This window comes from Hyperoodon ampullatus (assembly GCF_949752795.1).
Source record: "Hyperoodon ampullatus genome assembly, chromosome: 11".
In the NCBI taxonomy this organism is placed as follows: Eukaryota; Metazoa; Chordata; class Mammalia; order Artiodactyla; family Ziphiidae; genus Hyperoodon; species Hyperoodon ampullatus.
In genome coordinates this window covers 99,693,578-99,832,022 of record NC_136924.1, presented here as the reverse complement: position 1 = coordinate 99,832,022, position 138,445 = coordinate 99,693,578, and the positions used below count along the sequence as shown (strand labels likewise).

At 55.4% G+C, this 138,445-nt stretch overlaps 2 protein-coding genes across 3 annotated transcripts; one reads left to right on the top strand and one right to left on the bottom strand.

Annotated features, from left to right (window-relative positions):
- Positions 1-8,784: 8,784 nt before the first annotated feature.
- On the top strand, positions 8,785-25,930 carry SLC6A12 (solute carrier family 6 member 12; the record flags this gene model as incomplete). Its single annotated transcript, XM_079714649.1, has 14 exons — positions 8,785-9,007; positions 13,164-13,298; positions 14,822-14,962; positions 15,660-15,747; positions 16,751-16,883; positions 18,278-18,412; positions 19,697-19,800; positions 20,054-20,178; positions 20,509-20,621; positions 21,029-21,166; positions 21,931-22,033; positions 23,913-24,013; positions 24,439-24,609; positions 25,787-25,930. 14 exons carry the CDS (start codon positions 8,785-8,787, stop codon positions 25,928-25,930), a joined length of 1,854 nt encoding a protein of 617 aa, XP_079570775.1.
- Positions 25,931-42,053: 16,123 nt separating this feature from the next.
- On the bottom strand, positions 42,054-130,462 carry IQSEC3 (IQ motif and Sec7 domain ArfGEF 3; the record flags this gene model as incomplete). 2 transcript variants are annotated; one of them, XM_079714206.1, is made up of 14 exons in its annotated part: positions 42,054-42,467; positions 45,690-45,739; positions 48,070-48,162; positions 51,594-51,755; positions 51,887-51,986; positions 54,056-54,181; positions 55,288-55,427; positions 59,402-59,568; positions 60,018-60,140; positions 71,197-71,358; positions 73,510-74,606; positions 85,943-86,222; positions 103,761-103,844; positions 129,927-130,462. In XM_079714206.1, 14 exons carry the CDS (start codon positions 130,460-130,462, stop codon positions 42,054-42,056), a joined length of 3,534 nt encoding a protein of 1,177 aa, XP_079570332.1. The 2 variants fall into 2 exon arrangements, with proteins under 2 accessions (XP_079570332.1, XP_079570333.1); XM_079714207.1 differs by lacking the exons at positions 42,054-42,467; positions 85,943-86,222; positions 103,761-103,844; positions 129,927-130,462 and adding an exon at positions 45,533-45,607 and having other exon boundaries at positions 73,510-74,600.
- Between the last annotated feature and the right edge of the window lie 7,983 nt (positions 130,463-138,445).

Here is a 138,445-nt window from a genome sequence, read left to right as displayed (position 1 = left end):
GGCAGCCCCGGCGCGGCCACGATGGCGGCGCACCGCGGGGACCTCCGCTCGGCTGCGGAGCCTGAGCGCGCAGATGCGCCCAGAGAGGAGCCAGGTGGGAGGCAGAGCCTGTGCGACGTCGGGGTCAGCGGGTCTGGCCTTGGCCCCCGCCCTCCCGGCGCCCACAGGCGTGCTCCGCAGCCTGGCTCTGGGCAGGTGCCTGGAGCAGGATAGGGCGCGTGTGTCCGGGGCGCATGGGGGAAAGGGGACACACAGCAGCCCTTCCCCCCGCGTGGCTGCCTGTGTCCCCACCTCTGCTCATGTAGCTCTTCTTCCCGAGCTGTTCCTGGGAGGTGCAGGGCATTTCCTGGGTGATTTTCTTACGAGTCAGTTAGTGGGAAAATGCACTGAAGTCTTCAAGTTTTGATTCTTTGCCGTTGGGAGAGTTTATTAAAATCGGTGACAGCAGCCCTGCTGTGTGTTGGTCTTGGTGGTTCCTTCCTGGACAGTGGCTGGGCACCCCCCCCCCCCCCCAGTGTGCCAGGAGCAAGGCAGTCCTAAGATGGGAGAAATAAGTCTGCTAGAGACATGTGTGGGCCTCGAGGTCCCACACCTGGCGTCTCCACCCATCTGAGGGCATTTCCAGGACACCTACTACATGGTGCTGTGCTCAGGAGTCATGAGGAGCAAACATAGATACATCTCTTGAAGGACAAAGGATGACAAACGCTATGGAAGAACAGCAAGGTCTCTGAGAAAGAATACGTGGGCGTGGGAAGGATCCTGAGGATCTAGGGTTGGGGGTCTGGGAAGGCTGTTCTGAGGCTGAGGTATGTCTCTCTCTCCATCCTATCAAAGTTGCAGGGATCTGCTAGGCCCAGGGAGGGAAGCGAGCAGTCCGGTCATGGTGATTTGAGCCCTATTTCGGAGCTTCGTTGATGGTGCGATATAGTGTGAAAGTAACCCGCTGGCACCAGGATCAGGAGATATGGCTTCTAGTCCTCACCTGCCTCGGACCTGCTGTGTTTCTTGGTGGAATTCAGGTCTTCTTTTTTTGCAGATGGAGGTAATACTGGGCACCCCGCCCCCACACGGGTTTGTTGTAGGGCTGGATGGGGTCATGGGTGTGAGAGCCCAACGGTGAGGTCATGAGACCAGTGGGGGGATGGCGGACGGGGAGCTGCTCTAAAAGCCAGGGGTCACGTCAGGGAACGGGAGCAGGAATACTCAGACGTGGCTTTACCCCCTCAAAGGGGTAGTGGGGGCGGGGCCTCTTTCTGTCCCCTCTCCTGGAGCTCTGCCTGGAAGGGCAGATTCGGATCCTGCAGGTCTCAGACGAGGAAGACAGAAAAGGAAGGGGAGCCCTTTGTCTAAAGGCTACACCTGTCAGAGAGGAAGACCTTAGGACACATCATTTAGCTTCTATTCACCCGAATTTTCTCATCTGTAAAATGGGCTAATAACTCCTACCTTTCAAGGTTCTTGTGAGGCAGGCATAGAGCCTCAGGGCGGGTGATAGCTGGAAGGAGAGAGGAGCGCAGCGGTACCCCGAGAGTTAGGACTGGATCCCGTGGAGATTGGGAAGCCACGGAGGGGGCACTGAACCCGCCAGGCTGCCGTGGAGCCTCAGACCTCAGACTGTGCTCAGATCACACCGAGGTCTCAGATCCACACACGTGCACACACACAGTCCCTCAGTCTCCTCAGATGAATGTGCATAGACCCAGACACCACAGTCTGCCAGGCGTACCCCTTTACAGAGGCTGGCAGGCCTGGTTTAGGTCTATGTGCTCTGTGACCTTGGGCAAGTTCATCGCTCCAATCCTTAAGTTGCTCCTCTATAAAATGGGAATAGTAGTATTTACCTCATGGTGTTGTTAGAGTCCAGCGGAGGGTGTAGGGACAGCTTCCTTGGGGACATACTTCAAGCAAATCCATCCTATGTTCCATGATTCCACCCTCTCCCCACCCCTGCATTGGGCTGTCAGTGAAACAGAAAAGTCCAGAAAGAGCTCAGCGACATCCTTGCTGCCCCCTGGACTCCCCAGCCGCAGGCATCAGGTTGCGTTAAGTCCCAGAAAGAAGGCTACACATTTATTACCTCAGCATTTTTGCTAGGAGCTAAAAGAACCCTGCACCCTGTGGCTTGAGAGTCTTGCTCAGCACCAGCAGTTTTGTCCAAGAAAAGCAAGACACGAGTCCTTCCAAGCCCTAGTCTCTCCCCTGTTTCTGGGAGAGCAATGCCCTTTCAGAAGAGGGAAGACTGAAATCAAAATTTCCCTCAAGTTGCACCCATCCATCCATCTGTCCTTCCTTCCATCCATCCTTCCATCCCTCCATCATCCATCCAAATGCCTACTCTGAGCCAGCAGTATATTAGATGCTAGAGGCAGAAACAAAGAATTATGAAAAGTGACCCCTGCCTTCTAGATACTCCTGGTCTGGGAAACAGTTTGCTGCAGTGGAACAAGCAAAGATTTTTGGAGCCAAGAGGCCCAGCTTCAAATCCCAGCTCCCTCATTTACCACCAGTCAATGAGGCCTTAGGACACATCATTTAGCTTCTATTCGCCCCAGTTTTCTCATCTGTAAAATGGGCTAATAATTCCTACATTTCAAGGTTCTTGTGAGGACAAAATGGGGTGACATGTAAAGCACCTGGGCTGAGTTAGGTGCTCAGGAACTAGGTTCCTTCCATGCCAGGCCTTCTAAAAGTATGCACGGGTTAGAAGAAGACTGTGGTGAGGAGAATATTCGACGGGTTTCACTGCAGCAAGATAACGGATTCATTATTTCATCTTGACTCTGGGCCCTCCCCAGTATGGAAACAGGCCGGTCTTAGGTAGGCTTTCCAGGTAACTTAGGGAGCCCTACCTGTTGTGAAATGGGGTCTCCTGCCCCCAAGAGTTCACCAGTTGTTCTGAATGCCCAGTGGGGGCTGAAGCTGCGGGGTTGGGTGGGCTTGAGTGAGAGAGTTCGGGTGTTAGAGGGAGGCAAGGTCAAACACGGCAGCTCTCCTCTCGTGAGGTGAAGGGGAGGTGACATGTGTATCCCCAGGTCCTCGCAGAAAAGCCCCACACACTGTAGGCATGGAGTAACAGTTCTGAATGAATGACAGAGCTAGGAAATTCACCCTCTGCCCAGCCTGGTTTTCTTCCCTCTGGCGCCCCGTCCCGGAGAGGCTGGGTCTTCTGTTCTGAGTAGCTGCAGCCAGGTAATCACACGGACTTTGGTGCCCCTCTGCAGCAGAGCTGTACAGTTGACACACGGTGGGGACAGGGACAGGGCATTGCAGCAACTCGATCACCCCATCCCCGCCGAGCACAGGGGAAACAGAGTGTGAATTCTGCCGGGGCCAGCCCTTCTCTGCCCGAGCGCGCCTGGCTTCTGGATTCTTCTGGTTTTCTCTCCACGGGGAGCCTCAGGGAGATGCTGAGAGGGGCCTGGGAGACACTGAGCGGGGGTGCTCGATGGAAAACTACAGACTGAGACTCGCGCTTCACACCCCAGCCCTGCGGGGAAGTTCTAGGACACACAGGGGAAGAACCGGCAAAGGGAAATTTCCCTTTCTCCTCACGGCTTCTCCTCCCCCCACCACCTGGGCCTGAAGAAGTGTCTTTATTATCCGGAAGGGGGCACTGTCTGTCCTGAGTGAATGGCCCCGGACGGTCCTGTATGAGCACCGTGAGGACATCTCAGAACCAGCAACGAGGACCCCGTTTTGGAGAAGCTCACCGGGCACGTAGTGGGGACACAGATATTTATTCAACAAGTGCCAGTTCACCACTGATGGCCCTCAGGCAATCAGACAAGTCCCAGCTGTGTGCTTAGTGCCCAGAGGTCCCCAGAGCATCGTCACTGCTGCCTGGGACACTCCAGCATCCCAGCCCCTGCTTCCAGAAGACCCTTCAGCAAACATCACCAAGTGCCCTGAAGCACCGACAACACCCTAAGCAGTCTCCCAGATTGCCTTTAGCCCTCCCAGCAACTCTGTGAAGTAGGTGTTGTCACGCCCCCTTGTCGGGTCGGTAAACAGAGGCTCAGCTGCTTGCCTGGCTGACAGACAAAGGAGGGCGTCAGACCCAGGTCTGTCTACCTGCAAACCTGGGTCCTTTCTAGAGCCTTGAGGTGTGCTCTGGCAGCTTCTCTAGGAAAATCCCAAGGAAAGGGGTTGTGGCTGTGGAGGTCCAGAGTCTTGCCTTGAAACCACAGAGGGCAGGTACTTGGTGGAAAAGTCCAGCAGTGATTCACCTCCTCCCATCCCCTCGTCAGCGAGGCCAGTTCCCCTCCCGAGATCTCAACTTCCAGCCTGGCTGTTGGTGGTGCCCATCCTACCGCCCCGGTGAGAGAGGGCTGTGCCCACCGGAGAAGGAGCCAGCGCCAGAGGGGGCACGGTGAGAGCGGGGGGCAGGGACAAGGGGCAAAGGCGGGGAGGCGAGGTGGGCGTGAGTCTCCGAGCCCAGCTCTGGGGGGTCGTCTTGGAACAGCGCCCGCCCGTGGGGGAGCTCTGGCCGGGAGGGAGGTGGGGAGGGGCTGGGGACAGAGAACTTGACTTCCTGAGCTTGGGTGTTGTAATCCTGGCCCACAAACTTTTGGCCTCAGTCCCTCCTGCTGCTCGTGGTATTTCTCTGCCCCTCCACTTCCCAGTACACCAGCTCACACTCGAGTGTACACACACACACACACACACACACACACACACACACACACACACACAGTCGCTTTCTGTCTGGGGGTCCCAGGACCACGACTGGATGGGATTCTGAGCTGGGAGGCAGAGAAGGAGCGAAGGTGGGGCACAGTTTCTCTTTCAGGTCGGGTCTCGTAGCGGCTTCCCTGGGACTCTGTTGGGGCTGCGAGGCTCCCGGGACCCGGGGAGCCAGACGGGAGGAGGTGAGCTCCTCGCAGAGGGTGCGGGGTGGGTGGGTGGGGGCGACACCTGGGAGGGGGACTGGGTGGCAGTGTGCGTCCGTGCCGTGAGCGGGGCCAGAGGGAAGTCTGGTGTTGGGGAATCTTAGGACAAGGGGGTCACCCCAGCTCCTCTGCAGCATCTGAGCTGCTCAGGGACAAGCCTGGCCAGCAGGAAAGTCCTTAGACGGGGAGGGGGCTGGCTCCAGGGAGCGGGGGAGAGAGGAGCGACCCCCGACCCCGGGGCCGGAGAGGGAGAGGAGAGGGAGACAGACGGCGCCCCGCAGCTGGGAAAGAAGCGGCCAGGAGAGGGGCCAGACCCGTCAGCCTCCCTGCGGGCTCACAGGAGGAGGAGGCTGAGGGAACACAGGGGTGGGCACAGCAGGACGGCCTGTGCCCCGGGGGGCATCGGGAGTGCAGGCGGCCCATGGGGTGTGAAGGACTCGACGGGGGTCATGTTTTGGTGCCGTGCACACAGGTATGTGTGTGCAAGGGGACGTGACGGGAGCGGCAACAGCGTGTGTGCTGAACGGGAGCTGGTATGTGGGTGTGCGCTGAAGTGGGGCTGGGACGTCCAGGGCCTGGGCCGCTGCCCCGGGGGGGCGGCGCGTGAAGGACAGCAGCATTTCCACCTGTGTCCGCTCCTCCGCCTACCTGCCCAGCCCCTGAAAACGGTGAACTGGGGGCTCGTCAGCCTCCTGAAGGTCTCCTTCACGGGCGGCCCTGAGCCCGGCGTGGGTGCGAGTGTCTCTGCTTCTGGAGAGCACTGGCATGTGGTGAGGTCCAGGCCGCCCCACACCCTGCCCCAGCTTGGCAGAGCAGATGGGCAGCAGGGCAGGTGGTGCTAGGGGCTGGAGAGGCGAGCGAGCTGGCGTGCACCCGTGGGACGGTGGAGACTTCTGGAAGTCATCGTGACTGAGGATAACACTGTGTTTAAGTATTCCTGGCAAACGGGCCGGGGGTAGAAGGGCACAGTAGAGGGGGGGCAGGGAGGGGGGCAGGAGGGTGGGGTGCTGTCCTTTGGCCTTTAACCCCGTCTAACGTGAGTCCCGCTTGCTGCAAGGTAAGCCCGTTGCCCCTTGGCTTGCCGTGGCCCTGGGCCAGCTTCCCTTGTCACAGGCTCTTGCTTTCATTCTGCCATTCCGGATTTTCACTCTTACCCATAACTCATGCTCCTCTCAACAGCCTTTTTGAAAAAGAACAAACTTGTCACGTGAAGGTCAGCTCATCTGTGTTCTCTTCTCCCAAATCCTGCGCCCACCCTGGGCTCTGGGGTTTGCTTCCTCAGCCTGTGTTCCCCTCTGGCTTTCCCTTCATTTACTCCTTTCCCAGGCGGGTCTCCCCACCTCCAGCTGTTGAGGACAACTTGGCCCTGAAACAGCTGCTTCTGGTCTGGGGACAGTTTGGCTTGTCTCCTGGCCACCCCGTTGGTGACCCTATGCTCGGGCCCCGAGCTGGGCTATGCTCTGGCTTGGCGAGCAAAGGCAGTATCTCTCCTTGTCTTTTATGGATCTCATGTGTATACCCTGCCCTCCCAACACCACAGTTGAGTAGGGGTCATTCTCTCTTTCAGGGAGACTTAAAGCCCAGAGAGGAGGTGTGATTTGCCTAAGGTCACACAGCAACGTGGCCGCTCAGCTCCCCAGTTACTGTACTGGTAAGTTTGTTCAAACCATTCAAAAATAGTTTACTGAGCAGCTGGGGGTGTCAGGGCCTGTCCCTTAATCTCTCTGAGCTTCATTTCCTCATTTATAAAATGGAGTTAATAGTAATTCTTCAAAGATTTTTATGAAGATGAAACTTAATAATGCATGTAAGGATGTGTATGTTTTTAGCACAGTGCTGACTCAAATGTCAACCTCTATTTTTTTTTTAAGCCTTTACCTCAAAGGACAGGGACACAGGGGCTGGTTTCCCCTTTCAGTCCTCCCTTTTCTCTGATACCTCTCAATCTTGAGGGGAACAAGTGTTGGACAAGAAATGGAGTAAAGTGGGGGTTTTTTTTTTTTTTTTTTTTTTTTTTTTTTTGTCATTGTTATTGTTTGGGGTTTTTTGGCCATGCTGTGCGGCATGTGGGATCTTAGTTCCCCAGCCAGGGATCGAACCCGTGCCCCCTGCAGGGGAAGCGCAGAGTCTTAACCTCTGGACCGCCAGGGAAGTGCCCGTTAACTTCTACTATTACTAGCCAGGTCTGGACCAGACCCTGGGTCTCCTGTTTGATGCTTCTTCATCCATGTTTTTGAGTCCATTCATTCATTTGATAATGATTCAGGGGCCAGTCCTCAGAGTCCCCCAGCCTCAATTCTGTAGCAATATCCACAGTTGGTTCCGGTGTCCCCAGGGGCCAAACTGCCCTGTTTTTTCCACCTGAGGCTTGGTTCTCAAAGCCCCTGGGGTTTGGCTGGTGTCTCTGACCCTGGAGCTCTCTTTCCTTCCCTTCTTCCCCCGCCCCTTCCTTTGTATCAGAGGGTGAGGCCTTTGATTCCACGGGGTGCCTCTCTCCTCGCCTTCCCTCCTGGGCTGATCTTGCCATGGAAGCCTCCGAGTAGGTCCCAGTACCAGAGTTTCACCCTGACATTCTTTCCCATTCCTGGGATAACCTGCACCCTCCAAGTCACCTTCAAAAATTTCCATAACCTCAGATGGCCCTGCCACACCTTTCTAACTGACTTAGGCTTGGGTTGTTGCCTGGGTTAAAAGGACTAACAAGTAAACACAGACTCTTCTTTTAATAAAAAGAATCCCTTGTGTTTCTCTAGAACCTTGGAGGAGCAAAGCCCTTGGTAGCTCCTGGTCACTTTGGTTCCCCACTGCCCCTTGGAGGCGGAGGTGGGGGGCCTGGGGGAGAGGATCCTTCGGCAGCCCGGCACGTCTTCCTGGCAGAAACAAGAGTGGAGGTGGCGGAGTGTGGGGAGGGGAGGCCAGCAAGGATTCCGGATAGAGCACGCATCAGTCTATCTCCTGGCAGCAGATAAACAGACCACGAGAGGGACAGGGTAGAGCAGAGAGTGGCTGCTCTTCAGGAGGGCAGGGAGTTGGGAAGCGCAGTGACCTGCCGTGGTGACCGGTCACTTCTGGGTCTCCCTCGAGGGGACCACTCGGATCCGGAGGTGAGCGCCCTAGTGAGGATCCCTCTGGTGACCACTTCTGCCACCAGAACCCCCACCTGCTCTCAGGACAGAGGTTCAAGAACCAGGGTCCCCTCGAAGGCCGCTCCCATCCCCACCTGGCCTTGTGCCCCACCCTCCTCTGCCCTCCCAATCAGATGCCCGGAGCTAGCTGGCTCCCATGTTTACCCAGAGGCAATCGATCACGCTGGCACAGCTACGAGCACACAGCTGGCCCAGGGAAGACCATGCAGTTACCTGGCCACACCTGCCCTTTGACCTCCTGTTACCCCCACAGCCTTTGATCCCTTCTGGCCTGGAGGCCGGAGACTGGGCGGGCGACACTCACTGGACACCGAGCAGCTGGGCAGAAGGGCCAGTGGGGACGGCAGCTGACTGTAAAGATCAGAAGAGACTTGGAATAGGAGTCCCAGAGCTTGGGTTTCAATCCCGATCTAGTCCTGAATGGTCTCAGGCAAGTCACTTCATCTGTCAAGGCCTGGATTTTTCCATCTGCAAAATGGGCAAACGAAGAACAAACTGCTCCCTGTTTGTTCTCAGAGCTGTGAGAGCAAAGTGTAGCTTTAGGTGCAAATATCATCAAGAATTTGGGAAGAAAATCAATAGTCTGACACTATTCGACAGTATTCCAGCAATAATGAAAGGTTAGGATGGAGAGAGCGGGGGTGATGGGCGTCCTTGGGGCTGTCCAGCTCATTCCTTCTTGTCCCCGCAGGCCACTCCTCTCCTGCCATCCTGCCCACTCCCATCTGTGGCCTCCCAGCCCGTCCATGGCTGCAGACGACAGAAAAGTGGCAGTTCCCAAGGATGGGCCTTCTGTGGTCTCCTGGGTCCCTGAGGAGGGAGAGAAGTTGGACCAGGAAGGCAAGGACCAGGTGAAGGATCGGGGCCAGTGGAGCAACAAGATGGAGTTCGTGCTGTCCGTGGCCGGGGAGATCATCGGGCTGGGCAACGTCTGGAGGTTTCCCTACCTCTGCTACAAAAACGGGGGAGGTGAGTTCACTTTGAGGTGGGGAGAGCAGTTCCCCCCTGGGCACCTCCTGCCTGGGCAGTGGAGGGAGGCTGGCAGGGAGCTTGACTCCAGCATCCCCCCTGCTGTGAAATGGGGATGTTTCCTCACGGTGAGCTCCTCTCGTCCCTGGCCCCACACAGACCACGGTCCGTGGTTGAAGGATTCAGTCCCTCACTCACCTCACACTCTGGGCCACCCTTGCCAGGCACCGTGCTAGATACAAAGCACAACACACTCCGGGTTACACTCCAGCAAAGGGCAGCAGACCACAGACAAATACGTCCACTGTGGTCTGTCACATGTCGGGGAGCGGACGGGCCAGAAGCAGAGAGGGGAGGAGGGGCGGGGAGGGGCGCGAGATGGGAAGCGAGGGGACCAGGAAAGGGTCCGTCCGGGAGGTGGCCTTTGAGCCCAGACTTGAAGGAGGTGAAGGAGCCAGTCTCAAGGATGCAGTTCGAGTGAAGAACATTCCAAACGCAGGGGACGGCAAGGGGGGAATGAGAGGTGGGAGAGGAACCGGAGGTCAGGGCTCGGCCCCTCCGGGCCCTGCTCTGAGTGACATGGGACCCACTGAGGAATGTTGATCAAAGAAATTACATTATCTTGTCTATGATTTTTTTTTAATTAAAGAAATAATTTTATATTTTTTCAGCACTGGTAGTAAAAATGAGCAGGGGCACAGTGGGGAGGGATCAGAGTCAGCTTTGTAAGTGTACAATTAAGTGGTTTTACTATGTTCACAGACTTGTGCAACCATTACCACGACTGATTCTAGAAATTTTCCGTTACCCCCCAGAGAAGCCCTGTACCTGTTAGAAGCCACCCCCGAGCCCTCTCCCCCCACCAGCCCTTGGCAACCACTCATCTACTTCCTGTGGCTGTGGATTTACCTATTTGGAATATTTCACATAAATGGAATAATTCATTTAGATGAGTTTATTTGTGACTGGCCAGATTCATTTTTGCCTTTTGAAAATAACTGTATTCCTCTTGTGGAAATGATATATGTGAATATTAGAAACATTCCAGAAAGGTAAAAAAGAAGGAACATTCCTGTTTAAAAATAACCACTGTTTAGAAAATCCTTCTAAACACAGTTTCTATTTAATTTGACAAATATTTAGTGAACATCTACCACGTGTCTTGCTCTCTATTTTATTTATTTTTTACTTTTTTTTTTTTTTTTTTTTGTGCGGTACGCGGGCCTCTCACTGTTGTGGCCTCTCCCGTTGTGGAGCACAGGCTCCGGACGCGCAGGCTCAGCGGCCATGGCTCACGGGCCCAGCCGCTCCGCGGCATGTGGGATCTTCCCAGACCGGGGCACGAACCTGTGTCCCCTGCATCGGCAGGCGGACTCTCAACCCCTGCGCCACCAGGGAAACCCTATTTTATTTATTTTTTTAAAAATTTATTTATGTATTTTATTTTCGGCTGCGTTGGGTCTTTGTTGCCGTGCATGGGCTTTCTCTAGTTGCGACGAGCGGGGGCTACTCTTCGTTGCGGTGCACGGGCTTCTCATTGCGGTGCCTTCTCTCGTTGCAGAGCACGGGCTCTAGGTGCGCAGGCTTCAGTAGTTGCAGCACGTGGGCTCAGTAGTTGTGGCTCGCGGGCCCTAGAGCACAGGCTCAGTAGTTGTGGTGCACGGGCTTAGTTGCTCCACGGCATGTGGGATCTTCCTGGACCAGGGCTCGAACCCGTGTCCCCTGCATTGGCAGGAGGATTCTTAACCACTCGCCACCAGGGAAGCCCCTTTTGTTCATTTATTTGATGTGGACCATTTTTAAAAAGTCTTTATTGAATTTGTTACAATATTGCTTCTTTTATTTTATGTTTTGGTTTTTTGGCCACAAGACATGTGGGATCTTAGTTCCCCGACAAGGGATCGAACCTGCACCCCCTGCACTGGAAGGCAAAGTCTTAACCACTGACCACCAGGGAAGTCCCTTGCTCTCTGTTTTAAAACTTATAGTTCTTACTGCAAATTGCCTAAACCGATGACTCCAAAGAAATAGAAATGGGACTTCCGGGGCAGGCCAGGGCTGGGGTGAGAACTAACGCTGGAGGATGTGGTGGCATATTCTTGCCCCGGCCGCAGTGTCACAGACATAGAGGTGGCTACGACCAAAGATGATCTCGTCAGAGCCCTTGTTCCACAGAGGAGGACAGGGGCCCAGAGACCTCAGCCACTTGCCTGAGACCACGGAGCTGGTTGGCAGCAGCAGGCCCGGGAAGACTCACCAGTCCTTCTTTGCTCTCATGTGTTGCTATTGGGAGGGCAGATGGTACAAGAGTTTGGGAGGTCAATTTGGTCAAAGACCTTAAAAATGTTCATCCCTGGGACTTCCCTGGAGGTCCAGTGGTTAGGACTCTGCGGCGCTTCCACTGCCATGGGCCCAGGTTCCATCCCTGGTCGGGGAACTAAGATCCCGCATACCTCGTGGCATGGCCAAAAAAAAAAAATAAAGTTTATTCTGAAAAGGTGGAAACAACCCAAACGTCCATCAGTGGATGAATGGATAAACAAAATGTGACCTATACTGACACTGGATCGTTATTTAGCCTTGGAAAGGAAGGAAATTCTGATACATGCTGCAACATGGATGAAACTTGAAGACACTATGCTAAATAAGTCAGTCACGAAAGAATAAATACTGTAGGATTCCCCTTCCATGAGGTGCCTAGAATGATCAAGTTTGTAGAGACAGAAAGAGGAAGGGTGGGTGCCGGGGCTGGGGGAGGGGGATGGGGAGTGAGTGTTGAAAGGAGACAGAGTTTCAGTTTGGGAGGATGAGAAAACTCTAGAGACGGATGGTGGTGATGGTTGCACAACAGTGTGAATGAACTGAATGCTGCTGAGCTGTACACTTAAAAATGGTTAAAATAGTAAAAGTTATGTTATGTACATTTTACGACAGAAAAAGCAAAAAAAAAAAAAAAAGGTCCATTTCTCTTGCCCTCTGACTCAGCAGTTCCTCTGCTGGAAGTTTAAACTAAGGAGCAGAGTAGACAAGTGCACGAGAATGTGGGCAACGGTCCTCACCGCAGCAGGAGGATGACCAGAAAGGCCAGCGGGGCTCTGACCAAAGAAACTCTGCGTAAGACGGAGCCACACAGCCATTAAAGTGGCGACGCAGATATGGATTGATTGATGTGAAACGAGGTCCATGATATACGTTTTTTAAATGGTTATCAAGTCATGCACAGTAGGTTCTCATTTTTGCAAAGAAGGAAATATATATGTATGTGTTTGTCAGAAAATTGGAAGGATATACAATGCTTTTTCCTTTCCTTCCCTTTGTACTTTCTGTTTTTCTACAGAGTAACATGCGTTGCTTGAGAGGCATTATCACATTGCGATTAAGAGCCCAGACTCAGGGTCAGACCCCCTGGGTTTGTGCCTTGGTTTCCTCATCTGTAAAATGGAGATGACACCAGTACCTATGGCCTGGGAGGCTGTTTTGTGAGGGTTTTGCTGTTAGTGAAGTATTTAGAAGAGGGCCTCACACACAGAAGCACCAAGGGCCAAGTGTTACGACTGGGCGATGAACAGTAATCTGTGTTCACCCAGGTACACGCTTCCCAGGTGACGGAGGTGGGCGCCCTGGGCTGTAATTTGCTGGGGGTCTTTAGGTCTGCCCTCTGGCTAGCCTCTCACGAGGCTGCTGAAACCACGTCCCCCCTGAGAATTTCCCCTAGCAGAGGAGTGGCCTTGTCTGCGGGGGGCCCAGTTCAGACCAGAGCCTGAGGGAGGGGAAATACCCTCTGAAAATGATTACAGGGAAAATCATTTTCCCAAAGTGTTTTTGTTTGTTTGTTTTTCTTGAAAACGTAACAAACTTGATGATTTAATAAGTATATCAAATTATACAGAACACGTTTTCAGTTCCAAAAAGAATAAATGGACTAGATTTGTGAAGCACACTGAGAAAATAAATAGGGCATATGTTAGGATCTCCATCTACATTATCATTCATTTCCCTTCGAAGGTCTCTCCTGTGCCGGGTGGGGCGCGGACTGGAAACCTTCCGCAGGGCCCTGCTCACAGACAGGAGGCAGCTGCTGTCTTGGGCCCCGGGGGGCTGCGGAGGGCGGCTGCGGGGTTGGCTGCCGGCTCAGCCCCCTCCCCCTCCTCGGCAGGAGCCTTCTTCTTCCCCTACTTCATCTTCTTCTTCACCTGCGGCATCCCAGTGTTCTTCCTGGAGGTGGCGCTGGGCCAGTACACCAGCCAGGGCAGCATCACAGCCTGGAGGAAGATCTGCCCCCTCCTCCAGGGTGAGTGCCCCCCAGCCCGGCCAGCGCCCTCCCCGCTCCCTTCATCCACCCTGTGCTGAGGGCTGCAGAGGAGCTAGGACGTGTCATCAGGCTTCCTGGGGCCCGAAGCTTCCAGAACCTGGGTGGCAGCAGTCTCCAGGAAGGACGATACAAAATGATAACTAGGCACAACGTTAGGTGCAGAGTCTTGGGAGGGGTCCTTGCCGGTGAGGAACCCTGAAGCTGAGTCTTCACAGCTTCGTGGCAAACGTGCTCCCGAGCGCGTGGCCTGGACCCAGACACGCCTCCGCAGGGTATAATCGTGGTGACGATGGTGATGATGTGCCAGGGCTCACATCAGCACGTCACGTGCATTTGCGGCCTCACCTAAGCCTCCGGTAGTGTCTGCATTACCCTCATAAGATGAGAAAATGAGGCCATTCAGTAACCCAGGTCTCCGTGGGTTTGTGCTGTGTCCTGTGTTAGGGTCTAAGCTGGTCCCAGCCCCTGCCCTCCCTCTGGGGATCTGTTGGCACTGATGTGAGCAATGGGGATGTCCTTTTCCACCCTCTGTTCAGTTGATGGGGCCCTGGCGGCCAGTGGGAAACCCAGGGGCCTCCTGGTCCCTGAGCGGTTCCTCCCATGGTTGCGGGGGAGGGAGGACTCTGTCTCGGACGCCAGTCCCTAAGGGGCTGGGCCCAGGACAGGCCTGTCTGGGGGCCGCCAAGCCTCCGCTGGACGGCGTGGACGTGGTGGAACCATGCTGGCTCCTGAGCAGACGGGGAGCCTGACCAGGGGCTGGGCCGCGGGGCACGGCTAGTCTGGTGCTGATCCCTCTTGGGGCGTCAGGTGGTTTTGTGGGGTCCTTGGGGGTCCATGTGGGGTCCATGTGGTGATTTTGGGGCTCCCTGTGGGATCAGAATGGGGACCCTGTGGGGTCTCTGGGATGATTTTCTCGGATCCTTGGGGTCCGTGTGGGTTGTGTGTGGTCCATGTGGAGTCTGTCCTCTGCTTGCTCCCGGGGGTCCACAGCCCCACCAAGGCTGCCCGGGTCCTTGCCTGATGCCCACACACGCGTGGGTTTCCTCCACCCCCCAGAGGCTCGGATGCCTAGTGAGACCCGAACTCAGGAACCTCCTGCCTCTGGCCTCGTGCCTCTGTTCCTCCTGTCCCTTGCGACTTCACAAGTGATGCATGATTGTCACAGAAAAACTAGAAAAACCAGAAAAAGAAAAGAACTTTTAAAAGTGAACTGAAATCGATCACCCAGAGAACCACTTGTTAACTTTTGGATGATGCTCCTTCCAGAGATTCTCTCATGAAAAAAAAAAAATACGTTCAGATATATATCATAAAACTGGGAGAATGCCTAGGGTGGTGTTCTGTGACCTGCTCTTCTTACTTAGAAAAATGAGGAGTAAAGGGCCTCTCAGGCCCGTGAATGAGCCCCGCGGTGTCTCTGTGGCCCCTGTCCTTCCAGCAGGGTGGGCGGCTCCCAGGCTGACGCTGGTCTCTGGGACCCTCTTGTTACTCCCCCCCACAAGGCATTGGCCTGGCGTCTGTGGTCATCGAGGCCTATCTGAACGTCTACTACATCATAATCCTCTCCTGGGCCCTCTTCTACCTGTTCAGCTCCTTTACCTCCGAGCTGCCCTGGACTGCCTGCACCCACTCCTGGAACACAGGTACTTGTCGTGTCGGCCCTGGGACGGGGCAGCTGGGGCCGGGCGAACAGTGATGGAGCTCCCGGCAGAACAGTCCCCAAGCCGAGCTGGGCGGGCACAGGTGGCCACTCTGCTGGCCGAGCCCGTGTGGGACCTCCAACCAGCCGCCAGGACAGCCGACAACCCGGTGGGATGGTGGGTGACAAGCGGCTGCCAGGCGCTAACACCCCGCAACATCCCCCCACCGAGCCAGTGTTCACCGCGGGCCTACTGTGTGCCAGACCCTCACGACCCGGCGGTGGGCCCGGGTGATTCGGCCTAGCCTGCACCAGGGACAGTCAAGCGCTGGGAACAGACAAGCAGACAGAGCAGTGGCAGATTTCGACGGGTGACCACAGAAGGATGGGAAGGGGCCTGCGTGGGGGCCACTCCCGGTGGGGCCGTCCCGCGAGCCCATCCCCCCATCGCTGGGGAGTGAGGTCCACATGTGGGCATGGGGGCCTGGCAGCCAGATTCACCAGGACGAGAGCAGTGTGAGGCACACAGGGACGGGGGCTGGTCACACGAGCCACCCGAGCAGGACCTCCTGATGCTGGAAAGCGGGGGCTCCAGAGGAAGCTCTGGGGACTGGGAATGCGAGGCCAGAGGGGAGCGGACGGGGTGTGAGGGCGCCTCTGCCCCCCTGGCCCGCTGCTGACGCCCCTCTTGTCCCCTTCAGAGCACTGCATGGACTTCCTGAACCGCTCGGCAGCTGGCGCAGCGGCCCCGCCCGTGAACTTCACCTCCCCCGTCATGGAATTCTGGGAGTAGGTGCCCGGCCTGGAGGCCGCCTCCCGGGGGCCCCAGGCGGAGGGAATTTGGATGTCTGGGGCCCGGGATTGGGGGTGCAGGTGTACACCTCTCTGTGCGTGCTTTCCAGCACTCACGTCACTAGGAGATGCAGGACCCTCCACACCTACCGTCCACACCCTCACGCTCGGCCCGCATCCACCTGTGTCCACCTGGACTCACATGCGCATCCACGTGACTTGCATCGCCCACGTGCCTTCTTATCGTCACCCACCCGCACCCACACGCCCACCTGCATGTAGACAGCCACGGCCGACGGCCAGCGCGAGCTGGGAAGAGTCTGCGCCAGCTCCATGTGCCCTGAGGTCCCGGTGGTGGCTTGAAATTGGCCGAAGTGGGAGTATTTACACCACAGGAACTGGCAAATTTCCACGCTCACGCCTGCACCCTCCACACGAGCACTTGCACCCCAGCGTCCACACGTGTCCACCCTTGCACTTATACAAGTCTACCTGCCCTCACACTTACCTTGGCCCACACGTACTCACCGACACTCTCCCCGGGGCGCCCTCCCGGCATCCACGCCGTGCTCATGCCCACCGACCCCGGCGCACACATGTTCCCATCACCCCGGTCACTCTTCACATGCTGACGCACATCCAGCCCCTCTGTCTGCTCCCCGAGCACCTGCCCATCGACTGCCCGTACGGGTCTCTGCTCCCCACGGGCTCGAGCTCGCTCAGACGCTTACTGCCCTCACTCTCTGTCTCTATCTCTCCGACAACAGAGAAAGCTGGATGAGTTAGACAGATACCTATGGGATTATGTGATTTGGTCGCCTAACGGCCAGGGGCTTAGAGACCACAGGTGGGAACGTGCTGGCCATGGGGCAGGGGAGGGGTGGGGGCAGGGAGGCGTGGACTCTGACACCCATGGGGTCAGCTCTGAGGATCAGGACACCTCATGATGGAGGCCACTGTCGCCTCGGCCTCACCTGGTTGTGTGTCTCCCCGTCCGCAGGAGACGTGTTCTGGGCATCAGCTCCGGCATCCACGACCTGGGGGCCCTGCGCTGGGAGCTGGCCCTCTGCCTCCTGCTTGCCTGGGTCGTCTGCTACTTCTGCATCTGGAAGGGGGTCAAGTCCACGGGCAAGGTGAGGGGTTCTGGCTCTGGGACTGCTCTCTGTGGCCCCCAGGGTCCACGGGGACACACGTGGCATCCCTCTGGAGACCTGAAAGAGAAAGCAGTGAAAGGGAGAGGCCTGCTGAGGACAGCGGACATCGTAGGAAGGCAGGGTTTAGCTCAACACAAGGGAAGGCTTTCTTTTTGGGTATGACTTTCAAAGGCCTGTTTACTAAGTGACATGCAGAGCAAGATAAGAACCATGAAAGTCCCGGTGTCAGAGCTGAGCCACCAGCGGGCTGGAGGGGTGTCTGCTCATCCCTGTCAGCATTTTGCTGGTCGGCTTCTAGCTTCCTTTATACGTGTGTGTGTGTGTGTCTGTTGTGTGAATATTGCACGATCAGGATCACACACTCGTACGACGTGCCTGTCTCGTTTAACAACACACCAAGACCATGTCTAGGATGAAGTGGCAAACAAAACAGTCTTTGAGGTGGTGGGTTTCCAACCTCTGAAGGAGCTCAAGCTGAGGATGGACAAAGTGGCCTGTTGTGTGTACAGAGTTCACACTGGAGCATCATTTCCAACCCAGGGAGTCTGACACTGATGCTCCACGCTTGTTACAGCCGGGAACAGACAGGGTCTCACCTTCTCTGATTAACCCCCTCCCAAAGCAGCCTCCCTCTTCCACGGATTGTTATAATAATGATAACATAAAAATAGTAATAACGACACGCACAGTGCCGCCCTCTCGGGGAAGGGGCAAGTGGAGCCCCACTGTGTGTCTCCCGTCCCCCAGAGCTCAGGCCACTCCTGCTCCCCCAACCTTAAGCCTGGAAAAGTTCAGTCTAAATTTCCCCACTGATCACTGTACAAATCTGCTCACCTTCCTCCTGGGCGGGGGAGTCCCACCCTTTTCAGGGGGCAAAAGGGGTGGGCGAACAGCCAGGATAAGGGATTAAGAGGGACCAGAATCCGGATTCAAAAAGGGTTCTTGAGGGCTTCCCTGGTGGCGCAGTGGTTGGGAGTCCGCCTGCCGATGCAGGGGACACGGGTTCGTGCCCCGGTCCGGGAAGATCCCACATGCCGCGGAGCGGCTGGGCCCGTGAGCCATGGCCGCTGAGCCTGCGCGTCTGGAGCCTGTGCTCCACAGCGGGAGAGGCCACAACAGTGAGAGGCCCGCGTACGGCAAAAAAAAAAAAAAAAAAAGAGTTCTTGAAATGTTTCGGGTGAAAACTCATACCCCTCCCTGTCCTTCCTCCTCCTGTCCCTTTGCTCTGCTGATGTGTGTCTCATCCTCTGCTGGGGAGCCCCAGATACCCCAGAATGTGTAAAGGAAAGGGTGGGAAGTTTCCTGTGCTCACCCCTCCTCCGAGGCGGCTCGTGCTGCCTGGGGAAGGGTGACCTTGGTCTTCTCCCCTCCAGGTTGTCTACTTCACAGCCACGTTCCCCTACCTGATGCTGGTCATCCTACTGATCCGAGGCATCACCCTGCCCGGAGCCTACGAGGGCATCATCTACTATCTAAAACCAGATTTGCTTCGGCTCAAGGACCCCCAGGTAGGAACCTCACTGGGGACCGCTTCCCAGGCATCTCCCGCCCCAAACCAGATCTGGACTTTTGAAAACCTTTGATTGCTTTTCACTGTTTAGAGGCAATATGTGCCCACGGGAGGAAAAAGTAGATAATATAGAAGAAAATAATGAAAAAGGAACTAAAAACCTCTCGTAACCCCACCACTCAGCTATAACCTGTTAGCATTTTAGTATATTTCCTTCCAATTTTTTTTTCTAGCCGGTGTGTGTGTGTGTGTGTGTTTTCATGTAGTTGAGATAATTATACGTGGAGATACATATATTTTCACTTATAGTGTAAGCATCTTCCTTGTTATTAAATCCATTTGTAAATGTCATTATATCATTTGCATAATGTTTCCTCCGTCCCCCATCCATCCGCTCACTCATCCAGCCAGGATGTACTGTGGTCCCAGAAGTCCAGGTACCTCTCTAGAGCTGGTGTGGGCAGCGGGCGGACAGACCCGGCCATATGACCTCTGCGCATCCACACCTGGGGCAGGTGTCGGCTTTTACTCAGTTCTTCCCCGTTCCTGCACATTTAGGTCATGTATTTTTTTTTGTATGATTGTACAGACAGCTGCAATGAACACCTTGTGTTTAAATCTTTGACCACATCTCTGATTATTTCCTGACAGTAGTCAGACGTAGAAGTGAGATTACTAAGTCAGGGAGTACGCACCTTTTAAGGCTCTTGACATGTGCTGTGGACTTTGACCGCCCGTGTTGGTGGGTCCCCTTCCTTCTGCAGGCCCATGAGAGATTCAAGTAGAATTTATTTTAACCTTTGATGGGTCAAAGTAGTAGCATGTTGCCATTTTAATTTTTTTTTTACTGGTGCGAGGTTGGACATTTTCCCTCTCTCTGGACTTGTCTGAGCACATTCTTTGCCCCTCCCCTCCCACTGCCCCCCGTGGAGTCCTGGTGTCTTCTCTCTACCTTTGAAGGCCGTGGCCTCCGCCCACCATGGCCGCCTGGGGGCACGTGCAGGTTGAGGGCGGCCAGGGCCTCAGTTCCGCCCTGCAGACAGGCCCCTCCTTCTCTGGTTCACCGTCTGTGGTGAACCATCTAGAAGTTATAGTCACGCGCACCTACGTGGTGCCTGCTGAGTGCCCAGGGGAAGAGGAGGATGCGTTAGTGGGCGTGGGCTGTACCGTGGGCGCTGCGGGGACGGAGGGGCCGCTGGTTGTGGAGGTGCGGGGCGGTCACTGCTCCAGGCCCTGGCGGGCTCCCCCCACCTTCCCACCGCTGCCTCGGGGTCTCCTGCAGGTGTGGATGGACGCGGGCACCCAGATCTTCTTCTCCTTCGCCATCTGCCAGGGGTGCCTGACGGCCCTGGGCAGCTACAACAAGTACCACAACAACTGCTACAGGTGAGCGGGGCGCAGGGTCCTGGGAGGGGGCCTTCCTCCTTTGTGAGCAGGGGCCCGAAGCTGTGCAAAACCGACACTGTGGGCCCCTTTCCAGACCTGGTCTTTCTCCCTCCCTTTCTTCTCTTCACCTTCTGGTACCTGGTCTTGGGCTCCTTCCCCCCACGTCCCTTCCTCTCTCCTCTTTACCGTCACCGTCTTTGGATGTCCCCACACGATGGGTTTCTTTCTCCCTTTTCCTTCCCATTTTCTGCAGGGACAGCATCGCCCTCTGCTTCCTCAACAGCGCCACCAGCTTCGTGGCCGGGTTTGTGGTCTTCTCCATCCTGGGCTTCATGTCCCAGGAGCAGGGGGTGCCCATCTCTGAGGTGGCCGAGTCAGGTGGGTGCTGCTTTGCTGCCTGGGGCCGGGGAGAAGGAGAGGCAGGGGACAGGAGGGCAGGGGTCCCAGATGTACTGTAGGAACCTTTCAGCATCGGGCGGCCGTGCTGGACACGGAGCAGAACCCCAAACCCAGGGGAGGGAGGAGGGAGGCGGGGACGGGTGGGAGGACGGACGCACAAGTGGAAAGCACGCTCCCCAGAGCAGTGGACGAGTCAGCCGGCCCCCGGGAACCAGCGCGCGCGCGCACGCACGCAGGCGCGCACGCACGCAGGCGCACACACGCACGCGAACACAGGGGCGGGCCCCTGACGGCGTGTGTGCCCGGCAGGCCCCGGTCTGGCCTTCATTGCCTTCCCCAAGGCTGTGAGCATGATGCCCCTGTCCCAGCTGTGGTCCTGCCTCTTCTTCATCATGCTCATCTTCCTCGGGCTGGACAGTCAGGTTCGCCCCCGCCCCCGCCCTGCGACCCCCTTACCAGCTTCTGCGTCCGCCGCCATAACCTCCCCGACCTCGCTGTCCCCCGACCCGACTTCCCAGCCCTGGCCCCGGCCTCCGGGGCCTGTCCTTGAGGCTGGTCGGGGGACGCCCGGCCTCCTCTTCCGGGAGGGGCCACCTGCTTTGCTCCCCCAGGCCCGACCCTTCCGCAGATGTGGACGCGCCCTCCCAAACCTTCGGGCCGCCCAGCCCTGCCCAGCCAACCCTCGCGGCTAGGACCTTCCGTGGTGGAGACATGGCTGAGGCAGGGTTGGCCTCACCCCAGTTCTGGGCCCCCTGCGCTCTGTGGGCCACCGTGGGGTTGGGGAGCGAGGAGGCAGCAGCCCCTCTTACCAGCCCCCTCCGGCCCACAGTTTGTCTGTGTGGAGTGCCTGGTGACAGCCTCCGTGGACATGTTCCCCAGGCAGCTCCGGAAGAGCGGGCGGCGGGAGCTCCTGATCCTCGCCGTCGCGGTCCTGTGCTACCTGATCGGGCTCTTCCTGGTCACCGAGGTGAGTGGCGGGGGCGGCCTGCAGGCTGGCGACCCCCTGACACTCTCAGAGCCACATTCCCGTCGCCCGCCCAGCCCTTCGCTGCGAGGTTGGAGGGACCACATGGCGGAACCTTCTTGTGTTGGTTCCCTCTCCTTTGGTTTCAGGTGACAGAAACCAAACAAGCTGGCTTAAGCAGGAAGGTGAAGTTTTTTGGTTAGGAAACAGAAAAGTCTAGAGATGCTTCGGTGTCAGGCACGGTTGGATCCAGCAGCTCCAGGACATCATCAGGGATGCCCCCCTCTATCTCCTGGCTCCCTTTTCCTCTGGTGATGTCATTCTTGGGCAGATTTCCCTCCTGGGATGTTACAGACAGCGCTGGGCAGCTTCAGGGTTCCCTTGTACCACCACCAACCCCGGGGGGATAGGGCCCTTTCCCTGAGAATTGGCCATTGCTCTTCCTTAGGCCTGGAGCAGGGAGGGGCGCACACTCAGAGTGAGGTGGCCGCAACTCGGCAACTTCCGGAAGGTGGGATGCTGGACAGACAGCACAGTGTACGTGCACCACAGTCCCCGGGGGTCCTCACAGATGTCAGAGATGTTGTCAAATGAGGGCCGGGAGGCTGGGAGTCAGGGACAGGCGGGGCAAACTCTTTTTAGCTGCAAGGGATGAGTTCCCTGGACCGGGCAGGGTGGCATCCCAGATGGGCTTCTGTCACCTCGTGTGGGCTGGGGCGTGTCCCCTGCCCCCCGGCCGAGGTCTCACTCTGACCCCTGCCCCACAGGGCGGGATGTACATCTTCCAGCTGTTTGATTATTACGCCTGCAGTGGCACGTGCCTGCTGTTCCTTTCCGTGTTTGAAGTGATCTGCATCGGCTGGGTGTATGGTAAGTGGGTGCGTGGGGGAGGCTTGGGGCCACGCGAAGGGCAGGATCTGCCCAGGGTGAGGACGGGCCCGCCGGTCTCTGCAGGTCTTTGTGCTGCTGTCCTGGTCCTTTTTACTTGAGAGGTTTAGCCGTTGCTGGGAACCCAGGTGTTTCTCATTACGGCAGTGGAGCTGGGCTAATGACAACGGAGTTCTTTGAATAGTGAGAATAATTATAAATAACTGTGCACAGCTTTCTGGATGCAGAGGCTGTTGGAGGCCTTCTCCCATGGGAATCCTAGTCAAAAGGGACCTCCGGGGCCACTTAGTCTGATCCTTCAGAGATTCCCACGTGCGCTTTCAAAGTCATCTCCCAGGCTTTGCTTGAACACTTCCACGGACAGGAAGCTCATCCCTGCGTTTTTGACGTAGCCTTTTCTGTTGTCGTGGTCGTGCATTTCTTTCTGATACTTTGGTGAATTCTGGCTTCCACTGACTCCCACCAACAGCCCCGCCCCCTCGGCACTGAGAAGTCAGCCGGTGCTGCTGACCACGTGGTATCCAGGCTGTTATCGTGCCTGATGAAGGCGGCGGCCTGGGGTGAGATTAGGGGAGGAGCCTTTATGTTCCGAGCACTGCACGGCTGAGTGCTGAGTGCTGAGTGGTGTAACCTGCACCACAGCCCTTTACAGGGGAAACCGAGGCTCAGAGAGGTTGGGTCCCTTGCCTAAGCTCACACAGCGGGCAAGTGGAGGCGCCGTCATCGTGCGCAGGTCCCTCTGGCTCCACTGCACCAGTTGGGGGAACGGATTGCCAGTGTGCCAAGGCTCAGGGCAGAGAGGGTGCGTGGGTGCCACGCAGCAGGGCCTCAGGACGAGCCGCGAACAGGAAGGGTTCATCTCGCTACCCTAGGCTTTCCTCGTTGGCGTCCCTCCCTCCCCACGCGTCTCCTACCTTTTCGCTGTGATTTCCCCACTGCTTTTCTCTCTTTTTTTTTTTTTACATCTTTATTGGAGTATAATTGCTTTACAATGGTGTGTTAGTTTCTGCTGTATAACAAAGTGAATCAGTTATACATATACATATGTTCCCATATCTTCCCTCTTGCGTCTCCCTCCCTCCCACCCTCCCTATCCCACCCCTCCAGGCGGTCACAAAGCACCGAGCTGATCTCCCTGTGCTATGCGGCTGCTTGCCACTAGCTATATTTCAACACTTGTTCTCAGAGAGGATCTGACAAACTCGATCACAGCGAGGTGTAAACGGCTGATAATATGTTACACCTACAGCAGCGGTATCTGCTTTTCACCTGGGGGGGAAGTTAAGCCAAAGGGATGACTGTCTAGCAGTGGCATTTCGAAGTGTTCCTTTTGTGGTGGTGAAGGGGTGGCTAGTCAGTGGCTCTTTACTTCTTAGAAGGTGGAGCAAATGTGGAAACCTAAGGACGTTAAACCAAGGGCAAGAGGCAGCGTTTCCATGGCCACAGCCCAGGCCCCTTCTGTGCTTCACTGGGAGCACAGAGGGGCCCCCTGGAGTCTGGGGTGCAGGTGCCGCCCCCGCCCCGCAGGGCTCAGCGCTGGGCTCGAGCATCAGCTCCCTTGGTGTTTTGCTATTTTTACTTGAAGCCGAGTTCACCTCTGCGACGCAGTAAGCATGTGTGTAGCCGCTGAGCCCCGTTTTGGCTCACAGCCTCCTCTGTGTTAGGACTCGGGTCTTCATCCGTAGACCTGAGAGCAGAGAGACACTGGGAGGTTAGGGGCTGTCTGTTGGTGGCGGCCTCCCCCACTCCAGTGTCACTCACGTGTCCAGATCCCGTTTCCCCCCCACGGTGCGGGGACGAGGACGAACCCACCCGCCGTCCCCTTCCTGTCCTCACACTCTCCCCCCACCCGCCTGGTCAGGGGCTGACCGTTTCTATGACAACGTGGAGGACATGATTGGCTACCGGCCGTGGCCCCTGGTGAAGATCTCCTGGCTCTTCCTGACCCCGGGCCTTTGCCTGGTATGTGCCCTCCAGCACCACCACCCCCATCTCCTGCCTCCAGGCGTCTCGGGAGGTGAGGGGCACAGGCGGAGTTCTGGGGCTCCTTCCCGCCTGCCTGCACAGTCACCTGCAGGGGCTGCTCCGTGCTGGTTCCCCTCCCCCCTTTTCTCGGCCGTCTCTTTGCTTTACCAGCACTACCATCTGGTCTAGTTCCTGCTCCATCCCTTCCTCCCCGGCACCTCCGTCCGTCTGTCTGTCTGCCTGCGTGATTTGCCAACTGTTGGTCTCCCCTCCCTGCCTTCTGAGCCCACGGTCTGTGATGGCCTCTGCTCTCCATCTCTAGAGGCCCCACTGTGTTGATATTTAACTGTGCTCCGTCCCGAGGAGAGGGTTTCACGGGCTCCCTCCCACATCTGCGTCGGCCCCTCCCGCTGTCTTTCTAGGCCACTTTCCTCTTCTCCTTGAGCAAGTACACACCTCTCAGATACAACAACGTCTACGTGTACCCGGCCTGGGGATACTCCATCGGCTGGCTCCTGGCTGGCTCCTCCATGAGCTGCGTCCCAGTCTTCATCTTCGTCGCCCTCCTGAAGACCCAGGGTTCCTTCAGGAAGGTAGGGGCTGGGGAAGTGGCACATCAAAGGAGCGCACCGAAGGGGCTGGACTCTGGGCAGGACACCACGGCCAGGCCAGCTCTGGGTGTGGGGCTGCCCTTTGGTCTAAGGGAATCTTAAGGAGAGGGTCTTTGAAGAAGGGCTTCCTTTTCAGAAATGTTCAAGAGTCCTAGAGTCCTAGACCTCCAGAATCTGACCTCCAGCAGATCCTCTGGGCAGACTGACCAAGGGCAGCTGTCAAAGGGTTAAGGGGGAAAGTCAGTCACAAGCAAGAGCACAAGGTGCCAGACGCAGGGGGTCGCAGAGCACAGGTTCCTGCTCATGGAAACTGGCGACCAGCCGTCACGGTTCATCCACACAGGCTCCCAGCGTCTCTCCTCCTCTCAACCCTGCCTGCGAACCATATGCAAAAGGCTCCCTGTTTAGAGTTCGGGACATGTCTTCCTGGAAAGGATAGAGCCAGTGTCCCACAAAGACATTACATTTGTGGAAATCTATCTCGCCCACAAGTCACAGAAAACCCAACATGCAATAAGCAAACGGGCTTAGTTTCTTCTCACTTATCAAGAAGACCAAGACAGGGGCTCCTGGCATTAGGTTCAGCTGCTTAAAGAGGCCGTTAGGGACCAGACGCTTCCTCTATTCCTGGACTTCCATCCTGGTCATGTTGCCTCTTCATCATCATGCTTATCACCGCATGGTCACAAGAAGGTTGCCATGATTCCAGTCATCACATCTGCATTCAAAGCCAGAAGGAGATGGCACCGATAACAGTAGTAATCGTAGGACTACTACTAGGAAGAACAATAACAGACGCTTACTGAGCATCTGATAATAGCAGTAAGAATAGTAACAAAAAGAATAAAATAGACACTCGCTGATCACTCACCCCTGTGCCAGGCACTGTTCTCTGAGGTGTGTGCTGTCATCTTACAGACGAGTCACAGTGTGGTTCAGTGGGTTGCCTACGACCGCACAGGCGTCAGTAACAGAGCCAGGACGGGAGCCAGGCGGTTCACACGCTCACTCACATGGTACTGCCTCTTCCCGCTCCTCGAGCTCTGTGCCCTTTCACTCACTCACGCTGAGCTGTGTGCTGAGCCCTGGGGACACAGACACGAGGACACGGCTTTGCTTCTCTTGCCACCAGCACCACTGACCCCTCTTCTCCCCACAGCGCCTGCGGCAGCTCGTCACCCCTGACCCCAGCCTGCCACAGCCCAAGCAACACCTGTGTCTGGATGGTGGCAGTGGCCGGGACTGCGGGCCCTCCCCAACGAAGGCGGGTCTCATGGCTGGGGAGAAGGAGACGCACTTGTAGGATGTGGCCGGAAACCAGGTGGCTACTGAGCCAGGAAGCTGGGTCAGGGCCCCCGTGCCCCCCGGCGGACAGCCTTCACCTCTTCCCCCTCCCGCAGCCCTGCCGAGAAGCTCTGTGATGTCCGTGGGCAGCCCCTCCCCGTGGGCTAGAGACGGTGCCGCCGGAGCCTGCCGTGCCTGTTGGAACACCCTGTCTTATCTGTGAAGGAGGTGGTCTTTCCGGAGCCCACCGTCTGGTTAGAACAACTGCAGTGTGCTACAGCGGACCACCCACTGTAGGGAGGCTTCCTCTTAGCCCTTAGGACCCCTGTGCTTGGGGGGGGTAGCGCCCATGGAGATGCACGCCATGTTGCATGTGACAACTGAACACCCCACACTGGGTCCTGACGCGCCACTGGAGGCCTCCCTCACCTGGCTTAGTGTCCTGGAGCCCACGGGAAGGAACCAGAGAAACGGCCGCCGTTGTCTTGCCTTTTCCCGGAGGTGGTGTCTCAAGGTGTCCCCAGCTCCAGCCCTAGTTCCACGCCCGCCTTGCAGTGGTGTCCTCAACGCACAGAGCATTGGGGTGGCAGGGGCTCAGGATGGCTCCCGCACTTAGCAAATAGGCACGACCACGGGCCTGCACCCAGGACAGACATGGCTAGTCGGTCACAGGTTCTTCCCCAGCTGACGCCTTCTGAAGACAGTGCCCCCGGCAGCTCCGTTTGCCATCCTGCCTTTGTCCCGACCCCGACTTCATGGATGAGGAAACTGAGGAACCCAAGGGACAAAATGACTTTTCGAGTTCTTGAAGCTCCTCGGGGCCAGAGACACGACTAGAGCCGGGTGTCCTGCGCTCAGGCCGGTGACCCTCCCACTGCTCCCTCCTGCCTTGTTAACAAGCACCCATGGATTGCCCGCCGTGTGTGCCAGCCTTCTTTCTGTTCGTTGTGGTTCTTGGGGTGGGAGGGAGAGAGTCCCCTCTGGGGGCGGGATGTGAGCAGCCCGCCCAGATTGGCAGCCCTACCCTGGCAGCTCCTCCACGAGCCCGTACCCCTCGGACCAGATTTCCTCCCTGGACTTTGGTCTTCTTCCCACTTTCTACTTCCCCTCCCCCAGGGTTTGCCTGGGCATCTGGGAGAGCCACCCCCTGACTCCCACGGAGAGAGGTGTGGGGTGCTTCTCTCCCCAGGCCCCTGCCAAACCGCGCCAGAGCCTTCCCTGGCTGGGGAAGGCTTCCTGGAGGAGGCTCTGTGGTCTTGTGTTCCAACAGCAAGGGGTGGGGGGGTCTGTGGGGGGTAGGCCACTTCTGGACAGTGTCCTGGGGAGAACCTGGGGTCTGGAAGAAGGGCCACCGCCTGCAGTGATGCGAAGGTAGGAAAAGTCACTGCCTGGTGACGAGGAAAAGTCTGGTCCAGCCAGGGTGAGCTCCAGCCTGACAGCCCCAGGCATCCTCAGATCGTCCGCCATCCTTCGCCCAGATCTGCGAGGGCTTCTCAGCTTGTGAGAACAGGGACGCTGGCACCCTGGGCACAAGCAGATGTCCAGACCCCTGGGTTCTGGACGTTCCCTTCTGCCTCCTTCTGGACTGCTCGCGCACTGGTACTCACTTTTTTAAAAAATTTATTATTTATTTATTTGTTCATTTTTGGCTGCGTTGGGACTTCATTGCTGCACGTGGGCTTTCTCCAGTTGTGGCGAGCAGGGGCTACTCTTCGTTGCGGTGCGCGGGCTTCTCACTGCGGTGGCTTCTCTTGTTGCGGAGCACAGGCTCTAGGCGTATGGGCTGCAGTAATTGTGGTGCGTGGGCTCAGTTGTTGTGGCTCGCAGGCTCTAGAGCGCAGGCTCAGTAGTTGTGGCACACGGGCTTAGTTGCTCCGCAGCATGTGGGATCTTCCCAGACCAGGGCTCGAACCCGTGTCCCCTGCATTGGCAGGCGGATTCTTAACCACCAGGCCACCAGGGAAGTCCCTGGTACTCACTTTTATTGGCGAATCAGGGGGTAAAGAAGGAGGTCCAGCAAAGGGGATGGAGAGGAAGTCTGCACCAGCCAGATTGCCCTCATTTACCGAACTGGGGACCTGAGTGGGGCAGGCATGGTGCCCTCTGCTGCTGCCTGGTGGCTGAAGGGAGCAATGCCGCCTCCCCAGCCCTGCCTCCCACCTCCTGAGCACCCTCCACCCCCTGCCCTTGCTGGACAGATGGACAGACTGAGCGTTTCCCCCTCCGCGTGCAAGCTGTCGCCCTCCGGAAATGAAAGCTTCCTACACCCCCTCCCCATGGCCCCGGCAGGTGTGCCCAAGAGAGTCAGCTGCCTTTGGGGCAGCCCAGCTGCCAGGGATGCGGGGTGAGGGCCAGCGGGCTTCTTGGCCACCAGCCACCTGCCCCGAGTGCTCCGTGCCGAGCAGCTGGAGCACTACATCGTCTGCTACAGGCAGTCGGGCAGCTCTGTGCGTGGGTGGCGCACAGGCTCTCTCCAGCTCGCTGGGCCCCGGGCCTCACGTCTCTGTCTCTGCAGACTGTTCGCAGGGCCCCCTGTAATTCACCTGCTCTCTCAGTGGCCCTGATCCCTGGCTTTACACTCACAGCCTCTCTGCTCTGACATGGGGACTGCTGAAGGCCTGTGTCTGTAACATCCCTCCCTCTGACTGCTTTCTCATCCTGGCACCCAGTACAGCCTCTGTGACCCGTGAGTCCAAAGGCATCAGGATGGGTGGGTGTGGGCTGGAGGGAACAGAGCAAGGGAAGGGGCTTCAGGCCACTGCACAGCTCATGGGAACCCGCTCGTATCAGGTGCACGGCATGGGCAGGGAGTAACTGTTTCAACTCTTTAAAGTGCCCAGAGCACTGATTCAAGGGTGTGAGGGTGTGTGTCTGTGTGTGTCTGTGTTTGTGTGTGTGTGCGCGTGTACACGCTCGTGTGCATACGGAGCAAGTGCTGGTTATAACTTCGGGTGTTGTCATCTCATCTCTGGCACTGAGGTTTTTTTTTTTTTTTTTTTTTTTGCATTACGTGGGCTTCTCACTGCTGTGGCCTCTCCCGTTGCGGAGCACAGGCTCTGGACGCGCAGGCCCAGCAGCCATGGCTCACGGGCCTAGCCGCTCCGCGGCATGTGGGATCTTCCCAGACCGGGGCACGAACCCGTGTCCCCTGCATCGGCAGGCGGACTCTCAACCACTGCGCCACCAGGGAAGCCCCTGGCACTGAGTTTTAAACTGATGGCCTGAGCGGGCAGCTATGATTTGTTTGGCCAGTCTGGCATTTAAAAAAAAATCTAAAGTAAATGCCTTAGGCCCTCTCCATTTAGCCACAGGCTCCACCACTCCCTGTTACCCTCATCCGACCTTCTCATACATTCATAACCTGTGCCCTAGTGGAAGAACCCAGAAACCTTGCTTGAGCAGAAGCGGGAAGCACAGGCCAGTGGTCTCCGGAGCCCTGGTGCCTCGGAAGGGGGAAGTTGTCAGACAGCCACCAACCCCAGCTTGTTCATGTGTGGACTCCCATTCACTAGACCCTTTCATGCTGTTTATTAATCCCGGGTCAATCCCCCTCCCACCAGGCCCTTCCCTTTCCCAAAGAAGGGTGCTGGCCAAGTTTATTTACAAGCTAGGTCTAAAGTGTCAGGCCACAGAGCCCCCACACGCACACCTGCGCCATGGCAGAGTGGATGCCAAAGCCCAGAAGAACTCGGCTGGACTTTCTGCAGATTGGGGTCACCTCTGTCTCCGACCCCATCAGTCCATCCAGATGTGCTCAGTAATCATTCTCCTTCTCCCTTATCTCAGGCAGGCGCATTTTTACCTGACAGGCGCTCCTCCTCTCTGTGTCCCCGCTTTCTTGGCACCTGGAGCTCCTCCTGGGAATCCGCCGCCACCCGCATCTTCCCCAGGCTGGGCTTCCTGCCGAGCTGGCTCTCCAGGGCCACCGGTGGTGTCCCCTGTGCTCAAGTCGGTCCTCCCGTAGGTCCGCCTTGCCGAGGCTGAGCCTTGGTGCTGGCCTGGGCTTGGACTCTCCCCTCCTGTCTCAGCTGAGAGCCCCTCCCTCTGTCCAGGTGCAGGTTGCGCTGTGCAGGAGTGAGGAGTGGGCTCAGGTGTGCTCGGCCCCCCGCACCCCCTGCCCCGGGCTGGGAGAGCTCTGGGAACTGAGGAGGGCCTTGAGCTCTGCTGAGACTGGGGCCCCTAGCCCTTCGTAAGTGCACTCTGCACTTGCAAGGTTGCGGTCTGTGTGTGTGAGGCCAGAAGGGCACCTGACCAGGGCAGATTGCTCCCCTACCCAGCCTGCCATCGCCCTCTCACAGCTCTTCCCACCCACTCCACACAGAGCGCCACGAGAGAGGAATGGCCTGGGCTCCCCCTCCAGCTCCCCAAACCACCCTCCAGGTCCAGGCCACCTGCGGCAGACCCTTAACTTCTGGTCGGGGTCTCATGCTGCTCCGCCCCCCTGGGGGCAGAAACATCAGCTGTGCCCTCCCACTCCGTCCCCGTGCTGCCCAGGGATGCAGGCTCTTGGGCCTCAGGTCAGAACCTCCCCTCCCCCCAGTCAGAGAGGGAGAATGCAGGCCGTTCAGCCTGTGAGCCTTGTAGGGCCTCAGCTGCCGAGGTGAGGGGACTGGGCTTGGAAATGGGATTGGGGGCAGGAGAAAGGAACAGGATCATGTCTCGGGGGGTAGGGGGAGGCAGCGGGACACAGACTAGGAGACCTGGAGGAGAGAGGTGTGGGGAAATATAATCGCATAATCACAGGGCTAGAGCTCAGCTCCCTGGAAAGGCCTGCACCTCATCCTCCAGTGGCCAGGGGTGCAGAAGGAGTTCCCTGGGTAACGTTGCAGCCCCTCCACCTGCTGTCCCCTCAGGCCTGGTAGCCAGCCTCCAAGACGGCCCGGTGACCCTCATGTCCCAGCACCCACGCCCGGTCCACAGGGATGTGGATGGACTGCAGGTCGGTGACTTCTGCAGTGGGCCTAGAAGCCACTGAGGCATCCACCTTGATCTCTCCAATCACTCACCCTGGGAAAAGCCAGTCGCCATGCTGTGTGGACACTCAAGCTGCCCAATAGAGAGGCCCCTATGGAGCCACCCCCAAGAATCCTCCAGGGAGTGAGTCACATGGAAGTAGATCCCGCAGCCCCAGTGAGCCCGCTGATGACTATGGGCCTGGCCGACATTGGCTGCGACCTCATGAGGGGACCCTGAGCCGGAAACGCCCTGCCAGCTGGGTCCTGAATTCCTGACCCAAGTGAGAGAGAGTGAACTGTATTGTTGTTTTAGCCACTGAGTTTTGGAGTAACTTGTTAAGCAGCATCTATAGCTGATACAGCCCCCCGGCTTCCCCGGCTATGTGAAGCACCCTCTTTGAGAGTCTGGGTAGGGGCGGCCCTGCTGCTGTTCTTCCTGCCTGAGCCCTTTGTCTTCCTCTACAACCTCACCACTCCTGACCCGCACAGAGCCCTCCCTGACCCTGGCCTTGCCCTATTCTGTCTGCTCTGCGGCCGGTGAGGGCCTGCTGCCCTCAGCCTCACATGCCCACTCCCTGACGACCCAGTGTGCCTGGCTTCCCTGCAGGGTTAGCTGCTCAGGGAAGTGACAAGGGCTGATTGGACCCGACAAGGGTGAAAAGCTTGTTAATCACCCATCAGGAAGACAGTGCGGCTGAGGCTGGCTGGTGCCCGGGCCCTGGGGCCCTGCATTCTAGTACTTTCTGCTTCCAGTCGGACCACCAGCCAGCACAGCCAGGTCACTCGCTCTTGTAGTCTGAAGGGCCCTACTGTCATGCAAGGGGTCCAGGAGGTGAGCACAGAATTGCCAGGTGATGCCACACAGAGGGAGGGGAGCCCTCGATGGCAGGGGTCCCTGTGCAGGGTCAGTGCCCAACCCCACTGCTGTAGCAAGAATCCAGCCGAACTCCTGATGCAGCTGCATTCTGAGGCTTTGCTGCCCACACCATCTCACTGAAAGGGCCTGGCCCTGAGGCCAGAACTCCCACGATCCACGGTCACCAGCAGTGGACAAGCCCCTCCCAGCAACACATTGACTCCCAGCTGCAGGCGTAAGTGCAGGTGGCCGGTCCAGCCTCAGCAGTGCATTTGGATCTGGGTCTGTCGTCCTGAGGAGGGTCCAGGAGGAGGGTGGGGACAGGGACAGAGGGTGGCCAGAGAGGCCAGTGGGACAGAGGAGGAAGGGCCCCTCACCAGCTGCCGGCTTTTCCTCTGAATTAATTCTAATTTTCCCCCTCTTGATTCTGTGGGGTTTTTTACGTAGATAATCAGACTGTCAGGAAATACTGATACTTTATTTCTCCGATCCTCACTGCTTTCATTTTTTTTCTTCCTTCACTTGGTAACTAGAAGTGGTGGTAGCAGGTGTCCTTGCCTCTTTCCCAGTTTGAAAGGAATTCTAACGTTTCACCACTAAGTAGGATCGTTGTTGTAGATTTTTGATAGATACGATTTATTTGGCTATGAAGTTTTCTTCCACGGTTGCTGTTTTTTAAAAAAATCAAGAATAAGTGTTGATTTTTAGCGATTGCTTTTTCTACATCTATTGAGAGGATCATATTGGGTTTTTTTTGCGGTGCACGGGCCTCTCACTGTTGTGGCCTCTCCCGTTGCAGAGCACAGGCTCCGGACGCGCAGGCTCAGTGGCCATGGCTCACGGGCCCAGCCGCTCCGCGGCATGTGGGATCCTCCCGGACCGGGGCACGAACCCGTGTCCCCTGCATCGGCAGGCGGACTCTCAACCACTGCGCCACCAGGGAAGCCCGATCATATTGTTTTTATCCTTTAGTCTTTAATGTGGTGAATGATATTGATGGATTTTTAAAACATTTAACCGTCTTTTAATTCCTGGGACAAACCTTAATTTGGTCATTGTGTATGGTATTTTTGTAATTCAATGCTAGATTCAGTTTGTTAATTTTTTTTTCGGAATTTTGCATTTATGCTCACAAGCAAGAGTGGCCGAGAGTTTTCCTTTCTCATATTGTCTTTGTCTGGTTTAGTTTTTGTTTTTAAGGTTATACTAGACTCATAAAAAGGCATTTGGGAATTTTCTTTCTTTTTCTCTTATCTGAAAGAGTTAACAAGAGATCAGAACTGTCTGTTCCTTGAATGTATAGTAGAATTTTATAAAATCATCTGTCCTGGGGCTTCCCTGATGGCGCAGTGGTTAAGAATCCACCTGCCAATGCACAGGGTACGGGTTCGAGCCCTGGTCCAGGAAGATCCCACATGCTGCGGAGCAACTAAGCCTGTGCGCCACGACTACTGAGCCAGCGCTCTAGAGCACGTGAGCCACAACTAGTGAGCCCGAGTGCCACAACTACTGAGCCCGTGAGCCACAACTACTGAAGCCTGCGCGTCTAGAGCCAGTGCTCCGCAACAAGAGAAGCCACCGCAATGAGAAGCCCGTGCACTGCAACGAAGAGAAAGCCCCCCGCTCGTCACAACTAGAGAAAGCCCGTGCACAGCAACAAAGACCTGACACAGCCAAAAGTAAATAAATAAATACATTTATTTAAAAAAATCATCTGGCCTGGTGCTGCTTTTTAGTGAGGATGGTAAATAGATTTTAAACTAATATTCAAATTTCTTTAAGGGTTATCCATCTCCGGTGTTCTACTTGTTCCTAAACGAGTTTTGGTAAGATATTTTCAGGAATAATGTTCATTCTGTGAAGGTTTTCAAACTTACTGTCATAGGTTTATAGTTTATTTGTAGTTTTGTCTCTATTCATAAGAAAATCTCTGCGGGACAACAGTCCCACTTCTTCACCCTCAAGTCTTTTCTCTGGGCCGACTCTCATGATCATCTTACCAGAGGTTTGTCAATTTTATTAGTCATGCCCTAGAACTAAATTTTGGCTTTGTTAAGCCTTTTTATCGTATACGTATTTTCTGTTTCATTATTTCTGCTCTTGTCTTTATTATTTCCTTCCTTCCTTTTGCTTAGTTTGCGATTATCCTGTTGTCCTTTTTGTAACTTTTTTTAAATTAATTAATTTTTTTATTGGAGTATAATTACTTTACAGTGGTGTGTTAGTTTCTGTTGTACAGTGAAGTGAATCAACTATACGTATACATATATCCCCTCCCTCTTGGACCTCCCTCCCACCTCCCCCCCCATCCCACCCATCTAGGTCACCACAGAGCACTAAGCTGAGCTCCTGGTGCTATACAGCAGGTTCCCACTGTTTTACACATGGTCGTGTATTTATGTCAAACCTAATCTCCCAATTCGTCCCACCCTCCCCTTCCCCCGCTGTGTCCATATGTCCGTTCTCTACATCTACGTCTCTATTCCTGCTCTACAAATAGGTTCATCTGTACCATTTTTCTAGATTCCACATATATGCGTTAATATACCATATTTTTCTCTTTCTGACTTACTTCAGTCTATGACAGTCTCTTGATCCATCTACATCTCTATAAATGACCCAATTTCGTTCTTTTTTATGGCTGAATAATACTCCATTGTATATATGGACCACATCTTCTTTATCCATTCATCTGTCGATGAACATTTATGTTGTTTCCATGACCTGGCTATTGTAAATAGTGCTGTAATGAGCATTGGGGCGCATGCGTCTTTTTGTGTGTGGGGGGGTTCTTTTTTTTTTTTTTTTTTTTAGTACTGTGGGGTTTTAAAATTTTTATTTATTTAATTTATTTATTTTTGGCTGTGTTGGGTCTTCATTGCTGCGCGCGGGCTTTCTCTAGGTGTGGCGAGCGGGGGCTACTCTTTGTTGCGGTGCGCAGACTTCTCACTGAGGTGGCTTCTCTTGTTGTGGAGCAGGGGCTCTAGGCGCATAGTCTTCAGTACTTGTGGCTCACAGGCTCAGTAATTGTGGCACATGGGCTCAGTAGTTGTGGCTCGCGGGCTTAATTGCTCCGCAGCATGTGGGATCTTCCTGGACCAGGGCTCTAACCTGTGTCCCCTGCATCGGGAGGTGGATTCTTAACCACTGCGTCACCAGGGAAGCCCTACGTGTGTCTTTTTGAATTATGGTTCTTAAACAGTCCCCTTATCCGTAAAAGGAAGCAGCTAGGTTGTTACCGCTGACCTGGGTTCTTGGATTCTTTAATCAATAGAAATTATTAAGAGGCCAGACAACAGATTCAGGCAAGGCTTTATTGGGGCTCATGCTGCAGCAGCATGAGCTGAAAACAAGTAACAGATTCCCTTGGGGGGGTAGGGGGGAGTAGGGGAAGCTGGCCCCTTAACTGGGGTGAGGGTATGGACGGATGGGTGGATCCGCCGGAGGGGTGGCTTAGGGGGTCTGCCCACCCGCCTGGTGGTGCTGTGTGCAGGGATCGTGGCAGGTGGGTTTTGGCCTTTTTGTATCTTATTGTTCATGATTTGCCCCAACTGTGCAGGCACCCAGTTAGCTTTAGTTCCTTATAGTTTCTTTGTATTCTGTTGCTCGAAGAGAGCAGGCGTTTGTCCAGGTGCGAGCGCTGCAGTGAAGGGTCCCACGTCCCACACCCCAGCCTGTCTCATAACCTGCTTGCTTCCAGGTCTGACATTCGGGGACTCTGTGACTCCCTGTGGGGGAGGGAGGCTGCTTCCTACCCAGCTGTCTTGGGAGGAAGAAGGACTGGGGGCTCCTGGGAGGGCAGCAGGTCTGTCCAGGGGGTTGGGAATGCGGGAACATGAGCCAGCTCCCCCGGTGCTCTCCTTCCCTGTGGCCAGTTCCCACAGTTCTTCCAGAGTTTGCCTTGAGGTTTTAGGGTCATGGGAGCAGGAAGCACTGAGGTGCTAGGGGCTGGCTAGTGGGGTGAGGGCGCCTGGTTCTCTAGGGAAAGAAGCCACCAGACCTGCAGGGGGGAGGGGAGGAGGGGGGAGGAGAGAGTTCCCATCCCTCCTCCCCATCTCCTGAGCCCAGTTCCCTCATTCTCTGGCCTCCTCCAGAATGGAATTTTCCTGGCAGGACCAATTCTGACTCCAGGCTGGGGCCTGGGACTGATCCTGGGCCCGGCTGCCTTCCTGGGAAGGGGAGGGGTGCAGATAAGAACACAGCCTGCAATTCCAGGCCACTTGCCTCAGGAAGGGTCTCTCCCAAGGCCAGCAGTGCTGGCTGTGGCCTCTCCAGGCCAGGCTTTGCCCTGGGATAGGGGGCTCCTCCTGGCGCCCCAATCGGCATCTGGCCCAGTGGCCGTGTCCTTCTCAGTGGCTCACTCTGGGGTCCAAGGAGATGGAGCAGGTGGGAGGTGAGTGGAGCAAGTGAGGGGACCCGCTGTCAGGCAGCTGCCAGGTTGCCAGGGCCATGTGGAGCCCTAAAAGGAAGCAGCCCGAGGGTCAGGGCGGTGGGGAGCCAGGGACAGAGCTGACGTCCCTTCAGAGCCACGTCCACGAGCGGTCAGAGAATGATGGGCCTGCGTGAGCGGCCCTGGGTGATTCCTCCAAGGGCCTTTCTCCCCGGTGTCTCAGCCCAGGCCTGGCCTGCACCTCCCGCTCTAAACCAGCCCCATCCAAATGCCTTCCCTCGAGGTGGCTCAGCGTTAATTCCATCCTGGGTGTCCACATACGGTGATGGGTGGTGACTCCCAGAAAGCAGTGATCAGTCAGCTGCGTCTGTGAAGGCGGGGAAAGGGGTGTGTCTGCCAGCCCTGCTGTAGGAGAATCAACCTACCAAAGCCTCACCTAGTTCATGCTGAGATGAGAAAGGTGGTCAACCCCAGGACCAGGTGCTAATAGGCCATGGGGTCCATCCTGTTATTTTTCTGAATGGCCAGCGGGAGTCCGTGAGTCCTTGAGTCCACTTGGACTGAGGTGACAGGGAATAGGTGGACAGCGCGGCCTGCAGGCCAAGCAGGCCGGGGGTGGGATCCTCCCGGCAGGAGCCGCTCTGGACAGCAGCTGCCGGGTGCCAGGGCAGCTTTCCTTGCCGCTGGGCTGGTCTCCCGGACCCTTCGAGCTGCTCCCACCACCCAGCCTGCTGGAGCCGCCCGACTGTCCACTCACCCTCCCTTCCTTTCCTGAGAGCCTGGGACCATCTGTCCTGGGTTTCCTAGGAGAGGCCCATTTTATCATTTCCTCAGTTAAGGTGGTTTTATTTACTTATTTTTTTAAGTTTTTTTTTTTTAATGTGGACCATTTTTAAAGTCTTTATTGAATTTGTTACAATATTGCTTCTGTTTTATGTTTTTTGGTTTTTTGGCCTCGAGGCATGTGGGATCTTAGCTCCCCGACCAGGGATTGAACCCATACCCCCTGCACTGGAAGGCAAAGTCTCAACCACTGGACCACCAGGGAAGTCCAGGTGGTTTTAAAATGCATTTAAGATTTAGTAAGAATTTATGTATCAGGAAATATATGGCCGACTGTCCTGGATTCTGCCTCATTCCACACCTAGAGGTGGTCTCTGAGCCGTTCACCTGCCCCCAGACGCAACCTTGACCTTGTTGAATTTGCTGCCTCACAGAGGCTTTCCTTGACTGTTTGCTGTAACCAGCCCCGCCCATCACCTCTATCGCACCACCATCCACTGTGTGAAAAGATTGGTCCATTTGTGTATTTTGGACAGCACCACCCAACATGAACCCCTGGAGAGCAGGCACTTTTCTCAGCCCATCACCACACATCCCCCGCCCCTGGACCAGTGCTGGGCGCATGCCAAGCACCAGATGTTCCTAAGCTTGTTGGATTTTCCCTGTTCTAGCACTGGCATCTTCTGGCCCATTGCTCTCAGCCACAAACCTGTGAAGCTTGGACCCCCTTGTTGGAAGCATTCTAAGTCAGTGGCTGATGAGTCTGAGGTTCCCCCGTCTAAAGGGTCACTACAAGAAAGAAGCACTGACCATAGCTCTCCATCCGTATGGCGGGTGGACCCAGAGGGCCTGGGGCACCAGAGGCTGGCTGCCTTTCCACCGGAGGGCTGGCCCCTCCTCCTAGATGGCCTCGAGGCCAGAAGACTTGGAGAACGGTGCCCCTTCCCATGTCCACGCCCCATGTCCCCACACAGCAGCAGTCCCTCTCCCAGACTGGGGCTGAGCCGGGTCCCTTCAGGGGTGCTCTCGAGGGACCAGGCCTCAGCTTCCTGGGTCAGAAAGTTCTCAAGATGGGACAGGTCAAAGCCGGCTCCAGGCTTCTCCTGGAATTTCCCGTTTCCTGGAAGGAGGGTGAGGTCATGTTCCTTTTCACTTTAATTGGGATAATGGGGCCCAGCCTGGGGTGCTGTCTGGATTTCTGTTCAGAGGTCTGGTCACCAGGAGAGCTGGATACCCTTTTTGCAGGTGTCCCTGGACAAGCCATCCCTCCCAGTTGATTCTCTCCCTCGGTGCCTCAGCTTTGCTGCAAGGCTTCTCCTCTCCCTGCTGCCAGGAGACATGACTCTGGGGCAGGCCCCTGCCGTGGAGCCTGATCTGCGCCTTGCACGTGGTGTGAGTGCCGGCCAAGCACCCCGCGCCTCTCTCCAGCCGGGATTTCAGTGTTCTCTCGTGCATCACAGTCACCCACGCCTCTGCAGGATCTTGGCATCCCTTCCAGCTCCAGCAGGGGACCCGGCGCACCTCGGGCTCCGTAAATGTTTGCTCCACTCCACTCTGTGGCTCTGTGACTTTTCCCAGCAACGTTCCCCCAATCCTTTCACCTGGGCCTGTTCCCCTCCACTTTAGGAAGGGTATACCCTGGGGCTTCTCAACCCAGGCCCTGTGATTAGAAGGTCGGGCTTCAGAGCTGACATCTGGTGAAAATCACCCGAGGCGGATGACCCAGTGTGGTCAGTAGGAGCCTGCCACCCCAGCATACCCTCCGCCTCCATCATGGAAAGCCGAGCGGAGCAGATGGAGTCCTACCCCCTGGACTCCCACTCTGCCGGGGTGCACGTTGGCCGTCGTGGTGCTTCCTCCCTCCAAAGCCGCTGGGCGCCTTCTCTCTTACCAGGCTGGGGGTGGGGGTGGGGTGTGTGTGTGTGTGTGTGTGTGTGTGTGTGTCTTGGTGGGGGTCACTCTCTGGCCCTGCACCCCCAGCTCTGACCCAGCGCCCGCCCATCAGATGGCTCCCGGCACCTAGCCCCGTTTGTTTAGGAACGGGCTCCTAACCGTGTCACAGAGTAGCATGGAAGGGGTGACACCCCTGTGGCCAGAAGAGGCCCAGCTGCTGCCCTGGGCCCTTGCGATCTCGCCAAGATTTGATCTGAGGTGGAGCCCCCTCTTGGAGAATGAAAGAAACAGAACCGACACAGTTTGCTCAAGTGACATATTTCAATATAATCTCTAAAACTCTATGAATTGAACAGATAAAATACCTCTGGGCTATTTTGTTACAAAATATTTGCCATTTGGATTAGTTGCTGGGTGCAGCCGCCCTGCCTTTCTTTCCCTAGAGAGGCTGCTCTCTGACGGAGGGGAAGGGTGTGTGCAGGGGAGGGGTGCCGCAAGGATGTATGTACAGCAGGACACGGGGACAGACGGACCGACGGTTATCGGGGAAACCTCTTGGCAAAGAGAGACGTCTGGCAGGCGGTTGGGGGGGACAGGTGGGGCGGGGGCCAGGGGCCTGGGGCTGATCGTGTGGGTGCCTTTGCACATAGGCGGCCAGGCTTCCAGGACAAGCTCCAGCTCTGGAGGTGGGCTGGCCCCAAAGTGGGTGGGAGAGCTAGTTTCACCTCCCGCTCCTGATTCTGGAGTTGGGGCTAAATGGATAAAACTGGGAGGGGGCCCAGTCCCCAAAGTAAGGCCTCGAGTGTCGATGTCGCGGGGCCACCTTGGGGTCCTTGCGTGTGTGCCCAGGAGGCTGTGTCTGGGAGCCCAGTCAGCACCCCGCCGCTCCCCTGGCCTGGGGGTGAGCGGGAGGCCCGAGAGCATTTCCAGCCGGGCCCTCCGGGAGGGTGGAGGCCCTGACGTGGCCGCAGCCACGGGGAGGACACAAGGCTCGTCACAGCTGTCTGGGGGCTCAGCTCTGGGGACGGGCATGCAGACGGGTCCCAACCTCAGCCTGCTGGCTGGTCAGGGGAGGGGGTCACCGAGGCCGGGAAGCCTTGCTTCCCCGACTGTGAGTTGGCGCCGCCGAACCCTGCCCCAGGCCCTCGGGCACTCAAGCCCCTCGCAGCTCAGAATTCGCTGCACACGCTGCTGACTGCAGGCTGGCGTGCATCCTTGGCCGGGATGCCCAGTGCCGCTGGTGGGGCCCAAGGCAGCCACCGCAGCGACCGGGGCCGGCGGGGAGCCCCTACCCAGGGGAGGGCACGGAGATACCGGAGTATCCGAGCCCTCAGAGAGATGCTCCACGTACGTGCCAGCCCTGAGGCGCCTGCAGGTCCCAATCTGGAAAGTCTGGGCGTCAGCAGAGTGGGAGGGGGGCACCGGGTGAGCAGGTGACAAGGGGCCCGGGGGCTGGGACTGTGCCCCCACGGCTCCACCCCATAAACATACCCAGCCACTCGTAACTCTTCTTCTGAACCCACACCCCTGCCGCCCAAGCCTCGGGCACCGGGTGTGTGAACCGTGCGCCCCATTGGTCAGCCGCTCTGCCGTGAGAGGCTCTGATCGGAGCGACCGTGTGACAGAAAAGACACAGGAGAGGGGCCGGGACAACAAGGACAGGGGCGGGGCCGGGGGGAGGAGACAGCAAGTGGTCACACGTTATGGACACCCGGCTGACGGAGACAGGGCCAGTATACACTCGCTAGGGGACAGCACAATGACGCCTGGCGATCACACACATACAGACGCAACTAGGTCACCTGGGATCTCTGAGAGCAGGGGGAGTCTGGCCTCCTAGCGGCCCGGGGGCCCGCAGCTGGGCTGTGGGGTAGGCGTTAGGGAGAAGCAAACGCACTCTAGATCAGTATTCACCTCCACCTCTCGGGATGTCCTGGACCTGGGCTCCGAGAGGGAGGGGACCTTAACGAAGGACAGCAGTGAGCTGTCGGCTCAGGACCAGAGGAGGGTCCGGCCTGGCTCAGGACCGACAGTCCCTGGAGGGTACCCCCCCACCCCGCGGCCTTTGAGGCGGGGCTGCCTGAGCCCTGTGGGGCTGCACAGAGGTTGGCTCTGATTCTGCTGGGCTCTGGGTTGGGCAGCGTGTCCTCTTGGCTCTCCTTGGCGATTTTGAAGGTGTAGGGACTCTTCCCCCCTGCTGCAGGCGGGCCTGCTGCCTTCTGGGGTGGGGGGGGCGGGGCTTAAAGGGCTGGTTTGGGACGGCAGCGGGGGACACGCCAGGCCTCTGGAGCGCCTGCCGCTCTCGCCCACTTCTGCGTCCACGTCCCTCGTGGAGGCCACGGAAGTCATTCAGGAGGGGGCCTGGCCCTGGGCTGGAATCCTGCCTCTGCTGGCTGCATTCGCCCCTGGGCCCACCCCTGCCCCTCCCCGTTTCTGCTCCGATACCGGGAGGACCTGGATCTCCTATGTATGTGTTTGTGCCCTGGGCGCACCTTGCACTGGCTGGGTATGACTTGGGGCTAGAGAACAAGAAACTCTTTAAAAGGTGCGTTTTGTAGCTACGTGACCTCCTGACCCCCTGGCTCTGTTGAACTGACCGAGACCCCCTTTGCCCAGCGCCCTCCTGAAGTCTCGGCAGCCCTGGGCAGGCAGCGCCCCAGCCCCTGAGAAAGCAGGAGAGGCCTGGGTGGAGGGGAGTCTGTGGCCAGGACAGCCAACGTCCCTGGGCACAGAGGAGTCGCCTCCTGAGACTGCCGGGCTTGGCGGGGCGGGGGGCAGCAGAGAAAGCCCCCTCCTCATGCCTCCCCCTGACCTGGCCGCTCCAGGGACCCAGGGCCGGCTGTCCCCCACCCAGCGTGGCACCCAGCGCTGGGGCGGTGAGCCAGACCACCTTCTGTCTAAGGCTTGGGTGCTGGCCACCCAGCCCTCGCGCCTGGCAGACTTGGCCTGGAAGCCGGATAGGCCCTCAGTCCCTGTTGCAAGTGGCCAGAGTAACGGTGGGGGGAGAGGAGGCCTGGCCGTGCCTGGCTGTGTTGGGCCCCAGGAGAGTGAGGGGTGTCTGCAGATTTGGGGGGAGGGTCGCTCAACTGAGCAAGGGAAGCTTGGGCCAAGCAAACCAGGTGCCAGGGACTGGGATTCTCTCTCCGAAACGACAGTGGTGAGCGGCCAGGAAGGCAGCGCGCCGGGCGTGGGGAGCAGCGGGTGAAGGGTCAGCGGGGGCCCCGACGCAGCCTCCCGGGACAGCAGCGCAGGGGGGTTGCCGAGTCTACACCAGGCTCCTGGCGCCGCTGGAGCAGCAGCGCCGGTGCAGCAGGGAGCCAGGCGGGCAGAACTGGTGCGGGTGGTTGTAGGGGGGCGGGGCGGGGGGCAGGGGCGGCTGGTGGGCCGCCTTGACCGGGGAGCCCGGGCCGCCCAGGGGCGTGGAGGGGGACGAGGCATAGCAGGAGAGGGCCTGGCTCAGCAGGGGCTCCATGCGGGCCAAGCAGGGCTGGTCCAGGACGATGACCTTGACAATCTGCTGGCACTGCACCAGGGTCCCGGGGGCTGTGGGCGGCGGTGGTGGCAGCAGAGGGGGCTGCTCCCTCGAGGGGCTAGGCTGCAGGTCTGGCGCTGGTGCTCCCCTCTCGGCCCCCAGCCCGGAGTAGTGCTGGGACGTTTGAAGCCTGTTGTGAATTGACACCTAGTTTAGAAACAGCCAGAGAAGTGTGAAATGTTACAAGACTAAGTCCCAGCTGCTAGGACTGGCCACCCTGGGCCTCCCTTGCCCCCTTCCCCGGCCCCTGTGCCCACCAGGGGCTCGCAGCCCTCACCTCGGCCCGCTCCCCATGTCTCCGCCACCCAGAGGGCGCCCAGCTGCCAGGCAGAGGCGCTGAGCCTGGGTGGAGTCCAGAGACGCTGTGCTCTACCCGGCCTGAGCGGCCTGGCTCCTTCTGTGGGATGGGCGGCTGGACCGATGGACTCAGGTCCTGCTGGGTGGCCCTGGGCCCCGGGTGGGCGCCCACCCGCCTTCCCACCAACCTCGAGCTGGAAAAGCAGGATTATCTGCCTGCGCCCTGCCTCCCAGGGGTGTGTGGCAGACACAGGAACAGAGTCAGGAGTCAGGTGGCTTGGAGCTTTGCAAGCCCCTAACCCTCCCACCAGCTTTTTAAAGGGAGGCCTTCTCATCACTGTGAATCACAAAGGTGTCCCAACCCTGGAAGGCCAGGGACCCCCGAGGGGTGATCTGGACCTGCCTCATCCTCCCAGACTCCCCAGGGCTGTGCCCACACATTGGAGAGCGGCCAAGGCCAGAGCCAGGTCCCCAGGTGCCCTTCTGGCCCAACCTGGGCCCTGGAGAAACCCGTCCCGCTGCAGGAGGGGGAACCCAGAAAGGGCTCTAATCTTTCCCCCTTGGGTGGGGCATGGGGGAGTGGCCCATGGAGGGCACTGGGAACTAGCCTGGCTTCCTCCTGCTAGCAGGGGAGGTGGAAGAAATCGGAGGATTCTGGAAGGAGAGGGGTTTAATTCCTCATCCCTCCGGCTCACCAGCCTGTAGGTACGACACACCATCCCCTTCCGACACCTGGGCCCTTCAGGGAGTGGCTGAGACCCTGCTCTCTGCGGATGCCCTTGGGTACCACGACCCAGGCCCGCTGCTCAGTGCACGGGGGGGCGGAAACCGAGGCTGCAGGGGAGGGCATCCTATGGCCAGGTCTAGACCAGGAGGGCCCTGCCCTGAACTATCTCAGAGCCCTAAACCAGCAGATCCTGGCAAAAGGTGCAATTTCAGGGACGCCCCCTCCTGGGTCCGGGCACTGCCCTGGTGGGCTGCTCGGCTCTCCAGCCCCGTTCCTCTGCCCTTGGGTGTTCACAAGCCCCCACCGCCAAGCTCCGCAGGCTGCAGGCTCTACTCTCCGTTCTCAACCTCCAGCCTCTGCCGTGTGTTCTAAGCCTGAGCTGCCCCCGCCTCCCAACCAATCACAGGAGCCCCGGAGCCCCTCAGTGCCCTGCCAGGCCCTGGGGTGGGCCGAGAGCAGGGCTGCGTCCACCTCCCTCTCGGGGAGCCCTCTGTGGTCGTCACTGGGACAGGAGGCTTCTGTCCACTGCAGCTGGGGAGGGGTGGGTGCGGCCCCTTTCCCCACCTGCTTGTCTTCTGAGTTATTCCCTGGGAGAAAGTGGCCTGAGACAGCGGGGAAGGCCTTCTGCTCTCCGCCCCCAGACTTTACAGCTGCCCTGCCCCAGGCAAACGCCTGGCCGCCCCAGTCCAGACCCTCCGAGCCCCGCTGTGGCCGCAGCCCTGGCCTCACCCTGCACCTCCTCTTCGCCTCCCCTTCCCCCCTCCCGCTCCACTGTCTGCACCTCCCTCTGGTCAGTAAGTGAAAAGCAGGAAGTGACAGCAAAACATTCCCTCATTCTGACCCCCTTCTCACCTCCCTGCTGATGAAAGAAAGAAGAGAGAGAGAGAGAGAGGGAGAGAGGGAGAGAAGATGGAACATGAGTAGCAGGCCTGACAGCTCAGACAAGCTGGAGAAGCGCCTGCCAGCGGGGTGGCCAGGCAAGAACAGAGCGGGTGGAGGACGCGGGAGCTCAGGGTCCAGCTGAGAGGCCGGCGGTGAGGCCGCCTCTGTGCAGGCGAGCAGAGGCTGTCAGAGCCCTGGGACTAGCCGGGGTGGCAGCCTTGCAGATAGCCACGTGGCCCCCTGGGCCGGGGAGGAGGGGATAATGGCCCCCAGATCGCGGTCCTCCCTGGGCAGGGGGTGCTAAGCCACAGGCAGGGCTGGTGGAACCAACCGAAGGGCTGGTAACTTCGGTGTTTATCTGCAAGGCTGGAGAACGGGCAGCTGCAGGATGATGGGCGGAGGACGGGCCGGGGATGGAATACCCACCCTGGGGGCTTGTCAGCTGCTGGGGCAGGAAGCTCCTCCGTGTGAAGGTGCCTCCTCCAGACACAGTGTGTGTGTGGGGAGAGAGAGGAGAAGCTGGGGTTTTCTGGGGTGTCCTGGGGCTTCCGCAAGCTTAGTCAGGCTGGGGGCAGGGCTCCTCCAGTTTGGAGTGAGGGTCTGTGTGAGCAGTGAGGGTCCCTGGAGCCCTGGCAGAAAGGAGTGAGGGGCTCACCAGGGTCCGAGGGGAGCCAGTGGGGAGGGCTGGGGCCCAGCAGGCTTGCAGGGCAGCTGCATGCCCGTCCCAGGTGGCCACCGGGGGCCTGGTAGGCACCAGCTGCTGCTGCTACTTCTCCAGTCCCCTCCCTCCGATGTGGACAGTCTTCAGATGCAGCAGCTGCCCGCCCCCCACTCCCGGAGAAGCCCTAAGACAACCCCACCCCCAGCTCGCCTCACCTCGTCCTGCGTATCCCACCCCGAGGCCAGCTTTCCAGGTGGACCAGCTGTCCTGGGCGGAAACTGTACCCTCCCAGCCGCCTCCACTTTCCCCAGAGGCATCCAGGAGGACAGGGTCTGTCCCGCCGTGCTCACTCGGGCAACAGACCTAAGGGGTGATTCTCGAAGGGGCCAGGCTCCCTGCTACAGAGGCTGGCAAGATGTAGAGGAGGGAACCTTGGTCTCTGATGCGGGAGCATCAGGACCATGGCAGTGTGCGGGGCGGCGGATTCGGGGGACTGCGGGAGGGTTGCGATGGGGGTGTTGGGGGCTTTATCTGCACGCATTAGTCTGGGAGCTCGGCCTGGGGGGCTCGGCGGGGAGGGCGGGCTGGGGAGCGGGAGGGGGCACTGTGGCTTGATTAGGTGCTGGAAGAGTGGTATTACCCATGCTAGCAGTAACTTTTAATTGTATCTCTTGAAATTGGTAAAACGGTGAGTCGGGCTGGGGAGGCATTGATTAAAACCTGAGAAGAGAAACAACAGAGACAGTGAGAAGAGGGCAGGGGCCACAGACTCACTCACCTGGGCAACCAGGCCTCCACTCACCTCCGCCGTGCTCTCTGCCGCCTTCTCTGCCGGTGCCGCCTCCCTTTTGGCTTTAAATGCAAAGAGCACAGGGCTCACTCTCCACCTGGCCCTGTCCCCGCACGAAGCCCTGTCTCCGCCGCCCCGCAGGCCCCAACCAAGCCTCCCTGCAATTCAATGCGGCGGCCGGAGACTCCAGGGCCCCCACCACTCCGGGGGCAGTGGACTGGGTGCCTGAGCCCAGCTCTGCCACGTACTAGCTGTGTGACCTTGGGCAAGATGCTGCACCTCTCTGAGCCCTCATGGACTAGAAGGTCTCTGAACTTTTTCCTTGCTGGGTATTGTGGAGTCTCCTTTACCCACAGTCAGAGCGCCCCATACGGACTGTGCAGGTTGGTTGTGAGGAGGCCTTGGTTCTTGGTTCCCAGAGCAAAAGGGGGCTCCTCTGTGTCTGTGGCACAGGCTCCGAGAGGGAGGGGCCATGTTCCTTTCCTGTTCCTGCTACTTAGCTGAGTGGTGAGGATTCAAGGGCCTGGCACAAATAGCTGATAATGGCTCTGACTGCTACCAGGGCTTCCTGATGGGCCTGGCACAGCACCAGGGACCCTGCAGACACCCGGGGACAGCTTGATGATTTTTTCTGGCTCAGTCACCCCTGACTCCCACCCCTACCCCCAGCAGGCACCCCAGAGCCGTCGGCCAGGGCCCCTCTAATTTCTTACACCCCCGGGGAGGGTGCTAGTTCCCTTGCTGTGCACATCCCTCTGCTTTCTGTAGCACAAGAGGAAGCTGGGGAGGGAACTGATGGACAAGGCCCCGGAGATACACATCAGGGCCTGGCCAGGGGCTGCAGCTTCCCAAAGAGGCAGTCTGGGCTGCAGAGAGTAGAGTGGGGCAGGGTGTCCGGGAATCAATCACGGCTGAGGTTTGACTCTATTACACAGCTGTGAAAACAAGCGTGTACCCTGACCTTGTAGAAATAAAGGGCCAGGACTTCCTTGGTGGCTCAGTGGTTAAGAATCCGCCTGCCAATGCAGGGGACAGGGGTTCGAGCCCTGGTCCAGGAAGATTCCACATGCCACGGAGCAACTAAGCCCGTGCGCCACAACTCCTGAAGCCTGCACACCTAGAACCCGTGCTCAGCAACAAGAGAAGCCACCACAATGAGAAGCCCGCACACCGCAACAAAGAGTAGCCCCCGCTCGCTGCAACTAGAGAAAGCCCGCACGCAGCAATGAAGACCCAATGCAGCCAAAAATAAATAAATAATATAAATTTATAAAAAAAAAAGAAAGAAAGAAAGAAAGAAATGAAGGGCCAGCTGAAAACCTGGGCGGGTGGAGAATTATGAACGCATGGTGGCAGGTCAGACCCATACACAGAGGAGACACCACAGTGAGGGTCTCCATGAGCTAAAAGAGCCCCGAGTCTTGCTTGGAAAACAAATCTCCTCTCCCAGCTGGTGTGACCAGTCCTGTGATGCTGATACAGCATCTCGGCGCCACGGCCATAACCGTAACCGGGGGTTTGGAACCAGCATGGAGCCCACTGGAGTGTCTCAGCTCAAGCTGACGTCTTGCTGGGACCCTGGCTTTCCAGGGCTTAGCACAAGGCACACGGCAGGCACTCAGTACGTGCTCATTAAATGTAGGAATAAACGACTGAATTAATTAGTGAACAGTTCTGGATGGTTCGCTGGGGTTTGCTGGGATGGGATTTAATTCTCATGCCACCTCTCCTAATTCTTTTCTATTTGGGGCAGATGGAGCAGGGGTGGTGGGGTGGGGGGTGGAGACAACTCCTCCTGTCTCCCTGCAGGTTGGGGGGAGGGGGGAAGGTAGGAGGGGGCAGTGGGAGCGGGTGTAGAGAACGTGGCCAAAGGTGATACAAAACCTGAAGCTGGCTTGACTTGTCTGGAGTGAAAATTCAACTTGAAGAAATGAGAAATTGGGTTTGAGGGTTCATCTGGGTTTCGGGGTGCTGACTCGGGCCTGGGATTAGAGAGTGATGTTGGCTCATTAGGGAGAGGTCTTGATGGGGCAGATCAAGATTTCCAGACCCTTCTGGCCACCTGCCTTCTCACCTGCTCCCAGCCACAGACACAGCATTTGTTTTCTCACATGGTTTCCCTTTCCCACACCCCTAACCCCCCGTGTGCAGAGGGAACAAGCGGGCACTGGGGCAGGATGTCGGAGCCCTGAGCCTGATGCCTCCAGGGGGAACAGTGACCTTTGTAAGTGGACACGTTTCTCTCTCACCTTCCCCCTCAGTCTCACTGCTAAAGCCCCAGCAGATGAGGCCATGGAAATGAGCCTTTCCCTCACCCGAATCCCCAGGACCCCAAGGCCAGGGGCGCTGAGTGGCCTCCGCGTGGGCCAGGGCCCACAGGTCTGGAACTCACCTGTGGGCGATCCCTGCTTCGACTGTGGGTCCACCTGGGCTCCCCCGGCCTTGAAGGAGAGAGTCTTCGTTCCTTGCTGCTTCTCCAGCTCCCCTGGGGAACGGAGAGGCTCGTGAATGGAGAGAAACCCCGACCTCTAGCACACAGAGGGGAGAGGAGAAATGAGACGAGAGCAGGAGGAGGAAGAGGGGCTCCCAGACACACGGCACCCACTCCATGTCAGCTTCAGTGCCGGGGCTGGCAGCGCCTGTTCCGGCAGCCAGAGAGGAGGTGCAGGGGGTTGACGGGAGGGAGGCAACAGCCTGGGTCTGCATCCCGGCTCTGACGCTGCCTGGCTGTGTGGCTTCAGGCTGGTTACTTAGCCTCTCTGTGCCTCCCTAAGGGGACTGCAGCGTCCACTTCTGAGTGTCATTAAGAGCATCACAGGAGGGGGCTTCCTTCCCTGGTGGCGCAGTGGTTAAGAATCCGCCTGCCAACGCAGGGGACATGGGTTCGAGCCCTGGTCCGGGGAGATCCCACATGCTGCGGAGCAACTGAGCCCGTGCGCCACAACTACTGAGCCCGTATGCTGCAACTACTGAAGCTTGCATGCTGAGAGCCTGTGCTCCGCAATGAGAAGCTCGTGTGCTGCAACAAAGAGCAGCCCCCACTCGCCGCAACTAGGGAAAGCCCATGCGCAGCAACGAAGACACAGCGCAGCCAAAAATAAAAGATAAATAAATAAATAAATTTATTTAAAAAGAGAAAAAGAGGATCACAGGAGAAAAGACATTAAGGCACTTAGAACAAGGCCTGGATGTTGCAAGGGCTCGGTAAATATCAGCTCCTGTGACGACGTCAAAGGCTCACTTGGTGTAGCAGCCTCAGCACCGCTGGTGCCGTCCAGCCAGCTGGCTGAGCTCCCCGGACGAGGACGTCCCAGTCGCCCAAGGGCCCGGCAGAGGTCTGTCTGGCTACTCGGCTTTAATTCCTCTCTCTAGACTGTAAACCTGTTCCTTCCTGTCTTTTCTCGGTGGTGCTGGAGAACGGCCAGTTACCCTCCTTGGAGATTTGACAGCCGTTATTAAATCTCTCCTCCGTTCCTCTTTTCCAGGAGACATCACTCAAGTTCCTTGTATTAAAGCTACTCTCTTGGGTCCCATTTTCTGCCTGTCTAGTCGTCTGTAATCTGGGGGCACCAGCCTGCAAACCCCAAACCAGAACGATTTGTGCCGACTGCCCGAGTCACACCATCAAGCAATACTCAATACTTTTACTGAAGTGAGAGTGGCTCTCTCTCCCCAGAGGGGCCGTCTTGGCTTTGGAGAAGTTAGCGTTGTAATTACAAGCAAGGCATCCCAGGAACCTGGGTGCCAGTCTTGTTCTGTCAATGACTGTGTGAATTTGGACAACTTCCTTAAGTTCTGTTAGACTCAGCTTCCTTATTTGCAACATGAAGATAATGCTTCTCACCTCCTGGAAAGATGTAGCAACAATTCATACAATAGGCTCAGCATTCAGCCCAGCGTGGGCATGTAGTAAGTGCTCGAGAAACGGGAGCTGTGGCTACTTTTTCCTGTTTCCTACTTCCTTTTCCCTGCCTCTCTGAGCAGCCCTTCCTCTTTCCTAAGCTTTCCTCCCTTTCTCTCCATCTGAAGAATAGGAGCAGACAGGAGCCTGGCCCCTGCTCTACTGCCCTCAGCACACAGACCTTGGCGATATCTCCTCCTTAGTACTTGGAGGGGCAGGACGTGCTGCTCCCAGGCTGATGGGGGAAGGGACTTCTGGCAGCCATGCTGGTGCCCACCTGTGGGCGTTGTGCTCCGCGGCTGTGTGGACCCATCTAGGATGTACTGACAAGAGGGTGTGTCTCTGAGAATGTTCTAGATCAACAGCAAAGGTGGCATTGAAAAGTCTGTCTGTTACACCCCTGAACTCACGTCGCCGACGGAGAGCAGAAAGGGAATTTACACCCTCCCTGTACCAGGCGATACTGAGTTAGTTTCACAGTCTGGTCTGGTGAGGTGTTTTTATTTTTATTTTATTTTATTTTGGCTGCGTTGGGTCTTCGTTGCTGAGCGCAGGCTTCCTCTAGTTGCGGTGAGCGGGGGCTACTCTTCGTTTCGGTGCGCGGGCTTCTCATCGCGGTGGCTTCTCTTGTTGCAGAGCACGGGCTCTAGGCGTGCGGGCTTCAGTAGTTGTGGCTCGCGGGCTCTAGAGCGCAGGCTCAGTAGTTGTGGCACACGGGTTTAGTTGCTCCGCGGCATGTGGGATCTTCCCGGACTGGGGCACGAACCCGTGTCCCCTGCGTTGGCAGGCGGATTCTCAACCACTGTGCCACCAGGGAAGTCCCTGGTGAGTTTTTGTTTTAACCTGATTTCGTTGTTTCCTTAGGAAATTATAAACAGAAGCTATCCTCTCATTTTCAGGGTGGAAAGTACATGAACCTTAGAATCAGACTTTACTGCAACTGCCAGATCCTCCGCTTCTAATATGCACCTTAGACACATCCCCTAACTGCTCTGAGTCCCATCCGTGAAGTGGGGGCCAACATCTGCCTTGCACCCCCCGCCGTGAACACCTAAACAAACCACCTGGCACACAGTAGGTGCTCCAAAGATGCTGATGAAATAGCACCGCCCTGGCGCATTGGCCCCTGCTCAGAAACTCCCACCACCTTTCCTCCTGCCCAAGGGATTTATACCAATTTAGAAATACTTTTCAACTAAGTGGCCATGTAAGGCAGACCTGGAGTCTGTTTTTATTTTCTGTTTAGTTTCTGAATCCATTCTTACTTAATTTTCCTTTAAAGGCTCTTTGAAGCCGCTGCAATGCTTCACCAGGAAAGCTTTTAGGTGGGCAGAGACCACAGGGCGTCACTGCTCTTTTCTTGAACTAAGAGGTGACCGGTAAACCACCCGGACAGATGAAGAGGCGCAGAGATTGTCTACGATACCTGAACGGGAGCAATCGGGAACCAAGGCACTCCTTGGAGGCCAGAAAACAACTCCAAGACGGGGGACAGTCAGAAAGCCAGACTGGACTCTTCAGGAGATGACGTTATGCAAACATTAAGTGGGGGGCTATTCCAGGTTAGAAGAGGTGAAAACCATGAAACAACCAGGTGTGACGTGTGAATCTGGACTGGGTCAGGGGAGGAGGCTGCCAGGGAGGTTGGGTGGGAAGAAGTGCTCCAGGCCCGGACCTCCTCGGTTTGCAAGCCCGCCTTTCGGGCCGGCTCGCTTGCTGGTCCTGGTCAAACCCAGCCGAGTTCTCCGTTCCGAGGGGCCCACACGCCGCCCCACGGCCTGGCTACATGTGCACACGCATGCGTACACCCTCAGGTGCCTCGCCTTAACTGTGAGGCATCCATCAGCCATGATGGGGCCGTGGGGCTGGGGCAGGGAGGGCTCGGGAGGGCAGGAGGGGCCTGGCTTGCCCACACGCCCCCCGCAGGGGTGCAGGGAGTGTCTGTCTGCAAGCGACCCTGCTCCCGCTGACCGGAGCCCGGCCGCGCGGAGGCTCTGGGCTCACCGCGTCCTTACACTCTATACGGATCTGCTCCAGCTCCGTCACCTCCGCGATGGACTCCTTCAGGTCCTCCACAAACTTCCGCATCTCGTCCAAGCCCAGGGCGCAGAAGTGCAGCACCTGCTTCTTCTCGGAGCCCGAGAGCGGGGTCACCAGTGTGATGCCGTGAGAGTAATCTGGAAACCAGACCCCAGGCCCCACAGGCCGTGAGCAGCCGCGGGTGAGGAGGGGGCCTCGGGAGCGCCTGCCCCTCCCCCTCCCCCGCACCCCCCGCCCTCTGCCACATCCACGGGTGACCGAGACTTACACTCGTTCTCAAAGAGGTGGAACTGCATGCCCAGGAGGCCCATGGACTTGCAGAAGGTGTACGTGGAGGAGCTCTTCTTCTTGGGGCAGAGTTTGAGAATCTGTCCAAGACAGGGGACAGCCGTGCACTGACAGGTGTGCGTGTGTATAAACGTGCCTTACACACCTGGATGAGTGAACACCCAGGGCTCTTGTGAACACAAGTAAACACCCAAAAAGAGACACGCACACACATGCCCACTTACACACTTAGGATACATTCACACACATATACACACATGTATACACACATACATATGTACAGACACAATATCAAAATACAGTCTTCAGGGGCTTCCCTGGTGGCGCAGTGGTTGAGAGTCTGCCTGCCAATTCAGGGGACGTGGGTTCGTGCCCCGGTCCGGGAAGATCCCACATGCCGCGGAGCGGCTGGGCCCGTGAGCCATGGCCGCTGAGCCTGCGCGTCCAGAGCCTGTGCTCCGTGACGGAAGAGGCCACAACAGTGAGAGGCCCGTGTACCGCAAAAAAAAAAAAAAAATACGGTCTTCACTGCGCAAAATGCTTCAGTGGCCATTCCCACAGCACTTAGAAGCCAGTCCACACTTCGTGCCCTGGTTTGTAAGCCCCACCCGTTCTGGTCCCTGCCTTACTCTGGCTTTATGTTCAGTCCATGCTGCCCTTTCTATAGCTTGAACGGGGCAGGCTCAGTCCTACCACAGGGCCTTTGCACCTGCTGTTTCCCTCCACAACTTGCCCTACAGCTTCTTGCGTGGTTGGGTTACTCTCATTACTTAGCTCTTAACTCAAATGCCGCCTCCTTAGAGATTCCTTCCCAGACCAGCCTTTACAACAAACAAAAACAAAATAAGAGAAAAAAAAATCCACCTTAACACCAGCTACTCCAACCTATCACCCTGCTTTGTTGTCTTCATAGCACCTTCCCCCGGTTTGATACTATCTTATTTGTCTTCTTAATTATTTTCTACCTCCCTTGTCTCCTGAAACACAAGCTGAGGTAGCAGTTGCTTGGTGTACAAATGTTTCTTCGGCACCTTCTGAGCTGGGCTCTGGGACACAGGAGAGGACGGGGGAGCCCAGCCCTCAGGGTGCCTCCCTCCGGGGAGGAGGACCCTCAGGGTCCATAAATCAATCAATGGATCAATCCATCATCGCATAGTAAGCCAAAAAGCAATGTGAAGAAACGGATACATAGGGTAACTGCAGAAACTGGCAGGTGTTTTGAAGACGAAGTAGGGTCAGGACAAGACGGTGGGTGGGCAGAGGCCACCTGTGAGGTGGGGGGAGAGCGTCTGTGCTGAATGAGGAGAGGCAGGGGGTTGTGCAGGGTCTGGGGAGCTTTTCAAGCAGACGATGGAGCCGCAAGATTAAGGCCCGAGACGGACGGAGCCTGGAGTCGGCCTGGGGAGGCAGCTGGTAGGGCAGGGGGCGGGCGGCAGAGGAGAGGCGTGGAGGGAGGTGAGGTCCGGGAGCGGGCGATGCTGACTCCGCTCCTCCGCGGAGGTGGACCTCAGGCGGGGAGCGTTGGATTTGGGACAGTTTTAGAGGTAGTGCCAGTATGACTCGTGGATGGAGAAGGTATGGGGTTTGAGGAAAAGACAGAGGCCAGACCCTGTTCACTCTGCTTCCCAGCACTTAGAACACCGCCTGGGACATGGTTGGTACTCGTTAAATATTTGTTGTATGGATACCTGTGTTCAGAGAGCAAAGGCCGAGCACCCCACAGACGTGCGCAAACACACACGCGCGCCCACATGCACGCACAAGCCCACACGCACACACCCACACGCACGCCAGCATCCCCCCCTGGGCCCAGGGACAGTGTGGGCCCCCCCTCAGGCCTCCTGCACTTCCCAGGCTGTGGGACGGACGTGCAGCCCTGTACCCTCCAGCCCCAGGTTCCCCATAGTGAGGGGGATGCAGAGGCTCTGGGATCTAATCCACTCGCACCGGGACCCGGGAACCACGAGCAGATGACCGCTGTGTGCCTCGGCTTCATAACTAACAAAGTAGGAAGGCTCGTATCTGCCTGGGCTACCTCACACCCCACGCTGGAAAATCAGCCACAGGGTATGCAGCATCATGGCATCCTGGGGGGCAGGGTGTCCTCGGAGCCCACGGGGCCTCCGGCCCTCTGGGGGTCCCCACTCACCACCAGCAGGTCGTTGAAGAGGAACACCTCCCTCTGGTGCGCGGCCTGCTTCTGCAGCTTGTTCACATCCGTCACCTCGAAGAGCCGGCTGCAGCAGACCAGGCGGCGATGGGGCTCTGACAGCACCTGGGCCAGGGCACAGCGCTCACAGCCGGGGCAGCCGCCGAGGTCGCAGCCCTCCTTTCCCCAGCGCCCACTTCCCGGAAGAGCAGATGCAGGCCCAGCTTGGCCCCGACCCTCCCTCTTGGCTCCCCCGGGCTCTCTCCCCTTCCTCAGGCTCCTTAGAGGGCAGGGCTGGGCCAGAGGGCTTCACAGTGCTGGACGCAGCGAGCAGATAAAAGGCAGGGGAAGGAGACTGAAAAGAGCCTTCGGATTGTGCACTCCTTTCCCTCCGAGGCCTTCGTGAGGGCAGCCCCACATCCCGGGCTGTGCCTGTCTCTGCTGCACACCCAAACACCAGTGTGCAAGAGGGAGGGGTCCCGGGGACACCGCGAATCTGCTCCAGTGCATGAAACAGCCTCCTCAGGGGGCGTCCGTGACCTCGGCACAGCAGGCTCCAGCCAGAAAAGGCCGGCCCCGCACGACTGGGCGGAAGCGTCCAGCACAGAGCCTCAGACGAGGTCCCCAAACTGCTCCCTGAGCCAAGAATTGGGGGAGGTTAGGGTTAGGGCGATGAAGGCCAGGACCTTTATGTCTACGGTATACAGAGCCTCTGCGGACGTCTACAGACGATGCTCCCTTAAAAACCATCGCAAACTTGGAAAACGCTGCAAACTGCCACACGGGCTACAACTCAGGGGCCACCCCAAGGATTTGAGAACCCACGTCCAGAGCCTGCTTTAGCCCATTTCCTGCCTTCTATTCAGTAGGACCATCCAGGATGCCCAGGACCCATACCACCCCAAACCTCCCTATCTGGCCATCCAGATGCTTCGACCCTAGAGCATCCGGCAGTCTTTCTCAGTATTTCACTTTGATCTCTCCTGCCGCAGGAGCTGGTCGCAGGAGCGATGAGGAAATCGGGCGGGTGGAAGGAAGAGGGTGCCCCGCACAGCACACGGAGGCACTGGACACAGTAACTACAAGTGAGCGGAGAAGGGGAACACGTTTCTGAAAGATGAGGAGGCGATGCCAGGAAGAAGGAAAGGGAAGGAGATGGAGACAGGGCCTCTGCAGCCCCGGGAGGGGAAATGATGCCCCGCGGCGCGTGCTCCTCTGCGGTGGGCACTTACTGTCTTCATGCCCACGATGGACTTCTCCACCTTGGTGACGTACGTGACGTGGTCCTCGTTCGACTTGAGCTCCTTCTGTTGAATCCTTTCGTAGATGCCGACCACCAGCTCCCGGGGGATGTCAGCCCCGTCATCCACACCTACGGCCGTGGAACGGGCACGGGGAGGGGTGTCAGGGGCCTGGAGCCAGAGAGGGGGCGCCCCCTACCTGACTGCCGCTCCCGAAGAATGAAATGGCCTTGATTTTGCCCTGTCCCCGCTCCGAAGCCTTCAGTGGCTGGCTCCCCATACCCGCTAGAGTAGGGAGGAACTCCTTGGCCAGGCACCAGAGCTACTCCACTAGGGCCCAGCACATGCCCCCAGCGCCCCCTCCTGCTGTTCCATAGCCAGAGCCTCCGCTCCCCCCTCCCAGGCCTCCTTCCCCACCTCTGAACGCGGCCTCTGTGGTCCTGCCTTTGCTCCCCCGGTTCTCCCGTCTTAACAGCCTCCACCCCAGCCCCACCAGGAGCATCGCTGAGCATCGCTGTGTCGGTGTTCAGGCCCTCCCCTCCCCTCCGGTAGGGAGCGTGGAGCTCAGCGATTAGTTGTTGAGTGGGGACAAGATTCTCCCCTCGCTGGGAGCACGGGGTGGCGGTGGTGGGTGGGTAGTGAGGCATTAAGTGAAGGAGGGGAGGGCAGCCCCCGTGGTGGTGCTGTGAGGAGACCGCCACCTGTCGCCCACTTCACAGAGACGTTCAGACCCTGGTAGCAAGAAATACCAGCAGGAAATAGACCAACACGAAAACAACTTTCCCCGGGAGGTAGAAACAGAGGCAATTAAAAAAAAAAGTCTTCTTTCTACTTTTTCTAAATCTTTCTTTAATGATTATACACCTTTTTTTTACGAGGGAAAAATTAAAAATAAAACATCTTGGGCAAGTGCTCTCCAAGGAGTCTTCCTAAGTGCCGAGAGGACATTACACCTTCTGTGAGCGGCCCTCTGTATTGACCCTGTTTCTCCCACATCTAAGTTTGGTTCTGAAAGTCAGGCACCCAGGGGCCTGGAAGAAGCCAGGCTGGGGGCACAAAAGAGCAGGCCAGGGACTGAGCACACGGGGCTCCCAGGTAAAGACGGCAGGTTGCACCCTCTCTGCTCCTTCTGAATGCCCTAGAAAAAGGAATTTTTTTAAAAAAGGCAGAGATGGGGGAAGAGGCAGTGGCACCAAGGGACCTGGAAGTGGGTGAATGAGGACATGGATCAGCAAACCTGGGAAAGAAGAAACAGAAGCCAGCAGAGAGGTTAGGAGGCTCAGAACCACCAAGGCTCTGGAGTTGGTGCAGCCCCTGGAGGTGGAGGTGAAGTTGGGCTCGAAACAGGAAAGTCGGTTGAAAATCAGTTTAAAAGGCAATTAGACATCCCCGCCCCTTCCTCCACCCCAGTCTTTTTTTTTTTTTTTTTTTGGCCGTACGCGGGCCTCTCACTGTTGTGGCCTCTCCCGTTGCGGAGCACAGGCTCCGGACGCGCAGGCTCAGCAGCCATGGCTCATGGGCTCAGCCGCTCCGCGGCATGTGGGATCCTCCCGGACCGGAGCACGAACTTGTGTCCCCTGCATCGGCAGGCGGACTCTCAACCACTGCGCCACCAGGGAAGCCCCACCCCAGTCTTCTGATGGAGGCTTCATCCTTTGGAAGGGATGAACCAGGAACTCTGGGCTGGGGGACCCCAAGCCCAGCCAAGGGTGGGAGTCTGTGCTGAAAACTGGGGGATGGAGATGATGTCTACGTATTAGGAGACCCCCCCTCAACCCATTTCCCACAAAGATCTCGGAATACTGGCAGACAGACTCATACCCTCTGGGCAACAGACTGGACATTTCTCTTTTGAGGAAGCAACCAGCACAAGAGAAAATATCTAAAGATTCTGCAGTCAGGTATCCCAATGAAACAACTCAACTAAATCTTGCTGTGAGAATGTCCATCAGTCAGCAACCCCATACATGCTCAGAGTTTTAATCAGCCTTTTAGTGGCTCACTGTTAAGTATGGATGGACAACCAAGTTTCATCAGAAAAAACATCATATCTTCAGAGATAAATAAGATCTACAAAACAGGAACAAAATGCTACAGAAGAGGAACACTTAGCAAAAAAGTTACTGAAAATGAAAAATAAGATAGCAGAAACAAAAAACTTAGTAGGAGATTTGAAAGATAAAGCTGAGGGACATCTTCAAGAAAGTCAAACAAGACAAAGATGGCAGATAGCTCTAAAGATCAGAGGCTCAAACTGGATGTTCTAACACCTGAATAATAGGAGTTCCAGAAGGAGAGTATGGAAAATGGAGAGGGAAAATGATCAGATACAATATTTAAGAAGAGTTCCCACCTGAAAATAAATTCTAATTAGAGATACTGTATATTGGAGTATATGTCTGCAGTTTTCCAAAATAATATAAGCTTATGTGAAGATGTTGCCAGATGGGGCACAACTTTTACACTTCACAGAATTTTTAAAGCTTTACCAGTAGGGACACAAAGGAGTCTGTACAAACAATTTGATCTGCAATTACTATTTGAGGTTAAATATTTTGTGAATATTAAATTATCAGGTCTATCTGTGAGTTAACCAACAACTGGATACAGCTGAGAGTACCAACTGATTTTCTTTTTTTTTCTTCCAGTTTTATTGCTATATAATTGATATACAGTACTGTATAAGTTTAAGGTATATAGCTTAATGATTTCACTTAACGTAGATGATGAAATTGTAAGCAGCTCCTTTGCCCCTTTTCTGTTTGTTCATCCCTGTATTCCTCAGACCTTCATCATAAAGATGAGATCACTAAGCAACATTCAACCTAGCTCCTGATTTCTGCTTTACTAAATGTACAAAATGCCTTACTCTTAACCTGTTGATTCCTTTCCTGGATTAGAAGGAGTAAGAATGAAGAATTAAGTAGTTAAAGAATGACTAACTCTCTACCCCTAGGTCCCCCTTAGTAAATTTGCAGGTGGACCCCGAGGGCACAGGCGGACCACGTGGGTAAAAGAATCCAATTGCAGACCGCTTGAGCAAGACAGCGTCCAAAGGAAAATCAGGAGAAGTCAGCAGGTCTGCATGCAATGGAAAAATGACAAAGAATCTGACCTGCTGCTTTAATGATTAACTGAGATTGTTTCCCCTTTTTCCCTTTAAAAATTGTCATGGTTGAGCAGAATCTTCAGAGTTGGTCTCTGGACAGAAGTCCACCTTCTCCCCAGATTGCCGGCTTTTCTGAATAAAGCATCTTTCCTCTCTATCAAAAAAAAAAAAAAAAAAAAGTTCCCACGATCAGAGGCATGTGTTTCTAGACTAAAAGGAAGAACGTAGTACCCCGCACAATGGATGAAAGAAGGACCATGACAAGGCACATCATGGTGAAAATGCAGAACACAAAAGACAGAAGAACCTAAAAATGTTCAGGGTGAGAGAAAAAACATAAACAGGAGGTCAGGGACTGTAACAGTAGCAGCACTGACACCTAAAAATCAACGGAGCCACACCTTCCAAATTCTGAGTTCAGTGTTTCCAACCGGGAATTCTGCTCCCAGCCAAATTCTCAATCAAGGCTGAGGATAGAAAAAGAAATATCCAGACATGCACACTCTTAAAAAGTTTGTCTCCAGTGTACCTTTTCTCTGGAGGTAAACTAAAAACGAGGAAGCGATGAAACCCAGGAAACCTGAATCCAACACACATCAGTTAGGAGACGACTTGGCTGGGAAACGCCATAAAGTTTATCTCAAGGCCCTGCTTGTGGCTCTTCTCTCCAGTTGTGGAGCAGGAAAGGGCCGGTACCACCCAGACACCAGCCGTGGTGCCTGGGGCCGGGAGGTCGACCAACGGAGGACGTTCCACAGAGGGCAAAGGGCATCGCCCAGGGGCCCTTGCCGCTTGCTGCAGGACAGTGGCAGCAGCTCCTGGAAACTCCCCCGATGCCTGACATGCTAGCAACTTCCCCAGGGCTGCTCTGCGAGACCGGGCCCGGAAAGCGGCATGCAGTGCCCTTGGCCACCGGGGTGACAACCTAGCGTCGGGGCTGAGACTCCCGGAACGACCCGAGCAGCGTCCCCGCTCGTCCCGCCGCCGCCCCTGTACCTCGCAGGTTTCGGATGAAGTCCTCCAGCATCATCTTCCGGTCGGGCTTAATGTTGGGGCTGTACATGTCGGTGTTGAGGAGGATGACGGCGAAGGCCAGGATGAAGACGGTGTCCGGGTTGTGGAACTGCCGCACCACCTCAGGGTTGCACATGCAGTAGCGCTGGCTGTGCGGGGAGACACGGGAGGGTGCTGAGGGCCCGCAGCCTCCCTGAGCTCCAGCGACGGGGGGGCCTGGGAACGTGTCCCGTCCTCCGAGGGCTTAAGCCCAGGGGGGCTCCCCCTCCCGCCGCCGACTGCCGTCTGCCCCGTACCTCGGTCCCCATCCCCTCCGAGGGGACGGGGCAGCTGTCACACACCCAGACACCCCCGGAGCCCCACTCCCGGCCCCGTTCCAGCCTCACACAGACGCTCAGGAAAGATGCGCTGGTCGATGGGGACGGTGAGGTGCCTGCAGGGAGAGCCCGGGGGGGTCTGTCCCGCATCTTTGCTTCCCTTCGGGCCCTCCAGGGACTCCTGGTCCCCAGGCTCACGGCCGCTCTGCTTCCCCGCCCGCCCACCCCGCCCCCAAGTCCCGGGCGTGTGCGAGGCGACTGGGACTGGGGAAGGGTCCCACCTGAAGGTCTCTATGAGCCGCTCCACCTTCTGGGCCTCGCCCTGCACGCGGATGTGCGCCTGGAACTTGCGCAGGGCCTCGTCCAGCTCCATGGCAGAGAAGTCCATCTCGTCCACCACGCAGCTGAGGCCGGGAGGGGAGGGGGTCGTGAGGGGCGTGGGCCCCGAACCTCCATCCACCCACCGGAGCTGGGAGGAGGGCGCGGCCCACCCGCCGGCTGGAAGCCCCACCCTGGTGGGGAGGGGGGACTTGGTGTCTGTGACCAGCAAGGGGGGACTTACCCTACCCACCCCCAGGGTCTCCTTCCACGGCCGTGAGGACCCTCGTCACACCTCCTCCCACCGGACAGCCCTGCGAGGCACCGGCTGAGGGCCTCCCTCCCACCTCTGGATCCTGGGGCCCGGGGCTGCGGCCAGCTGTCCGAGGCCCCAGGGCCAGGAGGAGGCTGAGCCTGCTGCTTCTCAACGCAGGTCCTTTCCTCTCAGCCCCAGGGTGCCCAGAGTCAGAGGTTCAAACGGTGAACAGTGTTTTCTCTTCTCTCCTCTCCAAGGCCTCTCGGGGCCTTTCTCCCTGGTTCTGCCCCGTTCGGGAACCCCCTCTTATACCACCACCCTCCCAGGTCGGAGCGTCTGCAGACAGGGAGCCCCCCATCCTCCCCCCCAGGTAAATGACAAGTCAGCTTAACGTGGAGGGGACAGGGTGACAGGTGCAGCCAGATTGTGGGCCCGGGCCAACCACTGAATTTTTGTGGCTTGGGACCACAGGCTCACCTCTTGGAGCCTCAGTTTCTTTTTCTGAGAAGGGGGGTCAGAGTCTTGCTCCCCAAGGGTCCTTCCACCTCCGAAATGCCACCTCTGACCCTGGAGTGTCCGCCTCTGGATGTCCCCCTTCCGTGCATGGTGGGGACGAGTGCCAGGCACCCCCATCAGTCAGTGTCTGTCCTGTGGCTTGGCCTGCTCCTGGGCCTCCCTCCCGAGGACCTCCCAGCCGCCGGCGTATCCACGCTCACCCTCCTCGGGGTGCGCCGCTTCCAGCGCCGTGGGCAGTGGGCCCCATGCCCCTGAGGGCCGCAGGCCCCCCCGTGCAGCGGACGTGTCGCTTCTGCGCCCACGCGCTGCTCCGCGCTCCTGTCCTGGTCATCGTACACCTGCCCCGCCCTGCCCTCTCTCCGTGCCCACAGCCCGTGGTGGGCGCCACCAGCATCACAGCCCTGGACACCACTGCCCACCTGTCCCACCCTGAGCAGGCCCCAACTCCTCCGTGATCAGCTCTGGGGCTGCCTGTGGCCTGGGAGACTTGGGGGACCCTGCTTGACCCTGGCTCTGCTGTCGGTTTTTAGGAGAAAGCAAGGAGCCCCCGTGGCGGCAGTCAGGGCCCTGGTGGTCGGCGGCCCCGCCTCCCCCCAGTCCTCTTGGGGGGAACAAGGAGGCAGGGGCGTCCCGAGGCCACCCAGAGAGGGCAGGGCTGGGGGCTCTTTCCCCCAGGACAGGGCAGATGGCCGTCTGCAGGCTGGGAGCCACGCTCAGCTTGGTGAAGCCCGGGCTTCTCTCAGGCTTGGCCGCCTCAGTAGAGGGTGGGGCAGGGACTGGGAGGTGGGAGGCAAGGACTTGGCCCAAGGATGGGAGTGGGCTGCGTCTCGGCACCTGAGACGGACAGCCTCGACCCTTCTTTGCTCTGTAGTCACTAATTCTTTTCTCTACGCCTCTTTTTTTTTAATTAATTTATTTATTTTTGGCTGCGTTGGGTCTTCGTTGCTGCGCGCGGGCTTTCTCTAGTTGAGGCGAGCGGGGGCTACTCTTCGTTGTGGTGCACGGGCTTCTCATTGCGGTGGCTTCTCTTGTTGCAGAGCATGGGCTCTAGGTGCGTGGACTTCAGTAGTTGCGGCACACGGGCCCAGTAGTTGTGGCTCGCGGGCTCTATAGAGCGCAGCCTCAGTAGTTGTGGCGCACGGGATTAGTTGCTCCGCGGCATGTGGGCTCTTCCTGGACCAGGGCTTGAACCTGTGTCCCCTGCATTGGCAGGCGGATTCTCAGCCACTGCGCCACCAGGGAAGTCCCACTACTCCTCTTTGGAGCCAAACTTCTAGAAGTCATCCCTACTCATGCTATTTCCACTTGCTCAATCCCATTCACTTTTCAACCCGCTCCAGCCAAGCATCTACCCCAGCATTCCATTAAAACTCTTGTCAAGGCCACCAGTGGCCGCCATGTTGCCAAGTCCAGGGGCGCCAACGTCTGTCCTCCTCGCACCAGCCTCCTGGCAGCATCGACACGGTTAAAGACTCCCTCTTTGGAACACTCCTCTCTCTTGTTTCCACCCCATTGCCCTCCCCTAGGTTGACTCTCTCCTCTCTGGAGGCACCCCTCCTCCATCGCAGGCCCTCTTCCTTCTCCCCCTCCCCCTGGCCTCTAACTCAGGGCTGGCCACCAGGTCCCTTCCCCCACGTTACAACCTCTTCCTAGGGGCCTCACCCATTCCTATGGCTCTGAATGCCACCGCGCACTACAACTCTTAAGTGTAGCAGTGAGTTCACCCTTATTATTTTACCAGTAGTCACTAACTAGTTAATTGTTGTTGTTGTTGTTGTTAATCTACAGTGTTCATAAGAGACCACCTTAAGTAATGGTGCTACTAAGCGTGGATGAGGGCTGCTGAGTGCAAAGGTCAGTCCTTGGGCAATCTCCACAAGGCCACAAGTGGTGCTAGCATCTCTTGCAGGAAAGTCAGGGTGTACATATTTTATGTTTTACCAAGTATTTAATATTTTAACTTGCTCTGAGTAAATATTCGATAATGTCTAGTTTGAGGAATTCTTCAGATGAAATGTCACCACACCCAGCATCACTCTCCCCTCAAAGCTAAAAATATATACGTGTTTATTTGGTATAATCTGCACAGATTACTCCAGTGGGCCTGCAGCAAAGACATATTCACACACAAAGACCTAGTGTTCCGAATTCTCAGCAGCCCAGGAGGCTGTTCGCTGTGATCGGCCACCTCTGTTCTCCGCCCACCCCAGTCACCAGACCCTGCTGCCTCTCCCTGCCTCTGGGCTCCGCCCGCCTCTACCCTCCCTGCAGCCTCTGCTGAGGGTAAGGGCCTCATCATCCGGCCACAAATGGGACTTCAGTAGCCTCCGAACTAGCCTCCCTGCCTCCAAACCATCTTCCGGAACCACACTTCTAGGACGGCCACTTGGCCCTGTCGCTCACTCCTCTGCTTATACTTTTTCGAGGTTTCCCACACCCCTCGTGTGAAGCCTGAGCTCCCCAGCAAAGCACGGCCCTGGTCGCCCCCAGACTCTCCTGCCCCTGCCGCATCCTGACTCCAGCCCTGCAGCCTGGCTCTCCCACGGCCCCAGGTTTGCACACGCTGCTCTTCCTTCCTGCCGCCCACCCCCAACCTCCAGGTCTGCCTTCCATCTCTCCGGAATCTTCCTCGACCTCCGCGGTGCCTCTGCTGTGTCTCCCGTGTCACCCAAGCATCTGCCCGTCCTCCCACCGGGCCACGCGCTCCCCGACGCCCGGCGTCGGTCTCTGCATCCCTGGCGTATGTATGAACTCAGTAAACATTCCTGGGGTGGATGAATGAGTGAGTGACAGACCAAGCTCGAGCGAACGGGTCTGTGAGCACACGATCACCTGCGGCCGGTGCCTTTGGAAGCTCTGCCTGGCGGCCCCGATCAGCTGGACCTGACCCCCAGACACGGCTGCCGAGGGAAGGGCCCCGTGGACTCCAGACCTCGGGCAGCGAGGCAGCCTGGAGTGCCCGTGCTTCCCACTTCCCTCAGCCAACCACGCGGGCCAGTGAGTGAGGAGAACCCGGCGACCTGGCCCTGATGAGGCCGCTCCTGAGGTGCTGTCTGGACCTGCCTTGGAGGGGCCGCTGACTGGGGGTGATTGCGGAGGTGCTCTTGCTGTGTGGGGGGGCTTCTCCTTTCTGTGGGTTTCTGTGGCAAGTCCCTCCCAAGGGCTGGGCAAGCGTAAGCACAGATGTTCCCCGCATCTGTATAAACAAGTACAACCTTGCAGGAAATTGCTGGTTAACACATCCGTGCGTGGCGTTAGTCTGTGTTGCAGGGAGATGAAGCGGCGCACACAACTGTGATCAAAATGAATTTCGTCATCTCAACTATTTTTTTTTTTTTAACGATAGCAAGACAGTGTCTGGCAGACAAAGGAACTGGTTGGGAGATGAAAATAGGTAATGTTAGCAGCAGGGGTTTTTAATTGGCTGAAGAGACAGCAAAGACCTGGAAGGTGAGGTACAGGCCAAGGCCGGGAAGGGGTGTGTGCAGTGCCCATGTGGGTCTCTGCTCCAGGCGGAGCTGGGGCCAGGTTTCAGGGTTAGGATGGAAAACAAAACTGCCCACCGCCACGAGCTGGAGGAACCCGGGTGTTACTTCTGCAGTTCTTGTCTCAGACAATTCAATTAAAAATATCCCCATCCGCTAGGGAGTTACTTTTGTTAGTCGGAGCTCATAACGTGCCAGACAAAGGTCAAGGCTTTCTGGAAGAGTGCAACGTGGCCAAGAAAATAGAGCGGGAGGGAACTGACGCAGGAAGACCTGCCAGAGTCCCTGGTGACAACATGGGGACAAAGAAAATCTTGTTTGAAGTCCTCAGAAGGGATGGCGGCTGGTGCACCTTGAAACTGCCCCCACAAATCGGGAGTCCGTGTGGACGCGGAGGCTGCTTCCCTTTTGCTGGGCCTGGCAGCCCCCTGTTCGCCCGTGGTTCTCAAACTTGAGGGCGTGCCAGAATCACCCAGCAGGCTGATCAACTGCACGTAGCTAGGCACCACCCCAGGGTTTCTGAATCCAGGCGTCTGGGCTGGAGTCTGAGAATCGACGTTGCTAACGAGTTCCTGGGCGCTGCTTCTGTTTGGGGGACCACACTTTGAGACCCACGCTCTGTGCCAATGACAGGGGTAGGACGGGAAGAAGTCAGGCCTTTGGTGTCAGGCACCCTTGGATTTGAATCTTGTCTCCGCCATATACATCTTCAGTTCCAGTCACTTAGCCTCTCTGTGCGTCATTTTCCCCATCTCTAGAATGGAGCTAACACCTAAAACATCCAGTGGGCAGGTGGGGCGGGGTGGTATGGGTTTTAGAAGAGACAGTGTATGTAAAGCTCCCAGTTTATAACAGAGCTTAAGAAATGAGGTTCTCCAGACTTGTGGTTGCCAAGGCCGGGGGGGAGGGGGGAGGGAGAGGGATGGTTTGGGAGTTTGGGGTAAGTAGATGCAAATTATTACATTTAGAATGGATAAACAACAAGGTCCTAATGCACCTTGCACAGGGAACTATACTCAGTATCCTGCAACAAACCATAATGGAAAAGAACATTAAAAAAAAGAATGTGTACATGTGTATAACTGAGTCACTGTGCCGTACAGCAGAGGTTGGCACAATATTGTAAATCAACCATATTTCAATTAAAAAATATATATTAAAAAAAAAAAGAAATGAGAGTTCTCGTTAGGGACCGAATCGGAGCTGACGTGCCCCATGAGTAAGTAGATCTGCGGTTCCCTATAGCGTAGGTGTGAAGACCCTCTCCTTCATCGCCAGTGAACTCGCCTGAAATTTCATCACTACACCCATCAACTGTTTAAAACATACATCTATCAGAGAGAGGAAACTGACTTAGCTCAGATCAATGGAGATTTGTGCATCAGTTTCTCAGCTCTGTTTTCTTCCCAGATGAGAGGGTTGGGGCCCAGCAAAGAAAGGTGAGTCAGGGATGGGATAGCATCTGATTCCGTTCAATTACTCTGCCCCTGGCCTGGGCACTAGCCATTTCTTCTCTCTGGGCCTCAGTCCCTGGCCGGGTAAAATGAGAGGGCTGGACTAGCTGACCGTCTAAAGCATTTCTCAGCACCATGATTCACAGCTGGGCTCTGACAGGCACGGTAAAGGCATTCGGACCACACATCTGTTGGGATGAAGCACAAGTTAGGATGGTGGAGAGCTCAGGGCTCAGGTCATGGACCACTCTGCCAGGCTTCAGATCTCAGCCGCTGGTCAGCTCTGAGACTGCAGCAAGCGACCCACCCTCTCTGTTCCTCGGTTTCCTTCATTTGGTGCAGACTCCCAGCACTGGCCTCACAGCACTGCTGGCAAGATGGTATGAGGCTTTGCACGTAAGGTTCTTAGAACCGTTCCTGCCGGCACACGATACATGCTGGATATGTGTGAGCTGCCTGCTCACTCACAGACAGCCCTCCTGAGAAACCCACGGGGAGTGACTCCCAGGAAGTCCCACTGCAAAGAGCGGCCAGTTTCAGCCACACCTGAACATCACACAGGATCCAGAGAGACCTCTCCAGAGCTGGGCCCTGGGTACTCAGGAAGGGAATGGGTGGTGGGTGTGTTCATTTTTGTGTAAAAGCCCAATTTCTATGCATCTGTGACGAAGCCAAAGACAGTCTCAACTCTGGACTTTTTCACCCCACCCTGGGGTTCCAAGATCTCCACATACAGGCACAAATGATTCCTTTAAATGCCAATGACTCTTTCCTGTTAAGTAGAATCTCTCATCTGTGTGTGTGTGAGCGTGTGTGTGTGTGTGTCTGTGTGTGTGTGTGCGGTGGTGGGGATAGGGGAAAGGACACTGGAGAGGTGAGGGGTCAAGGTCATAAAACCCAAAGACACCACATTTAGAAGAGACCCCCTCCTTCCATTCCTCTGGTTGGGGGTCAGCATCAAGTTTTCAGAACAGTGGAAATAACCCCCAAAGTCTTCGATCCCTGCCTGCCCCAGCCTCTCTCCACCCACCGCCAGACCCGTCAGAGTGGGCCTGGGCCCCAGCCTGCTCTCCCCTGCCCTGTGGACGACCTCAGGAGCAAGGCAACCCTTCCGAGGCTACACACAGACAACACGCAGGACCTTCTCAAATCATTCCTTCCTCGCAATGAGAGGCCAGAGCCTTCCAGCCTATTGAGTTTGACAGACAATCTGTCTTCATTTCTGAATGTCCCCTAAGAAGAACAAATCTGTTGCACTCTGGCCAAAACATTTCCATGGAAATGAAATAATGAAATCTGACTAAAACGTCAGACTCTAATATCTAACCAAGAATGGAGCAGACACCGTGAGAGAAGGAACACCCGGGAAACTTTCTTCTGGCTACTCAACCCCAAAGCTGGCCTTCGTGTGTTTCCTTGGAAATGACGTGCCCTCCACGGGCGTGAAGATCACCCAGGCCAGGAAAGAGACTGCTCACAGCCAGCACACACCCCTTCCCCATCCACTGGCCTTCAAACCTGCTGAAGCGCACATTTCAGAAAGGAAATAGAGCGGAGTCAAACTTCCCAGCCATGTGAAAACTGAGAGCGAGATGCTTGCAGCCCCAGAGAATCCTGATCCCCGCTGCCCCTTGGCTCCCACTACCCTTCCCCCTCAGCACCAGGGAACGACTTCCTCCAAGCTTGCGGTGGTCCCTCCCTTCCCCAGCACGGAACTCTGTCTCAGACCAGCCCTGAGGAGTCTGAGGTTTCCCTGTGTTGGGGGAGGGAGCCGAGGGGAAGGGGAGGCGAGAGGGGTCTAGTGCCCTGTGCTTTTAAGTGGGGAAAAATAATGATAGAAATAGCTGACATTTTAAAAGAATGTACTAAGCATCAGGCACTGAGTTAAGCACTTTATATGCACTTAAAAAAATTCAATTCATATGACTGGTTCTATTATCCCCGTTTGACAAATGAGGAAATTGAGGCTGGTTTCTCCTAAAAAAACAAACGCCAACAACCAAAATGCAACACCTTCCCGGGTCAACACTGGAATGGACGTGGCCCTTTGAGCTCAGAATGCCTCCTATTATTATCTGATAAAGCCTGGTTGGATACATTCTTTCTTGGAATGGGGCATCCATGGAGCTAGGACACAAAGGGATGGAGAGGTCAGCTTCCTGACCCCGGAGGCAAATGTCACCGCATCTGTGATGCTCAGACGTGGATCAGATTCTGCTTGGCCCAGGTCCTCCTCTCTTCCTGTCCCCCCAGGCCCAGGAGTGGGGGGAGGGCTCCATGCCTTCCCCTCCCAGAGACTCTCAGCCTCTCCCCTTCCCATCTGGCTGCATCTTGGAGAGAGCGGTGGCTTGGGCTGTCTCAGTCTCCAAGGGGATGGGCGATTTATGTCTTTTATTCAGCAGACAGCTTTGTACAGAATGGATACGACAGGCTGAATGTCACCGGCGGGGGCGGGGGCACGTGCAGAATCCCAATGAAGCCTTCCCGGCCTGGACACATGGCACTGGGTGACTGTCCCTGTGTGTTTTCTCTGGTGGGAGTAAGGAAGAGGCATTGGATCCTGAAAGGTTCTGAGAGCGCTGGCTTGAGTGGCAGGGAGATGCCAGAAACCCCAGCGTCCTGCTGCCCTGCCAGTGCCTGTCTCTTCCTGCTTCTTCATCCTCTCCAGGCACCTCGCAGCAGACAAACCAGGCAGTCGGCACGCTGCACACCTGGGGGAGGAGGGCTCCTTTCCGTGGAGCGCCATGTGCAGGCCGAGTCTGCTGGGGCCTCAGAGCCCAGGGCCTGCATGGCTGCAGAACAAAGCACGAGGGACTGAGGCGTTCACGGCGGCAGAATTGGGGCTCAGCTCTGTACTCGACCCCCACTAAGCCCACAGTGCCCACTGGAGGCTCATGGGCCCCTCACCTCTCTTTCCACGTTCCTCCTCGCATCTCTCCCCGTTGAGACCTGGGTCTATAACTTCCCTGAGGCCACGAGCCAGGCCTGTTCCTCCCCCCCAACCCAGCCCCGACACGTACACACGTGGGATGTGCAGCCCTATTCCCAGCATACAGTAGGCACTCAATATTTGCTGAATGAGTGGTGAATGGCCATCTTGTTCCCCCATGAACGCTGGCACCCCAGCCCCACCCTGGAGCCTGAGGGCTGCTCTGGGCAGCTCTGGCAGGATGACAAAGCTTGTTCAGGGCACATGATTTTGCATGACGCCAGGGTGCTACAAACGCACTAAGGATTAGGAAAGACGATAGATTCACCCACGCTGGAGGGACCTCTGAGATCACACAGCTCAACCCTCTGTCTCTGCAGATGAGGAAGCCTGGAGCAGTGACTTGCAAAAGCTCCAGAGCGTGTTAGGAGCCGAGCGGGGGCCAGAGCCGGACTCTCAGGTCCAGCCACCTCTCCTGCCCCCACACTGCCTTCTCATCCAAGCCTGAGCCCGCTCAGCCCACCTCCCCTCTCACACAGGCGGCAGCGGCTGGTCTGAATCTCCAGCCCACATGACCTCCCAGGGAGGATGGCCATTCGCTTCCATTGTGCTGCTCAGCACAACCTGGGCTGCAGAAAAACCGTGTGTTCCCAGAGCTGCAGATCAACAGGGGCCTAGCAGGTCAGAATGCCAGGGCCAGGCCACAAGGGGTCTGGAAAGGCAGAAGAGAACAGACAAGGCGGTCAGGGCCTGGGAGTGCAGCAGTCACCCCTGCCCCAGAGCAGACGGACAAAGCGGGGTCCCCCAGGGGGTGCGGGGCAGTGGGAAGGAATGAAGCCATCGGGCGCAGCAACTGTACTCCTTTGCCAGTGGAAAGGGGACAAAGGCCAATGAAAAGCCCATGCGGGGCAGATGAACCAGACAGGAAAACAGGAAAGGAAGGAGACGGAAACCTTGATCTTTCTCCTCTTCTGCCATTTCCTCAAGGCATCCCCTCAGGGCACCCACACAGCAGGGGTGGTGGGGTGGGGAAGCGGAGCCAGAGGGAGAGGAGGAAGACAAAGAAATGCTGTCCCTTTAGGGCTTTAGGCGCTCAGAACACCAGTTCTGGGAGGAACAGCTGATTGTTCAAAGCCACCAAGAGTCAGAGGCAGGAGCTGGCTTCTGTCAACTAAGGGCCATCAGGGATTTCAAGGCCCCTTGAATGGGTCCAAGCCCCCTCTCTTCTGACTGCACTCAGGTAACAACTATCCCATCATGAATTTAGGAATGTGACAGGGATTCCCAAGCACAACGGATCTCCCCTCCTAACCCAGCCCCTCCACCCTCCAGGCATGGAAATGCAGGCCCAGAGAGCAGGGGCTGTCCCAGACACCGCAGCAGGACTGCTCCATAAAGAGAAGCCAGGTGTCTGAGTCCCACCCTGGGGACACTGACAGGGACTCCGTGCTTCTAAGCCCTGAAGCAGGAGCCCCCAGCCCTCTCTTCAAGAGCAAGTACCAAAGGACGAGGTTCTCCCAGGACTCCTGGGGAAACGCTTCGGCAGACTGTACCCAAGGAGAGGGGGTGGGGAGAGAAGTGGGGGGGCTCCTTACAGAATGGTGACCTTCGAGAAGGAAGTGAGCTTAGTGGGGGCCCAGCAGGAGAGACGAGGGGCATCGGGAGAGGCGTGGGGAGAGACGGGGGTCCGGAGCAGACTTCACGGGGCCTCGCCCCCTCTCTGCCAGAGGAGGGGGGGCTCCAAGGCCCTGCCCCTCCACCCCAGGGAATGCCCCCCCTGCCCTGGGGCTCGCCTACCTACCCATGGCGCCACACCCACGAAGCAGAGCCCCAGCGAAAGCAGCCCCCACACCCCCGCCAAATCCTCCATCTCCTGGACTTTGATCTTGGTGGTCAGTCTACCTTTATGGAATCATCGTACTTTCTGGCTCTAAAACCCCTCAGTCTAACCCCTTCTTTTTCTGCCTCATGTTTCCCCCACGATATAAAGCGGACACTCAGGGGCTGGGGGCTGGAAGGTGGCAGGAGAGGGTGCTGAAGGGCCGGTCCCCCGGGTGGAGATGGCCCCGGAGCTGACACGGCCTTCTTTTTTCAGGCTCACTCTCATGCCTTTTGGTCTCCCTTGACCATTTCTGTGCCAGCCCCAGCCCCGTCCCCAGCGCCATCCGCGTCCCCATCCCCATCCGCGTCCCCGTCCCCATCTCCGTCCCGGTGTCCCCAGCCCCGTCCCCATCCACAGCGCCTACGCGGAGGAGCACCTTGGCTCAGTAAGCAGCAGAATGACTGGAAGGGAGGCAGGTAATTGGCTAAGGACCATGGGGCTTCTGGCTCCTGGACCAATCAGGAAGCCACCAGGACTGGAGCCAGGACTTCTGGGAATCCACCCAGACTTTAGAGGTCCTGTCCTCTGCGTGGCCTTCCCCAGCTGAGGTCCCAGGCCGCCCAGGAGATCCGGGAGGAGGGGCCGGGAGGGCGGGGCGGAGCCCGAGGCGGGGCACTCACTCGAGCACGTCGCGGTTGAACTGCTTCTTGCTGTTGCCCAGGAACTCTCCGATCATCTGGCGGCTCAGGCCCTTACGCTGGAGCAGGAAATGGGCCACTCCGATGGGGGTGTCGGGGATGAAGCCTCGAGAGATCAGGAACTGGATGCCCTTGTCCGGGTTTCTGGGGGTGGGGTGGGGAGGGGAGGAGAGGTAGAGAGTGAGGCAAGTCTCCCCATGACGCCTTTCCTCCCTTCCTTCCTGCCTAGGGAACCCACGAAAGTGCCTGGAGGTCGTTGGGCAGAATTCCCAGCACATGTCAGTATTCCTTCCACTGCAGAGGGGCTCCCGTTAAAAACCCCTTCTCGCCCCGCACTCCTGAACCTCCCTGCACAGGAGTGAAGATGGTGCGGGACTGGGGAGATCTGGCCAAGTAGATTCCAGAGCAGGTGGAGAGGTGTCCCTTCCGTCTTCCTGCCTCAGTCCCACTGGATCTGACCCTGAGGTCCCCAAGCCCTCCCTCCCACCTGTATCCTGCTGTCTACACTCAGGACCCACGCTCGAACCGGGAGGACAGAGGAGACTGGGAAATGGAGGTGGGATCTCCTACCACACCCATCTTCCCCGTGTGTGGCAGACACAAGAAAGACCCTGCTCTTCAGGGTTGACTTTCCCAGGCTTGAGTCTGTGCGTGTGGGTGTGGGTGTGAGTGCTGTGTCTTAAGGCACATGTGCTCCCAGCTTGATCTGCAAATCCATGCTGCTCCCTGAGCTGGAGCTTACCGGTCCAGGAGAAGATAAGTACAGAAATAGAGGCTAAGCCTTCAGACCGTTTTATAGCACGTTGACATTTTCAGGACAACCAAGCATGTGATTGTTTTTCTAGCAACTCATTTTAATTGTATTTTACAGAAGTGTCAGCCCACAACATATTGGGTAAAAACCCAAAGTGGTCCTTCACTATAGATCATTTGAGAACTACTGTCTTGTGGGATCCAAGTATGTGTGCGTGTGCAGAAGCGAGGGTAGGGCTGTGCTCACCAGGGTGGCAGCCTGAGGTACAAGAAGCAGCACTGGGGGGCTTCCCTGGTGGCGCAGTGGTTGAGAGTCCGCCTGCCGATGCAGGGGACACGGGTTCGTGCCCCGGTCCGGGAAGATCCCGCATGCCGCGGAGCGGCTGGGCCCGTGAGCCATGGCCGCTGAGCCTGCGCGTCCGGAGCCTGTGCTCCGCAACAGGAGGGGCCACAGCAGTGGGAGGCCCGCGTACCACACACACACACAAAAAAAGCAGCACTGGGAGTCACACAGGTCTGACTTCACCCAACTCTGCCGCTTACTAGCTGTTTCACAGGGCTCAGCTCACCTCTCTTGTGTGAGCCTGTTGCCTGTTCTGTAAAATGGCGTACTGATGCTCTCTCTAGAACTTGTTAGGAAGTCTGCAAATGTTTTATGTCAGGTGAGCTATGAACAGTAGCTCTTCCCCCTAGAATATAAGCTGCTTGAGGCCAGGGGATGTGTCTTGCTCATCTTTGTGGTTTCCGCGCCAAGCGCTCCAAACATAACTTCTGAATGAGTAAATGAACACACAGGCGAACGGTTTCTGCTCAGTCCTCATTGATGAGGCAGGAGGGAGGCCGTGTCTCCGGGCTCAGGGCTGTGAAGGAAGGGCTGAGTGGAGGGTGGAGACGAGCGCCTCACGTACTTGAAATCTCCACAGGACGGGCATGTGTGCTTCCTCCGCTTGCCACCAGCTGTATACCTCTTGGTTGCAAGGAGGTTCTGGCTGGGGGCTCTGAGCTATGGTGGTCGTTCATGTCTCTGCTCCCACGCCCCTGTTCTCTTCTGCTTCACCTCTGCTTGCCTGACACTCCCCTCCTACCCGCCCCCCGCACCCCCATTCCTTGTGCCAGGTCTCTGCTCCCCCCACCCTTTCCTCCTTTGGTCACCGCCTCTTCTCTCCGTGTCATCAACCCCATGAGATTGATATTCCCTGTTTCCTTAACTTCATGTCCTACCCGAATGCTTTCTGCCCAAGCCTTATACTACTTGTACTATTATCTATTTAATACTGCATTTTCTCTGAAATTTTCTCACTTTTCAAAGCCTAGCTTCATCTAGCAGTACTAGTGGTTAAAGCATAGGTTTGAGGTGTTTTAAACCCTAATCTTTAATATAAATGCATATCAGTTAAAAATAGAATGAGTATTCCCACACTATCTCAAGGATCAGGCGTGGCCCGGAGGCCACCTGGGAGGACCCTGGGACGATTCGGTCCATTCCCGGGCCCGCTGCTCACCTGTAAGTGCAGCCCCTGCCCCGCACCTCCTGGAACTTACATGTTGAAGAGGTTGAGGCCGATGCGGTAGAGCCGCTTGCGCAGGGTGTCGGTGGACAGCGTGGGAGACTTGCAGCTGGCCGGGTTCTCGCAGTGGTAGCGCGGCAGGCTCAGGATCATGGCCTGCAGGGCCTCCTTGGAGGCCGAGGCCGACGCAGCCGACTTGGTGGACGCGCTGCTGCTGCTCAACTGCTCCGAGCTGTCGCCGGCCTCGGCCTCCGCCCCTTTCCCCGCCTCCTCGGCCTCCTCCTCTCCGTCTTCCTCCTCCGCCGCCGCCGCCGCCGGCACCGCGGCCCCCGGGGGGCTGGCGCTCAGGGCCCCGTCGGCTCCCGCCTCTGCGCTCGCGTCCTCGGCGGGCACGTCCTCCTGGCCGGCGCTGGGGACCTCCGTGGCCTCCTGCCCAACGGCCTCGTCCTGCTCGGCCTTGCCCGCCGCGGACTCTGCGGGGGCTGAGGCCGTCGGCGCGCCCAGGCAGTTGGCCACGGACAGAGCCGTGGAGGAGGAGACAGAGATGTTCCGGCTGGCGATCTGCACGGTCACGTCCCGGAAGGCCATCATGAGGGTGCTGCCGTGGCCCTGGGGCGGGCCGGCGGGCTCGGCGGGCTCGGCCCAGTCCCCCGAGTGGGCGCCCTCGGGCTCCCGCGCCTCGGTCTCCAGGCCCGGCGGCCCCGTGCCCGCGCGCAGGGCCCTGTGGACCTGGTAAGCGCCGCTCTCCTGCAGGGAGCACACGGTCTTGAGGCTCCAGGTGCTGAGGGCGTCGTCGATGGACTTGGCCAGGGACTGCACCTGCTCCGTGAAGGAGTCCTCCAGTTCGGTGAGCGTGCCCGCGATGGTGGGCGGCAGGGAGGGCGAGCGCGCCAGCGGCAGCGCCGAGAGGCCGCAGCCCTCCAGGAGCGCCCTCTCGGCCGCCAGGCTCTCGGCCGTGGGCGCGCGCGCCTTGCGCAGGGAGATGCGCCGCGGCAGGCGGCTCTCCAGGAGCGAGTTGCGGATCTTCTCGAAGTTCTTGCTGAGCTGGTACTGGCGGAAGGCGGTTTGGATGGTGCAAGCGGCGCGCCGGGACACCAGGTGGCCTCCGTACTTGTGTTCTAGCATTTCAATCTGCAGCGAAGACAAAGAGGCGCGCGAGCGCAGTTAGGGGAGGGGTGTGACAGCCCTTGAGAAAGACAGTGGCGGCGGCTGTCGACTGGGGCAGGAGGTGAGCTGCTAAACTTCGGCGGGGGCGCGGGAAGGCACAGCTTCGGGGCACTGAGGGGCTCATGTCTGAAAACCCTAGCACGCCATGGCCTGAGATGCCAAGGCTCCTAGAGGTGTGGGATGTAGGACTGGATTCCGGGATTGGTGACGCCAGGGGCAGGGGACGGACGAGTTGTCCCTCCTACGAATGGTAGGAGGCGGTTATTTCCAAATGTTCATATCAGAGAGGCATACGGTAGTGTTCATGGCTGAAATGCATGACATGCTGAATTTGTATTAAAATACTCCATCAGAAAAAGTGGGAGGGCTAGATGAAACAATATTAATAAAACTTGTTAGGGCTGGGTGATGGTTAAATGGGAGTTTATTACACTATTCTTTCCACTTTTGTGTATATTTTTAAATAGCAGAAAATTGAAAATGAAATAGAAAGGCTAAAAACATTGCTGCTACTCCTGTTCACCTGCTTTCTTTCTCAGCATTCATGTCATGCATTGGGGTAGTTTCCTGTTCCTGGGAGCCTCATAAGGGTTGGGATCGGGCTTGGATCATCTCTGTGTTCCCGGCATCCAGCCCAAGCGCTGGCACAGGATAGAGCTCAATAAATGTGAATTTCATAAAAAGACAGATGGATGATGGAGGGATGTTTCAGTAAGGGGAGTCCCTCCAGGCTACCCTGCTGCACAATTCCAGTCACCTCTGTTTCCAACAGTGGGAGCTGTTACAACCAGGACAGGGCTTGGTGGGGCTGGCTGGCAGGGGCCGGGGTGGGGACGGCACTGCCTCATCTGGGCAGATGTGAACCCAGGAAAACTTCTGGCACTGGCCAGTCTGTCTTCAAGGCCCTTCCTCCCCTCCTCTCAGCTCTGTGTCCCATCTGTGGTCTTTTCTCCTCCTTGGGTTGCTAAGATCTCACTTTTTCTCTCTTATCAAAAACCTCTCAGGAAAGGACTAGAAAGACATTCCCCCGAGGTGTGAATGACCCATAACAGTTAGCAGTGCTCCTTCCTAGAGATGTTCGCACTTAAATAACAGACAAAGCCTGTGTGAAGGGGGTGGACAAAATGGTAGCACTGTGGTGGGTTCCATCAGTCCTTAGGGAAGCCTGGGAAGTGAGAAAGTATTCCTGGGCCCTGAAACTATGTCCTATTCCCAGCCGTACACTCCACTTACACAGAGTAGCCTTCCTGAACTAAGAATCGGGGCAGGGGGTCTGAAATTAATAACTCAAGGCAAGAGCAACATCAGTCCTCCATCCTGCCCCAGGATCGTGGGGGGAGGGGTACAGATACAAAGGCCAAATTTCATCCCCCAATACAAGGAACACTTCACTGTGCTTCCTGCTCCCCCAGGGACTGCAGCTGGAGTGACTACTTCCCAATTACCCTGGCAGCCCCCTCTGTTCCTTGCCTGTGGGTGCCCCACAGCTGGACCAGCAGAGACACCCTCCCAGCCCAGGAGACCTCATAGATACAATCCCAATGCCCAGGGACAAGCCCAGGTAAACGGGACCTCCTCAATGTGTGTCTTGGGCTCTTCCTGTCTCACCATCCAATGCCCTTTCCCATCCCCGAGCCTAGTGGCATTATGCTGCCTCTCTCCCCACATCCAATGCTTCTCTCTGAAGAGACTTGGAAAACGTATTCATATTAAGGTTTAGAAGGCCACCAAGTCTTCCTATAGGACTCCTCCCAGAAGCACTTGCAGCTCACAAGGTGCAAGTCCTTAAGCAGAAGGCAGGAAGCTCTCCTGGGACTCATGCCCCTGGTGTTGTAGGGACATCCAAGGCGCTCTTATAAAGCATGCCAAGCGTATTAGTTATCTCCTGCTGCAGAACAAATTGCCACAAAGGTAGCCGCTTAAAACAACACCGTTTATTTCCTCACAGTTCTGGAGGCCAGCAGTCTGGGCACAGCTCAGCTGGGTTCTCTGCTCGGGATCTCACCAGGCTGAAATCAAGGTGTCAGCTAGGACTGCACTTTCATCTACGGGTCGGGGTCCTCGTTCAAGCTCACTCCTGTTGGCAGATTTCAGCTCCTGGAGATTTAAGACTGAGGCCTCAATTACCAGAAGCTGCCTGCTGTTCTCTGCCACCTGGTCCCCTTCACAACGTGGTCATTTGCTCCTTCAAGGCCAACAAGAGAGCCTCTGTCTGAGGCCTCACTGCCTTTAAAGGGTCCACCTGATTCATTCAGGCCACCCGGGATGACCTCCCTTTTGACTAACTCAGTGTCAACTGGTTGGTAACTTAATCGTAGTGGTGACACCCATCATATTCACTAGTCCCGCCCACACTCTGGGGGGAGGGGATTATATAGGCGTGTCCACCGGGATCAGGCATCTCTGGGGCCCTCTTAGAATGCTGCCTGCCATACCAACTGGACAGTTGCCTGTGGGCCTTTATCTAGGTATGACCTCATGCACCCAGGAGCCCCAGAGAAACACAGGTATCTGCCTCTGATGCATTCTCCTCCTGCTTCTGCAGAAATCACACCAGAAGGAAGAGAACACTGTAGCTCCCGAGGCCCAGAATCGGCCTTGGCTTAGGCAGGAAAGTCCTCCAAGGGGAAGAGTAGAGAGGGAGGGGGACTGACCGCTCACCTGCCTCCTTCTCGCAAGTTCCACCTCCCACTTACCCCTCCCCAAGCACCATGAGCGACTGACCCCAGACAGGAATTCACATCTCCTTCCCCCCTGGCCTGCTCATAGGTCTAGGGAAACCCCTGGCCCAAGAGCTTCTCTTCAGATTATGAGATGCTACTGGCAATAGAGGCAAGGTATGAAATCCCATTGCCTGGAGTGTTTCTAAAATGGTGAAAGGTCCACCCCCTGGCATGGTGTCATCCCACCTAGAGGCACAGGCTGGCTGAGATAACTGAGGAGACTTCTACCAGCTGGTGTCCATGCTTCACCCAAGGAGAGAAGAAAACCAGATTTTAAATTCTTGAATCTGTTCCATCAAGTCCTCCACTAGACTGTAAGCCCTATGAAGGCAGACTTTGCCTGCCATGCTCACTGCTCTATCCCCAATGCTTAGAGTACATAGTAGATCTTCAATGAATAGTTATTGAATAAATTAAACCCTTCCTAATCTGACCGTAACTTTTCTCTCCCGGGCTGATGGTTTCACCCTCTCTGGCCTCCTTTGTAAGTTTACTTCATCCCCTAGTCTCTCCTACTTGCATTTCCAGCCTCTACCCTGGTTTTGACTCCTTTCCACCAGCCTACAGACCCTCCTTAATGTCCCAGGCTGAAACATGGCCCTGCTTGACTCCCCTGCTCTGGGGCACTAGCCCAATCTCTTTGTATTTTTCCAACAAACCTATAGGAGGACTAGTCTGCCGGCTCCGCCTCAGTCCGTGAGCACATGCCGAAGCGCTGGCCAGCCCCGTATGCCCTGGCTGCTTGCAGCTGCCTCCTGCTCCCACCAGACTAACGAAATGACTCTCAGAAAAGCTGCTGATGACCTTCAATCACTAAATCCCATCCTCAGCCCTCCTCCCCATCCTTTCTGCAGCTCTGATACTTTATCACCTTGAAACTTTGTCCTCCGCTCTCATGACCCAGTCGTCTTGGTTCTCCTGTCTCCATACAGCTCCTTGATCCTATATTCTGACCACAAGGTCCCTAACCGTGCTAGTTACGAGTCACATGTGTGCTCTCTTCCATTCTCCAGACACATTTTAATGATTTTCCTGTGCCTTTCTGGACGTCTTCCTTGACTTCTATGTTGGAAGTCTTTAGAGCAGCCCCCTGGTAGCTGATAACTAACAGCTGATGAAGTGAGAACTGTCTCATGCAGAGCCTTCGTGGCAACTCTACAGGTGTCCCGCGGGCCAATATCTTCTCACCTCTTGTCTGAGAACCTCGTCTTCCATTGTAACTTCACTCTGATAGGTGGTGAGCAAGCCCATAGGGGAAATACCCAGTCCCAGATCCCCTCTTCCCTGCTGGTTGACCTTGGGCAAGTTTCTTAACGTCTCTGAATCTCAGTTTTCTTATCTGTTAAATGAAGCTAATCCTGCTGACTCTGTAGCTTGCTGTGAGAATTAAATTATTTCCCGTAGCACCTGGCACACAGTAGGTGCTCAATAAGTGGTAGCAGTTTGATGTTGACAGTGATGATTCTGTGACTCTCAACTCTCCATTCCTAGACTCCATCCTAGACCTACATTTCCAAGAGCCCATCATCTCCCCCGGCTCACCCAAACCAGCTCTGGATGACGTCCTTATTCACCTAACAGCACCCCGGCTACAAGGTCATCCAGTCTGGGGACCTCGCTTTTGTCCCTGGGTCCGCCTTTACCTTATCCTGCTCATTTGTCAGGCTGAAAGTCCTATGCCCCCCCCATGCCTTTTGCAATCATCCTGAACTTTCCACCAGACTGTCACCACGTGGGGCTCTCCTGGACCCCCCATTTGGACCACTCTGACAGCCCCCCAGCTGCTTCCCTGCTTCCTGCTCCAGCGCCATCCGCTTTGTACTATATTCCCCTGAGCAGTATCCTCAGAGAGCGGGTGTAAACACAGGACTTCCGGCGCTTGGGACCATTGCCCTAAACAAGTGTAAACACCATCTCCTGGGGGTCTGGCGCTGAGCAGCCTGGCCCCGCCTACCCCCCAGCCCCTCCTACTACGCGGAGTCCACGCTCACGCGCCAGCCCCGCCTCCTGCTCCCCCCTCCCCCAACTAGGCTTTCCTGCTCTGATCTCTCGCTCAGCCTCCGCAGCCTCACCTCCCACTCTCATGCCCTCTCTTCCAGGCAAAACGTTTCCCCTTTCTTCAAATGTGCCTCCTCCACGGAGCCTCCCAGTTCCCCCAGCCAGAACGGGGTCTCCCTGCCCTGAACCACGCCCCACCGCCGAGAAGGTTGTTTCGTGCTTCTCTTGGACACTCAGTTTCCCCTACTAATCTTGGTGGTATTCATCTAACTTAGGCTTCCCTCCCCACGACTCCACTAAGCATAAGTTATTGGAGGCCCCAGCTGTGGCCTTCTCATCCTCTGGTGCACGGACGGCCTCAGCCCAGAGCCTGGCCCGAAGCCACTGCTCACGACGGTCTCTGAATTCAGCTGAGGGATCGTCACCGTTTGTCCCCATCGTCTAACACAGCCGGCTGCCACTCATCCTGGCCTCGTGCCTGCTGCCCCCAGTGTCCCCACCGCTTCCTTCGCATCCTCAGCACCCCAGACGGTGCGTCACAGGCGGCACAGCGCAATCCGCCTCTGCATCCCCCGTTCCCAGCGCTGAGCCAGACCCGTGTTTGGGACTTAATCAATGTTTGCGGTCGTGAACTAAACTGAACTCTCTCCTCTGCGCCAGGGGAAATGCAGTCCAGGCTGTCTTCTGGATCTGGGCTCGGAGCCAAAGGCTGTACCACCGGCCCCGCCCTCCATGTGCATTCCCCTCCCCCCATTGTCACAGGCCTTGGGGAATCGGTGGTTCCCCGGGTCAGCGCCATCCGCCCCAGCCAGGCCCCTCGCACCTCCCTGACCCAGTTCTTAGCAGGGCCAGGCCAGAGCTGAGGGACCAGCTCGTGGGAGGGAGGGGTCCCTGGGCCCACCGGCCAAGGAGCAGCTCCGCCCACTTCTCTTGAAGCCCCGTGAGTCCTGCCTGGGTAACTGTGGCCTCCCTCCTCCCAGGAGAGCCATCCCTCGGCTCCTGCTGGGGAGGCAGTGGGCGGGGCTGGGGGCTGTCTCGCTAACGAGCCTTCAGTGTTCATCAGAACAGGCTCCCTCTTCCAAGCTGCTGCATGGGTGAGCCCGTCAGGGCCTCTGAGGGACGCTGGGGCACCAGGCCCGGGTGAGGGGGCGGGGACGGGTCCCACGTGCGCCAGGATTTCTCAGTTGAGAAGATTAAAGCAGTACGTGGTGTGAGTCTGCAGACCTTGTCGAGGCGAACCTCACGCCTCACCTGAGGCTCCGGGGCAGAGCCTGGGGAGGGGAGAGGAGCTTTGGAGGAGGGCAGGGCGGCCCGCAGGACGGGTGGCCTGCACTGAGCGGGGTTGTTGTTCTCTGTGTGCCCACCTCCCTGCCCACCGTCCAAAGCACAGAAAGTGTTCAGCATGGCGAGGGGCACAGAGGCCTGCTGGGGGGCAGGGCTGCCCTGGGACCCTCTCCCGATGCAGCCAGGTAGGGGCGCTGCTCCCTGAGCCAGATACTCCCTCGGGTGGGGCTGCTCCTGGAAGCCTGCTCTGAACCCTGGTCGGGCTCCTTGCCCTGTGCCAGGATCCCGCAGTGCCCTGCACACAGCTTCCCCAGAACCTACTCCTTCACCGCGGTGGCGGCAGAGGGGGAGGGCTCTGGGTTAAAATCGTGGACTGTGGGGTCTGTTTTGGTCGCACCGGGGTGCACACCTAGGAATGTGTCCTTAGGCAAGTCACTTAACATCACTAAGCCTCAGTCTTCTCATTCCTAAGATGGGGATAGTGACAGTCTCTAGCCCGCAGGGACATTGTGCAGGTCGGGGGAGATGACGCACAGAAAGTGCTGGGCACACTCAGCACTGTCCCGAGATGCAGTGCTGTTAGTGTCGCCTGTACCGTTCTGTGTCAGCGCCCACCACGGGCACCGGAGCTCCCTGAGACCCAGGACTGCGTCTTCCGCATCGCGGTGCCCCCAGGCCTCGCATGGGGCCCAGCACAGCAGCTGTGCACTGCCGTTCCCCGAACTGAGACCACGGAGCGGAGCAACACCCTGGCACGCCTCGCCCTCACCGCCACCCTCGGCAGGCTGGTCCACTGGGGCCCTCACGCGCGCGGTAGCGCTCTCACCTTCAGAGCGGGACAGAGCCTCAGACACGAGTGAGCAAACTGAGGCCCAGAGATGGACAGTGACCTGGAAACATGGCCACCACTTCTCCCCATGAGAGGCACCCCATGGTGAGGCTGGACCCTGAGGCTTGGGGTCCAGGAGATCTGCTCTCCAGACAGAGAGCGGCTGCCACCCAGGACCCTGACTCACGAGCAGGGCCTGGATGCTGTGACCACAGCTCCACGGCCGCCGGGCTTGGACAACACAGAGACCAATGCAGTTTGGACATCCCAGATGGGCTCCAGTGGGTGCTCCCCCACAGGAGCAGAGAACAGGACACAAACTCCCTAGAGAACTTGAATTTGGAAATCACATGCGTGCCCTCTGTATCTTTGACATGGCCACTTCCTAAAGGAACCTCCCCGCAAGGGGTCCGCATGCTCCCTCCCTCTAGGGTGGAGCCCCAAGGATCACCTTGAGATGCAATGGGAGAGTTGAGGGCAAAGCAAGCAAAGGAAGACAGTCTCCTCCCTGCGGGGCCTCGGGGAGGGGGCCAGTCGGTGCACCGGGACGGGGAGAACGGGAAGCCTGGGGGCCTCATTCATTCATTGGTTTGTCCATCCCTGTGCTCCTCCAATACCCAGCAGTTCCTAGGCGCCAGGTTGTGCTGGGCGGCAGGCATGGCGGGCAGCGCCCGGGGCTCACCCCCAGGCAGTGCTCACTCTTCACCCCGACGGTGGAGGGGACGGCACCCCAGAGGCGTTCAGAGCACAATCTGCTCACTCTGCGACAGCCTGGGCATGACAGAGCCCCTGCCCTCCCAAGGGGGATGCGGCCAGACGGCAGAGTCCGCCGTGGGCACTCAGGAACAGCACACACGCCGGCTCGGGGACTCTGAGCCGAGACTGAACTGTGGGTAGAGATCACCCGGGTGAGGGTGACCGGGGGATGGGTGGGGGGTGTTCCCAGCAGAGGAAGCGAAGTACATGAGGGCTCAAAGCATAGCCAAGAGGCACAGCTGGAGCCCCGAGTGGGAGCAAGGCAGGATGTGGGGCTGGATCTGGGGGCGGAAGAGCCTGAAGTCCTTCTCCCTTAGAAAACGAGGGGCCGTGGGCACCTCCATGTGGGGGACCATGAGCGATGTGCTGCTCACAAGGAGGATGCAGCTGCGGGGTGGGGACTAGGTCAAAGCAAAGGGTCTATAGGAGGCTTCCCCAGGGGCACACAGGCCTAGGGCAGGGGTGGGGGGGATGGCAGGAGAGGCTGGGACTTGGGAAGTGGTTAAGAGTAGCATGGGGGGTGGGGGGCTGGATCAGACGCGGGGCGGAGAGAGGAGCCACGGAAAACACCTGGGATTTTGGACTGGCTGATGGAGCGGGCCTGGCAGGTTGGTGAACTGGGGAGATGGTGATTGTCCCAGATCCCTTCCAGCCCGAGGACCACAGGATGTGGGTGACTCATGAGGATCACAGGAGCAGAATACGAAATCCTAGATCTCAGGGAAAGCTGAGATAGAGTCAGGACCTGGCCCAGGCTTCGTGCCCATCCCCATCCCCTTCAGGTCCCTGAACTGTTACTTTCCGCTCTTCATCCTTTGAGCATCTTCTCATGTCAGGCGCTGTGTCGGGCACCAGGGGAGTCATGATGGATGTCTTTGCCCTGCCTTAAAGGAGACGTCAAGTAAACAGGAATGGTGATCCTGGGCTATGTCAGGGAATGCCTGGGTGCTGTGGGACCACTGAGAAGGGCCATCCAACACAGCCTTGGGAGGGCGGGGAGAGCTGCCAGCGAGGAGGAAGGTGCGGGAGAGCAAGTCCTAAAGCAAGAGGAGGAGTGAATGAGGCCAGTGCAGGGGTAGGAGGGGGTAGGAATGTTAGCGGTAGAGGCAAAGGGCGGTATGAGGCAACTGAGGCCCAGAGAAGTTAAGCAACTTGCCTAAGGTCACACAGTGCATCTGCAGAAGGGAGAGTTGTGGTGCTCCATCTCTTGTAAACGTGTGCTGTGGTTTTAGCCCTCTGCTCCCCTCAGTCCCTTTCTCCCCTCCTCTTCCCACCCCTAGCCTGTCTTGGCCTGGACAGCTACAGGGGCCAGGGGAGGCGGGCTGTTCCCCGGGGCACGAGGGCTCCACCACACCCCTACCAGCCCTCATCTTTCCTGCCCCACTGCTGCTGGCCTGACGTGCAAACCCGTCTACTAGAATTATGCCCACCATGGAGAAGGTCCACAGTGCCCGTCAGAACCCTGCACAACCCTCCCTACCCCACGAATCAGTTAGAATTAAACTAATCCCCTGCCCAAGCAGAAGCACCAGTTTCTTCTGGTGTTACTAACAGGATACTCCTTGAATTGAACTGTAATCTCTTTGGGGAGCAGGTAGGGACCATGTTTTTTTTCTTTTTGGTACCCCACTCCCTCATTGCTTTACGCATCGCAGTTATTAAAAAATATATACACTCGATAAGCTCTTACTGTGCCCGAGGCACTCTGCTGGACGCCAGGGGACGGGATGAATAGGACATGGTCTCTGTCCTCAAGGGGAACTGAGAGGACGTTCTCATCTGTGCCAGCTGACCGCCCACATCACAGCATGCGGTTCCAGATGGACTGCCTCCCAGCCCCTGCATGGGCTTTCTCTACCTCAGAAGCAGGACAGTCTACATTTTTAACAGCTCTAATTGTTAACTGAGCTAAAAACAAACCCCTTCCTCTCCTACAAGTTTCATGCATTAGTACCACTATTTTTACCTGGAATGATAGAAAATAATCTAATCCAGCCAATTCACATTCAGCTCTTCCATGTTTAAAACTGGTTTTCATGTCTACAGTTTCCCTGTATGACCCCAGCCAATTGTTTTCTTTCTTAGAAGAAACTTAGAACCTCAGGATTCTCTTTTTGCCTCTTAAGTGAAACCCCTAGAACCAGAAAGCCTGACCGGTAACTAGTGTGGGGCTGCAGGCAGCGGCCCCCTTACACTGGGGGTTTTATCTACCCATCTGTGAAGACTGCTGGACCCATATCATTGGCAGCTGCTTCATTGGCTATTGATGCATCTTGAGCTTATAGTCCACTGAATCCCTAAGGCCTCTCACCCACGATCAAGACTGCTCATCTTATAGTAGTGCTGTGGGATCTTCAAAGCTAAGAAGAGAACTTTAGATTTTTCCCTCTTTCATTTGACTTTTTCCACTTAAACAGTATTTCCTAATGAGTTTTTTTCTTTTTTTCACATCTGGGATTCTGTCATCAAGGTATTAGCTTTTCCCTTTCAGCTTTGCATCAGTCCTTTTTCAAAATCGTTGAACTGGGCAGGACCAAGGACAGTGCCCCACTCAATGACCCTGGCATTGGCACTGATAGAAAAATCAGTGTTTTTTGACAATTCCATTTGAGAACGGCCCACCCGACTATATTGTCAACTAACCCGCTTCCTATCCTGTCCACATAGATATCACGGGAGATTTTGTCCAATACTTTACTGAAATCTGGTGCACCACCTGCAGCCCCTGACCTTGGATAATAGCTCGACATCTATGCTGAAAGGAAGAAAAGACTTTGGTTGGGCTTGACTCAGTCTTAGTGACTTTTCTATTAGCTTCGCTTCAAAAACTCACAGTCCGTTGGGTTAAAGAATGGTTCTTTAGGACCTACACATTTTAGAGCTAGAAAGGACCTCAGAGATGATTCAAGGTCTAATTCCCAATTTTGCTGATGAGGAAACCAAAGCCCAGAGTGCTTAACTGGCATTTTCCCAAGTCACAGAGGAACTAGAAGAACAAGGATCGGCTCCCACATCTGTGCTCCAAGCTCAATGCTCTTTCTTAGCAATATTAAGTCATAAATTCTTTCTCTAAATGCGTTCGCACATACACACACACACACACAGATCTTCCTTCAGGTCTCTTAATTTTCCACCCAAACAAGCCATGCCGTTATCATTTTGGAGGGTTCAGCTGGGACCCAGTGACTGACTACTTTCTCCTCCTGCATCACAGAATGGAGCTGGAGGCTCAGAACTCCTCAGTGAAATTTGTTCTCCAATAAGGGGGTCTTTGGACTCCCCCAGTCTGGGCTAATCTTGGGACTCCTCAGTCTACCTGGAGGAGACCACTGTCTTCAAACCTCATGTGAGCCTGTGTGTGCTGAGCATGGGGCTGGCCCCTTGGGTGGGCAGGTAAGCTGGGCCATCTCTTCTGGGGGTGGGAAGTGTGTCAGCAGCTGGTCTTCCTGCAGTGGTAAGCGGGGCGGAGCCCTGAACACGCTGCCTGTGGGCCTGGCATTACAGGGGTGACCCCTGCCACGGAAGGCTGGTTGCCTGAGGAACTGGGCTGCAGAGGAGGGCAGTCACTTGGTCCAATTTGGGAGAACTAGCGGCAAAGAGGTCTGCCTGCAGCAGAGGCGGCCTAGACAGGGGCATCCCTGGTACCCTGGACAGCGCCCAAGACAGGGCCCTCCACCACCCTTCCCACCCCCCTCGGAGGCCCTGGGTACCTGTTTATTCTTTAGGTCAAGGGAGAGTTCGTAATCGGAGGCGGCAGGGGCGCGGGCGCAGAGCGCCGCTGCCGGGACAGGCTGCTGCCTGCTGGGGGAGGCCGCGCAGTGGAGGCCGGCCCGCGGGGAGGCGCCCCCCGCCCCCGGCCGCTTCTCCTCCTCCTGCAGCTCCTGGGCTTGAGCCTTCGGGGCGTGGGCACTGGGTCTGCCGGCCGCCGCCGCCGCCGCCGCCGCCACGGAGTCCTCCGTGCCCGCACCGGCCTGGGCGCAGGAGCCGTCACTGTGAACGAAAGGCAACGGTGCTCGGTTGGGGGGAGGGGCGGGGTGCATGTGAGTGCGGGGGAGGGAGGCTGGGGCCCTCTGGCAGCGACGGGCCTCACCAGCGGAGGGGCTGGCGGGGGCCTCCTGCGGTCCCCACTAGGGAAGGGCCCCGGCCCTGGAGGAGAGCCTGAACTTGCGGAGGGTCCCCGGGGGCAGAGGGAGGGAGTGGCTGGCACTGGCCGCAGCTCAGGAACCTGCTTAGAAGCGGTAGAGCAGGTGCTTAAGGGTAGACTACCTGGGTTCCAGGCTGGGCCCTGCCTCTTATTGGCTCTGGGGCCCTGCGCAGGTTACGTAACCTCACTTTTCCTCTGTTTCCCCATCTATAAAGCAGGAATAATACTAGTACCTACCTCATAAGGATGCTGGAAAGCTTACTAGTACCTACCTCATAAGGATGCTAGAAGGCTTAAGCTGGTTAAAGTTTTTAAAGCCGTGCCTGGCTCATGGTCCCTGCTCTATGTGTGTTAACTACCATAATTATCCCTGCTCTATGTGTGTTTACTACCGTAATTATCAATGGTCTGGCTTTCTGGCCAGTGGCTTAAGTAGCTGGGAGGAAGCTGATCCCCGCTGAACCAGCTCCATCCTTAGACTGCCCAAAGGAGGCTGGGGGGAGGAGCGATGCTTGTAGTCCTGGCTTGGGTTATGAAGTATCTGTTCTTCCCTAGCCCCTACTCTCTTCCTGTGGAGCCACCAGCAGGCTGGCCATAGCTGCTGCCCACCCGCCTCCTCTAAGACGACACTCTGGCTGCCCGGTGGGGGGCTGCTACACTCAGGTTGCTCCCCTCCCCAGCCAGCCTCTGAATTCTGCCCGTCCCCAAGGCCCAGTGCTGAGCCATCTCCTGCATGACGCCTTTCCGGTGTTTCCAGCTTTCAGGCTCCATCTGCTAGAACACCAGAGAGTCACTGCCTCCTTCACAGAGGAGAAGCATCTCAGCTCACGGTGTGGGCTCCAGTGCAGCTCCACTACTGTGTGGCTTTGGTCAAGTGGCTTTTTCCCTGACCCTTGGTTTCCTCATCCGTATAGAGGAGGCACTAGTACCTGCGCTACGGGGTCATGCAAGGCGTAAGGGAGTCAGCGTATGTGAGGTGCTTAGCACAGTGCCCGGCACAGACTAAGTGCTCCGTAAACATTAACCCTTATTTCCCCATCTCCCTTCCCCGCTCCCCCCAGAGCCCGGCGCTTGTATTCTGTGCGAATCCCTTCTCCACAGTTAGTGCTGAGCAAACAACGAAGGCTCAGTAAACACTTGTTGAAGGATGAATTGAAGAGAACCCAAGGCCACTGGCGTGGCCTCGGCAGTGGACAGAGTCCCTGAGGTTATCTAGCTCATCCTTCCCATCTCCCTTTTTCACGTATGAGGAGCAGGGGCCCAGGGAGGTGGGCTGGCTCTGGTTGCAGGGCCAGTCAACCTTAGGACTTATTTTTTTCCACGGCTTTGTCCCATGTAAGATGCCCCAAATCATGCCAGAGAAGGGACCTCTTCGAGCTCTTGCTTCCACCCAAACTTTGGAGCCTCCTGGTGCTAGAATAACTAAGGGTGGAGTGAAGAATCCTCTCTTCATTCAACTTCATCTGTCCCCCCAGCACTCCCCTGCACCCCCCAAGAATAGATAAGGAAGAGCTCATTGGCCAGCCCTAGCAACAAGGAGCCTCAAACTCCTTGCCACTGCATGATTCTTTGCTTCGTCAGTTTTTCTGTGGCCGTCAATCAAGCTGTATAGTTGGATGAGCTCTAAGTACGTGGTTTTTTCACTAGTATCACCAGGAAGTTCTTTTTAAGATCTAACTTCAGCTCCTCTTATGATAGGACATGGCCATTCTTCCTGCAGGGCCCATGGAAATAGCCCTTTCCAACTCCCAGCACAGCTTGCCTCCTGGGAACAGCATTCGGTCTCACCCATCTCTTCTCTGCACTGTCCTTGGTACTGATGCCCAAGGCTTCTTAACCCTAAAAGGTTTTCAAGACTCTTTAGAGACCAAACACCTTTAAAAATAGCCCTTTGCTCTTTTTATGCTGCTGGAGGATGCTTGGCAAGAGGTTCTAAGGAGCTGATGCCCCTCAACAGCAGCACTCAACCAATGAGAGTGGAGGCTGGTAGACAAATACCCCAGCTTCCTTGTCTCTTGGGCAGGACAGCTCTGAGACACATTTCACACCATCGCCCAGAAGTGCCCCATGGGATTGAACCCCAGTTGCCCAAAACAGTGACCTGATCATTAATGAACCTGCCTTGGCTTCCTTCTCTTTTGTGTCTCATCCGCCACTCTCCTGTTGACACTTCTTGGGGTCACCTGGTCCCAAAGACACTACTTACGTTAAAACAAAACACATTTTAAAAATAACCTTTTTCGTGGGCCACCACTCTGGACATGGACGAAGGCTCCTTCTCACCTGAACTCATCCATAGGGTCTGGGAGATAGGAGACCCCCACTGCCACCTCCAGCATGTGCACGTGCATGCACACACACACACTCACACACAGTGTTCTAACTAGCTCTGTGGCTTCGGGTAGTTCATATCCTCCTGAGTCAGCGTCTTCACCTGCCACCTCACAGGAGCTCACTCATCTCCAGGGACCCTCCAGCTTGGACGTTCTGGGAGCTTGGATTCCAGTGCCGAGACCAGACTACCAAGGCCCACCAGCCCCAAGGTTCCAGGCTCTCTGGCTGGTGGAACCAGCGCTGTCTTTGCCCACCTATGTGCACAAGGACCCGAGAGACTGTGCCCCCCCCAGGTGTATGATGAAGAGTGTTAGAAAGGGGACCCCATCCTTGTCTTCCTTCCTTACAATACTCCACAGACTTGTGTGGTGGGAGGTGGCGATGGAAACCCAAGACTACTGTCATCAACATGGCAAGGTTTAGGCTTGTCAGTGGAGGCCAAAGAATATGGAAGGCAGACCTGGGTTAGAATCCTGGTTCTGCTACTTGTGATGTGACCTTGGGCAAATTACATAACCTCCTTGTGGCTCTATTTCTTCATCTGTAAAACAGGCATCCTTGTAAGGCCTTTACAAAGGTGCTGTGAGGAATAAATACAGCCTGGCACACGGTAGTTGATGGCAATGGTGGTTGTATTCTGAGCTGAAACCCTATAGCATGGAGTCCAACAAGAATGCCCAGAAAAATAGCATGGAGCATTCCTAAGTGGAAGAGGTTCTCAATATTTAGCCTTCCTGTCAACCTTCACAAAACTGAAATAATAGGGTTTTTCATCATTCCTCATGGCCTTTCCCAGACCCCCGACTAACTCCCAGGGTCTTTAGGGAGACGAGTGAAGATGGACTGGCTCCCACCACTGTTCTCCACCCACTGGAGAAAGAACCCAGTGAAGGGCCTTGGTCTTGGGAGTTACCGAGTCATGGGATCCATGGCCTCTGAGGAATCTGTGTGTATTCACCCCCTGGTGGGACCCACCACAGTGTGGGGCATGCCCTAGGTGGACGTTTGTCCAGTGCTGGTTGTGTGGATTTGTGCTTTGGGCACAGGGAAAGAAGCTTAAATCTTCAGCCTAGGCTGTCATAGCTGGAAGGACCATCTCTCTCAATCCACAGTCTCTTACGGAACTGGAAGTCCATTGTTCCAGCGCCCAGAGCATCACTCCTCCCAGGACACAGGCTGTGTCCCTTAAGTTTCCAGAATTTGCCAGGCTGACCTCACATCATAAAGCCGGCATCCCTAGTGGGTCCAATTTCAGGCAGCCTGGCGCGTGGACAGGAATCATGTGAATGGGATTCACTCTATGACAAGCATAGCTTCTTTGAAGCCCCTTCCTTGAGCTTCTGGAGAGGAATCCTGATGAACTTAACTGTCCTGGGCTTCATATCCAGCTGCAGAAACAGATTCCTTGAATGGTAGTCCACCAGCCTGCTGACATATGGGAGATGCTAGTCACAGGAGTCTTGCCTGGGGTGGGGCACCCATTTGAGAAGGGAAAAGTAGAATGTGGGTGGCATCAGAATGAGAGGTTCTCAGAAGGCTTTGGTTGCACCCACATGACATTAGGCTGATACACGTACAAGGGGCCTAGGCCATCCACGGAGGTTATGCCACATGTGAGAACACAGGATGTGAGTATGGGAAATGAGAGTCTTTGAGAACTTGGGGGGACAAGCAGTTGCTCAGAGGAATACTGCATGCACACAGGACCAGAATGATCTGTACTGGAACTCAGCATCATCAGGGGAGGGTCACTCACGTGGGACGCTGGCTTGTGCGTAGTGGGATTCCAGGTACCCACTGAGCAAGCCTGGTCCTGGCACATGTAGGACTCCCCTGAGGTTCCGGTGACCACCTGGCCTGTCTGTCATCTCTGCTGTCGGAGTTGACTTCCTAAAATGCGATGTTTTAACGCCAATCCTCTGCCCCAAACCCAGCAGTGACTTTCCAGTTACGCCGGATACAGTTCACTGTTCCACTCACATCCGTAGCTGAGCGGTACTCAAGAGCGTTCGTGATCTCACCCCAATCTCTTTTTCCAGCCTCATCTCCAGGAGTGACCTAGCCACTCTGTCCACGCTGAAACTCTCCCCAAATCTGCCACACACCCTCAGACCACCACGCCTCTCGTGTGATTTCCTCCTGCCTGAAATGCCTCATGCCCCTGACCCTTCCATCCATTCCTCTCTCTGCCTTGTCAGCTCTTTCAGGACTCACTCATTGCCCCAGGAAGAGTCCACCCTACAATATGCTCCGATAATTCTTGGCACTTGCCTCTATTTTAGCAATGGCCACTTTGTGCCCTAATTATTCATTGATATGTCTCTGTCTTCCACCAGACGGTGCTATGTACACCTTTTTGTCACAGGTGCTTATCACACTGGGCTGGCTTTTAAGTCATGTTTAATAAATGTTAAATGGATGGAGAAATGGATGGGTGGATGGAGGAATGGATGGGTGGATGGATGAATGGATGGGTGGATGGATGAATAGATGGATTGAGGGAGGGAGGGAGGGAGGGAGGGATGAATGGATGGATGGCGTTTGATCTTCTATACTTTCCCAAGGGCAGAGATACTGTGGTGAGCTTGGTGATGTGCCACCCAGACCCTCATCAAGGACTGCTTGCCCAGCTCTGGAGGTGCTGTTCAAGATTGCCTTCAGCTGTCAGCTGCCCCCCCCACCCCAGTTCCTTCAGGAACTGCAGTGAGCTACTGGGCCAAAGTCAAATCCTCCCCAGGGCTATCTGCATCCAACAGCTGACAAAGAGGGGACATAAAGGCTCAGCCACATGACCCAACATGGGTTGGATAGGTCACTCTCCCTCCAGAGCTCCCGTGGGATTAGCTGAGGCTTCTGGTGGACCTGCAACACGGGTTGACTCTCTCTCTGCCCCATGCCGTGTTCCTGCCCTCCCTTCTATGGGTGTTGGTCCCCAGCATCCTCTAGTAAGCATCCAGCACCCTGAACTCAGAATCTCCTTCCCAGAGGCACCAGTCAGCGATGGAGACCCAGCTTTTCTTCTTCCTTCCTTTTCCTTGTCAGCCAGGATTACCCTGGTCCCCCTGCCCCCAGACCTGCAAAGCCTTTCTGGGCTCCGGATGTCTTTGATAAAGACTCTGGACTCTCTTACCAGAAAATGCACGTGATTTCATACACGCCAAGCTTTACCTCCACTTTCAGAGGCTTTACAGACTCCGCGGATGGGGCTGAAAACGCTCTTCTGGAGGGATGATCATGGATTTTGTCCATATGCTGAGGGCTGCACCAAGCGCTGCCGGCAGCTCTGGTCATACAGAGGAAACATGAGGGTTCCACACACCACAGGGCTTTCAGACACCAGTCACTGTTCCCCTGAATACCGACGGATCCTCCCTCACCGGTAAGAGAGCTTGAGTGGAGGGAGCCCCTGGTCCTACGACTCACTAGTCAGGTGATTTCGAGCGAAACACTTAACTTTTCTGCACCTCAGTTTTCTCATTTGCAAAATGGGTGTGTGAATATCTCCTTTCCAAGAGAGTGATGAAGACGAAGTGACCTCCTAGGCTGGTGTGCTGGCCACCGAGGAAAATACGTCCCTAAGAAGGATGAGGGAGAAGGTAGGGCAGCTGTGCAGGCCCTGCCAGGGGCCTGGTCCCGGCAGTGGTGTCCTCCCCGGGCTCCCAGGCAGACCCTGCCCAGTGCCAGCAGCTGAGGGGACAGGAGCTACTGCAGAGCCTGTGAGGCCCAGGGAGGGGGGTGCTAGGCCTGGGGAGGGGAAGACTTCAGGGGAGGGGGCACCCAGGTCCTGGCACGAAGGCAGAGAAAGGCATGAGGAGGGTCCTGCAGGCCCAGCCCCTGCGGCTGGTTGGTGGGGGTGATGGGCAGGGAGGGAGGGCTGCGTTCCCCTCCCTGCAAAGGCCGCAGCAGCAATTACCAGAGACCCAGCCAGGAGTGTTTTGAAGGCTGGAGGATTCCTTGGGCTAGAAGATTCCCCCAGAGGCCCTGACCAATTGCACTAGATTATCTCGGTCTCTGCCAGCCTTTCTTAAAGCTCTTCTGGGACAAAGAAACTAGGCATTTTCCAGACAAAGGCTAACAAAAAGCCTCACATCTCAAGATTTTTCAGCCTTTACTAAAACACTCCTGTCTCTCCCTCTCCTGAATCGATAAAGTGATCTCAGGTGGTCAGGATAAAGGCCAAGCAAGGGGAGTCAAGTGTCCTTGGGTGTCCCAGATGGTACTGGGGAGAGGTTGCAGTGAACAGTGTAAGAAACAAATTCACTCGCTGCTGATTCCAAGCACAGGCTAGGAAATGCCGGCCGCAGTGCACCTTCCTGTTCACACCACACGCAGGGGCACAACAGAATCCTCCCCGCCTCCCTGACCCTGCGTCATCCAAGCTGGAAGCCAGAGTTCACAATAGAATGCCCTGGAGGAGGGCGGCTGTGTCTTCCCTGCTGTCCACTTGCAGAGGCCGCCCTGCCTTCATTGGCTGTGACACATCCCAAGGCCCCGAGAGAATGAGTTATTGTCTCTCCCGTAGGCTCCTTGGAGACTCCAGGCTTTGATTACACAGCTGCTCCAGAAGGTGCTGGCTGGGTTGCTTTGTCTGGGGGGGCGGTTTCTTGTTGAAGGCATCACAGTCCTCCTCCGGGCCTGTGCCCTCCCCAGACCCAGGCCCAGTCACGGTGGGACCCCAGAGTCCAACGTGGAAACGGCCCCTGCATAGCCCATTCCTCGGGATGCCAGCACCAGGGAGGCCTCACCTAGAAGCTTCCTCAGGACGCCTCCTTCACAGACTCACAAGCTGGGCCGCACGGACTAACGCCATCTTATTGCCCCTGGAAGCCTAATATTTTTGAGCATTTGATTTCCTCCCAGTAGACGTGGATCTGGAAGCAAAATCAGGCTCTAAGGATGCCCGCCCCGGTCGCTGCCTGTCACACCGCACACAGCTCCCAAGCGTGTGCCCCTCTGAGCCCCTGAATACACCTCGGGCTTTCTTACCTCCCGTGTCTGTCCACATTCCCACCTCACCCACCCTGAGGCTGAAGCTGCAGAAGTATGGCCTGTACTCTGTTCCTGACACACCCCACGGTCACCTCACAGCTGCACTGAATAGTTACAGCCTAGTGAACTCCGGCTTTTAGTCCACGTTTTCCTTTTATTATGAACTATCTGATACATGCAAATACGAATAACGTGTACGCGACGTTCAGAGAAAAATCTTCGCTTGCACCCGGCTCAAGAAACAGCCCGTCCATACCCGTGGGTTCCTCCTTCTCTCCTCGGAGGAATGCCTGCCCTGGATTTGTGTTTATCATCCCCAGCTTCTCCTTAGGGGCGAATCTCCTCCTTGTCATGTTGCATAAGCAGCATTGGCTGCTGGGCAGGGGCACTGCCAAGTGCTCCTCGTGCTGGCGGGGGCGGCTTGGGGGCTCTCACGGTCTAGCAGAGCCCAGGGAGGGGCAGGAGGCCCTCCCGGGGGACGGCCCCCAGCCCCCAGCTCCAGGCCGGACTGGAAACATGGCAGGGCTCTGACGCAGCCGGGCTGTGCCCGTTACTGCACAAGGAGGGCTTTCGAGTGAGAAAATGGACTTGCTCCCTCAGGAGCCCTGCTTCTGGCCCCGTGTGGCCGGATGGGTGACGATTTCCAAAGGCACCATGGGGACCGTCCGGAGCCATGCAGAAATAGCCCATGGAAATGCCAGGTGAGGCTGGCAGAGGTGGACTCGGGAGAAGCATCAGCCTGTGAGCCGCTGGCAGCCAGGTCAAGGGTGTGAGTGCCTTTGGGGTCCCTGAGAGGAGGGAGCACACGAGGCGGTGTCGGCCAACTCACAGTTCAGCACAGCACGGTAGAAGTTACAAAGGTAGACCCAGCGCCACGCGGCCGGGCTCTGCCATGCACCTGCGTGTGGCCTTGGGCAAGTCTCCTAACCTCCTTGGGCCTTACTTTCCTCTCTAGGAAAGATCGCAGTAGTAATGTATGTGAGATGCTCTAAGCCCTATATAAGTAGCAACCATCAGAAGCTCCAGAGCTCCCAGCATGGGGAGCCACCCCCTTCCAGGCAGGGCAGGGGTCAGTGCCAGGCCATAAACCTTTCCCTGCGGGGGCTAAACTGTCTCCTCCTCTTAAGAGGAAGCCAAACTGTCGGCTGACTAGAAGACGTTCCTGATAAAATGTCTCTGCCCTTAATCGCATCCTAGCCGCACTGTGACAGCCCAGTGCTGGGTTAAATAATTTCCTCCCCTGCCCTGACGTCTAGAAAATCTCCTCTCCGGGCCTGTTGGCCCTGCTTGATTGTCATCATCGGGGCTCTTAGCTTCTTTGATCTCTTCCCCAAATTGGTCCCTCAGTTCTTGAGTCACCCCCCCACACCCCACCCTGCTTCTCTCTCTCTCGTTCTCTCTCCAGCCAACTCTGTGTGTCACGGGCTAGGCTTGAGTAGAAACATCTGAAAGCGGTCCCCTCCCCGATGCCCATCGCCTGCTGTCCAAAGGAGGGACTGGACCCTCTCCCTGAAGGGCACAGCTCAACGACCCTGAGCAAGATGCAGGGTAGTGGGTCCCCTCCTGATTGCCATACTAGGGGCTCCTGCTGGGACCCCATCCCCTGAAGGAGTCGGCCCACTCTAAGTATTTCTCAGTCACACCTGAGTTTCTAGAACCCTTCTCCTGGGACTCCTGGATCTTAACTGATGTCTCCCTCTCTGCTCTTGAAAAGTCCAGCTTTAAAACAGCGAGCATTTATTGAGTGCCTACTATATACCAGACACCTTTGCACACGTCATGTTGTTGAATCCTCCCAACCACCCTAAGAGCTAAGTGCTACTGTTGTCCCCATTGGACAGATAAGAAAATCGCGGATTCGAAAGCTTCAGTAATTGCACCAAGGTCAGAGAGTTTGTAAGTGGCCAAGCCAGGACCTGAACCTGGATTTGAGTTACTCTGTCTGTGCTCTCAGCTGCTCCACATCCTCGTGCTTCCTTGAAGGCTTCCTGGGCTCACCTTCCAGCCCAGGCCCTCCTATCCCACCTCCTCACCCTCCTCCTTTCCGACCTAGAAGGGAATCCCACAAGAATCTGGTGCTCATCTCTCCGCCCTCAGAGAAGAAAGGGAATTCTTTGTATTCCCTTGTATTGTAGAGTTCTTCATTGGTCAGTAATTAAGAGTCTCCTGTTTACCAGAATTGTTTCTTGTTACAAATTAGTAAATTCATACCAATGTGATACATCAGTCTCTCATGAATTTGTTTCTGGTGAGTCAGTCCCCCTGGAATCCAAGAACCACAGGGATGCCTAATTGATTCTCCAAACCTGCAAGACTGCAGCCTAGACTTAGAGCCCGGTGCCCACACCAGTTCCCACCAGCCTGCGGGGGGTGGGGGTGGGGCCCAGGCCTGACCCGTCAAAAAGTGACAAGAAAGAGGCGCCCCGCCACTCCTCTGTCTGTACGGGCTCTGTCTTCACCTCCAGAACGTGAGCAAGTTGCTGCCTTTCCCTGAGCATTTCCTCGGCTGAAAACTGGACACGGGGATTCTCGCCCTCGTGACTTTGAAGGTTGGTGGGGAGGATCGGTGGAGTGGAGGGCAGGAAGGAGCCTGTCACCTGGCAGACGCTGCATACAGTTAGCTGAGGCTGAGGCTGGCTTGCCACCGAACGCTTCCTCGTTCCCAGGGGCCCAGCCCAGCTCCCAGGCCGCACCCTGGGGAGGCGACGGGGATGGAAACGAGACAGGTGGTCATGCGAGGGCTGTGGGGTCATGCTTGTGAGGTGAGGCTGGTCTCCTTTAAAACTGCCTTTTGTGTTTTCACAGTAAGTGAAATGGAGAAAGAAACCCCGTGGCCAGCCATCCTCCCAGCCCTCCTCTGACTCAGGTTCCATTGCTTCCTCCCCACGAGCCTCTGCCCAGGTGCTCCTGTTCAGGCCACACCACTTTGCTTTATCCTGTTTTGCAAACGCTCCTGTTCCCTTGGCCAGATGTGGATGCCTCATCCGGCCAAGGCAGCTCCTTGCCTTCCTATAGAATCATTCTGGGGGGATTAGACTGGTCACCACCCATGTGATAGCTGAGGACACTGAGGCCTAGAGCAGTGGGGGGAGCACCAGCGCTATCAGGTGGCCTGAGCCCACCCTGTTCTGTATGACACCAGCATCACCAGCGGGAGACCTGGGGTGAGGCACTTCCTCTCCTGGGTCTCCTGTCTGGGCAGTAAAGGGCCAAGGCTTCCTGGTTCTCTGCTGCCTTGACGGCCTGTGGTTCCAAGTCCACGGACCCCTTCTCTGTGCTCCGCCACACTTCTCCTGGCTCCAGACAGAAAAACACGTCTTCCTTCACCAACAGCTGTCTTTCCTGTTTTGTTTTGTTTTTTAATCGTCACAAAAGTAATCTCTAAAGATCTCCTTTCTTAAACCATTCCAGTGCCTCTCAAAGGCAGTAAGTTCTTGAAGAATGCCTGATCTCATGCAGTCCCTCCTGCTATAGACTATTTCCTCATTTGGGGTCTGAGGAAACGTATTTAAAAACTCTTTCTGTCATCCATCAGAAATGCTTATTGGAGTTACGTCATTTTCATAGCTGTGTTATTGGTTACAAGATAAATGAACAGGTAAAGACGACCTTTCAGAGGAGAAAACAAGACAGCACAGGAAACAGTGAGGTTAGAAGAATCTCTAGGCCTGCAAAGAGAGGCCACACTTCCTGGGAATGAAAAAAGAATATCCAAAAGCTTCAAACAAGAAGTTTTCGGCAAATGGAACAAGAATTTGATTCCCCCCAAACTGGACAAAACTCTGCATTAATAAATGCCAATCCTTGTGATAGCTTTCATTTTGTTATTCTGGAAGTATTATCTTAGTTATGTTTATTTCTCTCTCTCTCTCTTTTTTTTTTTTTTTTTTTTTGGCCATGCCACGCGGCTTGTGGGATCTCAGTTCCCCAACCAGGGACTGAACCCGGGCCACAGCAGTGAGAGCCCAGAATCCTAACCACTAAACCACCAGGGAGCTCCCATGTTTATTTCTTTAAATAATAAAGCCTAGAGCTTTTCTCCTCTAAAAATATTCTCTTGGTCATTTCTCTGTTCAGTCTGGTTGTGCTGATGTGTTTACCTAAGGCTGCCTGAGTCTCCTGCTGGGAGGGGGGTGGCAGGGGAAGGCCCCAACTTCTCAGTCCCTGGACCACAAGCCAGGTTCTCCAGGAGGGGCTGTGCAGGGTGGGGGCCACACTTCACTTCCTGCGCCAGCAAACCCCTCCCTTCTTTTGTCTCCAGTGATAGAAGCGGTAACAGACGCGGTTCAAGTCCCAGCTGTGCCATTTTCCAGGTTTACGGCCCTTGGACAAGTCATTCATCACCTCTGAGCCTCAGCTTCCTTGTGTGTAACATGGAATAACAACATTTTATGAGTTTTCAGTGAGAATTAAATAATGCCCATATCTATTGCACACAGCAAGCGCTCAGCACATGGCAGCTAGCATTTTCCTTCCCTTTTGTGGGTGCAGGGACACATAACAGAAACACCAAGGGAGGAGGGATTCTCTAACCTGCTCCAAACACGCTGCTGACGGGAAGCGGGCTGTCTGGATGTGGGCCCAGCCTGACCTGGCTCACATGGTGGCCCAGGCACCGCCCCCTGGGCAGGTGCGTTTCCTGAGTACCTCTGGTAACCACCTAGGTCCTGGGAGAGACTATCTCAGAGGATGGCCAGGCCTGGGAGGAAGGCACACAGGAGATTGTTCCAGACATGAGTCCCACGTCCCACAGAGCAGAACGGCAGACAGCAGCTCAGGACAGAGCTTTCCTGCTGCCCGTTGAGTTAGGGGGACGTCCCCACCCAGACAGCATCTGTTTCGCCTTTTGTGTCTCCAGGGTCTGGCAGGGAAGACACAGGTGGGGCAAAGAGCACAGAGGGGTAAAGTGACAGGGGACAGACTTCCCTAGCTCCAGGGCCAAATTCCTCTGCCACCTCCGTTGAGGTCACCCTCTGGTATGGAGCCAGCCAGGCTGGACTCTGCTGTGACGACATGGGGACCATCAGAGGACAGGGAGCACATCTGCTCACAAAGCCCAAAGAAGGAGGAGCAGCCCCTCCCCAGGCCCGCTGCTCTGCGCTGAAGGCAGGTTGCCGCGCCCACCACGGACGGTGGTCCTCAACCCCCAGGGCTCCCCCTGGGCTCCACTCCAGGGCAGCGCACGCTGGGGGTCTTCACAGCCCTGGCTCAGGGTGCAGGACCCCAACCCCGGCAAAGACCTCTGGAAACGAATCTCCGGTCTCCAAGGAGACCGGACAGCTCCCCCCTGGCCTTTCTGCTGCCCGTGGCCCTCCTGGCGTGAAGATGCAAGGACCCCAGAGACTGGGGGCCGGGCAGCCCAGGTGGGCCCGCTTCCACCCCTGCCCTGCCTCCACCCAGGGCCACGAGGGAAGCTGAGGCCTTTCTGTGCTTCTCTGGGGAAGAACATGCAGTTCTGCAGCCCCAGAATGACCCTCCCCACTTCCACGGGGGGTGGGACAGGGTTCCCAGCAGCCTTGGAGCCTGGATGCAACTAATGCAGCCGGCAAAGGACTCAGTGGCCCCCGAGCCTAGCTGTTTGAAGCCTAAACTGTATCGATTTGAGAATTTAATTGCTCTGTGATCCCTGAGTAAACTCTGGCTGGTCCATTGATCAGGCCTCCGGCGGCTGGGGAGAGACAAGATGCGGTGGTTGCTGACGCAGGGCTCTCCCTGCAACACCGCTCCTGGCTGGGTGTCCCCTCCTCAGGGGTCCCAAGCAGGGCCCCCGGCCTGGCTGGTTGGCAGGTGATGGGGGCAGGGGCACCAGGAGGGACTGGTCAGGGCGGCAGGCTCTCCTTGGCTGCAGTGCCCTGCGTCGGAAGGGCAGGCTACAAAATCGTTTTTTCTTTCCTGGCGGGAACATGTAAAACCCAGCCAGAAAAATAAACCCTGGCAGGTTGCACACTAATATGTTAACAGTGGTTCATTCTATATGACTGCCTTCCATTTTTATTTTCTTCTTTATACTTCTGCATTTACCACATTTCCAACAACTAGCAGTATAACTTATAATCAGAGAAAATAGATGTTATTTAGGGTCAAATGGAACGGCTGGAAGGATTCCTCCTATGCTCCTAAAGAAAATCCTAGTGGCAGCTCCATGGAAAGTGGCTGCCTGTCGGAGTCCGGCCTGGGCTGACCTTCCGGCTCCAAAACTAGTTGGCAGTGGTCCCTCTATCAACACCCCAAACTTCTCTCCACCCACCAGTCCTTATCTGCAAATGGCCATAGCGCTGTCACACGGAATGAAGCGAGATAAAGTACTGAGTGCTTAGTGCCACGCCCCTGGCAGGTTCCGTAATATTAGTGCCTCTTCCATCCTAGCTGAAGGACCCAACACGCAGCGTGCCCCCCAGACCCTCCCCCTCCCCAGGGCTGGGGGTGGTTCTGTTTCCTGCCCAGTGGCCCCCCTCCTGACCCCTCCTCCCCCGCCACCTCCTGTCATTACTCTAACAGAAGCCAGTCTTCCTCCTCTCAGGCCCCACTGCCACCCACGGAGACAAATGGGCCACTATTTCTCTAGATGCAGGACGCAGCGGCCAGCTCCAGGGTCATTGTTCCCGACGTCACTGAGACCCCCACAGGGAGGAGAGCCCATGGATGGAAAGCAGGGCTGTGATTACTGGCCTGGTCAGTGGCCCGGAATAAAGCCCTGTCATTAGTGGCAGCGGGGCGGGGGGGAGGCGGGAGGCATGCACTCCACTCATGGTCCCCGGAGGCTGCTCTCACCCGAGGGCCTGTCACCTGGGAAGCATGGGTTGTGTGCCCGGGGCGATGCACGGGTGGTAGAGACCTTGCCATCCCCATAACCACGCCGCTGCACCCCGTCCCTTGGCCCCGTCACTGTCCATCCCTAGCTCCCCCCAGGCTCCATGTCCCAAGACAGAGTTTCTCCTGACCCCATCCCCCAGGACTGCCCTTTGGGTAGCTGGGGAAGGCCGTCCTAGCCCCTCCCACACACACACCCCCAGGACTGGGGCTTTGGGAGGGGCAAGGGTCTCTCCTGGACCCCCAGGTCTCCCCGGGCCGAGGGTTTCCCTCAGGCTGCAGCAGCTTGTCTTCATGTGTCTGAACAGAGGCGCTAGGGGTTATGGGCCGCCCCCGCCGGGGACGAGGCCAGCGGCTCAGGAAGGGGACTCCCACTCAGCCCCACAGCTTGGGTGGGGACAGGGAGGGCATGGCACCTCAGGCTCTGCTGACCTGGGTCACTGTTGGCCAGGTGCAGAGGAGGGAGGTGGCCAGCCCTGCGCTCACACACCAGAGACCCCAACCCTGAGCTCTGACTGAGGGCGTGCAGTCCTTACTGGGCCCCCTGTAGAGACCACCTGGCTTATCCCTGGAAACCCCAGAGGAGGCCATCTCGGCTGGGGCCCTGCTGAGCAGGTGGGAACCCAGGCTGAGAAGAGGGAGGGGCTGGCTTGTCTCAGAGCCCAGCCCAGGGTCTCCCCAGCGTGGCCCTAAGGGCCTGGCGACCCGCCACCGCCACCGTGTGCTCACAGCACACAGGCCTCTGACCTCGCACCTCCTTAGAGTGACTCGGGGGCGGGGTGGGGGGAGGGACTGGGTATGCTCTCTGGGGGCGGGACGCCTGGTCAAAGGGAAGGGAGGGGCTGGGAAGGTCACGGATCAGGTTGGGAGCAGGGATGTTGGGAGTCTGAAGGGAGAAAGCTTATCTGGGGGTGGAATCCCCCCAGGAAGCCAAGAACAGACAGACTGACTGACACGCAGACTATTGGACGTCCGAATGCACCCAGGGGGCTCCTCCCAGAGAAGCTGAGACGCTGACATCAGACAGACGAACAGACAGACAGACAGAAACACACTCCAAGCCAGACAGATGGGACGACTTGGGATAACTGGGAACAGAAGCAGACAGCGACTGAGGGTCTGGACCGCGTAGACGGAGGGCGGCAGTGGGCAGTGTCACAGGCCCTCGGGGACCAAGAGAATCTCCCACCTCCCACCCTCCCTCCCAGCATCACCGCCCCACCATGGGAAACTGACAATAGATGTATAAGAAGCCCGCTCCCCTGGCCCCGGCCCCCATGAACGGGCAGTGCCCCGCCCCGCCCCAGTACACGCCTCTGCCTCCCGTACCAGGTCCTCCCACCGCCTCCGACCAGGACTCAGGGCTTCGGGGTAGGAGGCCAGGCAGTTGGAGAAAAAGAGGGAAGGGTGAGCGGGACAGAGAGGAAGGGGCGTGGAGGACCCAAGGGAGGATTTCCGTCCCCAGCGCCTGCCAGGCACGAGCCTCTTGGGGGCGCCCTGTTATCCACCCTCACCTGATGCCGGTGCTTGGGTGGCAGCAGTGGAGGTGGACGGGACTGAGGTGGCCTGCTGGGCAGGGGACAGAGCAGACAGCTCCTCTCCTCTCCTCCCTGCCGAGGAGTACATTTCTAGGAGGACGCCTCTCCTGTGTCTGAGAGTGACCGCTCAGGGGACGGGGCAAGGCCCTCCCACCCCTTGCTCCCCATCACCCCGGGCCTCTCACGCTCTGCCCTCTTTCCTTTCCTCTCCCACCGTCCCTTTCTCCCATTTCTCTTCTTCCTTCCAGTGTCCAGGAGGGCCATTTTCAACTCGGGGGCATCGCATGCCCCTGGATGGGGAGCCCCTCGAGATCCAGGTGGCCTCACTCTCCTTAGGTCCCGGGCACAGAGCTCGGCCCCGAGACCTCTGGGCATCGGCCAGCACTGGCCCTCCCCTTGCCTTCTGTCCCCCAATGTGGTCGTGCCTCCTGCGCTCCTGGATCCCCAGGGTGGGCCCCTTATCTTGGCTCCACTCCCACCATTCCCTCCCCAGAGTCCTGCCTCTCCCAACCCGCTCGGACTCCCTTTGTGGGAAAACAAACAGTAACACCTTTCGGGGGAGGTTTTCCATCCCCAAGCCCACCGGCTACCATCTCTGATGTCTGCCCAGTTACTTCCCAAGGAATGGAGGGATCGTGGAATCGCTGAGGCTTAAACCTGGACGTGGCCCTTAGTGCAGCAGGTCCGGGCCAGGGTGCTCGCGGCTCTGGACCTTCTGCTGCCCTCCCGCGAGACGGGTCCTAAAGCCCGTCCAGGCTCTGAGGAGCCCAGAAGCCTCGGTGAGATGGGAAGTCATGCTGCTCCCTGCATAGACCAGCCCCTCCATCGAACAGATGGGGAAAGTGGGGTCCAGGGGCATCCAGGGACTTGCCCAAGTTCATTCCAACAAGAGGAGACTGCAGGTGGGGTGCGTTTCAGGCTGGAACCCGAGTATCCTGACCCCCAGGGAGGTAAAGAACAAGGAAAGAAAAGAGAAATGCACTGAACTGAGATGGAAAACGTGTGGTCAAAGTGTGAGCAGCACAGAGACGGGGGAGAGGACGCTGATGCCGGGGAGGAGGAGAGGTGGAGGGTCAGAGGGGTGGACGATGGAGGGGAGGGGAAGCAGGAAAGCGATGGAGAGAGCCTGCGGGGCAGGGAGAGGCTGGACGAACGGGGCAGAACGGGGCAGGGGGGAGAGGCTGGGACGGGACTCCAGACCCGACTTCTCAGTGGGCCCCCTCCCTTCCCAGGTGCTCAGCAAACCCAGCGGAGTATGACAAACCTCAAATCAAAGTTACCTTGGCTCCTTTGTGGAAGGAGAAAGATTAGAGGGAAAAATGCAGATCTTGGATATGAGAGGCAGGACGGATACTGTTATTGATGGGGCACCTTCGGGTGCCAGACAACCCACCACGTGAGACGTATAGCTAGAATCAAGCTAATTTCCCCTGACGTTTAAAAAGGTGATTTTTTTTACAGGCTGCTTAGTGGGAAGGAGCATAGGTTTGGGATTTGCCCAGCAGGGTATCGTGACCTAAAAATCGGGAACGGCTCATCTGGGGTCCAGAGGAAGGACGGAGAGATGGAAATACGAGGGACGAGGTAAAACCAAACAAAAAACCACGAGACTCGGGAGGAAGAGGCCGAGTAGGGCCCCGGTGTGCGCGCTGCTTGGAGGGGGAAGGACAATGGGGGGTGGGGAAGGGAGGACCGTCCGGCAATTATTCCCACCTTTGGGAGGCCAGGTCGGAGCAGGCGGGCTTCTGCTCGGCGTCGGCGGCTGGGCAGCAGAACTGGTGCAGCACGGTCTCATTCCTGAGGGCAGAGCAGAGGGACAAGGTCAGCGCCCTCTGACCCCAAGGCGCTCCTGCCCCAACACCTTGCCCCTGGGTAACACCAGGGTCCCAAACACTACCCAGGGGAGGACGCGCAGCACTGAGTCAGTGCAAACACTGCCTCCTGTTTGCAGCCCCCTGACCTCTTCTACTTCTGCGCCCCGATCCCTGCAGCTGGCTCCTGCATGTGACGTAACATTTATTTGACTGTATCTTTTGTCATTATCACGGTTAGCCCTCTGTAACCCTTTCCCCCACTGAGGTCCGACCAGCGAGGCGGAACTAGGTCTATTCATCCAAGATGCGCAGAATCGCACGCAGTGAACAGTTTTAAGCTAATCATATGCAGAGATGCAAAGCACTCATAGAGGCCTTAGAGTTGCCGGCTCGATGAGAGATTTGTCTGATGTGGGTGAAGAAGCCGATCGGAAGGTGGAGATCCAGGTTCTGGGGCCACTGCTACAGGTGGCTCGGGTTGTGATACCTGGTTCACCTTTTCTGCGTTTCAGCTTATTTACTAATGAACCACAGGAGTGATTCCCAGCCCCAGCTGCTTACTAATCTCTCCAGGAGATTTTTTAAATTACGGATTCACTTGGGCTGGCCTGGGTCAGGGGCAGCAGGACATTTTATAAGCTCCCAGGTGATTTTTCTAAGGGCAGCCAGAATTGAGAGCCATTCGACTACACAATTTCCAAGGTCCTTCCGTTCCTGCGAGGCTGGGATTCTAATACCTGTCTTGAGCCACCTTGAGACTTAACACGGAAATTATTTTTGTTGTTGTTGTTTTGGTTTGGTTTTTTTGGCTGTGCTGTGCGACTCGTGGAATCTTAGTTCCCTGACCAGGAATTGAACCCGGGCCCTGGCAGTGAGAGCACCGAGTCCTAACCACTGGACCGCCAGGGAACTCCCCTGAAATTACTTTTGGATAAAGTTATGCTGACCTCCTGCCTTCTCCCCTTTGGCAAGCAGTCACCATCATGAGGTCAGAGAAAGTCAGACCCGAAAGGGCTCTGTTCTGATCAACCTCCCAGGGCTGGGAGCCGCTCCCCTGAGCAGCACTGAGGCAGGTTCCACGTGGTCCTCCCAGGTCTCCAGACGCGGCTGCGTTGGCACGTGCGATGGGAGACATAAGCCTCCAAGTCCTTCCACACCTCAGGCTCGGGCTGGCAGTGTATTGGGGGTCGCGGTCTCTTTTGGGGTTCCTACTGATGGGGTCCCTCAGGACAGTCCAGCTGGGAGGAGGAGTTTGCCTTCAGCCCCTCCCTTGTTTCCTCTCTATCCACCTCCTGCCCATGGGCCTTCTCAGCCTGGGCCAGGGGCTTCCCAATAGACACCCCCCTCGGTGCCTCCTTCTGGGATTAATTTCATGCTACCCACCTCTGACCACCCTGGCCCCCTGCCCTGCCCAAGGTCACCGTCCAAGTGCCTGATCTGGGCAGGTCTTAGCTTAAGTCAGCCCCAGACCTCCCTTCCCTCCACCTCAGAGGAGAACCCACACAGAGGAACCCCAAGAATTCATTCCCGTTAGAGATAAAATTGGAAGAAAAAAGTGGAGAAGTGAGGGGAAGGCACGTCACCTCTGTGGTATCCTTCCCCCAAACCTATAACCCATTCCAAACGTGGGAGAGCATCAGACAAACCCAAATCGAGGACATTCTACAAAATATCTGACCAGTCCTCCTCAAAACTGTCAAGGTCTTGAAATCCACAAAGAGACAGAAACTGCCACAGACCAGAGAAAACTGAGACGTGATAACTAACTGCCACCACCCATCACAGCCTGTCCAGATGTGAGGCAGGAGGCCTGCCCACAGAACCCAGGACAGCTGGCCTGAGGCCTTGCCCCCAGCCCAGTCCCGATAAGGTGCTGGGATCTGTGCTGGGTTCATCAGCCCTCCACAAGTGGATCACAACCCCTGTGTAGGTTCGTCAAGTCCTTTATCTCCCGAAGCCTCCGTTTTCTCACCAGTAGGATAATAGTAAATCCTTCGCTTGGCAGGGCTTTTAGGGGAGCAGATACAACAGTGAATGTACAAGCACATCATAAAGGTAAGGGTCATACGAGCGAACGTTTTATTCATTCACTTTTCTGACCCAGGCTTTAATTTCATCAGCTCAAATGACAGAAAGAAAGGAAGAATTTTTCTTCCACGAAGGGTGCTCTCTGCACGCCTGAAGTCAGCCAGTGCTGCATTTTGTGAGCACCGAGGGGCAGAAAACGTCCCCTCCACGTAGCAAGAACCTGCTGCTCTCAGAACCGGCTTCGCAGACCTCTGCCCTTGGTACCTAATTCATCGACAGGGATGATGGCAACCTGCAACATCCCTGCATCCCCATTTCATTGTGGTGGAAACTGAGGCTCAGCAGGTGAAGCGAATCCCGAAGATGCTGGGCATTCAGGTGGAGGACCTGGAGGCAGGCCTGTTTCCCCTCGCTGCTGGGGAAGTAAAGAAAGGAGGAAAGCCTGTGCTCACAGGCCTGAGTGCAACCGCTGCGCTTTGGGGTGAGGGGCACCCTTCAAGGTGAGCCAGGAACGTGAGCCAGACCTTGGAATCCTACAGCCCCCAACCTGGCCCAGAGCAGGAGCCCGGGAGGGGCCTTCCCGGAGCTGCCATGCTGCATCATTCACCTCGCGGTCTGTGCAGTTCGCAGCCCAAGGCCGTGGCCCTCGGAGATCTGGAACTGAGCGGCCCTGGCAAGTTGGCAATGGAAGGGGGCCCCTCTGAAAAAAAGAACACAACCCATTCTCAGTCCTGGGCTCTTGGAATTCCAAAGGACGGAGGCGTATGGTATCCAGGCTGAAAGCTTATTTCTCAGGTACGTAACCCCAGGGCCCCTGACTTTAGGCAGAACTCGGTCCTCCCTGGCGTTAGCGATCCCAGGTGCCCCGAGTTGATGAGTGCTGATGGGGTGGCTGGATTGTGGGTGGATGTGCTGACCCTAGAGCGGGGCAGTCCGGACCCAGAATGAGGGTTTCAGTGTGTGGCTTATCCCTGGTCTTGCTGCCACGCTGGGCTGGGAAGGAGCATGGAGTTCTCAGGGGATGAGAGGAGCAGGCCATCGGGGCATTTCAGGGCATCATCCAAGCAAGATGGGGGGTAAGGCTCTTCCAAGGAGTCAGCGTGGGCCTGAAGGAAACGGAGAAGAGAGTGGTGGTGCCGCCTGGGGAAGGGTGGAGACCTCAGAGGCCAGCTGGCTGCAGGGAGGAGAAACACCGAGAGCTGCCAGGAGCTAATGAGGCTGTAGCCAGGCCAGGCTCCGAGCCACGGGAGGCTGTGCACCTACAATTTCCCACGTGTCTATTTAGTTTGAGACTCAGGATTCCACTGCTCGGCCGTCAACACAGCTGAGTAGTTGAGAGGAAGTGATGAGGCATGCGGTGATGCAGTGGGTGAAGTGTATTTCAGGAAAAACAATACAGAGGGTATAAAACAGCTCACTAGACAGCAATAAAAGATGAGATTTGTAGTAGGATTTTGCTACTGATTCAAGAGGTTGTAAGTCCTCCTAAGTCCCATGGAATCTCCTTGGTGACGCCTTTGGCCTGCGCCCAGTCTCCTTTCCCGGTTTGTCACCTGGGCTCAGGTTTCCTCCCCTCCTTCTGCACAATGACCTTGACTGTATACTTTTTTTTTTTTTTTGCGTTACGCGGGCCTCTCACTGTTGTGGCCTCTCCCGTTGCGGGGCACAGGCTCCGGACGCACAGGCTCAGCGGCCATGGCTCACGGGCCCAGCCGCTCCGCGGCATGTGGGATCTTCCCAGACCGGGGCACGAACCCGCGTCCCCTGCATCGGCAGGCGGACTCTCAACCACTGCGCCACCAGGGAAGCCCAATATGGCTGATTTTTGTAAGAGCACAATATTTTCTCCCCCTTCTCACTTCTTGATACTTCATCAAGAGTCTTGAGAATAATTTCTGACTTCCCTTCTCCCAGTGCCCCCGATCACCTAATTATTAACCCCCCTCCAAGCAGCAGGAAAAAACACCAACTTTTTCCTTTCCTTCCCTTCAACTGCTAGCTTGGATTTTCAGAGACAAGATGGCTCGTAACTGAGCCAAAGGAGTCCAGGGGGCTAGAAAGCAGGACAATGAGAAAGTTGGGGGTGGGGCGGGAGAGCTGGGGAAATGCTGGCCCCGGGCCTGGGGCTGAGGGTTCCAGGAAGGGCCGCAGCAACAGCGTGGAGCTGGCGTTGGAGACCCAGCCCCCTCTCCACAACGCTGGCCCTGGGGAAGGTCAAGTCGCTGTAAACAAGGCTCTTATCCCTGTCCTGTTTATCTCACTGAGTTATGGGGATTTAGTAAGACTTTGAATGTGAAACTGCCTTGGGAGAAACCTAATAAGCCCTGCACAGATGCACAATCTTATAATGACTATTACTGGTATCAGTCTGAGCCAACGAGGGACTCCGCAGCCCCAGCTCTGCTGCCATCAGAGACCTACCAGGCCCATCACCCCTCCCCCACCCCTCCTGCAGGCCCCGGGGCGAGGAGGAAGGGGTGGACTTCCTTTGCTCCTTGGTGCCATCGGCAACTGCACAGTCCTCCTCAGGAAGCTTTGGAAAGGTCTTAATAAGGCAAGTGATGGACGTCCCAGCAGCCAGGGGCAAAAAGCTACAGAAATGTCACCCTGGTCTGGTAGGCCCGCGGGCTCCAGTGTTCTGCCCCGAGCCTGACGAAGGCTGAAAGCTCGGATGGGCCTCCCTCTCACCAGGCTTTGCTTCTCCTTCCTTCTCTGCTCAGTCTCCTTTGGGGGAGCTTTTAAAGGTCATCTAGTCCACATCCCCGCCGCCAAGGAATAGGGGTTACAGAGTCTGGGAAAAGAGCTGCCTGCCTCTCCTTTTCAGAGAGGTTTCCCCTGAAAACATGCTGCTGGCTCTTTGAACGTTCATATGAACAAGTCTGGTCTTGCGGAAACGCTGTGCTTCTCTCCTGTGCCCTGAGAAACCTCAGGGCCCCCCTGGCTGCCCCAGGGCCCCCCCTGAGGTGAGGAGGCAAGTGGAGAAGGCAGGGCATGGACCTTCCACTTCAACCAGTGCAGCTCTGATTTGGTCTGATTATGTGTTAGAGACGCCCATTGGGTTTGATTTGGGGGCTGGGGGAATAAGTTTCCTTGTTTTAAAAAAACAACTGGGAGGGACTTCCCTGGTGGTGCAGCGGTTAAGAATCCGCCTGCCAATGCAGGGGACACGGGTTTGAGCCCTGGTCCAGGAAGATCCCACATGCCGCGGAGCAACTAAGCCCACGAACCACAACTACTGAGCCCGCGAGCCACAACTACTGAAGCCCATGCGCCTAGAGCCCAGGCTTCGCAACAACAGAAGACACCGCGATGAGAAGCCCGCGCACCACAACAAAGGAGGCCCCGCTCACGGCAACTAGAGAAAGCCCACGTGCAGCAACGAAGACCCAATGCAGCCAAAATAAATAAATTTATTTTAAAAAGCAACAACTGGGAAAGTATTCTTCTAAGCAAAAGCCCTCCTCCTGCGATTACTAAGGCTGCTCCATCTCTCCGATCGATTGCCGTGGTCTTGGAGAGGAGCTGCTGGCCGCCCTCCCAGCGGCGGCCCACCCCGGCCCTCCTTTTCTCACTGCCTGGAGCAAGACTCCTTGCGTCATCCTGCCTAACTCCTCGGTACAGCCTTGCCTTGGTTTCCTCATCTATAAATGGGGTTAACAATAGAACTTCTCTAAAGCGTTTTGAGGGTGAAATGAGTTAAGACACACAAGGCACTTACAATAGAACTTGGCACACAGTAAGTGCTTAATAATAAGTGTCAGCTGGTTTTTTTTCCTTTTTTAAAAATATTTATTTATTTTGGTTGTGCCGGGTCTTAGCTGCGGCATGCAGGATCCTTTTTAGTTGTGGCATACAGACTCTTAGTTGCGGCATGCATGCGGGATCTAGTTCCCTGACCAGGGGTCGAACCCAGGCCCCCTGCATTGGGAGCGTGGAGTCTTATCCACTGGACCGCCAGGGAAGTCCCTGTGTCAGCTGTTATTAATGTCCCCCTTCTGCCACCCTTGCCTCTCTCGCTTCCATCTCAGGAGAGGGGTGCTCCCTCCTCTCCAAGCCCCATCTTCAGGCCCTCTCCTCCCCCACTGGTCTTCAATGCTGTCGTCGGCACAGGCTTTTGCTCATCAAATCTCTCATCCTAGAAACACTATGTTTCCCTACAACTGCCTCCCTCCTCCCCATCTCCTACTGCCTCCCAGGAAGAGCTGTCTGCTTGCAGGTGCTTCCTTTCACCTTGATCTCCTGCCAACCTGCTGGGACGCGCCTCCTCCCAGGAGCCCTAACAGAGCTTTCCCCAGGGAGCCCCCCAGGGAGTCCCCCAGCGATCCGGTTGCCAATCCAGCGGGACCTCAGTTCCTCACTGACTCAACTTTTCCCAGCCCAACCTTCCTTATTTTATTTTATTTTTTTTGCGGTACGCGGGCCTCTCACCGCAGTGGCCCCACCCCTTGCGGAGCACAGGCTCCGGACGCGCAGGCTCAGCGGCCATGGCTCACGGGCCCAGCCGCTCCGCGGCACGTGGGATCTTCCCGGACCGGGGCACAAACCTGTGTCCCCTGCATCGGCAGGCGGACTCTCAACCACTGCGCCACCAGGGAAGCCCCAACCTTCCTTCTTGAAACACCCCAGCCCCTGGCTTCCAAGGAAGTGGTCTGCCCGGTGGTTTTCGTGGTGATTGAAGGAACCCTGCGGGGAAGAATCCATGGAGAGGAACGGGGCCGACGCCAATCGCAGCCGGCCAGGCAGTGCTCGTGAGCACCCTGAAAGTGAGCTTTCCAGGGCAGTCAGGCCCGGCCAACCACTGCCACGCACAGAAGAGCCGCCCCGGCAAGAGATTTCTGCGCAGACAGATGCTGTTGCTGCTTTCCGACCCGGGGTGGTTTTCAGACACCATGTCTTGGGCTGGTTCATAACAGCTCTCACCTGTGGACTGTGGGCATTTCCCTCCTCACTAGACTGTAAGCCGCTTCAGGGAGAGACCAGTCCCTGAATCTGATTTCAGTGGAATGACTACAGGTCTTCCACACCCAGTACCCCTGCCAGGTGGACACTCTCACGGCCCTTACTCACATGGCACATGCGAGGGGCCTCTACGGAGAGAGAGGAAGCGTCTTGGACTCACTTAGGTGCGGGTTTTGCAAATTTTCCACCCAATTCAAACTGCAAACAGCAACCCCATCTCCTTTTCACATTTCCTGAAGAGGGCATCGAGGCATCCCATCCCCAACAGGAAAACCGTCTCTCCTCCTCATTCAGAGTCGCCCACGGAGCCCAGAAGACAGCGGACGTTCAACGGCCTGCCTGTCTGTCTAGGCATCATGTCCACACTGCCTGCCAGGAACCCACGGCCACACACACAACACAACGGACTGGAGAGGCAGAGATGCTGCCCCCCATTTCACAGGTAAGGCAGAGGCCTGGGCCCAGCCCCAGGGTATACTGCTGCCGCAGCAGAGGCTGGGGCATGGGGCGGACCGAACAGGAAGCCTGAGTGCCTTTAGAATTAGCTAAACGAGAAAATGTTCAGCTCACAGCCCACGGTCGTAGTAACTAGAGGTCACTCCATTCTTTTCTTTTTTTTTTTTTTAAAGAAGATGTTGCGGGTAGGAGTTTTTATTAATTAATTTATTTATTTTTGCTGTGTTGCGTCTTCGTTTCTGTGCGAGGGCTTTCTCTAGTTGTGGCAAGCAGGGGCCACTCTTCATCGCGGTGCGCGGGCCTCTCACTATCGCGGCCTCTTGTTGCGGAGCACAGGCTCCAGACGCGCAGGCTCAGTAGTCGTGGCTCACGGGCCTAGTTGCTCCGCGGCATGTGGGATCCTCCCAGACCAGGGCTCGAACCCGTGTCCCCTGCATTAGCAGGCAGATTCTCAACCACTGCGCCATCAGGGAAGCCCCGGTCGCTCCATTCTTGAACGAGATGCTCTATTTCCCAATCAAACGGCAAACTCCACATCTTGGGTGTCCGCATCCCTATCCCATGCACCGGACTGGCCACTGATTACCTGTTCAATGTTTGCTGGGCTGAGGGCAGAGTCTGCTTGGGTCTAGTGCATTCTTTTTTTTTTTTCAGTGATGCAACACAACGTTATCAACTATGCCTTATATCAGCTTCTCAGACCTTATTCATCTCACAGCTGAAAGTTTGTACCCTTTCACCAGCCTGTCACTATTTCTCCCATCCCACCCCCAGCCCCTGGCAACCACTTTTCTACATTCTGTTTCTATGAGTTTGACTTTTTTTTCTTTTTAAGAGTCACATACAAGTAATACCATGCAGCATTTGTCTTTCTCTGTCTGGCTTATTTTGTTAGCATAATGCCCTCAAGTCTGTCCATGTTGTCACAAAAGGCAGGATTTCCTTCTTTCTCATGGCTGAATAATATTCCACTGTGTGGAATATACGTATCTCACATCTTTATCCATTCACCCATTGATGGACATTTAGGTTGTTTCCATAACTTGGCTATTGTAAATAGTGGGGCAATGAACGTGGGAGGGCAGATAACTCTTCCAGATCCTGCTTTCGCTTCCTTTGGATAAATACTCTAAAGTGGAATTACTCAATCATATGGTAGCTGTATCTTTAATTTTCTGAGGAACCTCCATACTGTTCTCCATAGTGGCTGCACCAATTTACCTTCCCACCAACACTGCAAGAGGGTTCCCTTTTCTCCACATCCTCACCAGCACTTATTTCCTGTCCTTTTGATGAAGACCATTTTAACAGGTGTGAGGTGGCATCTCATTGTGGTTTTGATTTTCATTTCCCTGATGATCAGTGATGTTGAGCATCTTCTCATATGTCTATTGGTCAGTCTGTTTGTCTTCTTTGGAAAAATGTCTATTCAGGTCCTCTGCCCCTTTATTTTTTCTTTTTCTTTTGGTGCGTCAGGTCTTAGTTGTGGCACCCTGGACCTTCGTTGAGGCACGCGGGATCGTTTTATCGTTGTGGCGCATGGGCTCTTCATCGCAGCATGCGGGCTTCTCTCTAGTTGTGGCACGCGGGTTCCAGAGTACATGGGCTCTGTAGTTTGCGGTACGCAGCCTCTCTAGTTGAGGCACAAGAGCTCAGTAGTTGTGTCAGGCGGGCTTAGTTGCCCCGCAGCATGTGGGATCTTAGTTCCCCGACCAGGGGTCAAACCCGCATCCCCTGCATTGGAAGGCGAATTCTTTACCACTGGACCACCAGGGAAGTCCCTTCTGCCCAGTTTTTAATCAGATTGTTTATTTTTTGCTATTGGGTTGTATGAGTTCTTTACGTATTTTGAATATTAACCTCTTATCAGTATAGTATTTGCAAATATTTTCTCCCATTCGGAATGTTGCCTTTTCATTTTGTTGATGGTTTCCATGCTGTGCAGAAGCTTTTTGGTTTGATAGCCTCCCACTTGCCTCACTTATCACATCTGTGAAATGGGGATAATACCTTTCCATTAGGATTGTATGGAGAAAATGAGATTAGAAGACATACATAAATGCCTAGTGTACAGCAGAAATTAGTACGTGGATGTTGAAAGAAAGACTGAATAAATGAGTGAAGATCAAATGGTTGTGGGTTGCACTGCGGGGCTCTCTCTGCAAGCTGCTCTCCCTTTTCTGCCCCTTGAGCCCCCTGACTTTCCTGCAGGGGTGGATCACATTGCTCCCTGCTCAAAACCGCCACCCAAACAACTTCCACCCCACAAGCCCCTCTGGAGGACCCTCTCTCTCTCTCTCCACCTTTCCCTCCTATTCTTTGAACATGTGTTTCTTCCAGCCCCAGGGCATTTGCACAGAATGTTTTTCCCTCAGGTCTTCCCATGACTCTGTCCTTCACTTTATTTCTCTGCTCAGATGTCACCGCCTAAGTGAGGTCTTGCCTATCAAGCTCCCTCCTCCCAGTCACCCCCTTATTCTTCCTTAGAGTCCTTATGAGTGTATATATCCCTGGGTCACTTTTCTGGTTTAACGTCTGTCTTCTCCTCTCGAATGTGAGCTCCAAGATGGCCGAGTCTTTGTCTGACTTGTTCACTGTGAATCCTCAGCACCTACAGCAGAGCCTGACATGCAGTAGGTGCTCAATAACTACTTGTTAAATGGATGTACAGATAGGACTCCGGCCCTTGAGGAGCCTAAATAAAATCTTCATCCCTAAATAACAGTAATATGCTCAGCTTCCCTCTCTCCACATTCCTTTCTCCTGTACAGCTCAGCTCATCAGCTCAACATATTTTCCTTTTTTTCCCAGCCCCCAGCGAGCCGATTCAGGCTGATCTATTCTGATGGTCCTTGAGTGGGGAGCTGCGTCGGAATCCTGAGAGCTTCCTTTAGAGTAGATGTGGCTTCCCTCCTTCCCTTAACCTCCTCCTGAATGACAGGCTCCAGGGCGGAGGCCATTTGGACGCATGTTCCTGCAATTGTTCCTGCAATCGTCTGCAGGAGGAGAGAGGCTGAGAGCAATGACCCCAGAATCACACCCCTGGGTTTGAATCTGGACGCTGCCTCACGGTGGTTGCTTGAACGAGGTGGGGGGTGGCGGCAGTTCCTGACCCTCTTGTGCCTCACCCCCCAACCGTAGAAGTTATTGAGACAGAGTGTCCTACAGAGTGAAGTAAGTCAGAAAGAGAAAAACAAATATCGTATATTAACGCATGTATGTGGAATCTGAAAAATTGGTATAGACGATCTTATTTACAAAGCAGAAATAGAGACACAGACACAGAGAACAAACACATGGATACCAAGGGGGAAAGGGGCAGAGTGGGATGAACTGGGAGACTGGGATTGACATATATCTATTGATACTATGTATAAAACAGATAACTAATGAGAACCTACTGTAGAGCACAGGGAACTCGACTCAGTGCTCTGTGGTGACCTAAACAAGAAGGAAATCCAAAAAAGAGGGGATATATGTATATGTAGAGCTGACTCACTTTGCTGTACAGTAGAAATGAACACAATATTGTAAAGCAACTATACTCCAATAAAACTTTTTTTAAAAAAGAAGTTCTTGAGACATACATTGAGATAAAGTTTGTAAGGCACTTAACACAATGCCCAGCCCACAGTGAGTGCAAGATAAAAAATTAGCTTTCATTAAATTATTATTACTTTCCTCCAGGCAGTGAGGCCGTGCTCCTTAGTCTCCCTGCAGCGTCCAGTGTAGGGCCTTTCCTGTGGACGGCCAGTCCCCGCAGTTGGCTGAGACAAACATGCCACCGTTGCTCCCACCTTCAAGAACACTCTTCTGTCTTGAACCCTCTCCCCCCTCCAGGAACCACCCATTTCTTTCCTCTTCTTTCCAGCAAAATTCACCGAAGAGTTTTCTATACTCACTTTCTGCAGCCCCTCCCATTCTGTCACCTTCTAAACTTCCTTTTATAGAAATTTCAAACGTACATTTTTGCCAGTCTTCTACCCCCATCTTTTTTGCTGGAGTATTGTAAAGTGTACCCCAGAAATAATACCATTTCACCCAGAATGTACCTCTAAACAGGTAAGAACTTGGAAAAGATATCACAGCATCATTATTATAGCTAACTAAAGTAACCATACTTCCAATATCTGTGTTCAAATTTCCCTGATGGCCTTAAACATGTCTTTTCACAGTTGCTTCATTTGAATTAGGACCTAGTCAAGGTCCACACTTTACCCGGGGTTGATTTGTCTAAATCTCTTTTCCCTTCTCTCTTAAACCCACACCAATCAAGCTTCCTCCCTGCCCCTTGCTCTACCCAAGCCGTGCTTTTCAGGGTCACCAATGACCTCCGTGCTGCACAATGGACTCTCCTCCCTGCTCACCCTCTCCAGGAGGTGACTCTGCTGCACCGTCCTCACTGAGACCCCTCTTCGCTGGGACACCACGTGGTTCTCCAGCTGTCTGCTGCTCCCTCTTTGGCTGTTCTTTCTCAGCTCCCATCCCCACCTCTGGACACCGGCGTGCTCCAAGGCTCCACACCGGCCCTCTGTGGTCTTCTTTTCTCACTCCTTGGTGGTGTCATCCAGCCTTGAGGCTTTAAAAGCCCTCCCAAATCTTTATCTCCAGTCCATCCAAAGAGCTGCCAGTCCTCTCCAGTGCACGTCTCACAGGCATCCCCAGCTTAGCGTGGCTAAACCTTTACCCCCTCAGATGTCCCCGTCTCATCCTTCCAGTAACTTCAGTCCAAACTCTTGGGCTCAGCCTCAACTCCTCTTCCTCTCACACCCACATTAATCCCGCAGGAAGCCCTGCTGGGTTGACTGTTTATCCCCACTTGCTGCCATGGCCTCTCGTCCAAGCTACTTCCGTCTCGTACCTGGACTTCGCAACCACTTCCTACCTTATCTCCCTGCTGCCGGCTGGCTTTCTTCTTCCTCAAGTCTATTCTCAACCCAGCAGCCGAGGTCCCTTTGAAGCATTCTCTGCTTAAAACCGTCCACTGGTTTCCAGTTTTTCTTAATGTGGAAGCCAAACTCTTCACAATAGGTTCCAAGGCCCTATCAGTGTTTCTCAACAAGAAACGCTGGCATTTGGGGCAGGAAGATTCTTCCTTGCGGGAATGGTCCTGAGCACTAGAGGGTGTTTGCTGTAGCCTTTGCCCACTAAATGCCAGCAGAGCAATGCTTTCCCCCCGTAACCCTGCCAGCCACTGCGACAGCTAAAGCGTCCCTATGCGCTTCCAAATACTGCCTGGTGGATTTGGAAATAGCAGGTGGGAACCTCTTACAAGATCTGCTGCAGCCCTGCACGCTCCCACCCTCCCTCCACCCCACCAAAGTCTCTGACCCACCTCAGACCACTCTCCCTGCGCTCCCTCTGCTCCTGTCTTACATGAACAACTAGACAGGCTCCCTCCCTCACCTCTGTGCTGCGCCTGCCTCGGCCAGGAAAGCTCCTCCCCGAGATGGCACAGGACCCCTCCTCCAGGGCATTTCTCAGGTGCTCTCTTAGCTCTCCAGGAGGCCTGCCCAGGGCACCCTGTCTGAAATTGCAAATCCCTTTATTCCCAGGCCCCCTTGCTCTGTTTTATTTCTCCCCAGAGCACTTATCCCATCTATGTTTTCATTCTTAATCTTGTTTATTTTTTGTCTATAAGCTTCCTGAAGGGATGTGGGGTTTTTTGCTCAATGCTGTACCCTGGTACCTGGCACAGTAACTGTCACAGCAGCTAATCGATAAATATTTGTTAAGTGAAAGAAAGAATACAGATGCCGTAAGCATATACTTATGGAGAAAAGAAAACAAGCACTTTTAAGCCACAGGAATGAAGAATTAATTTCATCATTAGCAAGGACTGGAGTGTGCTCAGCCCGGGGTGGGAAGTAGGGGAAGAGGCGATGAGAAACTCTGTTTATTAGATCAGTTAAGGAAGACTTCCTGAAGGAGGTGGGGCTGTAGGACTCACTTTCAGCTCATTTTGAACCAGATTATAATATCCTGGGAGCTCCCCCAGCCCTGAGGACTGCAGACAACTCTTCCAAGCTGGAAGAGTGGTGAAGCGTTTTCAGGTAGGGAAGCCCGCTCCCTTAATCTTATTTCTACCGCAATTTACCAATGTCTGTAGGAGGCTCCAGCAGCAGATCCGCAGCTGGAGGGCCAAGTTCAAATGGAGCCCCTGGGTAATGTCTGCCTACCCATCCACCACCCACCCCACCCTCAGAAAAGCCCACCCCAAATGATTACACAGAGGCAGGCTACCCAGAGCTTGCCTTCTACACGCTCAGCAGAGGAGAAGAAAGGACCTAGATTCACAGCCACACAATGGAATACTTTACAGCTATTGAAAGGAATGAGACAGCTCTTTTTATACTGAATATGGAAGGATCACCAGGATAGATTATTATTAGGGGGAGGAAAAAGAAACACAAGATGCAGAATGGCATATAGTATACTACCATTTGTGTAAAAAGAAACATACACATATCTAAACAAGTATATATATATATATATATATATATATATATATATATATATATATATGTATATTTGCTTGAATATACATAGACTATCCCTGGAAGGATGCACAAGAAATTTCTAACAGTAGTTGCTGGGGACAGCGGATGGGGGTATAGGGTTGTGGGTGAGTGGGTGGGAAACAAGGGCGGGGAGACACTTTTCACTGAAAACACTTGCATCTTTCAAATTTTGGACTATGTCGAAGTATTACCTGTTTGAAAAGAGTAAATTAACTTTTAAAAAGAACACAACCAGATTAACAAAATGAAAACCAACGGAGCCATGTGAAAAGTTCAGCTCTTTGGGTGTTAAAATGAAAGCCACTTGCAGAAGTACAAGTGGCCAGAAGTGGAAGGACAGCAGAAAGAGCCCAGGGACTTTCATTGACCTCGTTTGACAGGTCCCATCTGTGTGGCCCGGGGCCGAGAAAGCCAGTGGGTTCCTAGGTGCCATCCAGAGCCAGGCAAGGTCCAGAACCTGCAACGCTGGGGGGAGGGGGGAAGGGGGAGGGAGGGACTCTCCTTGCCCCCACTGGCCGAGCCACACCTCCTGGGCCACAGGGCTGTCTCCAGCTCCTGTGTTCTGGAAGCTAGAAGCCAGTGACCAGGTGGGCAGAGACACCCCCAGACCCACGTGGAGCAGAAAGTGTAGGCGTCAGTGTGCTCACCGGAAAGAAAAGGAGGCCAGGGACAGGGACAGGCTGTCAGGGAGGGACGGAGGAGCCCTGTTCGGAGCCCTCGGGAAGCCTCTACCTTCAAAAATCACTTTCTGGCCCAGTTCCTGCCAGAGGGGTCCCCAAATAACTGCTGTCCTTCGAGTTCCCACTGCACCAGGCGCCTGGGTTGCTTGGTGCTTTATTGGCATCAACTCTGAATTTTCACAGCGGTCCTGGGAGGTCATCACTAATCCTACCCCCATTTTACAGACAAGGAAGCCAAGGCTGTCATTGCTGAGAATCACAGTTAGTACAGGACCGAGTCAGGGTTCAAACCCCAGGCCACCTTCTGAACTACTATGGTTATCACAGGCTGGGCCAGAACTCGAAGATTTGTATTTGTACAGAATACACATACAGATATGTAAGGCTAAGACGGAGCTGGGATTCTCTGGCCAAGGTGACTCGGGTACAAGGAAGGCTAGGGAGGTGGATGCTCGGTAGAACTGGACCTCCGTGACACCACCCTGACCCGCACCTCTTAGCCGCCCCCGCGGCTTCCCCCAGGAAGGCGATGGCCCTCCCCCGCAGCCCGGGCAGTGGCCCACGGAGGCCAGGACAGGAGCGCACGTCCGCCCGGAGCGCCCGCACCCTCGGGCAGCGGCCCGGCCTGTCGAGTCTGGGGCGGGGTCGCAGCCCGGAAGCTCCTCCCCCGGGAGGCGCGCGTCTGGGATGCTCCCAGACGACGTGGGCGGGCGGCTCGCCAGGCTAGGGGGGAGGGCCGCGGGGGTGGGGGAGGGGAGCAGCGGACCCGCGAGACGCGCCCTCCCCACCCCCACGGGGCCCGGGAGCGCAGTGGGGAAATGGGGGGGCAGCGGCCGCGCTTCCCGGGCGCGTGACTCAGCAGCCGCCACGCCGGGATGGGCGCCGGGCGCGCGGCTTCCGGGAGCCGGGGTGGGGGCTCACTCTGCCGCCCCCGCTGGGAAGCGCCGAGGGGCGCGTGGGCGGGTAGATCCCGCGCCGCCCGCCAGGCCGCCCGCCAGGCCGCCCACGCAGCCGCGAGCCAGGCTCGTTGGGTCCGCCCCCGCGGAGCCCGTGGGATGCGCCGCCCGCGGAAGGGCTTCCCCAGGCTCCCGGCGAGTCGCGGGGAGGAGGGGGCTGCATCCTTAGCGCCCCCCTCCAGCTGTTGACGCGCCAATGTCCAGAGGGGGCCCCGTGGAAATTCCTGGGAGGCTGGAGCTGGAAGCCCCCGCAGAATTCACCCCGCCCTCCCCGACCTGCGGGGCCTGGCCGCCCTACACCCAGCCCCAGGGTCTGTCTCCTTTGTTTTCTCGAAATGGAGAGTGGATTCTGAGCTCCCTTCCTAAGGCTCTTACCATTTGGAAGTCACTTTGCCCATCTAAGGTAAGTGCTTTCTGCTGCAGCAGCCTCTGAACAGCGCTGCTTTGCCACAGACTCAGTGAACTGAGGGCAGAGAGGGGCCCAAAGGTGGGCAAAGACTGATTGTCCCCGTTGGGCAGAGGGGACACCAAGGCCCAGCGAAGGGGGAGCGGTTTGCTGCAAGCTCACACTTGGGGTCTGTGAGGGTGGGCACAGCAGTCGGAACTCGGGAGTCCTGGCTTCTGGGCTCAGTCTAGCTTCTGGGCTCCCTCCCCACCCCGATCCAGTGCTGTGCAGCACGGTGCCTTCACCTGCCTCTGGAATTCCCTTCGGCCCGCACCCACGGGCTCTTATGAGTTGAGTAGCTCCAGGAATGTCCAAGACGCCCAACCAGCCGGTTTGGAAGCACCAGGACATCTCCGTTTGTAAAGACCAGGCTGTGCACTGGAAGCGCTGAAACTAGACGTAGGCAAGAGATTCCCAACTGCTCTGCAGAGTTTTTGTTGCTGTTGCTGTTTTAAATAATCATTGTGTTGGATTGATGTGTTGAATGAAAATTGTGGTCGTTTGGAATCATTTATCACAGAAGAAATGGTGGAATTCCCTTGCCTCGCTGCTGGGATGGGGAGTGCATTCCTGACTGGAGGCAGGGGCACAGCTGGTTTGACCTGACTTGTCCAGCCCAGAGAGGTCATGGGCGCCAGTCCCTGGCCACAGCTAGGCCAAGTCGGGTGCAGGGAAGATCACGCTGCAGCTTGGCATGCATCTTGCTGCTGCTGGTACCTGACCTTCCAAACACAATGCGTCACTAGACCCCCAGATGTCTCGCCCCTACGCCGCCCACCGTCCAGGCAGCCTTTTTCCCAGGAGCTCACAGCCTCCAGAGGCCAGGTCTCCTACACCAGAGTGGGGGGTAGAAAGCGGGGCGTGGAGGCACTGTAGACTCGCCCCATTTTACAGACGGGAGGAACTGGCTGGCCAGAAGAGAGAAAAGGAGAAGGAACCCAGAGTCCTGACAGGGTGACGAGCCCCGGGGGTGGGGAGACAGGCAGAAGGCCTGTGCTGTGTGGTGGGGTCCTCACCCCTTTCCCCCAGCCCAAGTCAGGAAAATGCTCACCCACACTCAGACGCACCCCCTCAGTCCCACAAATGCAGCCACGCCAGACTCACATCCAGTCACCTCCCAGCAGGGTCCTAACGTCTCCCTGACCAGAGCTGACACCACTGCCTGGCAGAGAAACAGGAGAGGCCTGGAGCCGGATGCTGCTTCCTGTTGCTTCTCCCAGGCCAGAGTGGGACCCCAGAATCCAGCTTTCCTTCGTCTCTTTCTACCTGGAGACATGGCCACGATTCCGGCTTCCTTTCCCTCCCATCCTCATAGGTCCATTTTCCATTTCTGGTTCAACCTGCTGACAGGCCGTGCATGTGGGTGTCTGAGGTGAAACACTCCAAGGGCTTTCTCATGCTTCATTCTTAATGCAGCTTCCCAGGCTAAAGACTGGACTGGGCAGAGGCTGGGGGCAGAGCGGGAGGAGGGCTCTCCATACTCACGGGTAGGATTGAGGTGGGATCTGTTAGCTGCGAGGGGCACCTAGGTCCCCCTCACTCCCCAGATGGCCTTAAGAGCTAAGCCTCTGATCCAGCATTTCCCAGGTGCTCAGCTGCAGAAACTGTGCTCGTGGGCCAGGGCACAACCCACCCCCAGGTGGGGCTCCCTCCAGCTGAGACCTTCTTCAGCCCTGACTCCATACCCCCTTCCTCCACTCAAGCGTGGATGGGCCTGCCTGTGCCCTACGCACTGAGAGTTTATTCCTCCCAGCATTACTCATCACACACCTACTAGGTGTTGAGTTGGCCTCCATCCCCCATGCTATTCATCCCCACCATGACAAACCCCAATAGAGCTGTGTGAAATTTTGCCATCCAAAAAATTATTTTAAGGGCTTCCCTGGTGGCGCAGTGGTTGAGAGTCTGCCTGCTAATGTGGGGGACACGGGTTCGTGCCCTGGTCCGGGAAGATCCCACATGCCGCAGAGCGGCTGGGCCCGTGAGCCATGGCCGCTGAGCCTGTGCGTCCGGAGCCTGTGCTCCACGACGGGAGAGGCCACAACAGTGAGAGGCCTGCGTACCACACACACACAAAAAAATTACTTTAAGAGCCTAGAAAGCATCAAAAGTGCTTACCAAGCACCAGGATGCTCCTTAAATTCCTGCGTTATGACTTTTACACATGAAGCTCCTTGGGGAAGTATTCCTTCTCCAGCCCAGATAATTACTTTTCCAAGACAAGCCAGTGTGGGAGTGAGTGCCCTGGGTCCCTGCCCTTTGCTTACCAGGCCCAGGCAAGGCAGTGCTAATTCTCTGCAAAATACAGTGGAGGTGAAGACCATTTAGACTCAACAGCGTCCCCCATGAGCCCTTCAATGCCTTATGAGCGTCCTGCCCTGGCCGCTAGGCATCCTTCTCCCTTATCAAACCCGCCCTTCAGAAACGGCTCAGATAAACTCTGTCATGCTGAAGTGCAACAGTCTAATAGAGCCAAATGTGTTTTTTTTCTCCTGTCCTAGGAGAATCTGCATTTTAACAAGGGGGATAACCTTGAAGTACCCAAAGGAATCTCTACTTGTGGAATTGCTGGCATAGGCGAGATATTCTGGAAGGCAGAGAGACCTCCGTGGAATGCCTGAAGCCCCCATAACTCGCGGTAAGTTTGGCCATGCGCACCCACGGAGCAGTCCTGACTGGTCCTCTTGGTCCCTCACTATGTTGACGAGAGTACTGGATGAAGAGTTTAGAGAAGCTGAGTTGTGTACCTAGTTCGGCTACTAACCAGTTTGGAAGCACTAGTCACTTCTGTCTCGGGCCACAGTTTTCTCATTTGCCAAATGAGAAGTTCGGTCCAAATGACCTAACAGGACCTTTCCAGCTCTGACATTCACCTGACTCCCCAGAGGGGCTGGGGGACCCTGGTCCAGCTCCTAAGGCCCTCCAGCCCCTGCAGCTGTGGCCCAGAGGAAATGACCTGCCACCATACAGCGTGAGGGTATGGGGCAGGGGGCACTTCTCTGGACTTGGACAGGCCTGCAGGCCCCCTGTCCACAGAGCCCGGGCCCCAGCTGGCGAGGAAAGGGAGCGCTCAGCACAGCCCAGGCATCAGTATCGCAGAGTTACATAATCCTCCAGATGGGATATTCCAAACAGCAACAGCATGACAGCCTTTGCCCCACGCCGTGTCTCAACACACACACACACACACACACACACACACACACACACACACACAGCCACGACCACCTTGCCACCCTTTCTTTTCCTTTACCCTCTGGGCTTGACCAGGAAAAGCAGAGTCCTCCGCCAGCCACCCTCCCCCCCAGCCTCCACCAGAACCCCACGTCGGGTCAGGCCTCCCTTTTCTCGGCCCCTCCCTGCTGTTCTGTGTCGCTTTCTGACCTCAGAGTCCTGCAAAGTGCGGTTCTACCTTCTCCCTTCCATCCCCGGGATGGAAGAATTTGGAGCAGTGGATTTAACTTTAATCCCAGCAAATGGGAGGCCGTCTCCTGGTCCAGACTCTGGTCCCCACTCTCCACTTTTGTCCTTGTCACGTCTGCGTGCTGGATGAGACTGTAGTTTCCCCATTTAGAAAATGGATGAGGTCATTCTTATCCCCATGGGGTGTTGGGTGGTAGCTCAGATCCCTTCAGTGTCCTTAAGAGAAGTGCAAACAATCTGAAAATGCAACCGAAGAAATTTAGGTTGGGCTTAAGGAAGCATTTCCCAGCTATACAGTTGTGAGACCTCATTATAGATCACTAAGGGATGGTGATTTGTCCTGCCTAGCTGCATTGTAAGGCAAGCGCCCATTCACATATCTGGAATAGCTTGGGTGCACACTGTCCAGAGGTAGGGGAGTGGTTGAGGAAAGGTCACTCTAGAAAGGTGGCCTGGAAGAATTCCTGAAGGAATCCTGAACCTGGATTCTCCTCGATAGCTATGGTCTAACTCTGGATGAGCCTTGGGCCCTGGTTTCTTTTTTTTTTTTTTTTTTTTGCGGTACGCGGGCCTCTCACTGCTGTGGCCTCTCCCGTTGCAGAGCACAGGCTCCAGATGCGCAGGCTCAGCGGCCACGGCTCACGGGCCCAGCCTCTCCGCGGCATGTGGGATCTTCCCGGATCGGGTCACGAACCCGTGTCCCCCTGCATCGGCAGGCGGACTCTCAACCACTGCGCCACCAGGGAAGCCTGGGCCCTGGTTTCTTTATCCATAGAAATGTTACAATATATTGAGCACTTACTTTGTGCCTGAAACAGTAAAAAGAAAAAAAAAAAACTATCTAATTTTAAAATTTTACAACAACCCTTTAAAGTAGATATTATTCTTCATATCATAAATGAAAAAACCAAGGCTCAAAGAAGGTACACCGTGAATGTAAGGTGTCCCAGCTGGTAGGTGGTGGAGCAGGATTCATACCCAGGTATGCCTACCTCCAAAGCCCATGTTCTGAACCACCTAGATCTTGAAAATTCTGTGATTCTGTGGTTTCCTTAAGTTCCTCTTGGCCTGAACAGCCTCATTTCTCCCTCGCTCTACTCTTGCCCCTTTCTGTTAATGCCCTCACTGCCTGAAATGGAGAGGACCACTCCATTCCTGCGTGAAAACAAAAAGCCCTTTGCAGCCTGTGTGGGAACCCGCGCTTTGTGCTTTTCCAGAAGCAGAGGAGGAAGGCGCTGCAGTGGCCCAAGCCTCGGAGATCCTGCCAGATGGCCTTGCATTTGGGGATCTGCCAGGTGCAATGAAAGCATCCCCAGGTCCTCTTACTAAGAAAGCCCTTACGTGGGACTTCAAGATCCAAGCCTCTTTCCAGACCAGGGTCCAGCTGCTTGTCCTGGCTCTCCCCACTCTTTCATGTCACCCTCCCTTTCATTCACTCTCCCCCCCAGACCTGACCCCCATCTGCCGTTTTTTGTTTTTCGTAAGTGATCTTTGAAACTCAGGCCGCATAGATATTTGCTGAATCAGCAGGACCAACTGCTGCTCCTCCTGCTGGGTTTCAGGCCAAGAGGAAGAGGCGCCAAATGCCTGTGCAAGGGCCTCTGGTGTTGACTGTGTGGGCCCAGGAAGGGCTCCGGCTAGGAAGGAGTTGGCGGGGGAGCAAGGCACACGGGCTGCTGAGCAGCAGGGGGGCCGTCGGGTTTTCCTGAGGCCAGGGTGACTGGTTTCTTTTCGGATGAGAGGGAGGGAAGAACTGTGGTCCAGGCCCTCGGAGAGGCAGGGGACAGCAGATCGTCACAGGTGCCTGCTCCGTACCAGCTGCTGAGTGAGCAAAAGACACCCACGCCCTCCTCTCAGTGAGCCTTCATTCGGCCCCCTTTTCCAGGTGACCAGCCAGAAGTTCTCTCCTCGCTGAGATAGGAAAGAGAAGGAGGGCAGGCAGGCCAGGGAGCAAGGTGGTAACGTTGCTTCCTCAGCAAGAAGGGCTTTTGGCCGCAAGGCAGAGATCTCCTTCCCACGTTGATGGGTTTAGCCTGGTCGGGGGAGGGGTGGTGGGGGGAGGGGCTGTAGGTCAGAGGGTGGGATGGTGAGCACATGTAGCACAGACATCTCTGGATCGACTCCCCCGGCTCCGTCTGGCTTCCAGCTCTCCTTGACTCTCGCTATTCCTGACATAAGCCCTTGACGCCAACCAAGGAACCCTTCCCTCTGGGCTCTGTACGCCCACCCTCTTAACCCCATTCTGTTCTGATAGAGGATAGCTCTGGGCACCTGCAGTCTGCTTCCACTTATTTAGATGTTTCTAGATCTGTGTCTCGAGTGTGTTGAGCAAGGACTGTCGGCGTCTTTCCTGTCTTTTCGCAGCACAGAGTGCAGGATTTTGAACAGACCGGACGCTTGATACAGTAGAGTGGACTGACAGACAGACCGTCATACTCTCTTAATAGCTCCCAGGAGGGGCCAGTCTTGGCCGTCTGCCACCTCCAGGCAGACAACCCTGACTCAGTAGGAGCAGAGATGCCGGCTCCAATCAGCATCTCAGACAACAGGCTAAAAAGCACATCCAGTGGTCTTCCTGCCGTGCCCCGGCCTCCAGGTAGCATGAGACCGTGGTGCTCAAAAGATGACTGAAGATTCAGTTTATGCTTAGGATGGGAGCAGAGAGGAAGAGACTTCCCTACGCAGCTTAAATGGAAGCAAAGGATGGAAGGAAGAAAATACAGGAGAGGGAACATATCTGAGGGGAGGGAAGAAGGGTAAGAGCAAAGAAAGGAAAAGGAGAAGGGGGGAAAGTAGGGAGGAAGAGGAAGGGTATAAAGAAAGACAAGGGAGGAAGAGGAGAACACAGGAGCTATTCGGACTTCATGGTCCCTTGGAGGTAGGGAGCCCAGGGTAGGTGCTGAATTTGAATTATAAGGCAAGAATCTTTGCCACCCTCCAGTAATCCTCTGCCTGTGGGCTTGGGGACTTGGGCAAACACTGGGATCCACTGGCTCTAAATGCACGGCTGGGTGGGTGGACCAACACATGCTCAGACAGAGAAGTTGTGGCCCCACTGAAGCCAGGAGCTTCAGGTCGGGTCATGTGCTTCCATGACGCGGAGGGGATTTTGCCAGGTCAAGCTGAGGCTCTGGCTCCAGCCAGGAAAGGGATAATCAATTCTGTAGATGCTGTGAGCCTTGATTGAAAAAATAAAGAGGAGGAAGCTAGATTGCTGCTCTCATTAAGAGGCAAAGGCAGTGGGGGCTGGAGTTTAGCCAGAGCCAGGAAGCAGCAGAGAAAGAATTTTAACCCCTCGGGTGTCATTCTTCCGTGATGCCTTTGAGCTCACTCACACCCACGTTGTTGCTTCCTTGGCCCGACCTCCAAGGCCATCACCTTCAGTAGCTCCCTCAGCTGAAGGAGGGAGAGAGGCCAGGCTGCATGTTAATGCAGATCTGATGACAATTAAACAATCTATTATTTCCCAGCCCCAGGATCTCCAGGGCTCCTGCCTCTCCTGGATTTGGGGAGGAAGATGCGTTCTGGGGCTAAGAGATAAGCTGTGTGGTGAGATCATGCATCTCACGCTGCCTGGCCCCTGGTAACCCTCACCCACCCCTCAGCAACCTCAGCAGAGCTGCATTCTCAGCCTAATGAGTCCCAAGAAGGGGAAGTAAGAAATGAGAACGGATTTCAGCAAAATTACGACCCAGGGACCCCCCTCCGCCGGCTCTTCCTCCTACGTCAGCATGCCCAGTAGAGAACTGATTCATCAGGGAGATCCCCAGGAGAGGCCCCAGGGAGAGGGCTGCTGGCTCAGCTCTCCCTCTCCCCATGTCACCCGATCCATGGAGAGGTGCCCCTGCCTGCCGCCTGCATCTAGCCCTACACCACTGAGAGGCTGGGCAGAGGAGGACAAGACGTGCAAAACTGGGGTCGTGGGTGGAGAGCAGGGTGGGGCTAAACATGTAGTCAGCAAAGATGATTCCTTCCTGAGATTCTAGGGGGGGAAACTTGGATTGAAGTTAAGCAAAACAGTGGGAAGAAATGGGTGATCCAAAGAGCATTCAGTCCACCTAGATATCCATGATTTCCCATGCGAGCGGGGAGGGAGCTGCAGGAAGAGGGAGGAGGCGTGCGTGTCTGAGCTCTCTAAGTCTCTGGGTGTCCAGGCTTGGGGAGCAGGGGGGAAAAGCTGAAGGATCTGGAGAAAGGAAGGAGTTACTGCTGGGTTTAACCTCTTAGTGCCTGGCACAACTTCCCACGTGAAAGATTTCCAAAACTTCCACTCTCTTCCACCATTTTAACTACTTATTTTTGTTCTGCTCCCTTGGGAAGCAAAAGCAGGACAAGGGAGAAGGAAAGATGAGGACACGACGGTTGCTCTCCAGTTTTGACATGTGAGGATGGGTAGGGATCCAGGTGATTCCTACAATCCCTGGATTCCCAACAAGAGCACCTGAGCAGGAGAGCTTGGGCTCTGTAAGCCACCCTGGGGGCCACAGCAAAGTCCTTATCCAAGAAAAATGACCTTTCCTCAACCGGTCTTGCCCACACCGTCCCCTGAAGGGATGCAAAGAATGTGGGGACGTGGTGGAAGAGGAGGGAGACACCAAAGGGCATGAGGAGCGGAATCAGGAGAAGAACCACAGTTCCCATGAAGCTGTGGCTGCCCCCCGGGAAATGGAATGGAATAGCTGCCCGTATTTGGGGAAAAAGCCACATAATATCTTGTGGGGTTTTTTTGTTTTTTTTTTTTTTTTTTTTTTTTTTTTTTTTTTTTTTGTGGTATGCGGGCCTCTCACTGTTGTGGCCTCTCCCGTTGCGGAGCACAGGCTCCGGATGCGCAGGCTCAGCAGCCATGGCTCACGGGCCCAGCCGCTCCGCGGCATATGGGATCCTCCCAGACCGGGGCACGAACCCGTATCCCCTGCATCGGCAGGCGGACTCTCAACCACTGCGCCACCAGGGAGGCCCTGTTTTTTTTTTTTTTTTTTTTTTTTTTTGCCTTTTGCCTTTTGCCTCTTGCTGAGCCATGGGCACTGAGGGAAAACTGACTTTCTGCTTTTTCTGCCAGATAAGGAAAAAAAAAAACCATTAAACCGAAGGAAGGGCAAATGGGCCATTGAGGAAGGTAGGAAGGAAAACCACATCTTCTTGGGACTTGCATCAAATGCTGCGAGATCCTCCTGGATCTTCTGCCTAAGGACCCAAAGTTCTGGTCAAATCTACCCTGTGTTCTGACCCAACTTGTCTAACTCTGCAGTAGATGTGAGGAGAAAATGAGTCTACATCAAGTCTTCACAAGTAGCCCTAGACTAAAGCACGCCAAGGCTGCTGAAGATGATTCTTGGCTCTCCACCCTTCCCACCCCTGCCCCCAACTCCCTTAGCATCCCCATAGTCAGGGTCAGGAGCTGACTAGGTTCCGATTTCCCGTGAGGTGTTCTATCACCTGTCTAATCAGAGAGAGGAAGCTGACATGGTCACAGCCTTCCCAATACAGAGGAGAGAATATTCCAGTCCGCTTTCATCTCTTCTTCCCATATCTCTAGTTCATGGGCATTGGGCATAAAGAAAGAGCTTGAAGTCCTAGAGTTTCTCATCAGGGGCTAATGAGCATATTTCTCTCTGGACCTAACATGGGATTCCAGTCATCACCAAATAACCAAGGGGAAGCAAGGTTTGCAGTCACCAGCCACAACAGAGATTTAAACAGGAATTCCATCCAAATACCATCTCCGTAAGCCAACTGTCTCTCTCATCATTATCCCCTTTCCACGACTGCTAACACCCTGCACAGAAATCCTCCTTGAGTCAGAGGAAAAAGCTATAACCAGACTGAATCCTGACACTATAAAGGGATCCTCTATGGGCCTGGTGGGTTGTTACCTTGCACCCCTCTGGGTCTGTGGGCATTCAGAAGAAAGGTGCCCACTCAGGTCAGAGCAGAGTAAGCGTCCCCAAATGAGCCATTCCTGGCTTGGACTCCCACTGCATCACTTAAAGGGCCACCTCGTTCCTCTGGGAGACGCTTTCTCCCACCCTTCCTCTTCCTCTGGCTCCAGCCCCCCGCCTTCTCACATCATCCTGCCTCTCAGCCTTGTGCTCTGCCTTCTGAATCCCCTCAGACCCCAGGTCTACCGTTCCTGGACCCTGCCCTTTTCAAAGCTCTCAACATGTCTCTTTGCCAAGCCTCTGTCTTTTTCGTAGCTCACTCTCCATCCGAATAATTTTACTACCCAAACTCCCATCCAGATTTTTCCTAACTTGAAAAGATTCTTTAACTGTTCTCTTTTCTTCAGTTTAATCTGCCCCCTAGTCTTGTCCCCTTTAAAATGTGCCACTTTCCAATAACCCTCATTTCTTTCCTCCTTTGCCCCCAGTGACGGTTGGGATACTGCCGTCTGCTCCAGCACCTCCCAAGCCCTCTCCGACTCTGATATCATTCCCTCCTTTCACCCAAGCCTCCTTGACACACTTCTCCCCGCAAGCACACTGAAGGCCCCAGTCCTTCGGTCTCCGGTGCACCCCACTTCCCCCTTGTCCCCTCCTCACGCCCATTTGCTTCCCTTCTTCCCGGCACGTTGGTCCCCGTGCCGCCTTCCCCACTCACTCGGGTCTCCGGCTCAGGACGCCCTTGCCGAGGGCGGCGGGGGATTTGTGCTGAAGGAGGGTTCCAGCAGCGGCGCAACAGCTCGGGGGACGCTCCTTCTCCTTGTCGGCGACGGCCCCGGGCCCCGCCGCCGGGTGCTGGTGGGGCGGCTGGGATGCGTGAGCCCTGCCGCTGGGGCCCGGCTGGAGCTGCGCCAGGAGCTGTCCTTGGTGCTGAAGCGGGGGCTTCTCGGGCGCGGTGGGCGGGAGCTGTCCGTGGTCCCGGATTTGTTCCTGGGCCCCGGAGGCGGCGGTGGCCGGGGTGGCCGGCAGCGGGGCCGGCGACGGGGGGACGAGCCCGGGCGGAGGCAGGGCTTGCAGCAGCTGCTGGTGCTCCCACAGGCTGCGGTTCTCGGCGCTTAGCTCGTCCAGCCGCCGCTCCAGCTCGTCGATGCGCTGGCGCTGCGTGTGGATGAGGCTCTGCTGGTTCTGCACGATGGCCGTGAGCTCCTTGAGGTAGAGCACGGCGCGCACCGGGTTCTCCAGCAAGCTCTCCATGCCGCCCGCCGCCGCCTGCGCCCTGCCTGCGCCCTGCCTGCGCCTGGGCGGGCGGCGGGGAGCGCGAGGGCGCGCAGGAGCCGAGCAGCCCCGGCGATCCGCTCGCCTCGCCACTGCCGGCGCCGCGTCACCGCCACACAGACATTCACACACGCACGAGGGGCGGGACCGCGGCGCCAGGGCCCACCCCTCCCCCTCCCCCCCCCCCCCCCACCTCTAAGCTTCGCGAGGAGTCTCGGCTTCCTGCAGGACTGGCAGAGGAGCAGGATAAACGAAGGGACCCGGGATGGATGAGCGGGATCTGGCGAGAAAGGAAAAGCCGGCCAGGCGGAAGCAGCGGCGCCGGGAGGGTGCGGTGGGACCGGTAGGAGAGCAGAAGCAGAGGAGGAAAGAGGAGGCGGAGAGCGCGGCTGGGAGAACGAGGAAGCGCAGAAAGGGAAGGCGGTGAAAGGAGAGAGAAGTGTATTGGACAGAGGTGGTCTGGAAGGTCACGGGTTCTTTTTCCTATGTCCAGTCATCCCAGAGGACGGGGGTCCCCCTTAAAGACCTTGTGAGGAGAGGCCACACGCTCGGCAGTCTGTCCTGCTGGGGTCTTCCCTGGATCGGGAGGATCCGGGGACAGTAAGGGACCCCAGAGGGAACATCTGGTCCTACCCCTCCAGCCGAGGAGAAAGTTCGGGTGGGAAGGCTGTTTCCGCTGGATTTTCTCTGGGAATGAGACCTGAGGACAGTTTGGGCCACTCTAATGGGAACACAGACTAAATAAACAGGGCCCTCTGTGTCACAGGGCTAATGCTTCCAGAAACTTCTTAAGAGAGCATTCTGTCTGGAAAATATTTATGAAATGGAACACTGTGCTAGGTGGTGGTAAGATAAGGATGACTGGGACGGACTCTGGCTTCTTGAAGCATCTGATTAAGTAGGAGAAACAGGTAATAAATATTTAATTTCAATAGAAGGCGGTAGTTGTAAGTGATAAGATAGAGATTGCCCAGAGCGCTATAGGAGCCCAACAGCTTGGGGATTTGGGAAGGCTCCTTGGAGGGAATAACACTTGAAGTGGGAAGGATTTTCTAGAAAGGGGGAACAGCATAAGCAAAAGCTCAGAGATAGGAATCCGCATGGACTGAATCATTCATTACTTTCTACAATACAGGTACATAAAACACACACTAAGTGCCAAGTAACGTACTAGGAACTATGTAGTCTAGCCCTAGCATGGACCATAAGTTATAGTTTCTATAAGCAAGATTACAACCTAGTAGAGTAGATACAACATGCACATGAATATCTAAAATACCAATCAAAATTTCTGTAAGGGCTCTTCAAGCCAAGTGCCATAGGAGTTCGGGGAGTGGGAAGCTGTGTTTGACTATGGTGATCTGATAAGGAGGAAGCGTTATTCAAGCTGGGCCTTGAAGGATGGGAAGTGTTTCAACAAGTAGAACAGAGGAAGACGGGAGATATGTCAGGCAGCAGGAAAAGACTAGGGAATGGAAATAGAGCATCTCCGTTCAATCCAATCTGGCAAAAAAATGACCCTTTTGTCTGGGTACCCTTGTATGAGTACCCTTAGCATATCTGTTGTACTGTTGTATCTTCCACACAGGTGGGCCACCAGCCTCCCTGTGGACCTGCTGTTCCCCCCCCCCCCCCAGAGTAGGCATATCTGTTGGTACCACGTGTCCCGTGAGCTGGGCCAGCCAAGCCCATCTGGTGCCAGACTTGAATGACATTATGGGAAAGGATCTGTGCTCTGCAAATAAATATATTGGTTTCTCTGCACTTGTGTTTTTATGTGCTTTCCTCCCATCCATTTTCCTAGCAGACTTCCTTTTGTAAAGAATGCATGAAGGAAGCTTAGCCATAGCTGAGCCAGCTTCCAAGAGGAGGCTTTGGTAGTGACCGGTGTTCCAGCTGAGGAATGGAGGTTGAGGGGTGGAAGGAGAGCCCACAAAAACTCAAACACTTTTCTTCTGAATTTTCTTTGCTTGCCTAGTTGATTTGTTGTCTAAATAAGAGTTGGGTGTTCATAGAAACCAATACTGTTTCTATAAGCAAAACAGCCTGCAGCATAGTTCCCTATGGAGCTTGTTTAAAACATAGATTTCTGGGCCCCGTATTAGTCCTGCTGTGTTGGAATCACTTGGAATGGGGCCCAAGTGTTTTCATATTTTTAATTGTTTTTGTTTCATTTTAAAAAAACGTTATTGGGTTACCACTCACATGTAATAGTATGTACCCACTTTGAGTGCACGGTTCAATGAATTTTGACAAATATATACACCTTCAAGTCAAAATTTCCATCACTGCAAAAAATGAGGTTACTACCTCATGCCCCTTTGCAGTCATTTGCTGTCATCCTCATCCCCAGTCAACTACTGATCTGCTTTCTGTCAAGACAGATTAGTTTTGCCTGGTTGTGTAAATTTCATGTAAATGGCAATCATAGAATATATACTCTTTTGTGTCTTCTTTTTTTTTCCACAGCATAATATTTTTGAGGTTCATCTATTCTCTTATAGGTATCAGTAGTTTGTTCCTTTTTATTTCTGAGTAGTCTTCTATGGTATGGGTATACCATAATTTTTCTACTCACCTATTAATGGCCATTTTAGTTGTTTCCAGGTTTTGGTTATCTTGAATAAAGCTGCTACGATCATTAAAGGACAAGTCTTTGTGTAGACATATGTTTTCATATGTTTCATGTTTTATGTTACATGTGTCTTATCAGAAGGAAAAATCTAGAATTGGAGTTGCCAAGTCATATACTAAATATATATATATATATATTTAACTTAATAAGAAACTGTCAGATTGTTTTCCAAAGTGGTTGTACAATTTTTTATTCTGACCAGCAGTATGTGAGAGGTTCAGATGTTTTGCATCCCTGCTAACGCTTGGTATTTTTAGCCTTTTTTTTTTTACTTTATCAATCAGGAGTATATTAATATGGCTTTAGTAAGTATTTCCCTATTGACTAATGCTGTTGAGTATCTTCTCATGAGCTTTTGGCCATTTGGCCATTATCTTCTTTACCCACTGTTTCTAGTGAATTGTTTGTCTTATTTTTGAGTTGTAAGAGTTCTTTATTTATTATGGAAAGTAGTCTTGGCCAGATGTATGCCTTGCACATATTTTCTCCAGTCTATGGCTTACCTTTTTTTTCTTAACATTGTCTTTTGATGAGGTTTTTATTTTGATGAAGAAAAATTTCTTTCTTTCTTTTATAGTTCATGCTTTTTGTGTCCTATCAAAAATTCTTTGCCTGTCCCAAGGCCAAAATCATATTCTGTGTGTTCTTCTAGAAGTTTTATTGTTTATGCTTTTATGTTTAGGCTTATGATCCATTTCAGGTTAATTTTTGTGTTTGATATGATGAGTCAAATTCCATTTCTTCCTTAAATGTTTGACATAATTCACCACTGAAGCCATCCCAGCCTGGAGGTTTCTTTGTGGAAAGATTTTAAACCACAAATTCAAGTTCTTTAGTATATATGGGGCTATTCAACATTCTCTTTCTTTGTGTATCCATTTTGGCAATTTGTGTCTCTGGTAGGCAGAATGACCTCCCAACGATGCCTTTGTCTTAATCGCCAAAACCTGTGAATATGTTAACTTATATGGCAAAAGCAACTTTAAGTATTCCGGTAAAGATAAGGATCTTGAATTGGGAAGATTATTCTGGATTATCTGATGGGTCCAGTGTAATCACAAGAGTCTTTGTAAGAGGGAGTCAAGAGTGTCAGAGAGGAGATGTGACAACAGAAGCAGAGGTCACAGTGAGGCAAGTGCTGTCTGGAAGCCAGAAGGCAAGGAATGCAGAAGCTGGAAAAGGGAGGGAAACAAATTCTCCTCCAGAGCCTCCAGAAGGAATGCAATCCTGCCAATACCTTGGCTTTAGCGAGGTGAGATGCATCTTGGACTTCTGGCTTCCGGAACTCTAAGACGGATGGTAAATTTGTGTTGTTTTAAATGGGGGAATTCCCTGGTGGTCTAGTGGTTAGGACTTGGCACTTTCACTGCTGTGGGCCTGGGTTCAGTCCCTGGGGAACTAAGATCCTGCAAGCCGTGCGGCGCGACCAAAAAAAAAAAAGTCACCATCTTTGTGGTAAACAGCAGCAATAGGAAGTAGATATAAGTGTCTTTTAAGAATGTGTCCATTTCATCTGAAGAGTCAAACTTATTGGCATGAAGTTGTTTGTAATATTTTCCTATTAGCCTTTTTAAAAAATCTTTTTTAAATTTTATATATTTATTTATTTTGGGCTGTGTTGGGTCTTCATGGCTGCACACAGGCTTTCTCTAGTTGCGGCGAGTGGGGGCTACTCTTCGTTGCGGTGTGTGGGCTTCTCATTGCAGTGGTTTCTCTTGTTTCAGAGCACGGGCTCTAGGCGCGTGGGCCTCAGTAGTTGTGGCACGTGAGCTCAGTAGTTGTGGCTCACGTGCTCTAGAGCACAGGCTCAGTAGTTGTGGCGCATGGGCTTAGTTGCTCCGCAGCATGTGGGATCTTCCCGACCAGAGCTCGAACCCGTGTCCCCTGCATTGGCGGGCGGATTCTTAACCACTGCGCCACCAGGGAAGTCCCAGAAGCTTTGATTATTGACTTTGGACCTTTCTTCTTTTTTAATATAAGCACTTAAAGCTCTAAAGTTCCCACCCAGCACTGTTTTTGCTGCGTCCCACAAATTTTGTTTTCATTTTCACTCAGTGCAAAATATTTTGTAATTTCCCTTGTTACTTCCAAATCTTTCTATTGCTGATTTCTAATTTAATTCCTTTGTGGTCAGAGAACATACTCTGTGTGAGTTCAATCTCTTTTACATTTATTGAAACTTCTGGGCCTTTTATATGGTCCAGTCTACAGCCTGTTTTGATGAACGTTTCATGTGCAAGTGTCTGGTAGCCACTCCAGCTTTCTCATTGTTAATGTTTGCATGTGTGATAGGCAGACTAATAGCTCCCCAAAATGTTCATATCCTACCCCTGGGAACCTATGAATATGTTACCTTACATGGTAAAAGGGACTTTGCAGATGCCATTAAAATTAAAACCTTGACATGGGAAGATTGTCATGGATTATCCAAGTGTGCCAAATCTAACCACCTGATTCCTTAAAGGCAGAGAACCTTTCCTGGCTGTAGGCACTTGGAGACATGACAACAAAAGAATGGTCAGAGTAGTGTGATGTGAGAAGAACTAGACCTACTCTATTTGCTTTGAAGATGGAGGAAGAGGCCATGAGCCAAGGAATGTGGGTCATCTCTAGAAAAGCAGAGTAACTGATTTCCCCTAGAGCTTTCAGAAAGGAATGCAGCCCTGCCGATTCCTTGATTTTAGCCCAGTGAGACCCATGTTGGATTTCTAACTTACAGAACTGTAAGATAATACATTTGAATGGCTTAAACCACTACATTTGTGATCATTTGTTATGGCAGCCACAGAAAACTAATACAGCATGTTACATTTTTTCCCATCCTTTAAATTTATCTGTGTCTTTAAATTTAAAGTCTTTTTTCTTATAGATAGCATTTAGTGGTGAAAATACAGTATCTAAAATGAAAGTTTTACTGGATGGGATTAAAGCAGATAAACACTACAGAATTTTAAAAATCAATAAACTTAAAGATATAGCAACAGAAACTATCCAAACTGATTGATATTATTCCACAGGTCACTGAGTCTCTATTCTTTTTTTTTTTTTTCCCAGTCTTTTTTTCCCTCTGAGCTTTTTGAGGATAGTTTTACCCCTAGAAGTTCCACTTAGTTCTTTTTTATATCTTACATTTCTCACCTCATTATGTTTATGTTTTTCTCCTAGTTTGGGTCTCATTTTCCTGCTTCTTCACATATCTAGTAATTGTTTTATGCTATGCTGGACATTCTGAATGTGACTTTGTTGAGTGCTGGATTTTGTTGTTTTCCTTTAAAGAGTGTTGGGCTTTGTTTTTGCAAGTAGTTAAGTTAGCCGTGGATCCACTTGGTCCTTTCAAGACTACTTTCCAGGCTTTTTTGAAGGGCCAGTCTAGAGTAATCATTATTCTAGGGCTAATCTATCCCTACTGCTGTGGTGCGATCACTCTGTCATCTGATTGAACGCCATCAAGGTCTCTTCAGTCTGGCTGGTCAGAGCCCTAATCTCTTCCAGCCTGTGTGAGCCCTGAGAATTGTTCAGCTTAAACCCCGTCATTATTTGCTGAGTCTTGTAGAGTGTTACCCTGGATGTGTACAGTTCAGTGTTTAGCAACAGACTCAAGGGGGCTCTCTGCGGGTTCCTGGAGCTTTCTTCGTATAACTCCTTCTTCTCTACCTCTGCCCCGTAAATTCCGGCCACCTCAGCCTCCCCAAGCTCCAGTGTCTGTGACCTCAACTCCGAGAGATTGTCGTGCTCTGCTTTGGTCCCCCTCCCTGCATAGCCATCTTGAAAGTTCCTCCCAGGCGGCAAGCCAGGGCGATCAGGGCTCACCTGGTTTGCATTCCTTTTCTCAGGAACCGTAGCCCTGTGCAGCTAGTTTCCCAATGTCTGGAAATTGGTTTTTAAATATATGTGTATCCTGGAATATAGCAATTTTCTAGCCGTTGATAGAAGAAGGGCAAATGCAGTCCCAGTTCTTGGCTTCCGGCCAATTTTTATGGCCGGAAGCCAAAAACTACATGTTTAACGAGCACCTCAGGTGATTCCGATGCACCTTAATGTGGAGAGCTCCCGGGCTGGAGAGCAATAAAGGGAATGCCTTTCCAGGTCACAGGACACCTTCATGTTCGTTGTCACGTCATCCTCAATCCACCCTCTGAGGATGGCTGGGAAGAGATTACCATTCCCCTTTCAGGACACTTTTTTTTTTTTTTTTTTTTTTTTGGCCGCATCACGCGGCTTGCAGGATCTTAGTTCCCCGACCAGGCATTGAACCTGGGCCGTTGGCAGTGACAGCACGGAGTCCTAACCACTGGACCGCCAGGGAAGTCCATCTTCCCGGTATTTTCTATTTTGTGTAAAGCGCTCTTCCTCACTCTGAATCCCTGCGTGTCCAGATCCCATCCCATCAAGGTTCAGTATAAAGACCACTTACACCGTGAGCATCTTCCATCCTCTCTTCTTTGTTTGGATTCTCATAGCGCCTTGATGTCTCTCTCTCTCTCTGACTTTAACCACTCTCTCTGTTATCTGGTTATCCATGTAGTTGTCTTCTCCTAGACTGCAAACTCCTCCAGGGCAAGAATTAGTGCCTTATAAATCTGGGCACCCACCCCACACCTGATCTGCCCTCATCCCAGGGCCTTGGGCCAATATTGCAGTGATATGTGTTCAGTGGAAGAATAAGGTGGTGGTTGACAGCGGTGAGAGAGAGGACAGTGCACAGTTATGCTCAGTCGTAGGGAAGAATTCAGCCACAGAAAATGGCGCTTTACCCCCTTGAGCCTCCGATGTCGCTTTTGTTTTCCTACTGATTGTTTTATTTTTTGGCCATGCCGTGCAGCATGTGGGATCTTAGCTCCCCGACCAGGGATCGAACCCGCAGCCCCTGCGGTGGAAGCACGGAGTCTTAACCACTGGACCGCCAGGGAAGTCCCTCCGACGTCTCTTTTAAAATGACGTGGTAGGACACTTGGTTAAATTGTGTGTGTGTGTGTGTGTGGTGTGTGTATGTACTTTTCTACGTGTATGCATAATCAACAATAAAATGTTTCAACATTGAGGTCAGTTCAGGAAGACTTCCTGAAGGAGGTGGGGTTTTAAGACTTCCCTCTTAGCTATGACATATATGTTGGTAAAATTATAACTCTAGGGTAACTTGGTAAGAGCAGAAGGAATACTGATGAGGGCTTTGATGCCCAATGGACAGCAAGGGATTCAGTTTTTCTGGCCCAGGGTGTGAATCTGTGCCTTTCTTCTCCCTCAACGACCTGACAAGATCAGAAGGTGCTGCCACCTCTGTCCACACAATGCCTCGCACGGTGGGGGATGAGTGGGCTGGGAATCCT